This window comes from Phragmites australis, chromosome 24 (genome assembly GCF_958298935.1).
Source record: "Phragmites australis chromosome 24, lpPhrAust1.1, whole genome shotgun sequence".
NCBI lineage: Eukaryota > Viridiplantae > Streptophyta > Magnoliopsida > Poales > Poaceae > Phragmites > Phragmites australis.
In genome coordinates this window covers 18,078,451-18,222,629 of record NC_084944.1, presented here as the reverse complement: position 1 = coordinate 18,222,629, position 144,179 = coordinate 18,078,451, and the positions used below count along the sequence as shown (strand labels likewise).

At 44.5% G+C, this 144,179-nt stretch overlaps 9 protein-coding genes and 1 pseudogene across 9 annotated transcripts; 5 read left to right on the top strand and 5 right to left on the bottom strand.

Annotated features, from left to right (window-relative positions):
- Positions 1-4,274: 4,274 nt before the first annotated feature.
- Positions 4,275-6,781, bottom strand: LOC133907285 (uncharacterized). Its single transcript, XM_062349281.1, has 3 exons — positions 5,867-6,781; positions 4,937-5,092; positions 4,275-4,827 (listed from the first exon to the last, which is right to left on the bottom strand). Exons 1-3 carry the CDS (start codon positions 6,287-6,289, stop codon positions 4,600-4,602), a joined length of 807 nt encoding a protein of 268 aa, XP_062205265.1. The 5' UTR covers positions 6,290-6,781; the 3' UTR covers positions 4,275-4,599.
- Positions 6,782-33,716: 26,935 nt separating this feature from the next.
- Positions 33,717-36,036, top strand: LOC133907286 (uncharacterized; annotated as a pseudogene).
- A 117-nt stretch (positions 36,037-36,153) lies between these two features.
- Positions 36,154-37,851, bottom strand: LOC133907284 (putative disease resistance protein RGA4). The gene has a single exon (XM_062349280.1). The coding sequence runs from the start codon at positions 37,799-37,801 to the stop codon at positions 36,251-36,253; it is 1,551 nt and encodes a 516-aa protein (XP_062205264.1). The 5' UTR covers positions 37,802-37,851; the 3' UTR covers positions 36,154-36,250.
- Positions 37,852-55,041: 17,190 nt separating this feature from the next.
- LOC133907779 (small GTPase LIP1-like) lies at positions 55,042-59,465 on the bottom strand. The gene is made up of 7 exons (XM_062349874.1): positions 59,104-59,465; positions 57,322-57,413; positions 57,099-57,240; positions 56,178-56,482; positions 55,948-56,001; positions 55,737-55,861; positions 55,042-55,563 (listed from the first exon to the last, which is right to left on the bottom strand). The coding sequence occupies exons 1-7, from the start codon at positions 59,207-59,209 to the stop codon at positions 55,368-55,370; spliced, it is 1,020 nt and encodes a 339-aa protein (XP_062205858.1). The 5' UTR covers positions 59,210-59,465; the 3' UTR covers positions 55,042-55,367.
- A 5,697-nt stretch (positions 59,466-65,162) lies between these two features.
- On the top strand, positions 65,163-67,076 carry LOC133907224 (protein OXIDATIVE STRESS 3 LIKE 6-like). Its single transcript, XM_062349233.1, has 2 exons — positions 65,163-65,206; positions 66,583-67,076. Exons 1-2 carry the CDS (start codon positions 65,163-65,165, stop codon positions 67,019-67,021), a joined length of 483 nt encoding a protein of 160 aa, XP_062205217.1. The 3' UTR covers positions 67,022-67,076.
- A 2,843-nt stretch (positions 67,077-69,919) lies between these two features.
- On the bottom strand, positions 69,920-71,422 carry LOC133907846 (uncharacterized). Its single transcript, XM_062349941.1, has 2 exons — positions 70,772-71,422; positions 69,920-70,218 (listed from the first exon to the last, which is right to left on the bottom strand). Exons 1-2 carry the CDS (start codon positions 71,270-71,272, stop codon positions 70,060-70,062), a joined length of 660 nt encoding a protein of 219 aa, XP_062205925.1. The 5' UTR covers positions 71,273-71,422; the 3' UTR covers positions 69,920-70,059.
- Positions 71,423-75,592: 4,170 nt separating this feature from the next.
- On the top strand, positions 75,593-77,479 carry LOC133907851 (disease resistance protein RGA2-like). Its single transcript, XM_062349945.1, has 2 exons — positions 75,593-76,110; positions 76,216-77,479. Exons 1-2 carry the CDS (start codon positions 75,826-75,828, stop codon positions 77,296-77,298), a joined length of 1,368 nt encoding a protein of 455 aa, XP_062205929.1. The 5' UTR covers positions 75,593-75,825; the 3' UTR covers positions 77,299-77,479.
- A 17,021-nt stretch (positions 77,480-94,500) lies between these two features.
- Positions 94,501-96,386, top strand: LOC133907845 (disease resistance protein RGA2-like). The gene is made up of 2 exons (XM_062349940.1): positions 94,501-95,017; positions 95,123-96,386. Exons 1-2 carry the CDS (start codon positions 94,733-94,735, stop codon positions 96,203-96,205), a joined length of 1,368 nt encoding a protein of 455 aa, XP_062205924.1. The 5' UTR covers positions 94,501-94,732; the 3' UTR covers positions 96,206-96,386.
- Positions 96,387-112,701: 16,315 nt separating this feature from the next.
- On the top strand, positions 112,702-114,588 carry LOC133907847 (disease resistance protein RGA2-like). Its single transcript, XM_062349942.1, has 2 exons — positions 112,702-113,219; positions 113,325-114,588. The coding sequence occupies exons 1-2, from the start codon at positions 112,935-112,937 to the stop codon at positions 114,405-114,407; spliced, it is 1,368 nt and encodes a 455-aa protein (XP_062205926.1). The 5' UTR covers positions 112,702-112,934; the 3' UTR covers positions 114,408-114,588.
- Positions 114,589-126,508: 11,920 nt separating this feature from the next.
- Positions 126,509-128,103, bottom strand: LOC133907956 (uncharacterized). The gene is made up of 2 exons (XM_062350095.1): positions 127,797-128,103; positions 126,509-127,538 (listed from the first exon to the last, which is right to left on the bottom strand). Exons 1-2 carry the CDS (start codon positions 128,073-128,075, stop codon positions 126,636-126,638), a joined length of 1,182 nt encoding a protein of 393 aa, XP_062206079.1. The 5' UTR covers positions 128,076-128,103; the 3' UTR covers positions 126,509-126,635.
- Between the last annotated feature and the right edge of the window lie 16,076 nt (positions 128,104-144,179).

Here is a 144,179-nt window from a genome sequence, read left to right as displayed (position 1 = left end):
TAGCTGATTCGGCTTGGGTTGGCTGAATTAGAACACTCTTGTCCTGGAGATCAATTACATTAACCGGGAACGGTTACTTGTCAACTTGCATCTCCGAGAATTTCAATCGTCCTTCGTTAATAGCCGATTGAATCTGTCGACGAAACGTTACAATCGTTAGTAGCATGAGAGTAAGAATTATGCCATTTACAATAAGTTCGTCTCTTCAATTCTTCTAATGGTGGAATTACATGACCATGAGGAAGCTTAATTTGTTTTTCTTGCAGCAAATAATCGAAAATCCTATCACACTTGGCTACATCAAAAGTAATTTAATTTCTTCTTGCCGATTTTTGGGAGGAATCTGCTTAAGAGTAGAGCAAACGAATGGTTTAGACTTAGAAGACCAAGCCCATTTGGCTACACACACATCAACATCATCATCGTTCGAATTCTCAGACTCATACTCCAGCATGTGAACATTAGGACGATCAACTTTAAATTTATCATTTGATTTCTAACAATTTCTAGACTCTTTAACCTAGCTTTCTAATGCCAGAGCTCTTTGCAAAACTTAGCTAACATCTTGAAATTCATAACCTTCCAGCTTTTCCTTGATAAGACAACAAACCCGAATAAGCTAATTCGACTAAGTCTTTTTCAGAAGTGTCAAGTTAAAACATCGGTTTATTGTATCTCTGAACCTTCTAATAAAATCAACAACATGTTCATTGTATTTTTGTTTAACCGATATCAAATGTGAAAGCCTCAATTCAGTATCAGCACTATAAAAATATTCATGGAATTTCTCTTCTAATTGAGACCACACATGAACGGAATTAGGAGCAATAGATGTAAACCAAGTAAAAGTTGTTCCAAACAATGACAAAGGAAATAATCTAATTTTCAGCACATCATTGGAACTAGCTTCACCTCATTGTGCAAGAAACTGGCCTACATGCTCCCTAGTTGTTCTATTGTCCTCCCCGGTGAATTTCACAAAATCAGGAACCTTGAAACCACGGGGGTATGGGATTATATCATAGTGCTCGGGATATGGCTTTTGGTATGCACGAGCTTTCCTTCTAACCTCCAAGCTGAATTGCTCTCTAAGCACAGTAGCTTTCTCGCATGATTTCAGTATAATCGGCTACAAGCCGATTATGGTTCACTATTGGCTCGAGCGGTGGTGTGGAAAAATTCGGCACATGAGAAGTAACAAGAGGTGGCGTAGCAAAATTTTATTCAGGAATCGGCCCATAAGGGATTCCCGATCCTTGCGGCGGTATAGGTGGAACACTATACGCTACGGTTTGGTAATATGGTGTTTGCACGTTGGGATGATTTTTGGCTCTATAAGCTTGAGCCGAAGTTGGAGCATTGTGCGTGGCATATGGTATTTGGTATGGGTTTTGTGTTGCATCAGTTTTAATAGTATGAGAAGTGAAATAATCCGGTGCAACACTACCCATAATATTTTGGTCATCATGAGGATTATGCGCATAAGAAACACTAGGTAATGTATTAACAACAGTAGGTAAAATTGGAGCACTAACATTACTAGTGGCAGGTTTTTTTAGCTTTTGTTCCTCATGAATTTGTAGAACTAAAGGCCGAAGCTTATCAACCAATGTATCCTCAACCAATTTCTGAACACTAATAGCCATGGTTGCACCAACGGATTGATCAATCATAACAGCAACCTCTTGATGAGAAGGAGAGGGTTGAGCACTCATATTAGTTGTTACCTTAGGGCTTTGGTCAGTGGGTGATGGAGAATCTTCTTTCTTGAACACACCTTATCGAGTCTTCACATAGCGCGAGAGCAACTGTTACCGACATTGCTCCAAGTCGGCTTCGATTGCCAAACGCGCTCTTCCGGTAACTCGTCGTATGACGCCATAATGATGTTGTCTTTATAAATCTCCAAAGTAGACATGACTAGGGTTTAGAAATCGGCTAAGAGAAAGCCGAAAAACTTCTTCCCCAGCGGAGTCGCCAAAAAGTATGTTGACGTAAAAATGTGGCATACCAACACACTGAGCACCTTGTGTGCAATATCTGGCCAGCAGTACCTAGGATACCCTGGTCGTGGTACTGTGTCATCGGACCTTCGTCATCACCCATGCTCGGGAGGGACCCCGTCGGAGCGCGGATAGCCGATGGCTTGTCCTTGGTCATCGAGATCAAGAACAGGAAGCAATATAGATGGGAAAAAAGAACGGGACCACATGAGCTAGGCAAAAGACGAAAGATAATATAAATTGTGTTTGATCGATAGTTTTTTTTTTATGATTTCAATCGGCCACGACCCTCTCATATTTAAAGGGCAGTAGGTCATAGCTGTAAGAGATCATGACTCCTAATTCAAACCGAACAAGCTTTACAGATATGATTCGGCTATGCCTACCTAATCTCTAAACTTTCTATAAAAAATATATATTTCCTATTTGAACATGTAAAAACTCCCATATATCTACCCGAATACGCTTTAATGTAGTTCGGCTTCCTTAAATTCGACCAACTCTTGACTGTCCAGAGACCAACTGCAGGAACAAACCGTGGTCACTGGTCGCCTGGTCATTAGTCATGACCACTGGTCGAAAGTTACTGTTCAACAGTCGGAAGATACTGTTCACTAGCTAGAAGTTACTATTCATCAGTCGGAAATTACTATCCACCTGGTTGCATTAATGTTCATCTGGTCTCCCATTAAGCCAAATCTTGTCGGAAATAAGAATCTAGTCGCGGTACCAGTCGGAAATGCCAAATCTTGTCATCAACAGTTCCGACACCCATGTGACCCTCAAACAGATTCGTTGAAGTCCCAGGAAGCTTTTTCGCCGCTCACCGTCGAACTCCAACCATCGGAGCTCAATTTCAGCAACCACCCAAGCCTACGCCACCGTGAAACCTCGTTGTCGTCACCGCCTATAAAATGTACAATATTTGCAAAGTGTAAAACAAATTAATTAGTTGTGCTCGCGGTTATGAGTAGCGAGGAATGCCACATATGATTAAAATATACATATTAGTGGTTTAGTTGGTCATTCATGATTGCGGGAATCATGTTTGAGGTGGCCAACCTTGGTTTTTTGTTGAGGCAGTCGATGTTTAAGTTATGTTAAGAGGAGTAATTCTTGAGGTTGTTTATTATTGTTCATTAAGCTAATTATTTGATTTATTAATATTTTTATTAAATTTTCCTTTATGTAAATGAACCCCTATGAGCTTTATTTTTATAAATGCCTTCATTTGCATTTTTTACCACATGTTGCAAAGTACGAGATGCACTCACACTTGCTATAACTATAATGCTTAGTTAGGGAATATTCTAAGGATTATTCTAAATATGAGGAGTTCTAAGGTGGTGCTCTACATTGGCTGCCCGCGGGAGATGCGAAAATAAAGATCACGCTAGTTGCGGAGTTTTATTGTTTCTTGACCCTCGAAGTTCCTCTTTGTAATAACTTATTCCTACGTTAAGTTAATAACCTTGTGTTAAGTTATCACCTATAAAATCTTTTATGTATTAAGATTGATTTCTAGCTCAATATTTGGTATGGGATCAGACTTGTCTTAGACCGGTCCCGACATATGTTCAACGAACCACCCTCTTGGACTTGATCTTGGACCTCCCGGCCTCAGCAAGCGGAGCGCCGACGGCACACTAGCCCTCGTACAATGGCAACCACAGCTGAATAGACGTTCTCCCCCATGATGCATAGCATCCTTTCCTTCTTGTCGCTTGCCCCTCTTTTTCTTTTGGTGGTGGTCAGGCATTGGACCAAGATAGATGCCGACTCAAGTGCGCACCACCATGCTCAAGCTAGGGCATCATCGAGGATAGTGCATCACCAGCGCCAGCATAGTGGATCTTGGTGAAGACGTACACATATTGGTTCGTGTAGTTTTCTTTGTCTCTAAGAACCGTATTAGATAGAGAGTAGTATCTATAGTGTGACAAGCAAGTGGCTAGTGCCATCATGCCCGGGGATAGGTCCATTGCGCCCATGTTTGTAAACCTCACTCCTTTTTCTAAATTGAGCGGCAAAGATCCTGGCATTTCTTTCCAAAAAAAGGAGAGAGTGGTCTCTCAGAACTATTACAATCTATGTCGAATCAATCCCAACCATTATAATCTAGATCCACCACAATCAACGGTTCCACCAATTAACGTGGTAATTTATAGGCATTTGAGCAAAGGAGGTGGTTTTTTTGGATTTAAATTAGCAAAAAAAAAACAGCAACGTTCTCATATGAGAGAAAAAAGAAAGAGCGAAAACAAATACAAAACAGATGTGAAATACCAAATGATAGCAATTCAAAGTGACAGCATGTAGATTATGACATTTTAACAGCATGTCAGGAAAACACAAGCCACATGGAATACTCAGCATCAACAGAAGTTATATTTTGGACAGCAAACAGGTAACCCACAGTAAGAGATGACCGATCTCACATGCAACTCGAGTGACACAGCTGTTTGACGTCTTGTACTCAAGTCATAATAACAAACAAGAGAATTAAACATGTGTATGTTCCTTCCAACTGAACTGGATCCATCCCAGGGGAGAGAGATTTTGTCGAACCGCAAGTGAATTCGCGATCAGTGACATTTCACCTGTATTCATACCTGAAAAAATCAGGTTCCTCGCGCTGAATCTGGCTCGGGCATTTGATGCAAATCTGGACAGAGGTTATGCCCTTAGCAACCAAATAGTCTTGCACACAGTTGAGCAGGGGATTATCCTCCTCGCATGTGACTTCAACAATTTGGAGGTGCTCACATGTGAATGATCTCTCTTTTGGCTCACCAATGATTATTGCAGATGCGCTCAGACCATGCTGTAGCAGGAAAAGCATGTTATAAGATGATAGTTACAGATTCCGGCCCCATGTGCATAACATTCATGTAACAAGGATTGGTGAGTTTGAGAGTTTGAAACACATGCACCTCTGGGAGTTTGAGAGTTAGCTTCTCCAGCATTGGTGAGTTCTGAAGGAAGATGGTCAATGTAGAGAATTTTGCACCCAGACACCATTGACCAAGAGTCAGATCTGTAAGATTGCTGAATTTTGGACACCATTGCAATTCTCTGTCCATCTCCAGCTGGACAAGATCCAAATAATTAGGATACTGACATAAAACCAGTGCCATATTTCTAGAAAAAAATTCCTAATTCATCCAAGCCTGACAAAAAGGAGGACGCAAACATTATGTGATTACTACCCTAATTGAGTGATTGCTCGAGAACTTTCAGGTAGCACTATAGCTCTAGAACATAGTTGATGTGAAAAACCCACGACACAACCAGAAATCATGTTACCAAAAATAATCGACATTACACAACACAATACTTATTTTTCTCAATGGGAGTCACTAGTTTGGAGATCATTGCTCCATGCAAGTTAGGTTGCTATGCTGGAACAAACAACAATGGATAACATTAGGATTGTGACTATCAACAGTTCACTAAAGCACAGTAAGAAGTAATGCCAATCACAGTTAAATAATTGCCATAAATTGCATTCACAGTAGAATACCCTGGTGCCAATGTATGGGAAATGCCCAAGTTTCATTCAGAAATCACATCAGCATTCAAGCTATTTGAGGTGAAAAAAGTTCATGAATCTAAAAATGAGCTGGGCACATGAATTAGATTGCACTGAATGGGCACTAGACAGCATGAATCGTCGTATAATTACATCGTGGAATAGGAACCAAGCCACAGTTCCGCACTGTCAGGATATGCAGTGACTCTAGTTTAATTGTGAAGGATCAACGCTTAGGTCCTAGTTTCCCGTATCGATACACACCTGAAGATGCATTGTTATCTAAGACAAGGGAAATTCATTGATAACCAAGCGAGATCAAGAAGCGTACCTTTTTTCCTGGATAATTCAAGTCCAAGTTTCTAACACCAGAAAGTCCACTGAGAAACTGACGCGTATCGGCTACCACATTTTCCTCCAAGACTCGAATTGATGCTGTCACTAGTGACGTCATGTTTTGTAGTGAAGGTACTCTGCCCGCAGGACATTCCATGCTCAGATGAACGAGGCTCTGAATAGAAATAGAAGTCTGGTACTCATCTGAGAACCGAGAGTAATCGATGGTCAAGGCCTTGAGTGTCTGGGAGGAGAACTCCTGATCTATTATGATGGCGTCATACAAGAACATATCTTCCAGTGCGGAACAACCCCTGTTGAGCTGCTCAAAGAAACCGTGGCGCAGAAAAACGTTGGAGAGCCAATGGGTAAGCCAGCACGACAACCTCCAGAGCCAGAGCCTTCTTCTCCAAAGCATGGCGGAAGCGTGGGGGTCGTCGCCGTCGGACACCGAGTACCTGAGCCAAAACTTGTCCAACAGGGCGACGGGGTCACGGCGCTCCAGCAATCGGTCGACGAAGTTCTTGAACAACACCTCGTCCCCCTCTTCGGTGTCAGACTTGGCGTTGAACTCGAAGAACTCGGCGTTGATGCGGGGCAGCGAGCGCCAGAGGTTGCGCCAGCGCCGCCCCAGGACGCACGTCTGCACGGCCTGGCGTGGGTTCAGGTGGGACACGACGCGGAGGATGATGTCGTCGCGGAGGTCGCTGAGCCTGTCGCCGGCATGTGATGGTCACTTTACTGAAGGTCTCATGAGCCCTGTATAGCTGTAAAAAGAGAGACACATAGCAATAATAGCAATATAACAGAGTTAGAAATAAAAGAAGTTGGTCTCAATATAACATTATTGACCAGTAGGCAACCCGAAGCATCATCGGTCTCGTATCATCAACCTCAGGCAACGGAGAAGAAAGAGTGAAAAGCCAGGAGCACATCATCTCGCATAGCTACAACTGGTGTCTCAAACAGTCTCACACCTAGGAGCCCACCGATCAGCTTAGCTACTCTGAACCTTCACATTTATCCCTCGACCTCGGCCCATGCATCCTCAGTCATGGCAACAAAGCATCTCACATCCCTCTTGGCCTCTATCATCACCGGCCAAAACATATCACCATTAGCATATTAAACAAAGCTACAGCCTCACAAATAGGGCAATAATTGCCATTGTCAACCAACATTAGGGCAACATGAACCTTGCCAATCATCCTCCTTCTCCTTTGGCCTCAGCACACCATCATTGGCCAACAACAGGGATGCCCAACATCAGCAGCGTCAACACCCTCATATCAACAGAAACCAGCAAAATGTACCACCAATAGGGCATACAAATACCACCAGCAGCTGACAACACCCACCAATAGGGTATTGAGCAGCGGGGCAGAACCTCATTGCATCAATTGACCAGCTGAGCACAAACATCCCCCAACTATGCTGGAAACAGCACGACAACAACCATCAAGCCACAACAAGGCATCCGACAACAGCCCGCTACTAACAATAGTTGCAACGTAAAATTTGAGTTGAAACCCTTTGTTTTTCAACAAAATTTTGAGTTCAATTAGTTGACTTTTTTAGTCAAAATGCTGGAAATTGAGTTCAAAGTTTCCCATATTGAGCTGAAAGATAGTAAACAATCATGGTGGAAGAGATCGATTTGAGTTAGAGGACTTCTTGTTTCTTGGAATATAGTGCTTCAAAGCTTTCCGATGGCAAACACTGATTCTTTATTCATTCATTTGAATTCATAAAGTAGAAGTTTTCAATGACATCACATACGCCACATACACACACATATTTAACTACATCTAACGATTGTGTCATCCTGGTTCTGAGGGCTTCATGAAGCTTCTGGTTAATTATATCCGTCTTTACGGACTACCTCCGATTAAACTGCATGATGGTCACTTTACTGATGGTCTCTTATGCCCTGTATAGCTGTAAAAATAGAGACACATAGCAATAATAGTGTAATATCCTAAATCTCTCTATCATTGTCAAACCGGACCCACTCGTTAGAGACTCCTTCTAACTCCATCATTTCCCCATCCATAACTGACTTGAAATCAATTTCCACCACCAAATCCCGCCCCGAAATCAAGAGAGGAAACCATCGAGACAATTCAAACGGAATTGTCTTGATCTCCATGACCGTTTTCTGGAGTTTTCCCGCGATTGAGGAGGAAACCGTCGGTCGTCATCTCGAATGCCTCCCGAAGATCTTCAAACAAGTTTGGACCCGTGCCATACGAGTTGATAATCAAAGCATTAGTACCATAAGCATTAGAACCATAAGCATTAGTACAATAAGAATGCAAGTGGTAGGAGTGTATCACCGGCATTCATGTAGGTCCCATTCGCTAGATCATACATTCTGCGATCGACAATTACCATGTACTTTTCAAAAGAATCCCTATCATTGTGATACAACAAATCGTACTCCTGCTTGACAACGGTGTATCTCAGGAGCACCTCACTCAAAGTTGGCACCTTATCTTGATCAGCAAATCGGAGGAAGGCATATAATGGATGAACATAATCAAGCCATGACACGCTACACCTGTTCCTCTTCTGTCTCCTCATTATTGCTTGTCAAATCTATCTGAACTCTTGCTGACTCTTGCGTCCGAAACCTCTCATCAGCCTTTCTCTTCCTCTTATCTCTTGCCCTATTCAGCTCACGTCTAAAATAATCACGCACATCTAGAGGCACCATATCACAATGTATAACATTAATCCGCACCCCTGTCAAATGTTCTTTCAACTTTGTGGCACCACCGCCTTTCTTTTTACCAGGATGTTTCATGATCTTAAGGATCGTTATTGGTGGTATGGAATGAAAAGAGAAGTTGCAAAATACGTAGCTCTATGTGTTACTTGTCAGAAAGTCAAAGCAAAACATCAGAGACTAGCAGGTTTACTGCAACCCTTGAAGATACCTGAATGGGAGGAGATTGGTATGGATTTCATTGTTGGATTGCCCGATACCCAGAATGGATATGATTCTATTTGGGTGGTAATTGATCATTTGACTAAGGTCGCCCGTTTTATTCCTATAAAGACTACATATAGTGGAGCTAGACTAGCAAAGTTGTATATGTCAAGAATAGTATATTTGCATGGAGTACCAAAGAAGATTGTTTCGGATAGAGGAACCCAGTTTACCTCTAAGTTTTGGCAGAAGCAACATGAGTCTATGGACACAAAGTTGAATTTTAGTTTTGCCTATCATCCTCAAACAGATGGTCAGACAGAAAGGGTAAATCAGATATTGGAAGATATGCTGAGAGTGTGTGCTCTGAAGTATGGTAAGAGTTGGGACAAAAGTCTGCCTTATGCTGAGTTCTCGTATAACAACAGTTATCAAACAAGCCTCCAAATGTCTCCATTTGAAGCCTTCTATGGAAGGAAATGTAGAACATCACTGTTCTGGAATGAGACAGGAGAGAGTCAGTTTTTTGGCCCAGAGGTTCTATGAGATGCAGAAAAGCAAGTCCAGATAATTCGAGAAAATCTTAGGATTGCACAATCCAGACAGAAAAGTTATGCTGATAACAGGCGAAGAGAATTGGTTTTCGAAATTGGAGAGTTCATCTACCTTAAGGTTTCGCCTATAAGGGGTCTTCGTAGATTTAAAGTTAAAGGAAAGTTATCGCCAAGATTCATTGGACCCTTCAAGATATTGGATAAGAGAGGAGAGGTAGCTTATCAGTTGGAATTACCGCCTCAACTGTCAGATGTGCACGATGTTTTCCATATTTCCCAGTTGAAGAAGTGTCTTCGAGTGCCGGAGGAACAATTACCAATGGAGGAACTGGATGTTCAAGAAGATCTCTCCTATATAGAGTATCCTGATAAAATTCTTGAGAGATCGGAAAGAGTAACCAGAACCAAGGTAATACCAATGTGCAAAGTGCAATGGAGTCACCACTCGGAAGATGAAGCAACTTGGGAAAAAGAAGAAGATCTGAAAGCAGAGTTTCCTCATCTCTTCTCTGCTCCATGTGAATCTTGAGGGCGAGATTCATTCCAAGGGGGTAGGTTTGTAACACCCTAATTTTTCACCTTTAGAAATTTTTTAAAATTTGCTAAAATTTAAAATGAGTTTAAATAATTTAAAAGAGTAAAATCCTATTTTATATGAAAGAATATATATTTGACATAGGATATAATTGATTATTTGGCATTCATGCTGAATTAAGCAAATAGGATTTTTATTTGGGTTTTGATGGAATTTATTTGAAGAGATTTTGCTTTGATTTTGAATTTGAAACTTGGATTTGAATTTAGAAAGAAAAGAAAAAGAATAAATCCTTTCTCGGGCTGTTTTTTCCCCAGCCCAGATCTCCTTCAGCCTCAGCCCAACAGCCGGCCTCAGCCTTCTCTCCCGCCTGGGCCGTGCCCTACCTCAGCGCACTCCTGCGCGCCAGCAGAAGACGCCCCGCGCCGAGCCGTTTTCTCCTGAGCCCCCGACATGTGGGCCCTGCATGTCAGGCCTTTCTTCTTCCTTCGGTCGGACTTCGACTCGGACACGAACACATGCCGGCCACCGCCTCCCGTTCAAATCTGAGCCATCCCGAACCCTAGAGCTTCTAGAAATTTGCCAAATCAAACCCCTTGACCTCCTCTATCTCTAACCGGCCTTATCCCTAAAAATTGCGCTTTTAAACGACGAAACCGAGCTCGGATTTGGCCCCACCATCGCCGAACCCTACTCGGACTCGCCCGGCCAACCCGAGCCTCCCCGCCTATATATGTGCGCCCCTACGCCTCCCCCGAAACACCACAAAACTTTTCCCCAGCTCATCGACGAGTTCCCAAAGCCGTAGCGCCCTCCCCGCGAAGCTCCAACCGCCCGAAGTCGCCGCCGTCGTCGCCAAGCTTCTCCGGTGCCGTGCCGCTTTTAGTAAGCCTCAAAACGGGTTCGTCGTCACCTTCCAGTCGTCTTCCACCGCTCGTCGTCGTGCTCCGAGGCCGGCAACGAGGTCAGCACCTGCCTTCGGCGAAAGCGCCGCCGCTACCCCTCGGTCGCCGCCATCCCTCTCCTCTCCGGCCGCCCGATTCCCCCTCAGTCATCGGATCCAAAACCCACGGCTGAGATTAGATCGCATCTATACCCCTTCGTTGGCCAGTAGCAGTTCGCCACGTGTCACCTTTAAACCAGTCAGCATCCCATGCCTCGTCACCCTTCCACGTGTGCGACACCTCAAATGCTCAGCCCATGTGTCATGCCTAGTCAGATCCAGTTAGCTGCCACGCAATAAAAGGTGTTTTCCAGTATAAAAATAAATCTGGTAATTCCTGGAAATTGGTAATTTTGCAAATTAGCCCCCTAGACTTTTCTGAAATAACAAAAAGAGCCCTGTCTTTTTACAGTTAAGTCCCTATACTTTTTTATAATTACATTTAGGTCCCTCTATTTTTACAAAAAGGTCCCTGAACTTTCTGTTTAATTCAAAATAAGCCCTTCTCTTTTCCAGATTTAACCCTAGACTTGTTTTAGCCCTAACTTTTTCATCGTAGCTCCGATTTAAGCGATTCTTGTGCCGATGGATTCGTTTTTCAGTGCTCTTTCTTTCTAATCAGTTTTTATCTCGTTGTTCTTTTGTTTTGTACTCTATTCTTAGTGTATCTTGTTTGTTTATTTGCCGGTTATGGTGCTATTAGCCGACAACGTCTCGGATCAATTTGAGGAACATCAAGACCAGGAGCAAGAATACACTGAGCAGTAGCAAGGAGAAGGCAATTGTCCTTGATCATATTGAACCTATGTTTTTAAATATTTTGTTTTACAAAATTGCATGCAATGTCTGTCAATATGATGGGTAGTCACCTATGTTAGGGTTTTCCCTAGATTTTCCCTTATCATCCCTTGGAACCTAGATGGTTTATGGTTAGGTGTCTTTTATGGGTAGATTGCTTAGCCATGCTTTTGGGATGTTGAAAAGTGTCATAATCTTGACTGATGAACATATGCAATAATGATGGTTAATATGTTAATGGTCTAGCAACATGGAACCTTAGGCCTTGAGCAAAGTGGTGTTGATGGTTGTCATGGTTATGATGTTGGATTAGTGTTTGCTCAAGTAACCTAAGTAAGGACCGGTTCGTGGAGCGACAACCCAAGAAGTAACGTACCAACCATGAGGCTGATATGGGTAAGGCGTGACATACTGATTAGAGTCTGTCTAATGTGTGTTGGGTTAGCACAAAAGGGGGCTTCTGGGTAGGAGCTTTGCTTGCGTAAAGCCTGGCGGTGAAACCTAGTGGGCAGATACATACTGGATTAGTCTCTGGTTAGTGGAAAGTGTCATACAGTGATTCTTAGTGGCACACCACTGGCGTGTGTTAAGTGTCTTGCAAACACGGCAACATGGAATTTACTGACTCGTGAGGAAAGTTGGACAACCTCTGCAGAGTGTAAAACTGTTATAACAGCCGTGCTCACGGATATGAGAGACTTGGATCCTCACATGATTAGAGGGTGAACGGTTTTGGTTCTGGTACAGGGAGTACTAGATGGTGTGGTTTTGGTCATAGTACAGGGAGTACTAGACAGTTGTGGTATGTAGGGTGGAGAACCTTGTATGCTAGATGATGGATTGTTTGGGTTACATTTATTTAATACTTGATTAATGCTTTTGAGTTCAAATGTGTTTTCATTACTCGCATTAATGAAAATATTACCATGTGTTAGCCTATTCTTGATATAAGCCTGCATGTCATTATTTTCCCACACTTGCTGAGTACTTTATGTGCTCACCCTTGCTTTCTCCTACAAAAACATATGATGCTCAGTGGAAGACTTTGAGGATTTCCAAGACAACGACCTGGTGTTCTAAAGAGCGTGTCTTCCAGTTGGTGCCTGTGGAGTGTTGGTCGCCAGTGTTTTCGTCCCGCTGCCGTCGATTAGATGCTGTCGTTTAGGTTAAATTTTGACGTTGTTTAGGTGAAGTCTCTTAATTGTAAGAAATGAATGTTTATTTAATTAAAGTATTGCTTTTGCTACTTCACCTATAACGTCCTTATATGTGTTAAACTTCCTGGACACATATAAGTCGCACTTGGTTTTGTCCGTTAAAACCGGGTGTGACAATATATGAGATTATACACTCTGCAGAGGTTGTACAACTTTCCCACGAGTCATGATTTCATCATCTGCAAGCAGATGACTAAAGTCTCCATGTTGCAATGCTAGCCAAGCACTATACATACGCCAGTGGTGTGTTGCCAGAAGATCACTACGAAGCCTTTACAAAGAATCCTCCCAGTATGTGTCACCAACACTCCAGGTTTCATCGCTAGGTGCTACCACCTAGAGGCCACCTCTTGTGCCATGTGGTTTCTGAGAATTACCTTCCCTCATCCACGCCTCCCATCTGGCCCACACAACACTAGAAGAACCCTAATTAATCGGCTAAGCCTACCTGTATCAGTCTCGTGTTTGTACAGAACATCTTGCGTTGTCGCTCCATGAACTGGTCCTTACTTAGGTTACTTGAGCAAACACTAAACCAACATCATAACCATGACAATCATCAAAACCACTTTGCTCAAGGCCTAAGGTTCCATGTTGCTAGACCATTAACCAGTTAACCACTATTGTTGCATATGTTCATTAGTCAAGTATATGACACTTCCCAATATCCCAAAAGCATGGCTAAGCAATCTACTCAACAAAGACATCTAACCATAAACCATCTAGGTTCCGAGGGATGATAAGGGAAAATCTAGGGAAAACCCTAACATAGGTGACTACCCATCATATTGACTCTGCATGCAATTTTCTAAAACAAAATATTTAAAAACATAGGTTCAATATGATCAAGGACACTTGCCTTCTCCTTGCAGTGAAGACAAGGTTGTGGTTGTCTGGTGCAGCTCTCTCAACTGCTTTGCTTTATGGATCCTTTGCAGTGAAGACAAGGTAGTAGTATCAGGCAAGGATCGTGAAAAATAATGCTTAGTATACTCTAACTCCTGGTCTTGATGTTCTTCAAACTGATCCGGGGAGTTCACGACTAATCGCACAATTACCGACAAATACACAAACAAGATACACTAAGAAAAGAGCATAGAACAAAAGAACAACGAGATAAAATCTGCTTAGAAAGAAAGAGCACTGAAAAACGAATCTATCAGCGCAAGAATCGCTTAAAACGGAGCTACGACGAAAAAGTTAGGGCTAAAACAAATCTAGGGTTTAATCTGAAAAAGAAAAGGGCTTATTTTGAATAAAACAGAAAGTTTAGGGACCTTTTTGTAAAAATAGGGGACCTAATTGTAATTATGGAAAAGTCTATGGACTTACTTATAAAAAGACATGGCTCTTTTGTTATTACAGAAAATTCTAGGGGTCTTTCTGCAAAATTACCAACTAAAGGAAATATATGGAATTATTTTTGTACTGGAAAAGATGAATTTCTGACTGGACGTGATGACTAGGCATATTGGTGATGTGGCATGGTGACTGAGTTGACATGTCAGCAAAGATGCTGACGTGGCAACCTGAGATGGCAAGCCTGGCTGACTGGATTATGTATGGACATGTGGTAGCTTCTGGTTGGTTGGCTGAAGAGGTAAGTTGGATCTAATCAGAACCCTTGGAATCGAATCGGATGGCTGAGGAGATTCGGGACAAAACTGGTGGCGGCTCGGGATGCGGCGGAGGCTCGCCGAAGCGGAGGGAAAAAGGTCATCACCGACTTTGAACTTTGACGACGAGCGGCGGATAAGCTTCAGGAGGGTAAGGGGATTCTGATTGAGGTCTTACCTCGGGCAGCGCGACACGAGGGAGGTCCAACGGCGGTGAGGGAGGCAATGGTGCACAGGAGCTCGTCGGTGGAGGGGTTCCGGTGGCCGGGAAGCGAAGACAAAGGCACTGGCGCGTTCAGAGGTCGATGGAGGAGCTACTGGGCAGCTAGTCGGTGGAAAAGTGCGACGGAATTGGTGAGTTGGTGAGCTCGGTCGGCTCTAATGGCGTTGGCGGCAGATTCTCGGTGATTCGGCGAAATAGGGCACGGGAGGCGGCGGCTGTTGGTGGATGAACACAGCAAGCGGGGATCCTGAGAGACCCCCTTTGAGATTCGGCCGGGGGGCTGATTATGGATCTACCTCGTACGTGGATTTAACGTGAAAGTATGAGATCTAGGTGGGACTAATGATCGTTGGCTAGTAGGAGTAAATGCACAAGAGATTTTAGACAGGTTCGGGCTGCACGGAGCGTAATACCCTACTCCTTTGTGTCTGATGTGCTATTAATGCTCTTGGAATGCCTTTCTCTGGATCTCTGTGTTACAAGGTTTTTTGCTCTAAGTCTTGAGCTTCGTCTGAACTTTTAACTTCTATTCGCCCTCTAAAAGCCTCTATTGCCTGAACTTATAAGAACCTTGTTTTACAAGGTGCTCCCCCCATTTTATCCTATCAGGGGGGGCTTGGTGTGCCCAGAATGGGGGCACAAGTTTTCGTAAGCCATAAATGGAAAGCAACCATCATGGGTCTACGGTTTGATGTTACAGGGGTTGAAAATGCGCCCTTCGGCCAGTCCTGTCGCTCATTACGCCCCAACTTTAGCAGGTGCAGGGGGGCCCACTGGGCAACCGCTGAATATCCCCGCATGCCCATCCAGTCAGAGCGGATTTGACACGGTCTGACGCAGTAGGGTGGCAGGCGATACGCCTCGAGCCCAGTGATGATATCTCCAAGCCGTTTCCTTTATGGGCCCCGCAGGGTGACGTGCGATGGGACCCGTCGCATTAAATGTCCCCATGCCTTCCTGCCAGGCGGTGGCAGGGATTGACGTACTCAGTACGACAGATGTGGGGGGGAGTGGTTCGATGTGACAGGCCATGCTCCCTCTTAAATGCAGCATCAGGCCTCCCACCGATTAACACCTCACCGTCGAGCCCTTGTGGGGTCCACCGTCAAGGGGCTTCTTAGGTCCTTGGGGAACTCTGGGTAATCGGGGACCAACTGTTCTTGGCCCTAAGCACCCTCTCCCGGATTCGTCTCTTCTTGGGTCCTCGGGGAACTCCGGGTACTCGGGGGCCAACTGTTCATGGCCCCGAGCACTCCTCCCGGAACTGGCTCTTCTCGGGTCCTCAGGGAACTCCGTACTCGGGGGCCAACTGTTCTTGGCCCCGAGCACCCCTTCCAGAACCGTCTTTTCTTGGCCCTCGGGGAGATGGTCCCCGAGGGAGGGCGCCACATGGTATTGTGCTGTCCTGGCCTCGAGACTCGAGAACCCCTGGTTCCCATATCACCGACAGCAACCCCCGGGCCCATTGGCAGGCGATGGCCCATAGACTGTGAATGGGGCCCTTATTTCTTTGAGGCCGATTAGAGCATTGGTGCCACGTGGCTTTCTATCGCCAAGTGCCGAAATCTTTGCAGGCCTTGCAGCTTTTTGGCCCAGGCTCTCGGTATAGCCCAAGTGGGAAACCGAAAGGGCACGTGCCCTTCCAACTTTCGAGGGAAATGATGATAAGGCGAGAGGCGTGCCTAGCAACCGCGTAGATCGAGGGAGATGCGCCTCGCATATTGCGCCGAGGAATGGGGCGTTTGAACTCCCCACGATAGAAAAGGAGAGGAGCAACGAACCGTTACCCCCCACGCCATTCTTGCAGTTGCCATCTTTTGCCTTCGTCTCCCTTGCGCACCGGGAGCCTTCTCTCCAACCCTCAGTGCACCTTGTTTCTAGTCTCCTCCAGCGCACTTCCCACCCCCAAAAATGCCAAGGGCAGGAAGCTGCCGTCGGGATGCGTCGAGTGCCAGTAGCGTCCGGTCGAGGTCCCGCCTCATGAATGAGGAGGGGGCGAAGAAGGTCCGGAAGCTGATGGTCCCCGCTGGCCAGCGAGGAGCGTCGGTGGTGATGCCGGCCAGCTATCCGCCCGCCCCGTGCAGGCCTGGGCAAATTGTGATCTTCGTCTCCTTCGTTGCCGCCGGCCTGGTGCCACCCTTTTCGGCGTTTCTTCTGCAAGTGCTAGACATCTTCAGCGTCCAGCTGGCCCATCTGAGTCCAAACTCAGTGATCATCGTGGCGGTCTTCGCCCACCTCTGCGAGATGTTCGTGGGGGTGCCACCATCGGTTGCGCTCTTTTGGCATTTCTTCATCCTTCGAGCGGCCGGGAAGAAGACGGGGTCGGATGAGGTAGAGGTCGTGGGCTGCTGCAACTTCCGCCTGCGGGAGGGACTCGGTGATGCCTACATCCCGCAGGTGTTGCGCGGCAAGTGGGATGACTGGCGTTGGGATTGGGTTTACATCGACGTCAGTCCTCACGACCGCCTCTCGCTGCCCCAATCGCCAGCGAAGCCCATCGAGACGATCTGGGAAGCCACCCCTGTGGAGGATGCTCGCGTGTGCCCGGTTGTGAACCGCATTGAAGACCTCGCTCATGGTGGTCACCGACTTCCTGCGCTGCCGTCTGGACCCCCTGAGGGAACGCGCTTGCTTCGCCTGGATGTACACCGGGTCTCACAACTTGACGAGGACCTGCATAGGTGAGGACGAAAACCTTGATGAGGGGGCCTTGGCGACATTGCTTAAGGTGGTGACTGGCGTCGACGACCTTGCCCGAGCGGTCCTGCCACGCGAGGACTTGGCGCTCTGCGCAGACTTTTCCCAGGCGGCTCTGCAAGAGTCAATGCTGGCCTTTGACGCCCAGGGGCTGGTTGACCGTTCGGGGCGCCGAGACCCCGGGACCCTTCACATCCCCGGGGAGGACGATAATGGAGGCAGGGCGCCACCGACGATGATAACAGGCCGCTGACCCGGGGCGATAAGGAGAAGCGTCCCCAGGCGTATATCCCTCAACCATCCTCATCCTTGTCATCGCTGTCACCTTCGCGATCCCCGCGCCGAGGACCCCGGCCGACGGCTGGCGGCGCGACAGCTGCTGGCCGAACTGGGCAATCTTCGGGAGCAAACTCCGGGGCAGAGGCTGGGGCTAGCTCACGGTGACCCGGGGGCCAGAGCCCATCCTGCAACGCGATGGCTGGCGGTCGAACCGGCCAGTCTTCGGGAGCAGGCTCCGGGGCGGACGCTGGGACCAGCCCACAACGGCCCGAGGGCTAGAGCCCTCCCCTGAAAAGGAGGAGGCCGGAGCCTAGGCTTGAGCTCAAACCGCAGGACCCAAAGTTCCGGATCCCGTAGTCCCGATGGCGGTACCGCGGTTCCAAGACCACGTAAGCCCCTTTTTCTTCCTCGAGCTCATTTTGCCCATGTATGTTTTGGCTTGGGGCTTAACCTATTTTCGTTCTAGGCTGCCCGAGGACCCTGCAGGAGGCCGGATGCCCCCGGAGTAGTTGAGGCCGTCACCTGCCCCTGAGCTGAAAGCCCCGGCCGGCTCTAATTCGAGAGACCCAGACGGCACTGAGTCGAGAGCCCCGGCCGGCCCTGTCCCGAGCCCTCCGAGGGAGGAGCAACCGGCTGCAGGGGAGGTTGTCGCGATAAGGGTGGTGCCGACGCGGCCACCGTTGGGGTCCCCGAGCGCCTCTACTGAGAGGGCTCACAGGGGACCCAGCCCTCGGCCATCCTCTGGCCAGGCCCCGGAACCCCTCCCCGAGGTGCTGGGAAGCACTCGGGAGGTCATCGGGCAGCTCAAGGCGGCCGTTGTGGGCTAAGCTAAAAAACGAGCGTGCTGCCCTAGTCGATGAAAGGGGCTGGCTGGAGGAGGTCCACAAGTTGTTGGAGACCTGCGTGGCCACGGCTCGCTCGGCCTACGAAAGGCCCATGCAGGAGCTGGTCGTGCAGCGGGAGGCACTGGAGGAGGCCCGCGACGAGACCGTCACCGCACAGGGGAAAGCCGACCGCTTGGAGCGGCTCGTGGCGGAGCATGACCAAGCGTGGAGGAGGCGCATCGGCGAGCTGGCTGCTCACGAGGATCAACTTGCCCAGCGCGAGCGGCAGGTTGCCTCACGGGAGGAGGCGGCCAGCAAGAGGGAGGAAGCCGTGCAGTCTGCACAGGCGGACCTCTGCCGCCAGAATGATGATCTTGAGCGTGGCCGCACCGATGTTCTCCGCCGGGAGGAGCAGGTCGCACTGCGTGAGACGGATGCCAACTTGGCATCGTCAGCGCTTGCCGCCTGGGAGGAGCAGATCACACGGCGTGAGGCAGATGCGGATTTGGCGTCGTCAGCACTCGCCGCCCGGGAGGAGCATGTCGCCAACCAGGAGGCCGACCTAGCCGCCCGAGTGCAGTCCATCAAGGCCTAGGGCGAGCAACTGGAGCAGTCTCGGATCGAGGTGGCTGCCCAATGCCAGGAGGTACCGGCCGCGAGGGACATCCCTGCCAGTGCCACCGACAGCAGTAGTCTCGAGGCTCGCCTGAAGAACGCCTTGGAGGAGCTTGATGCCATCCGAGCAGAGCGGACGAATGTGAAGCTGATGATGCAGGATATCCTTTGGCGAGCGCGGGACACCGTGGAGGCAGCTAGGCTCAGGCGTGTGTTTGTGGGTTCCCAGTGGCTGGAAATGGAAACAATAGGCCACCTTGCCCTTGGGTTCTCATAGATCGCCCGGCCCTCGAGGCTCTCCCTGTCGCTGTCCAGGAGCTGGTGACCCGGGAGGGGCGTGCGCTGGCCCAAAGTGTGGCTGAGCACGTTCTCGCTTGCTACCGCAGCCGAGACCCTGCCTTCCCGCTGGAGCCAGCTCGGCAGGGTGTGGTTGAGGCAGAGGAAGCCGCCACCCGGGTGGCCGTCCGCGACGTCGCCACCGAGGTGGCAGAATCTTTTGTGAGGGAAGCTGGGCCCAAGCAGTGACAGCAGCGGTGATGTGTGCCCTCCTCCTTAGCCTGTAAAAAGTTAGGGGTTTTGTTCTTTTTGAATATTGTAAATATGGGAGTGATTCCCTCCTGAATAGTTCCTTTCAGTGTAATAGAAGCCATCCTTGGAATCGAGCTCCATTCTGTGCTTGTTCTTGATGTTGTTTATTCTTCCTTGATGTCCCAAAGGCACTGGCTGGGCCGAGCCCAGCAGTCTACCCCCGAGAAGTTAGGTTGCCCCGGCCACTCATGTTCGAGCAGCGGGACAACCCGAGCGTCCAGCCCCCGAGCCCTCGCTAGCGCGCTGCTGCTAAGTCAAAAAGACACAGACAGACAAACTTCTTTGCTCGGGAAACAAGTACACCTGGCACAGTACATGCCACGACCAGTGAACGCTTTTCGCCTTGGGACCTCTCAAACAAATAGACCGGAGATGCGCGCGGGCGGAAATGCAACCAAGAGTCCCCACGGTTTGGTGGTGTCCAGGGTACGACTGACCAGACCAAGCACCGACAGCCCGCCCCTGGGGTCTAGGAGGTCCTGACCACTCATGTTCGAGCGGTAGGATTACCCGAGAACCCCAAAGGCTCGGTAGTGCTCGGGGTACTACCAAGCCGATCGGGCACCACTGCCACCATAAAGGACCTAGGTCAGCCATCGCCACCTGTGCGGTACACCGACTACTGTTTATCTTTGTCGTTCCAGAAAAGCAAACACGAGGGCGGGGTTTTGCAAGCAAGGGGACTGCCTCGCCGAATAGATTATCATACGAGGGTCCCGAGGATAACTCGGGAACAATAATTTATTGCGTATGTATGAAAGGGAATTCATATGACTTTAGTGACTCACCGAGTAGGTGTCAGCCTTCCGGCCGACTAGGCTAGGAAAGGGTAGATGCCCTGTGCTCGGGCGCTCAGGAACATGGATTTCCTTGTGCAGAGCGCTTAAGCCCCCAAGACATCCTTTCAGCACCCGAGCACTGTAAACCCAATAATGGAACCAGGGGCTAGGCGGTCCCGACCACTCATGTTCGAGCAGTAGGATTACCCGAGGACCCCGGAGGCTCGAATAGTGTCATGGGCACTAAGGCTCTTATGGTCGGGCTGCTTAGTTCCTGAGCATTTATCTGTAAGTTTTAAAAAATAGGCAAAGATTTTTGCTTGGTGCGCTCTGTTAGTGCGGTACTCATTGTAGCCTGCTCTCATTTTTGACCCGAGACCTCTCAAATGCCTGGACCGGCGAAGTATAGAGACAGAGACATGACCAAGGGGTCCAATGGTTCGGTGGTGCCCGGGGTAGGACTGACCAGGCCGAGCACCGACAACCCGCCCCTGGGTTCTAGGCAGGTCCCAACCACTCATGTTCAAGCAGTAGGATTACCTGAGAACCCCAGAGCCTCGGTAGTGCTCGAGGTACGCTATGCAGCCGGGCACCACAGCCTACCATAACAGACTTAAGTCAGCAGTCGCTGCCTGTGCGCATACCGACCGGGATCCGTTTTTATCTGCGAAAAAAATGAGAAAGCGTGTTTTTCTCGCACAAATCGAGCATCTCACCAAGCAGATTAAACATATGGATTCTAGAGGAAAAACTCAGAATAAGAGTAATATGAGCGTATATTAATGATTTATACAGAAGTGACGAAAATAAGTAGCAAGTGCTAACTTACATGGTTGGTGGCAGCCCCCGACCAATTTGGGCCAGGGAAGGCCCTTGACCTGGTTGGCCCGAGCGCAAACACGCTCACCTAGGGATAAAACTTGCGCATATGCTAGATGTTCCACGCATTTGGGAGTGGCTGCCCGTCCTCTGTGGCCAACCAAAATGAGCCTTGCCACGGGGCACCGGTCATGATGAAGGGGCCTTCCCACATGGGGGAGAGTTTATTCTTTCCTTCGCACGTCTGAGCGCGTCGGAGAACAAGATCCCCAACCTCGAGTGACTGGGCCCAGACGTGGCGTTGATGGTAGCGCCTCAGGCTCTGGTGATATTTGGCGGCTCAGACGGCGGCTTGTCGGTGACGCTCCTCCAAGTGCTCGACATCATCGTGTCTTCATTGTTCCTGTTCGCCTTCTGAGTAGGCATTCACGCGAGGGGAGCCGAGCGTCAGCTCAGAGGGGAGGACCGCCTCGGCGCTGTAGACACGGAAGAAAGGCGTCTCCCCGGTGGCCCGGCTTGGCATGGTCCGGTTGGCCCATAACGCAGCGGGTAGCTCATCGATCCACCCTTTCCCATGCTTTGCCAGCACGTCGTAGGTCCCAGTTTTGAGCCCCTTCAGTATCTCGGTATTTGCGCACTCGACATGCCTGTTGCTATGGGGATGAGCAACAGAGACGAAGCAAAGCTTGATCCCGAGGTCCTCGCAGTATTCCCCGAACAGCGCACTTGTGAATTGGGTGCCATTGTAGGTGATGATCCTGTTGGGGACGCTGAAGCGACTTGTGATGCTACGAATGAATTGGATCGCCGTGTTCTTGGTAACCTTCCCGACTGGGACCGCCTCTGGCCACTTGGTGAATTTGTCGATGGCGACGTAGAGGTACTCAAGATGTCCAACCCCCAGACCGCGAAGGGCCACAACAAGGGGATGGTACGAAGAGCCTGAGCAGGCAGGTGAATCTGCTTTGCGTAGAACTGGCACGCTCTGCAGCGTGGAACCAGCTTGGAAGCGTCCTGGAAGGCTGTTGGCCAGTAGAAGCCTTACCGAAAGGCTTTCCGGACCATCGTGCAGAACGATGCATGGCCACCGCACTTGCCCTCCTAGATCTCAGTGAGGAGCTCACTGCCTTCTGCTCAGGTGATGCATTTTAGGAGGACACCGTCCGTGCCACGCCGATAGAGATCCCCATCTACAATGGCATAGCATTTGGACTGCCATGCAATCCTCTCCGCAGAGGCATCATCCTCGGGAAGGATGTTTTCTTTCAAGTACCCTTGGATCTCATCGATCCACGAGGCTTCTTGAGAACTACCGGCAAGCGCAGCTCACTCGTCGGGCGGCGGCACCCTGACGGGACCTCCCACTTAGGGTGCGGCCTGGGTCCCCCCGACTAAGCTCGAGGGTTCCCCTTCATCCTGGTCAGCAGGCAGGACGGATGGCCGTGTAAGCCTTTCTTCAAAGGTTCCGGCCGGGACGAGTGCCTGGGCGAAGGCCAAGCGGGAGAGGTCATCGGCCAGAGCGTTGTCGTGGCGAGGTATATGCCACAGCTCTAGACCGTCGAAGTGCCACTCCAGCCTCCTGACTTTCGCCATGTACACCACCATCTGCGGGTCTACGCACTGGTATTCCTTGGATACTTGGTTGACCCACCGCTGCTCGGAGTCCAGCGATGAGGCCCTCGTATTCTGCCATATTGTTTGTTGCTCGGAAGTGTAGCTCCATGACATACTGGAGTACTTCACCCGTTGGAGAGGTGAGCACCACTCCAGCCCCCGCGCCTTTCAGCGTGAGGGAGCCGTCAAAGTGCATGACCCAGTACCCGGGCAGGTCTTGCCCAGGGTACGCGGAAAACTCTTCATTGTTGATCTCGGGGACCGGCGTCCACTCTGCCACGAAGTCGGACAGAGCCTAGCTTTTGATTACATGGCGGTTGACGAAGTACAGATCAAATTCTACGAGCTCGACCGCCCACTTGGCGATGTGCCCAGTGCCTTCTCGGTTCCGCAGGATTAGCCCCAGTGGGTATGTGGTTACCACCGAGACCTTGTGCGCCTGGAAGTAGTGACGTAGCTTCCTGTTAGCGATGAGCACTGCATAAAGCATCTTCTGGGCTTGGGGGTATCTTGTCTTGGTGTCTCGGAGGACTTCACTGACAAAGTACACCGGTCGCTGTATCCGGCGGGCCCCAACTGCGGCCTCACCCGAGGACTTGACACAGCCCCCGAGCACGACGCAGTGGTCGGGGCCGACCGAGGTCTCGGGCTCGACTCCTTGGTCGGGAGTGGCCCCGAGTGCTAGAGACTGCTCGGGGGCGACCGGGAGCTCGGACCCAGCACCTTGCCCCGAGCACTCATCACGCTCCACCACCAGCACCATGCTCACGACCTGAGGAGTAGCCGAGACGTAGAGCAATAAAGGTTCACCCTCGGAGGGTGCAAGCCCCCGAGCACTATTGTTTACTGCGATGTGAATATCGAGAGAGCTCAAACCGCCAGACAGGTGGGCATTAAAAACCCACTCCCATTTGTGCTTGTTTTCACCACAATCTTGATTTGACGCGCCATAATGACCGTTCATCCCTCTTTGTAGAGACGAGACAAGCCATAAAGACATCTTGACTTCGCCGAACGCGCTACGCGCCCGAGGCGACGCCAATGTTTCGGATCCTGACAACCACATTTATACAGTAAGACATGTTCCCCCCTGCTATAAATAGAGGGGACTTGAAGCCATCTGTCTTTCATATCATCCCCCTTTGTTCCTTTGCCCATTGCCTTCTAGGATTTGTAAAGCTTGATGCCATGGCCACCACTCCATCTCCTCCTCGTGAACTCATCCCAGAAATCCTTTCCCCTAGGCCTCTCACCATGGTCCCTCCTGAGATCATCATTGTTTCCTCCGATGACAAGAACTCGAGTGGTAGGCCTAAGAAAAAGAGGAGAGAAGTACCCACCGCAGATAATCGCCACCCCCCCCCATTCAGCGTGTTCTCCATTACATCAAGGCTTACGCTTCAAGCCAGACAGCCTAGTGCTCCGCACGGGGGAGGATTGAGGATGGTGATGATCTCGACCGGATCATCGACCAAGCCGCCATCGAGGTCTTCGGCGGTGGAGCCTTCAGGTCATCACCGGCTAGGGAGGCACGATCATCTTCTCCATCGACAATCACCAGATCACCCTCGCACCAGGCAGAAGACCACTTGGCATCATCGGCATCGATCATCAGCTCTAGCAGGGCCTTCGCCTCGACCACTTTTCCTGGCCCTTATGCTAGTTGATAGCCAATTCCTAGGGTGATCAGCTGCTACCCGAGGGAGGAGTATAAAAGGTTCCTTGACTCGTTCAAGGGCAAATAAGGTTTTTTTGAAAGATCTAAACTGATCCTTTCTATCAATTTTGCACTAGTCACACGGATTAGCGTGAACGTGAAAAACTATGTAATCGGGTAACCAACCGAATCGAATATAATCGACTTACCTCTAACCTATCTTTTCTATGAATAAAACTTTCAGAGTTGGTCGATGTTCCACGAGTGCTCGAGTATCTCACCGTTTGGAGTAGATAGCCTTACCGACCCAGGTCAAGTGACCTCGACTGCTATGTAAGGTCCTTTCCACTTAGGCGATAACTTATGGCGTTGGGCCTGTTTCTGCACCTTCCGTAGGACGAGGTCCCCAGCAGTGAGTTGACTGGGTTGAATTTTTAGGCCTTGATATCTACGTAACGCCTGATGATACTTGGCCGCTCGAATAGACGCTCGATCTCGGTACTCCTCGTGTAGATTTATGTCATCCACTTGTAAGTGCTCCTGCCCTTCTTCAGAGTAATTTTCTACTCGAGGTGATCCAAACTGCAACTCAGTCGAGACCACCGCTTCCGCTCCATAAACTAAGAAGAAAGGAGTTTCACCGGTGGCCCTATTCATCGACATACGAACGACCTATAGTACCGAGGGAAGCTCTTTTACCCAGCGTTTCAAGTAAGCCTTTAGCCTATCAAAGACTTGAGTTTTGATACCCTGCAAGACTATACCATTAGCACGCTCAACTTGACCATTACCCTGCGGGTGAGCTACTAAGGCGAAACAAGTCTTAATGCTGAATTCTTTGCAGAACGCAATAAAGGTTCCGCTTTTGAACTAGCTACCGTTATCCGTAATTATCTGATGCGGAATGCCGAATTGAATAATTATGCTCCTCATGAATTTCTTGGCCGCTTCTGCGGTTATTTTTCCTACGGGTTCAGCCTCTATCCACTTGGTGGATGTGTCGATAGCCATGAATAAGAACTTGTAACCACCTTAGACCCTTGGGAACAGTCCCGGGATATCCAAGCCCCAGACAGAGAAAGAACAAGAAAGAGGGATTGTTTGCAGAGCTTGGGCTGGTCGAGTGGTCTGCCTTCCAAAAAATTAGTAGCTTTCGCACTTTTTGACCAGCTCGGAAGCATCCTGGACTTTCCGACCAAGGTGCAAGAAGACACATGATTATCACATGTGCCTCCATAGATATCAAGCAATATTTATTCCCCTCTTCCTGAGTGATGCACTTCATCAAGATTCTGTTACTCCCCTTTCGATATAACTTACCTTACCATCTTCCAAAACGTAGAGCTTGGATTTAGGAGCAATTTTCTCTGCAGATGCATCATCATCAGGGATGTCTCGAGCCTCGAGGTAGGCTTGGTACAGAGTCATCGAAGTTGGGTTACATTTGAGTAGTGCAGCATCCGTGTCTACGGGTTCTGCCTCGGTGACCTGACCAGACTGTTGGTCGGGTTCGGCAGCATATGTTCGCTGAACTATTGGGACAGATGGTTTACGGAGTTTCTCAACGAAGACCCCTATGGGTACTGTGCTTGAGAAGAAGCGAGTTTAGCAGGTTCATCCGCACCGGAGTTATCACTCCTTTTGATGCGCATCACTTCTAGTCCTTCGAACTTTTGCTCGAGCTTTCGCACCTCGAGTAAGTAAGCCACCATGTTGTCATCCAAGCATTGGTACTCCTTTTGAACTTGGTTTATGACTAGCTGTGTGTCCCCTTTCACAAGAAGTCGTTTGATCCCAAGTGATGAAGCTATACAGAGACCGTTTACCAGTCCTTCATATTTTGCAACATTATTAGAGGCTTTAAAGTCTAACTCAACAACGTACATGAGTTCGTCGCCCATTGGAGATTTGAGCACAATGCTAGCCCCCGAGCACTGGAGTGTGAGCGATCCATCGAAAAAGAGCGTCTAGTGATCTTCGACCATGTTTGGCCTTTTTTCTTCAATGCTTGTCCATTCGGCGATGAAATCTGCTAACACTCTAGATTTCACGCTTGTGCATGGTGCGTAGCTTACGTCAAACTCATTTAGTTCTACTGCCCATTGTGGGATTCGTCCAGTAGCTTCCCGATTGGTTATTACATCCTTCAACGGATACATCATTAAGACTGTGATCCTGTGCGCTTGGAAGTAGTGCCGTAATTTTCGGGAAGACATCAAGACTGCATATATCAGCTTTTGTACTTGCGGGTATCATTGCTTAGCATCGTGTAGAACCTCGCTCACGTAATAAACAGGTTTTTGGACCTTGGCCTTTTTCTTAGGGCATTCCCGTTCGACTGCCAGTACCGTGCTTACGACTTGTGGGGTAGCTACAATATAAAAAAAGAGCTCCTCCTTCTCGTTAGGCGGTGTAAGAATCAATGGGGAAGATAAGTACCTTTTTAAGTCCTGGAAGGCGCATTCCACTTCCTTTGTCCACTCGAATCGGTCTTGTTTCTTCAACAACCTAAAGAAAGGCATTCCTCGCTCGCCCATCCTAGAGATAAAACGACTAAGAGCAGCAATACAACCTGTCAGTTTCTGAACCTCCTTCATTGTTCGAGGTGACCGCATCTGGTCGAGAGCCTCAATTTTGCGTGGGTTGACCTCAATGCCTCGACTTGACACCAGGAAGCCGAGAAGCTTGCCGGATGGCACACCGAACGTGCACTTTTTGGGGTTGAGCATCATGCGATATTTCCTAAGGTTGTTGAATGTTTCTGTGAGATCGTTAATCAATGCATTTCTGGTTTCTGACTTGACTACAACATCATCGACGTATGCTTCTACATTGCGCCCGATTTGAAGTTGTAGACAGTTTTGAATACACCTTTGATATGTAGCACCAGTGTTTTTGAAACCGAAAGGCATCTTTACATAACAAAATACACCGAAGGGAGTAGTAAGAGATGTTTTCTCCACATTCTCTAATCCCATGCTAATTTGGTGATACCCTGAATAGGCATCTAAAAAACATAGAAATTCGCAGCCTGCCGTAGATTCGACGATTTGGTTGATGCGTGGGAGAGGAAAAGGATCCTTTGGGCAAGCTTTGTTGAGGTCGGTGAAGTTGACACGCATTCTCCATCTACCATTGGCCTTCTTGACGAGGACGGGGTTCGCGAGCCACGTAGGATGACGCACTTCTTGAATGAAGCCCACCTTTAGGAGTTTATCGACCTCCTCCTGGATCGCCCGCTTCCTATCTTCCGCAAATCTTCGCTGCTTCTGCACCACAGGTTTGGCGCCGGGTTTAACAGCTAGTCGATGCTCGATCATCTCCCTGGGGACCCCGGGCATATTGAACGGTTACCATGTGAACACGTCTTAGTTTGCCTGGAGGAAGGTGACGAGCTCGAGTTCATATTTGGGGTCAAGATTGGCCCCGATCTTAACTATCTTAGAAGGTTCAGATGGGTCGAGGGGCACTGCCTTGACACAACCACCGGTCTTCTTATCGTTGACACCATCGTCGATCTTGCCTTCGGCGTCGTCTGACTCAGAGGTGCTAACAAGACTTACGAGCCTGCAGTTTTTGGCCTTGATGACATCTTGGTGCCTTTGTTACTTAGAATTTGCATCCTTGGGGATGATAGCCACTTGACCGAAGTGTTCGACCAAATCCAGGCTTTGCATGTCGCATTTGACCGCTGCGTGTTGATCCCTTTTAACTATAATGGCCCCCTTAGGACTTGGGATCTTGAGCATTTGGTAAGCATAGTGAACCACCACCATGAACTTGCCCAACATTGGGTGGCCTAGAATCACATTCTACGCCGTCTCGAAGTCTACAATATCAAGGTCAGCTTTTTTGTGCGGAAATTGTCGGGCACACCAAACGTAACTGGCAGCTCGATCCAACCGAGAGGCATGGTCGATGAGTTGGGAGTTATGTCATGGAAAGGCTCGACTCCTGTTTAAAGCTCCGACCTCCAAATTCCCATTTTGTCCAAGGTTTTAGAGAAAATGAGGTTGAGTGAACTACCACCATCGACCAGAGTTCTGAAAACTTTGACGTTGAGTATGGTCGGCTGAACCACAACCAGGTATCGACTAGGATGTGGTATTGCGACCGAATGATCGGTTTGACCAAAGGTGATCGACTGTTCCGACCACCTGAGATACCGAGTGGGCCCAGTTAGGGCCAAGTTGACTTCTCGCTCGACCGCCTTGTACTGCCTTTTGGACTCGTACATGGCAGATCCTCTGAAGATGTGTGCCAAGCTATGGTCTGCCTTTATTGTCCCCGGTGTTGCACGATTTGTTCCTGTCGACTGCAGCTATAGTCGTATCGGGTCCCTTGCGCTTGTCACCAAGTTTGGTTTTCTTTCCTCCACTCTTCGAGGACTCGGGTTTGTCCTTGCTAGACTGAAGGTTTTTAGTGTGCACCTGCACTTCTACCCATTTTGCGCACTTGTTGGCTAACTCGTAAAGCTCTTTGACCGTACGGATCTTCCGAGTAGCCATCTTTTCATGTAAATCTATGTTGTGAACACCTCGTTTGAAGTGATGATCATTGACTCGTCAGAGATGTCAAGGATCGTGTTACGCTTGTCACTAAACCAGCGGATAAAATCTCGAAGAGATTCACTGTTGCCTTGGTGTAGCTGGTGGAGATCGTTCTCCATTCCTGATCGCTCGAATGTGTCTTGGAAATTGGCTATGAACTGAGCCTTGAGTTCCGCCCATGAACTAATCGAGTTGGGTGGTAAGTTTAGCAACCAGGACCTTGCGGGTCCATCGAGGACAGTTAACAGGTAATTGACCATTACTCGATTGTTACCACTGGCTGCTCAAATAACAGTGGTGTATTTCTGGATTGGGCCCGCTTTGAACTTCTCGGGCCACCGAATTGACCGAAGTTCATGTACGAAAGCCTCGCAGCCTTCGTCAAACTCATTAGGAGGAGGTGGTGGGGGACTTTCACGCATGACTCTTTGAGCAGGGGAGTCATGTCGACCATCCCGTCCCGTAGACCTGCGGTCATAGTAGCGGCGATCATCTTCACGGCATTCTTCACGGTGGTTTTCGATCACCGTTTGTAGGTCATGCTGATTGTGGGGAATACGCTTGCTTAGGGCTTCCTGATTTCTACGACTATGGACGGAGCAGTTACAGTTTGGCCCGCATTATCGTGTTCGGGATCGACCACCTGAGCTTCCCATCTAAGATTCTCCAACTCGAGAACGTTCCCGCCTGTGGCTCCTCGAGCCAGGACCGTACCGACTGGGGGCCTAGAATTGCTGGGATTATTTTCTTGAGCAACTTGGATCTGAGCTGCATCGAGTAAGGTCTTGACTTGATTGACCACAGGGGTTAGTGGATTCGCGGATCTAACTTTGGAAGGGATCAGAGGATCAGATGTGCTCCTCGTATGTTAGCATCCGAAGTATTGAACACGTAGTTACCAAGGCTGGGTGGCGATCGAGCCGATGAAGCCTCATGGTGACTGTTTGAAGGGAGCTTCTCCCTTGAGTCATGAGTCATCATAGGCAGAGGCGTACCCACCGGAAGTCACCGGGAGAGGCCAGGAGGCATCTGTTCTCGCGTGGTCTACCGGTGAAGGATCGTGTCGAGTGCATGCAAGGCTCTAGCTATGGATGTTTCTGGTGGTAACTCATCATCAGTACCGTTGGGGGGCGATAGCTATCACCGGATCTTTGGGAATTTCCGTGTCGTGATCGACTACAGCCTCTTGATCTATCGCCATTGGGTCAGTCGATGGGGGTCGTTGCTTCTAGCCATATACACGAATCGATCAATTCGGTTGCTCTGGCTAGTGTTAGAATCACCGTCGCCACCCTCGTCGTTGTCGGTGTCTATGCAGTGGAGAACATTAGGCTCCGCAGGATCCCACTCGAGATGTCCCACCTCACGGTATGCATCCACTGGTCTGGATTCGAGGGTATCCGTATGGATCAGTCCACCTTGGTCGTCCCAACAGAAAACCATGGTTCCAAAGATGATCTCTGTGTTGACGAGAGGGGACCTGAAGCTGTCCGCCATCGACTCAAAGTGGTCGTAGAAGCCGTCGTTGGAGAATCCAACGTAAATGTGAGCCCAAGACATGATTAATCCTGCAAAGCAGAAGAAGGCCCCTACCTGACGCGCCAATTGTCGAAGATTATTTCCTAACAATGTGTCCGTAAATAGACTGGGTACCATCGAGTACAGGGATTAATCACAAGACGGGACAATCGATGTATACAGGTTCGGGCCTCCGATTGGAGTAATACCCTATGTCCTATGGGGGTGTTGCTGTCGTATATTGATGATCTCGAGTACAAGCAATAGGGCTAAATCTATTACAGAGAGTATATCAGATCTGATCTAAGCTAAAGCTAAGGTCGCCGAGTACCTTCTCTGCTAGGGTCTTGATGCTTGCCTCGAGTTCTCTCTTCCTATGTTTTCCTTGTGTGTTGTTCTCTTCCCCCTTCTCTCCTAGCCTTTTCACCTTATATAGGGGTGGGCGTATCGACTCCTATCCGGCTGTGGTCGATAGAGAGTTGTCTTCCTTGACGTCCAAGTAGATAGATCTGTTTTGAGTACTAACCGCATCGAGTTAGGTAACTAATTGGAACCATCCTATATGTACTTCCGTGATTCTGGGTGTATCAGATACTGCTGATTCGGTTTTGTGATATCTAAAACTTCTTAATACGTGCTGTACATACCATGTTCGTATATGATACATTCCTTATACGCATATATCCCATAATTAGATATTCGACACAATCATATCCATACGTTTGTGATCGGACGACAGAGGGTGAACCTACCTCTTCTCCAGTGCGGGATGACTCGACGGCGAGTTTTGGTGGCGCCGCGTCATTGTTGGAGGCTCGGATCGGCGCTGTTGGGCACAAGCATCGATGATGAGTGGCGGAAGACGATGAGTGGGAGTAGGCAGTTCTGTTTGAGGGCTTGCACGGCATCGTGGAAGGCTGCAATGGCTTAGCGACAACGGTGGTGCTCGGTGAAGGTATGATAGAGTCGCGGAGCCTCTCTGGAGTCTGAAACATACTTGAGCGCGGTGAGGGAAAGGGAAGCTTAGGGAGGGGTCAGGGCTGCCATTTATAGATGAGAGGAGCTAAGTCTAGAGGAGGTCTAGGGTTTTAAAGTGGTGGTGCCATTACCAGCTCAGTTTCCTCCTTAATTGCGGGAAAACTCCGGAAAACGGTCATGGAGATCAAGGCAATTCCTTTTGAATTGTCCCGATGGTTTCCTCTCTTGATTTTGGGGCGGATTTGGCAGGTGGAAATTGATTTCACTTCAGTTATGGATGGGGAATGGATGGAGGTAGAGGGAGTCTCTAACGAGTGGGTCCGGTTTGACAATGACAGAGAGATTGGGATATTACACTATTATTGCTATGTGTCTCTCTTTTTACAGCTATACAGGGCACAAGAGACCATCAGTAAAGCGACCATCATGCAGTATATTCGGAGGTAGTCCGTAAAGCCGGATATAACTAACCAGAAGCTTCATGAAGCCCCAGGAACCAGGATGACACAATCGTTAGATGTAGTTAAATATGTGTGTGTATGTGGCGTATGTGATGTCATTGAAAACTTGTACTTTATGAATTCAAATGAATGAATAAAGAATGAGTGTTTGCCATCGGAAAGCTTTGAAGCACTATATTCCAAGAAACAAGAAGTCCTCTAACTCAAATCGATCTCTTCCACCATGATTGTTTACTATCTTTCAGCTCAATATGGGCAACTTTGAACTCAATTTCCTGCATTTTGACTAAAAAAGTCAACTAATTGAACTCAAATTTTTGTTGAAAAACAAAGGGTTTCAACTCAAATTCTACATTGCAACTATTGTTAAAAGCAGGCTGTTGTTGGATGCCTTGTTGTGGCTTGATGGTTGCTGTCGCGCTGTTTCCAGCATAGTTGGGGGATGTTTGTGCTCAGCTGGTCAATTGATGCAATGAGGTTCTACCCCGCTGCTCAATACCCTATTGGTGGGTGTTGTCAGCTGCTAGTGGTATTTGTATGCCCTATTGGTGGTACATTTTGTTGGTTTCTGTTGATATGAGTGTGTTGATGCTGCCGATGTTGGGCATCCCTGTTGTTGGCCAATGATGGTGTGCTGAGGCCAAAGGAGAAGGAGGATGATTGGTAAGGTTCATGTTGCCCTAATGTTGGTTGACAATGGCAATTATTGCCCTATTTGTGAGGCTGTAGCTTTGTTTGATATGCTAATGGCGATATGTTTTGGCCGGTGATGATAGAGGCAAGAGGGATGTGAGATGCTTTGTTGCCATGACCGAGGATGCATGGGCTGAGGTTGAGGGATAGATGTGAAGGTTCAGAATAGCTAAGCTGATCATTGGGCTCCTAGATGTGTGACTGTTTGAGACACCAGTTGTAGCTATGCGAGATGATGTGCTCCTGGCTTTTCACTCTTTCTTCTCTGTTGCCTGAGGTAAATGATACGAGACCGATGATGCTTCGGGTTGCTTACTGGTCGATAATGTTATATTGAGATCAACTTATTTTATTTCTAACTCTGTTATATTGCTATTATTGCTATGTGTCTCTCTTTTTACAGCTATACAGGGCTCATGAGACCTTCAGTAAAGTGACCATCACATGCAGCTTAATCAGATATAGTCCATAAATGGACATAATTAACCAGAGAGCATCACAAAATCCAGGAACCAAGAGGACACAGTCGTTAGATGTAGTTCGATATGCGTGTGTATGTGGTGTATGCGATATAATCAGAAACTTGTAATTTATAAATTCAAATTAATGAATAAAGAATCAGTGCTTCATTTCCTTTATACTTTGTATGTTGTGAGTATACTGACACATCGCACTATAATGTTATTCTATGCGAAACACCGTCCAAGGCTAGTTTCTCTCGCGTGAAAAAGACAACTTTGAACTCAATTTCCAGCATTTTGGCTAAAAAAGTGAACGAATTCAACTCAAAATTTAGTTCAAAAACAACGTGTTTCAACTCAAATTCTGCGTTGCAACTAAAGTAGTAAAAGAATTCAAATCAATTTATCAAACTTTTAACTTCTGGCCGATTCATCTTTTATGCAGCATATTTGCAGAGCACCTGCTGGATCTATCATTTTTTTTCCATCTGGCAGCATATTAGCTAGGCCCAAGACACGAGCACGTCTGCACATCTTCCGTGGTGTTGGGGATACGCGCGCAGCACACGAGGTTTGCTCCTCCATCCTTCTTTGCCAATCGATTGCTCAAAACTTTCGCTTGATAAAATTTCTTTTTCTGCTCCCGAGTTCTTCTTTTCTGGTTCTGGATTCATGGCTCTATAGTTCTTGATTTCATTTCGCATCCCTTATCTGCAGCAGTGTGCTTGCACGCCATCTGTTCGACGAAACGCCTCCGAGCCCTCGACCCCATGGCGGGAAGGCCTCGCAAGCGCGGGGGGCGCGGAGACCCTGCGGGCGTCGCCGGCGACAGGCTCAGCGACCTCCGCGACGACATCATCCTCCGCGTCGTCTCCCACCTGAACGCACGCCAGGCCGTGCAGACGTGCGTCCTGGGGCGGCGCTGGCGCAACCTCTGGCGTCGCTGCCCCGCATCAATGCCGAGTTCTTCGAGTTCAACGCCAAGTCTGACACCGAAGAGCGGGACGAGGTGTTGTTCAAGAACTTCGTCGACCGATTGCTGGAGCGCCGTGACCCCGTCGCCCTGTTGGACAAGTTTTGGCTCAGGTACTCGGTGTCCGACGGCGACGACCCCCACGCTTCCGCCATGCTTTGGAGAAGAAGGCTCGGGCTCTGGAGGTTGTCGTGCTGGCTTACCCATTGGCTCTCCAACGTTTTTCTGCGCCACGGTTTCTTTGAGCAGCTCAACAGGGGTTGTTCCGCACTGGAAGATATGTTCTTGTATGACGCCATCATAATAGATCAGGAGTTCTCCTCCCAGACACTCAAGGCCTTGACCATCGATTACTCTCGGTTCTCAGATGAGTACCAGACTTCTATTTCTATTCAGAGCCTCGTTCATCTGAGCATGGAATGTCCTGCGGGCAGAGTACCTTCACTACAAAACATGACGTCACTAGTGACAGCATCAATTCGAGTCTTGGAGGAAAATGTGGTAGCCGATACGCGTCAGTTTCTCAGTGGACTTTCTGGTGTTAGAAACTTGGACTTGAATTATCCAGGAAAAAAGGTACGCTTCTTGATCTCGCTTGGTTATCAATGAATTTCCCTTGTCTTAGATAACAATGCATCTTCAGGTGTGTATCGATACGGGAAATTAGGACCTAAGCGTTGATCCTTCACAATTAAACTAGAGTCACTGCATATCCTGACAGTGTGAAGCTGTGGCTTGGTTCCTATTCCACGATGTAATTATACGACGATTCATGCTGTCTAGTGCCCACTCAGTGCAATCTAGTTCATGTGCCCAGCTCATTTTTAGATTCATGAACTTTTTTCACCTCAAATAGCTTGAATGCTGATGTGATTTCTGAATGAAACTTGGGCATTTCCCATACATTGGCACCAGGGTATTCTACTGTGAATGCAATTTATGGCAATTATTTAACTGTGATTGGCATTACTTCTTACTGTGCTTTAGTGAACTGTTGATAGTCACAATCCTAATGTTATCCATTGTTGTTTGTTCCAGCATAGCAACCTAACTTGCATGGAGCAATGATCTCCAAACTAGTGACTCCCATTGAGAAAAATAAGTATTGTGTTGTGTAATGTCGATTATTTTTGGTAACATGATTTCTGGTTGTGTCGTGGGTTTTTCACATCAACTATGTTCTAGAGCTATAGTGCTACCTGAAAGTTCTCGAGCAATCACTCAATTAGGGTAGTAATCACATAATGTTTGCGTCCTCCTTTTTGTCAGGCTTGGATGAATTAGGAATTTTTTTCTAGAAATATGGCACTGGTTTTATGTCAGTATCCTAATTATTTGGATCTTGTCCAGCTGGAGATGGACAGAGAATTGCAATGGTGTCCAAAATTCAGCAATCTTACAGATCTGACTCTTGGTCAATGGTGTCTGGGTGCAAACTTCTCTACATTGACGGTCTTCCTTCAGAACTCACCAATGCTGGAGAAGCTAACTCTCAAACTCGCAGAGGTGCATGTGTTTCAAACTCTCATACTCACCAATCTTTATTACATGAATGTTATGCACATGGGGCCGGAATGTGTAACTATCATCATATAACATGTTTTTCCTGCTACAGCATGGTCTGAGCGCATCTGCAATAATCATAGGTGAGCCAAAAGAGGGATCATTCACATGTGAGCACCTCCAAATTGTTGAAGTCACATGCGAGGAGGATAATCCCCTGCTCAACCGTGCAAGACTATTTGGTTGCAAAGGGCATAACATCTGTCCAGATTTGCATCAAATGCCCGAGCCAGATTCGGCGCGAGGAACCTGAGTTTTTCAGGTATGAGTACAGGTGAAATGTCACTGAACGCAAATTCACTTGCGGTTGCCGACAAAATCTCTAATTGTACTGTTTCACATGCTAACTGTTTTGGGAAGGTTTTGGAGGGCCTACTATCATCAAAGTTTGCCTATGCTTGACAAATTCGTGGTATACATACTTTTGCTATAGATATAAATATAAAACATCTGCTATAACATAATTACATCAGGTAGGCTTCATGTGTAATATTAGAAAGTCACTCCTCGGCGCTTCCTCCCTGATAGAGGTCTACCTTCAGGCATATCTTGAGTACAATTTGGAGCAAAGTGAACAAAAGAAGTATAAGGAGGTAACCTTGATTCCCATGACAATAGATTGAATTCTCCTTTTGGCCTAACGGAAGGATCTACGAGTAGTTCTGCAAAGGTCACCTGTGGTAGTTCCTTCTTCACTGGAACATAAGTTGTGCTTCTGCTACCAGTACAAGGTATGATGCGGAGTGGAGAAGCAGGATGCAAAGAAAAGTCTCTTAGGTCTACTTCATGACCTTGATCAAGACGTAAGTTTAGATGCTCACCATACACGGAGAGGTTCCTATCAATCACTCTTCTGCACCTGTCCAATATGCAAAGCCAGAGCTGAGCATTCAGGTTTCCTCTCAATACTTCGGCTAATGCATTTGCTGCGACAAGTGATCCTCCCATATGCAAATCCATGGCAAATTCTTCTGCTATTTGTACTAGTCGTGGATGTTCCGACGGGTTTGCACTTCCGAATGCAAGTATCTTGAAGAGGTACCAGAACTCCTCATATGACAAGGAATTAAGGAAAATTGGCCTTACTGATCCAAACCTCGCTAACCTTTCAAGTTTGCTTATTATGATTACCTTGCTTCTTCTATTCGTTCTTGTAACAAATGAATAAAATGCTTTCCAGTCCACATCATCTACTTCTGAAACAAACTCAACAACCACTAGCTGCATCCCCAATATAGCTCTTTCATGGCCGAGAACAGTCAGAAAGTTGTCTCCATTCAGATGCAAAATTGAAGAGAAGTGCGATCGCACCCTCTCATCAGCACATACATGAGCAACCAAAGTTTTCTTCCCAAACGCAAGACCACCAATGATTGGAAGGACTGCTGGTGCACCAGGTGGGTTATGATCCAACAAAAAGTTCAAGAGCTTCTGCTTTTCGGTAAGTCGACCAAACATGAAATTGTCGATGTAAAGATATGCATCGTAGGGTCTACGGGACATGCGTTCACACCCACCCAAAAGTGAAACGAACTCTGCTATGTTAGCAACAATTGTTTCTAGGCTTCCCAATGCTCCATGAACCTTAAGATTGAGGACCTTGCCCTTGTTCGTTGAATCAACAATTGTGCGAGGACGTTTGAGAGGATTGGCAGAAGAGAAGGAGAGTGAGTTGCTAACCTTGTTCATGGAACTTTCCTTGTGGAGCTGGAATTTGAAGGTATCCAGCGCATGGTAGCCTCTATACATGGCCTCCGAAAGTACCTTGAGCTGCATCAACATTCCAGAGTTTGTGATGTATCGTGCATCTGCCTCCTCCACAACGGTATGAACTCTCATCAGGAGATGTTTTAACCTCTCCACCTCCTCCTCCAAGCAAATTTTGCTCCCGTAGTACTTGTTTATGGTGAAGGAGATAATTCGGCTGACGAGTTCACCTGCAACCGCAGTTATGGCAGTTTCCATCTTCTGCAAAATCACCAGAGTGTATAGGGGGGCTAAAGAGCGAACATGAAAGCTGATAGCTGTAGATGAACTGTCCATGAATCCTAATATACATTTACTTGCTCAATTTTTCCTCCGCCACTCAGGTGTACCAAAATTATTTGACTATTGATTGGACTAAGAAAATTGACATCTTCTCCCATTTGTTTATGACAAGGACATGCCAACTACCAGAAAATGTTCTAGCATTTGGTCGATGATTCTGCAGTCTCTTTGAATATTTATTTCTTCGGATTACCGAAGTCCGTCGCATTAACACATACATATTCTTGAGATCGATTGGTCAGTATATAATACAGCTGACCTACTGTCCCAAAAGGGCTAGAGCTCATTAGTATATACAAACGCACATGTCCATTAATCTTGACATGACTTAATCAAAAGACTGACGCTATTGCAGAACACCATGTATGTGTTGGTCCATCAGTGCCAGTTCAACAGTAACCGGTACTGTTGACATATCAGTACCGGTTTTTAAACTCTCGTGCGTGAACAGTCACTGAGGAGTTAAGAACCGGTACTGATAGACACTATCAGTGCTGGTTCCATATACCAACCGATACTGATGTGGTCCTACAGTATAAAGTCCACCTTCTTCCCCAAGCGCAACCAAAGCTGTCGCAAGCCCACCAGAACAGCACCGTTCGTCATTTTTGCCATCTCTACAGTTGAAGGAATCAAGATTTGGAGGAGTCAAGTGCTCTAAGGTTAATATGATATTCTATATTCCTTTTTTAGATAGATTTACTTGGTAGATTGCTCTAGGGTTGATGCTTGGTGCTTGTTCTACAGTTTTGGATTTATAGATGCAATTGAGATATAATTTAGAAAAAGTTTGCAACTTTGTCATTGTTAGATGTATAGAGATGATCTACATTTAATTCTTAGTTGGATTTAATTGCTATATTGCTCTAGATTTGAATTTAGATGGTTGTTCTTTGGTGTTGAATTTTAGAATTAGCAAGAGCTCCATTATGATAGAAATTAGAGAAAGATCGATATTTTGTCATTGTAGATGATTTCATTGTAGATGATTTAAGGAGTAGATTAATAGTCGTATGTAAATAAACGTGGGTTGTACATTAAAATCTATAGACAATTGTAAATTTGTCACTACTAGAACCGTTATTGCCATTAAAAAATTAAAAAATAACCACTAGAACTGTTATTCGAGTGGCATCCTTGCAAAGAATAAAAAATCAAGGAGGTATTTGCAAAGTTCCCTAAAATCTAGCTCCAATTTTTTAGTATGTGGTTTGCGTATACTTTCAAAGTCTTGAATTTAAATAATAATCCAGTGGATTTTCTCTGTTCATTAATCAACATAGTCAATTGATAGAATACTGTGTTGTAGGGATGGCACGTCCACCCACGGGTCGCAATTGGACGTGGCAGCCTTTGGAAGGCGGGGTCCCCCGACCCGACCCAAGTACCGGAAGGAGATGGGTCCTCAAATAGGGATCAATCAAGATGCGAGGTAATTCAATGAATTTGTTATAGATTTTCAAAGTTTAATGATTATAAGTTGAATGTGTTTAATTATAATTATTTGCAGATGGACGAGTCATGGATGTACAAGGATCAAGGGCCAGAGTTCTTTATTGGCATTGAGGATTTTCTGAGGGATGCCGTAGTGTACAAGAAGCTAAAAAGGAAGCGTGTCGATCACTATATATGTTGTTCGTGTGTCGAATGTAAGAACGAGAAGCCGTTTTCAAACATAGAGCAGATCCGTGCACACTTGATTCGCAGGGGTTTCAAGGTTGGCTATACCCGTTGGACTGAGCACGATGAACTTGAAGATGTTGGGCGTGAAGGGCAACCAACAGTCGAAGAAGACATAAGCAACGATATGACAGCTAACAAAGACTTTGATATGTCGGCATTTGAAGATACTTTTGTCGAGAACGATGGAGGTGACACTTTTGTCGGCAACAATGAAGACGGCTTAGAGCAAATGTTGTGTGATAGGGAGAGGGACTTCACCAGTGAAAGATAACATCAAAAGTTCCAGCGCATGATAGATGACTCTAAAACACCAGTTTACCCGAACTGTAAAGATGAGCACAGCAAGTTGCATGTGGTGCTGGCACTGATGCAAATGAAGGCTAGCAATGGTTGGGCCGATAATGACTTCAATGAATTGTTAGAATTCTTGAGGGAATTGCTTCTAAGGGGGAACGTGTTGCCTAAAAATATGTACCATGCCAAGCAGGTTGTCTGCCTATTGGGATTGGAAGTAGAGAAAATACATGCATGTGGAAATGATTGCATGTTGTTGCCTGCGTGATGTAAAAATTCTGATTGGTTACTCCTCCAACATCAGGAGCTTAGTAAACATGAAAGATAAGAAGTTAGTTGTCATGAAGTCTCATGATTGTCACATGATGATGACGTAGATGCTTCCAGTTGCAATTAGAGGTATTCTGCCGGATAAGGTCCGAGACGCAATCATAAAGTTGTGTTTGTTCTTCAACGCAATTTCATAGAAGGTTATTGATCCGAACAAACTAGCAAAGCTGCAGGAAGACGTGGTCCATACTATATGTCAGTTTGAGACTATTTTCCCTCCGACATTTTTTGATATAATGCACCATCTAATAGTTCACATTGTGGGTGAGATAAAGAGCCTTCGTCCTGTGTTTCTGCATCAGATGTATCCTTTTGAAAGGATTATGGGGGTTCTAAAGAAATATGTTCGTAACCGAGGTCACCCAGAAGGTTACATTGCCCAAGGGTGGAGTACGGAGGAGGTCATTGAGTTTTGCATTGACTACATGAAACTGAACGCAATTGGTATGTCTATATCTCGCTTTGAGGGAAGGCTAAAGGGGAAAGGGAAGATAAGTCATACTTCAATCTATATCAAACATCATGTTTCATTCACTAAAGCACACTTTGCAGTTCTGCAACAGCCACTTGTAGTGAGCCCGTATGTTAATATGCATGTGAGCATACTACGCTCCACAAATCCAGCGAAATTAGATGATTGGATCGCAAGAAAGCATAGAGATAATTTTGGTAATTGGTTACATCAACACATGATGGGTAAGGATACCGATGATGCTCTGTTGGAACTACTGTCTAATGGCCCATCAACTACGATTTGCACATTCCAAGCATACGAGATCAATGGCTATACATTTTATACGAAAGCACAAGACAACAAGAGAACTAATCAAAATAGCAGTGTCCGTATTGATGCCTACAACCGCGCTGGCAACAGGGAGACCTACTATGGATTCATAGAGGAGATTTGGGAGCTTAAATATGGCGAGTTGATGGTCCCTCTGTTTCGGTGCCAATGGGTGAGACTCCTAGGGGGAGTCAAGGTTCACAAGTATGGTATGACTACCGTGGATCTCAAACTCGTCGGATACAGAGAACAACCATTTGTGCTTACCAAGGATATTGCACAAGTCTTATATGTAAAGGATCCGGACCCAGCTAACAAGGAGGAGTGTCATGTGGTTCTTCAAGGAAAACGAAAGATTGTGGGTGTTGAGGATGCTGTCGACGAAGAAGACTGCAACAAATTTGATGACCTGCCTCCTTTTGGAGAGAATGTCGAACTTCCTCTCATTGATGACACTGAGGAAGCTTCCTACATACACGGCGACCATAACGAAGCATTAATCGTTTAATGAAAACAGCTTTCATGTATTTGGCGACCGTAACAAGGAGTAACTTTTTGAAAGTTCATATCTGAGTGTCGGACCAGGCGATCGGGCTTATGTGACACCACACTTTTCTCTTGTTGGAAATCTGAACTATTAAGTTTGTGTATGTTTGATTTGGTTAAAATTTAAATTTAGTGCACATTTCATGCATGCAAGTATTCATTACTTTTTGTATGTACTTTGACACTACAAGTATCGTGCACCAATTTCACACAAAACCCGATTTCCGTTATATCGTGCATTTCATGCATGCAAGTATTCATTAATATTACAAATTTAAAATATACGAAATCAACTTTGACATTAATATTACAAATGTGAATTGGTTAGAATTCAAATTGGATTAAAAGGAGAAAATCAAATGAAGAGCTAAAAATCACAAAGTTAACCAAGAATCAGTGGTTCCAACCACGAACCAGCACTGATAGTGTCTATCACTGCCGGTTCTTAACTCCTCAGTGGTTGTTCACATGCAGGAGTTTAAGAACCGGCACTGATGGACTGGCATATATGTGGTGTTCTGTAGTAGTGCACCCAGCTCACACTTACATCATCGCGTAAAATCTTGACCTTGTAGTTTGTGGCACTTTTTGGCTTTAAAGTCCAAGTTCAAAGTCTTCGTTCCCATATAAAACCCCTATGTGATGTATGCAGCTAGCTGCCCCAAATTAAGTAATGCTTAGCATCTTTCTAGTAGTCTTAAATTGAGCACGCTATATACACTTCTACATACACATACAACATTCATTTCTCCTCCATGAACATAAATCTTTATGGAGATAGCTATATCTGCCATTTCAGGCGAAATACTCAGTCGATTCATATCCTTCCTGATCAAGAAACACACAGACAAGGCATGTCTTGAAGAGACATGAGTTCAAAGTCGATTGGTGGAGTTTCTATATTGATGATCCAAAGGCTCCGAACAGAACAGATCAAGAACCCTCACAACCACTACATCACTACTCCGTTGTTATCAACCGTGCTAAGATGTGGTTGACCTCACCAAGAAAGTTTGTCCTGCAAGTGAATCGAGAACACAAGAAAGAACAGGTAGATGCAATCTGAATATTGCTAATTACCAATGAAGTACTCGAGTTGGGGTTCAACAGAACGATAAACGGCGAAACTGTTTAAAACAGAATAATCTAAGCTAAACTCAAGCCTAAACTACGATGGCTACTATGTATTTATAAGGGGAATGTGAGGAGGCCTACCTAGGGTTGTGTAGCCATAGAAAGAGGCATACACAACCTGGACTCTGACCCCAACACAATTACATGACCCAATAGGGTTCAAAACAGTAGCACAATACCTTATTTCTTTGCCTCTGACTAAACTATAAGGAATATTTGGTCAAGCTCATATCCATTATAAAGGGCTCATCATAAGCTTTCCAAAATGTCCAACATTGCCTAAAACGTAATTCGTATGCGAGAGTTATGCCCGTTTTCCTGACGCGCTGTCGTGGAATTCGACCACGACTACGACTAGAGCTCAGCCTCGAGTCCGAGTAGACTTAGCCTTCGAGGGGTGACATCCGGGTAAGGTTGTGATGCTTCTCTCATGTTTCTAAGCAATAAAACATCAGAAGAATTTAGTAGTAATCCATCCAAGAAAGCATGAACGGCAAGGAACGAGTTCACTTGGTGGTCTAATTTTCATGCACATGCTCTTGTAATTGGACCTTGTATGATTTGAGGATTATTAGCAGTATTGATCTTATCCGAAGGAGCCATGGGCTCATAAACACCATAACTCATGTCAATGAGGAAGATGTGCTAACAAAGCCTTAGCAAGCTCAGGCGGCATTCCGTAGAGCATGCACCTCACTTGGAAGGACAAGGGTCAGGATAACTTACCTAAACTGTAAGGTCGTGCCGTAGAGCGACAAAAACTTCTTATGGGAAAAAAATCAAAACCTAATTTGAATTCCCTGAAGGATGCTCGTTGGAGGGCATGGAAAGACAGGCAAAGCCAGGATGGGCAAGGCGTGGAAGACCTTCAAGAGTGAGTTTATGTGAAGTAGCATCATGTCCCCAATAATATTACTTATGAGTACCTGGTGGATCAATAGACAAAGTTTGTGGCGAGGTGCCAGTCTGAGGAATTTCAGCATCAGGGTCGAGCTAACAAGGCACACCAGTCATGCAACACGCACACCCACAGGCTCAACACCAATGGGTACGCACGCAAAGACCCAGGAGGATGAGTAGACAAAACAGGAGAACCAGTCCTCACCATTTTCCCAGATCCTAGAGTGGCGGGCCTGAAACTGGCTCTGAAGAACGGCCATATGCTCGTTCGATGGTTCCGCCACCTTCCAGAAGCCAGAAACCGAGCAAGTGGCTCAAAAGATCCTGCAACTTTCAGAAGAATGCACTTAAGGATCATTCCAGCCATCTCACGAAAAAGACATACTAACATTGGCTCTAGGAAACAAAGAGGACACGACTCGCACACGTGGCATAGGTATTTTCATCTCATGGAAGTTGGGATTCCCTGACGATGCCGATTCATATAGAAGCCGAAGGAGAAATAAAACTGAGCGCGAAGCAGCCAAGCGTGAACATATGAGAATGGAGATTGTCATTTAGGTTGAAGCAAGGATGAAAGAAAAGATGGATATGCTTGAAGAAAGGATGGAACAACTGGTAGAGGAGCGAGTACGGGCTATAAGGCAGCAGGATGTAGCCACGACACTTAAATCTCTACCGGCTCGATGCCGGAGTAGCTGCGCATCTACACAACTTAGCATTCCAAATAACATGCTCAATCAACATAGCTTCCCTATTGGTGGATTTGAAGGTGACCCCCTCCCCCCCCCCCGGTCGACAGCATTCCAAAAGAGGTCCCTAGTGAGAGATATCTCATCGACGACATAGAGGCGGCCACCAAGTGCAAGCTCGTACTATCCACCACTGTTGGCTCCGATAACATCATTGAGGTTGGCATGGGCTTGGTGTTCCCATGTGACGAAGAACAGACAATTCACGGAGTCCTGCTACAGTCTGGTTACGCTAGGGTGTCAGTGTACATGGTATATGAGAATTGCGCATCCCTCTCACTTCCTATTCCCCCAAAGGATGACATCAGGACACTTGGGGAGGCCATCCACTCCTTTATCCAGTGGTAGAAGAAGTTCATAATACTAGTTGCCCCTCTACCGCCTTCACAGCCTCAACAATTGCCGTATCTAGTACGCGATGGTAGTGACTTCTCTTTTCGTCGTGCTCCACTAAAGGTCAAATCTTCTTTTGCACCACATGAGCAACATCAATTATCTAGCAAATTTGGCTGACAGTCCGCCAAAATGGCACCTCTCGTAAAGCGCAGATCCAGTAAACAGGTGGACAAGAGTAAGAAGGTAGAAGAAGAACCTCTGTCAAACACCTATGTGACAGGCCAGCTGTTACTAAGCAAGAAAGCATTAGAGCATTTGGGTTGGGCAAGTATGATTCTACACGAGCTATACATGAAGAGGATACATGAGGAGAAACATCTTTCTCCTCATGGTTTCAGTGCCAAGTACCAGTGGAAACATTTTCTAAAACCAGCTGGAACCTTCCTCGTGACCTTTGAGGATTTATTCCTCCTCTACTGTTGTGACATGTTGGACGTCGGTCTAATGAGATACTGGACACTATAAGTGTTATTAATTACAGTCTATGCTTAATGAACTGTCTAACTCATTGATACGCTCATTCATCTACATTACTCTTATGTGTAGATATATAATTCAAGAAGCTGGGAGAGAGAATCTGAGAATTGGATTCCTCGACCCACAGGTTGTATGTGGGTCAACGATCACTTGGTCTCTGGGGGAGGTTGAGAAATACGTCGCGGAGGACATGCTAGCTCTTTGTGGAATGAAGGGCCATATTCTTCTACCGTACAACTACAAAGACCATTGGATGCTAGTTTGTATCTATACACACAATCAACACTACATATACTTCGACCCCAGGAACTATGACAAAGAGAGGTATTCAGATCTGACAGACTTGCTGACAAGGGCATTCAAGAAGTATGTTTCGATGGGCAGTCTTGTACGAAGAGATAAACCCTCGGCGACCCACCAACATCAATTTCCAATAATAATTTCTCCACAGCACATCAATTTACTGTATAATATGTATTCCATATAACTAAATTTACCATGCACAAATTTCTGTAGTGTCACAAGAAGCCGCATGGCACCCAGAATTCACCATTTTGGGTCAAATTCTTGTAAGGAGTATCAACTTGTTTTAACGCTTTGTATAATGATTTCACCTAGAATTGACCATTTTGAGTCAAATTCCAATTAAACTCATCTCACTCATTAGAGATATTGATATTGTTTAAAATCTCCACCATCTCATGTAAAGCTAACAACCGAGCTCCTTCTAGGGTCCACCGGAAAGAGAGGTTCTCTTGGGGAGATTGTATCATCTCAGCTACAATTTCTATTTATGATGGGCTATGTTATACAAACTAGGATATTGTTCACACAAAGGGGGGTCTCTTAGCCACCTGTCTTTCTAGAATCTGATTTGTGATCCGTCCTTTATGGCAAAAGTCCCAAAACAGAATAGTTGACGTTTTACTTTCATAAGCCTAGCCCAAAATTGGGAGTCTCTAGGTTTCCACATAGCCTGGGATAAAGCTTTTGCCCCTAAGTATTTATTTATTATCAACTCTTGCCATTTGCCCTCCTCGTTAAGGAGTTTAAACAACCATTTGCAGAGTTGAGATATGTTTTGCACCTCGAGGTCTATGATCCCTAAATCCTCTTGATCTTTGGGTTGGCATATGGTCCTCCACTTCTTTCTATGTCTCTCACTTTTCCTAATTTTGTTAATCTAACCTTTTAAGTACACCTTGAGGAATTTGGAAGATGGTCATCATATACATGGGTAGGCCAGAGAGGACTGAGTTAATAAGAACTAGTCTATCTCCTGAAGATAGATGTTTGCCTATCCAGCCAGATAGTCTCTTCATAAACATTTCCTCTACTCCTTTCCAGTCTACATTTTTTAACTTCCTATAATGAATTGGAATTCCTAAACACTTGGTAGGCATGGTACCAAAATGATCCAAAATGAGAATTGTATCATCCGCGTATTGGAAAATGGAGAGACCATCCTCAATAAGGTGTGGTACCACTCCAGAGATTTGGCCTACTGCTTTCGCCCTTCCAATGAAGATAGGCAGCATATTGGCCATGATATAAAAAGGAGCAGTGAGATGGGGTCTCCTTGGCGAACTGCTTTCTTAGTTTGAAAGAAAAGACCAATATTGTCGTTTACCTTAATAGCCACACTACCCCTGAGATGATCTTTTTTTATCCAATAACACCATTTAGAGGAGAACCCTTTCATCCAAAGTGTATGGAGAAGGAATGGCCATTAGACCTTGTCATCTCGTGGATTGTTCCATGAAGATTTACTACCCCTTCAAGAATGTTTCACGCCTACATAAAGGTTGTTTGGGTAGGTCAGATTATGTTATCTGCTACCCTATTCATTCCATTAGTTAGGACCTTTCTGAAGATTTTGAAGCTAACATTCAGCAAACATATAGGACGATATTACCGGATGCTATTTGCCTCTTTGGATTTTGGTAATAGGGAGATGGTTCCAAAATTGAGGTTGTAGATTAGCAGTTGATCCGAGTGTAGATCATGGAACATAGTCATAAGGTCTTCCATAATGATATTCCAAAACGACTGGTAGAATTCAGCCAGAAAGTCATCGGATCCCGGTGCTTTATTATGCTCCATTTGGAACACCGCATTCCTAACCTCTTTTTCAGTGAAAGGTGCTATAAGGAGATCATTTTCGATATCAAACACCTGGGGGATACCATTTCTTCTCAATCTATAATCGTGAAGTTAGTATCCCCAAGCGGACCAAATTTTTTTTTATAGTATTTGGTGATGTAATGCCAAAGCTGTGTCTCACCTTCTATAGTGCCTTCTTCTTGCTCAAGGCTAAAAATGTGATGTTTTCTATGGCGGCCATTTGCCCACATATGAAAGAACTCTGTGTTATCACCCCCCAATTTTACATGGTTTATTTTTGCCCTTTGGTACTATCTTACCTCTTCTTCTCTGAGGAGTTTAATTAATTGCCTGTTCCATTGATTTTTCAAATTAATTTTGAGAATGGTCAGGTCTCTCTCCTTGGCTGCTTTGTCGAGCTCATTAATATTTTTAAGGAGTATTTTCTTTTGAAACTTATATGTTCCAGAGGTGTGCACCGCCCATCCTCTTAGGTGCCTTCTCATACAGCTGAGCTTATTATTCCAGCTTTGAGATGATGGTCAGATTATGTATATCTTGTTCCAAACCTCCATAACCCATTCGTGAAAGCCCCCCCCCCCCCCCCCGGGACAACCAACCTAATTCAAACCTAAAGGGAGCATGGCTCCCTAGGTGAATGTTTTTGCCCGTATTGATTAGAAGAGGAGCATGATCAGAGATCTCAGTTCTCTCCAGTGTGCAGACCGACACAAGGGGGAACCTTTACTTCCATTCTGTGCTCATCAGCACCCGGTCGAGTTTTTCAAAGGTTGGTTTATGGTGATGACTGGCCCAAGTGAATTGACGCCCAGAGAGCTGGATTTCTTGGAGATCCAAGATATCAATGACTGCATTGAATAGAAAAGGTCATCTATTATTAAATCTATCATTGTTCTTTTCATTGTTAAACCTCATAATATTGAAGTCCCCACCTAGAAGAATAGGGTGGGGCTAATTGTTACACGAGTTTACAGTTTCTATAAGAAAGTCAGCTTTGAGAGCTGTCTGAGCAGGTCCATAGACTGACATTAGGGTCCATTTGAATTTATCTGCTTTGTTTTGAATATGGAATTTAATGAAGAATCCCCTGACAGTTCTATTCAGAACTTCATAAAATTCAGGGTTGATCCCAAGAATTTAATGAAGAATTCCACCAGATCTACCCGCGGTGGTCGGCAGCCCCAGGTAAACTCCAAACGTCCTAACAGTCGGTTAAGGAGTCCCAAATTGGTGTCCTGCTTCCCCGTTTCCTACAGGGAAAGGAAATCAATGTTGTGTTCTCGAACGCATTCTGCAATAAAGCAAATCTTAGCCAAGTCCCGAGGACCTTTATTGTTCTAAAGATTCCTTTCATAACGGTTTTATTTTTGTTTTTAATTTTCTTCCGTGATTGAGAGTCCTTCCTTTGGAAAGCGACCTCTTTTTGTTTTTGGGATTCAACTTAGATCTTTGAGGGATGATCTCATGGGTGCAGCATCTGCTCCCAAGGTTCACCTCTTCTAAGTCTATTTTTGTATTATTAAACACTAACCGGGTAAGAAAGGTGTCATATTCCGCTCACTCTTTTCCATCCTCGCTAGATCATGCCTCATCCATTGCATTAGTAGCATTCTAAGCATTGTTCTTAGAAATGAAATACATATGTCTGAGTCTATTTATAGAAACCCCTACTTCTGTCTTATTAGAACCCAAAGAAATTCCCAAACTACTAATGTTTGAAAGAATCAATTAGTCTGAGCAGGAGATAAAGCAAAGTTTTTTGGGGATTTGAGTACATGTATGGACGTTGGGGCTAACGGTCTTTGTGTCTTGTAAGCAAGAGCCGGTGGTGTACTGCATGCTGACGGATCTAGATTTCTGGCCACCGCACATCTCATAGCGTGAGCCAGCATACCCTCGTCGGTTGCCGAAGATCAGTCCACCGAGGATACCCTGTTGGAGCACGTGCTCTGACATAGACTAGCTGGGGTAAACTCCGCTACAACTGGGCACCCGGAATCATCTACAGAACCTTGTCCAGAAATATCCTAGTAAGATCTTATTATGTTATTCATCTAATAATTTAATAGCTAAACTGAAGAGGAGAGAGTGAGTAGACACGTATTATCACAAAAGAGAGAGTCTTTTATAGGATCGAGTCTTATAAAATTTCTTTCGCTGAAGCCACCCTCTATGATCCTAGTGCCAGGATCCGCGCGTTGGGAGACCACTGAAAGGTCTCTGCCTATCGCCTTGCTTGCCAGCACGAACAGCGGCCGCGCCTCCGGCACAAACAGCAGCATTGCCACATGCACGAACAGCGGACACACTACCGGCACGCACAGCTGCAGCACCATCGGCACGATCAGCATCCGCGCCACCGGCACAAATAGCGGCTACACCGCCGGCACGAACAGCAGCAGCGCCACCGCCATGATCAGTATCCACGCCGTCGTCATGAACAGCAGCGCATCGCCACCTGCACTAACAGTGGCCGCGCTACCGACACGCACAGCTGCAGCGCCACCGGCACGATCAGCGTCTGCACCACCGGCATGAATAGCAGCATCGCCACCTGCACTAACTGCGGCCGCGCTTCCGGCACGCACGGCTGCAGTGCCACCGGCACGATACGATCAGCGTCTGCACCACCGGCATGAATAGCAGCATCGCCACCTGCACTAACTGCGGCCGCGCTACCGGCACGCACAGCTGCAGCGCCACCAGCACGATCAGCGGCCACGCCACTGGCACAAACAGCGGAAACGCGACCCAGCTTCTTCTGAGACTCTATTGGGGATGCAGCCGAGGCGCAACCATCCGCAATGCTCATCGCATCAGCCAAAAGAGATGATGGAGTCTTCGCGACTCGTGAAGAAAAACACTCCTGAACATGCTTGTTGAAAGGTGTCACTGCAATGAACTGAGGTTCCCCGTCGAGACCCCTACAGTGATAGATATCCGGCAGGGATTTCAATTTTGGTTACAATTTTTTTGTTCACTGGCAAAATTTTGATCATTTTTCGTCCTCTGCTCGGTGGGTCCCACATGTTAGTGAAAGAATTTTTTTAAAAAAAATATTTCATTCCCCTCCAAAATTACCGAATTTTAGCAAAAATTTAATCCCTGACATCCACCACTCCAATGGTCCCAGACGGTGCCACCTGCATATTGTCAGATTTTTTTTCTGATTGTGAACTACTTTTTGGATCGGCATTTTTTTGTTTTTTGTTGCATTGATCATCTAGCTGATCTTGCTTTTCTTCATCCTCCAGAAGGTCATCATCACCACAGTCTTGATCAGACTATGGCGGAGGAGGGGTTGGACCATCCTCGAGCCGAAAGCTTCGGTCTTCATGAGTAAAATTAATATCATACCTTGAGACACCACCCATCATAGCAACTTGGATACGAACGATGCCTCTCCGCCTAAGACATTGCATATCAATCTCCTATTGAGCATCTAGAATTCTACCGAATGCCCAAATAATGTCACAGCATAGACGGGACATCTGAGACATGTACCCACACCCTATCCAACTAGAAATAAGGTGTTGGTTCATCTGTCATCGTTCATTCGCTGATCAAAATAGTTGCATCATGGACTTTCAAATGAAAGTCAATGTCCATCTTGCGAAGCTCTTCCATTAATGGAAAATCCATAAGAAAACCATCGCCTCCTTTTGAGATGTTTCTCATTTACGGTCTAGACGGGTGAGACATTGTAACTCTGATTGAACAACCTCAGCCGTTAGTCAAGCTCCTGTGATTTTGATCAAGGCAGTAGGAGCCACTAACGATGTGACTTGCTTACCGATGAGCGGTGGAATTTGCAGGAACCCCAGTTTGCTCATGCAAAGACCAAATAGAGAGGCATTCGGCTTGGAATACTTGAGTGTAGAACACCTCGCTTGCAAATGGTCATCTTTTTTGTCGCATATGACAGAGTATAGCGCTACTGTGCACACATCCTGAGTATGACCTTTCGTCTTGCACCTGAAACAGTAGGACACTTCTTTCACCTTCGGCTTCAAGACATTGTCGTCAGAATCCAGTTTACAAGTAGCAGACAGAAAAGATTGGCGTGGACCGGTGCCCGAGTGCTGTGAAGAGGAGATCCTTGATTGGAGGGATTTGAGGTCTACTATTTCTCGGTTGCAACTCCCTCTGCTTCGGAACTTTAGAAGACTTGGAGACGATTGCGTCCTTCAATTTCGGTGAATTTACCACATTCAAAATCGAATGGGTCTTTCGTCCCGGCCAAAAGCTCCATCCTCGATCTCTGAAGCGGAGATCTTTAGTGACCGCATCCCCTCAATGTTGCCGGAGGTGAGATCTGTTGAAATATATGCTATAAAATGAGCATGTATATTATTCCAATCGTATAAATACAGTAACTGAAAAGAGAGCCATCTATACACATAGTAGAATAAATGTACATCTGAAAAAGGACAGTAGAAATACCTATCATGTGTATCTTAAACAGCTTGATTTCAGAATATAGCATATGAGCAAGTACTCCAAAGGATGACAGCACATATGAAAAAGAAAACTTTATTGCTCTCAGATTTAAGTCAAACAATTGACCCCAAGACTTAGAAGTCTTGCCCCCTAATTGTTCTAATGATCTCATCAATGATTGGGCTATTACTAAGATCTCAAGTAGTAATTAGAGCTTTGACAGATAATCAATTTTTAGCACTGGACAGTGATATTAGAGTAATAGAGGGTCTGAAAACTGAATTTCTATGTCACTGTTGTTCTCACATGTATACAGAAATTAAACATGTATATACAATGACCAAAATTCAGTGACATAAGCCTTCTCCGAACATATGAAATTATGAGTTCAGAACTGAAGCAAGGAGACCACAGCCACTGAACAGAAGGAACACTATCTGAACACATATGATATTCAGAACAGGATTACAACCAGAACCGAACAGCTCACATATCCAGTGCATCACAAGTCTAAACACTATTGTACTCAGCTAATAGCCCAATCTTATATCATTCACAATCATCACAGAGCATAGTGCTGACCAGAAGGAGGAGAAGAGGATACTCACAGCGAAATTCGACCAAAATCGAAAAGAAGGGAGGCTAGGCACGGCTCGAACGCCGCTGTCCCAGAAAACCTAGCACCCGCCGTTGCCGGCGACGTGAAGGAGATCGGAGATACAAAGCCAACAGCTCTGCAATCGGCACGAGCTGGCGAGCCTAAGCGATGCAGCTCCGGGTTCCAACAGGAGGAACACCGTCGGCCGTCACCACCGAGCGCGAAACACTCGGTCCAGCAAGCAACAGCCAACCCAAGAACAGAGAGATGCAAGTCACTTCCTTTTCCTCTTTCTATCTCTTTTCTCCCATCGTTTTGAGAGGAAATCAGCCCCCAAATTTATACGAGAGACTCACCTGGCTCCCATACCCGGATGAGCGCTGCTCTCCCTCAAAACCCGGCCTCAATCCACCCCCCCCCCCTCTCCTCATCTCGCACGCCTCAGATAGAAGCGACGCCCAGGAGAATCGGAAATCCCCAACAGAAGCCGCCGCCACACTCTCCCGGGAGAGCACGGGGTGCTCTTCTGCGCTTAGGGCAGAGCCCTCTCTGGAGATAAACGAAACCGGCGGGCCATGGGCCGAATTGGAGTTTGGACCGGCAGAGAGAGAAACAAGAAGCAGGGAAAAAGACCCAAAGACAATTTCCAACAGGAAAATCCCAAAAGTGACAACAAGATCCTCGGCTTCGGTAGGGGACCCTTCCACGGTTTGAGCTGCCTTTTCACCATGGCGTCGACCACCTTCGCGGCCAGCGAGCAGTCCCCAAAATACGCGGCAAGCTGCAACCCGGCTTCGGCCTCTACCAGAGTCTCCACCGAGTAACCAGCCTCCATGGCAGCCTCCACAAATTCCTCTGCGGAGGGTGACGTACAGTCCATCCCGGCCTGCCGAGATTCCAATGCTGGGGACGCCGGCGAGTCCTGTGTTGGTGGCTCCATCGCCATTCGCCGAGATGCCATCGTAGGCAGATGGCTAGATCAGGCGTCTCATCACCATATTGTCAGATGAAGCACAGTGCAGAGCGCGATGCCGAGGACAAAGAGCAGCAGCCCTATGCGCGTCATGGAATCTCCCCACCGGGCAGCAGCCTAGACACCGCCGACGAACAAAGCGGCTAAATTTGCGAAGCTGATTTGAAAAATGCCTGACCAAATCTCCCGTTGCCGAATTAGCAGCAGGGAGACAAGTGGAGGAAAAATATTCCCTCGCCGGTGGACACACGCAGCGGCAGATCAGCAGGCACACGGGAGCTCATCAAGTCGCCGACGTGGAACCTTGGATCGCCAGTGTGAAACCCAAAATTCAAAATTTAAACTGAAACAATCATGTTTAGTGTGCTACCAAGTTTCTCGCATTTGGGAGTCACTCGTAACCGCGCATGTGCCACATACATGTAAAGCTAAAGTGTGTATGTTGTACCACCACCAACAAAACACATTACTGCCTATGCGAGCTCATGCCAGCTAGCATCCGCTCAACCCCTATCTCCTCATCCTCCCTCTGATCCACCACATGGGCGTCGAGGTTGCTCCACTAGTTCTCCAACGTGGTGCACATCGGAGCCATTCTTCAAGGTTAGCATTTGGGAGCACAAACCCAAAGGAACACCCTCAGTTAGCATCAGTAGCAAAAGATCTAGCAGCAGCAGTGGGAGGATCACTCGTCAATCGTCACAGCTAACGTGTGCGCTGATATGCTGCGGAAGAATCACAATGTTCACTTGTGGCACAGCATATTAAAAAGGTACAGGAATGTGGTAAAGAACAACTTTTCGGTGTTTGACGAGCATCCAAAGAATCTTATGGACAAATATCATCTTGTAGATATAACAAGATTTGTGGCATCATCATCTTCATCACCATCATCTTCTACGCTTCGCCTCATGCCTCATCACAGCAAACGCGATGATTCCAAGGGAGTTGCCCAAGGTAATGTTTGGAGATCTGATTGCTGGCTTAACTGTCTTACCCAAGGGGGAGTTTGATTGTCACGGGGGAATCTCGGATACCCCCATACAAATGGTTTGTTAACCTTGCTACATATTGTGATGAGGAGAAGATCTCTCAGCATGATATAGCATCACCTAGCAAGAAGCGCCAGCGTTTAGACAAGTAACATGATAGGAACCTCAATTGTTTAGTATGAGATTATACCTGTTGTTCTGTCATTGTACTCAACCAATATAGCTTTCTAAGAGTCTTCAGAAAGTAGTTTTCTGTGATTACAATTATCTTTTCGACACAAGATGATGAGCTTTGACGTCACATCGGTCTTTTATAGCCATGTAAATAAGATTCTGCCTTTTTCTAGCAGCATCTATTGATGAATATATGCACCATGTGCCGCCATTTTCAAGCTCCAAAGCAAAATTTTCTTTGTGTTTCTATCCACATGTTTCTTGAAACAGACTACATTGTAAATGCACAATATTGTTTGAGATAAAGAAAATATATATATCACAGTTAATGCAACACATGGTAAACGGCTGATATATAGAGTAGACATGATGCCATACAAACAGGTGAAAACAGGTATGGTTTTATCCAAACTATATTCTTATAATATCTATACATCTAGATTAAAAAAATACCTGCAAGTAATGCTCTCCTACCAAACATATTTCTCAACGGATCACATATGTGCTTGACCACCACAATCTGTCGAAAATGATCGTGATGAAGTATTCTCATCAAACAGCACGCTGATACATATACAGTTAGAGTCCCACAAGCCTTCATTTCTTCCAGGTGACTTCCCAGGGAGTTGGGAACAGCTTGATTCAAAATTGCATTACATAGAATATCAATAGTTAACAGTACACCATGTCGTGTGTTACCGTTAAGTGATCCTATTGAATTCATATAACATGCGTGTTGCCTTGCATACAATAACAAAATTCAAAACATATACAGGGAAGAAATAAAAGAATTGATCACTAGTGATCCCACAAAGATTGCAACAATAGAAAAAGAGACACCCTGACAACATGCACATCTTACCAACAAAACAGGTGAATAACTCAAAAGGCCACAATTCTGGGATTCAGAAGGCCAGGCAGCATGCGTTTTCCACATTCGAGGTTGTAATGGCTACTCATGGATCATATATTGATGTATGCTCGGCTTGTTCGACCACTGCCTGCATCAGGTATTGACGAAGAGGAGAATCTGTGGTATCTGTAGTTCTCTGACGAGGAAGACATTGGCTGCTGTGGGTAGAGTGTGGGGGGTGGAGTTAGGTTCCGCTGCGCAGGCAGTGGAGCAACTCCATTGTATTTGTAGCTCTGGCTGCTATAGCTGCAAAAGAGAAGAAAATAAATGTCTCAAAAATATGCTGCTAAAGTAACCAGTAACAGAACAGTTGATCTTGTCCCCACATATATTCAATTGTTAGATGAAAAACCACAGCGAGGATGTTCATTAAACCAAGTGGGCATGCATGTGTCAGCAACAGAAAGAGGGAGAGCCACCTTTTTCTTTGGAGCAGGTCCTCATCATTCACAGTTTCAACAGGAAGAATGGTATCCTCTCTGGGAGTGAGTGACCATGGGCTAGGAGCAGGAAGCTCATTTGAAAAATATCTTCTCCTTATCAACTGAATGATGCACCTTAACAGTGTTAACAAATAATAAAATATAATGAGAATTGTAATCAAATGGCTAATGGCTCTTTTGCACAAACCATGCGGAAGAACTTGATCAAAGCTTCTTTGTCATATCTTGCCTCTTTGGCAGCCTGTATTTAAAAGGACAACCTGTCATTAAAAAAATTAAAAGCCTCATCTCATACATACACTGAGAAAAGAATTAAGTATTATTCTCCACTAGTCAGACAGCCTACGGACCACCACATTATAGTTGGTTAAAGTGTAAGAGATCAAACAGCATGTAATGTTAATAAAAATAATTTACCGTGAGCAGACCAGAATTGCCAGGGAAGCTCTCTACAAGTGGAAGTTCTTCGCTGGATGGAAGTAGGCCTTGCTTTTCTACCCATTGACGAGCGACATCAACAAGATTTCCACTGCTAACTCTTTTACCATCTCTTGGAGCAATATCCACTTTGTTAGCAATCACTAGGTAAGGAACCGGAAGGCCACCTGGACCACCAGACCCAAGAGGAGCTGAAAAGGTCCCAGATTCAGCAACCTCCACTGCCCACTTGTTCAAATTTGTCTTTGTCTTCCTCTGAGAGAGGTCATAAACAAATATGACACCTGATGAATAATTTGGAAAAGGTGAATACAGGATGCATAAGATCCATTTCCTAAGGATATATGAACTGCATATGAAAGATTTTTCAAGACTAATAGAGTAAACGCAGCTATGGATTTTTCCAACTCAAAATCTAAATTATAGTAAAAGACCATTTGTTGAATTTTTTTCCTCGAACACACCCATTTGTTGATTTTTCATCTGGTGTCATCCTGGTAAGTGAACATACCATCGAAATACCCTCTTTGCCGCATATGGCCGTTCCCTCCAAATTTAAGGGTCAAGGATTTTTTTTTATTTTCATTACTTATATTTGATTAGGGGGTGTGGTGCTCCTCCATCACATGGGCCCTAATGGGCTGAACTTGATAGGGATTGAATTGTCTTAAGTCATAAAATTTCAAGAAGTTGAGCAGGTTATGAATTAAATAGCAAGCTATAGCAAATATGCAAAATACTTGGAAACACGGATTTAGAAGAAACAAGAACATTCAAAGTGAATAGTGTGCCATACAGAGTACAGAACTAAAGTAGCTATGGAGAACAGGTTGTAATGACTACAAAGATGCAGCACAAGATTAGTGTATTGGTAAAGAAAAAAGGTATAGAAACACCTACCATTAATTTGTGAATAAAAGAGTGAACGACACTCTTTGTAACGCTCATGTCCTGAAACATCCCAAAGCTCAACAAAGAAGTTCCTTTCAGCATCACCCTTGATGCTATTAGACGAACTCCCTGGACTACTGTAAGTGATATGCTGAAATGATGGGAGTTAAAGCTTATGCAAAAATATATTTTACAATTTAAAACAAAGGAAGTTAGCCACAGCATTTCTTACTTTAGCACCCACGCTGCATCCTATTGTTTGGGCTGGTCGAGCAACTGCAGAACCTTTTAACAAGAGATGTACCAAAGAAGATTTCCCCACACCTGTGAAGAGTTAAGGAACATGGTCATTTTCCAGACTCCCACACAATTAAGCAATATTCAATAGGTATTGTTTAATAGTTCCACTTTAATTAATTCTTATCCATAATCATATTAAACCTAGTAGTTCACATCATGTATGACAAAAGAGTAATTCAAAATACATTAGTAGGATACATGGATCATATTTTAGAAGTGCTTCAATGTTCTGCTCTCCCAAAAATGTGTTTTCATCGCACATTGTGGTTTCAATGTGCAACCATCCCCCGATCCATTACTAATTGTACAACAATAAAGATTGTGTGGTTTAGTTCTGTGGAGAGCTTAGAATCACTGCTAAAATATTTTGATGCATATTTTAAGGGAATGGTATGCGCCAGAATTTATAGTTTATTCCAAACAATAACAAAGTACCATACATATAGGTCTTCGATTCTCATAGATTCTCGATCTTTAGTGCAGCATGTTATTAATAGGAGAATAAGCCAGCATAGCCCTTATCAACACTTTAGCATAGCTGTTTTGACGAGTTCAAGAAAAATATTGTTTGGGTTCACAAAGTTCAGCAGGGATAGCTCCCAAAATGATGCTTTTGTCATGAACTTTTCAAGGAAGAGAGGACTAGCACAACGAGAAAGCCATAACAGTCGAAGAAACACTTACCATTAAAGTAATAAATTCTTGTAGAAGAAAAGCACAAACGAAATGTATTCAAATCATACAATAGCAACTTGAGGTGTTGCATTCATTGGAAGGCAGCTTAGCAGCGTGAGTAGCTTTGACACCACACAAGCTAATCTTAGCTTACACCTTAAGCCTACACATGATCCAAGCTGTCCTAAAATGAGATTCTCAAATCTTTTCATAACCGCTTGATAAAAGTTACGTGAATTCTGCTGCGAAAACCGTCACAAGCACACATGCTTCATAATCTCAGGCAATAGGCAAGTATGCAGTTTGAGAGAATGGCATCACACCGTCTTCCTTTTTAAGTATCGGTATCACATTTTAGCCTGAAGAGTGGAGATAGCTTACATTTTTGGCAGAGCTGCATATATTGACTACAGGCTGAGCTCATAACTGAACCGGATTGCATAGTAACCACTGCTAAGTTAGAAGGATCTGCGGCCCATGCCACCATTCAGTGTGGAAGTGAGTGTGAGGATCAAATGGCATCAATACTGATTGTGTTGCTTACAAGCTGAGCTCATAGGCAAACCGAATTGCATATTAACCACAGCCAAATCAGAAGGATCCGTGGACCATGACACCCTTGAGTGTTGAAGTGAAAAAGATCAAATGGCATCGAATTGAAGAGTGCACAGCACGAATTCATCATCGGTAAAATCAAATCCTAAGGGAGAACTCATCAGTCAAACTGAGGAGTGCAAGAACACATCGGCCGAAGCACCAGAAATAGATTGTCGATTCGTGATCAGGCCGGCGATCCTAAACAAGTCGAAAGGCGCGACATTTACTGATAATATAGTCTCTCGCTAGCGTCGCTAAAATCCCGCGGCAATATTCAATTAGAGTGTCGATTATTGATCGGGCAGGCGATCCTTTCTAGCCGCACATAAGTCAATTCCCCTACGTTTGTCAGGTGGAGGCAATCCCACTAAGTTGAACCTAAACAACAAGAAAGGCGCAACATTTACTGCTAATAATCCGCGGCAAGGCAAGATGGGCTGACCTGAGTCGCCGACGACGAGGACGCGCACCTGGCCGCAGGGCGGCCCGCCGTTGAGGTCCCGCCCACTACCGGCCCCGCTCCCGCCGCCGTCCCTCCAGAACCTCATCTTCCTCTCCTCGCCACAACCAAACAGCGGCAGCAGCACCAACTAGATCGGTGGATCCGGCGGCGGCGGCCCCAGCCGCATCCGGAAGCAGGGAACCGAGCCGTGGAGGGAAGGGGGACGGGATCTGCGGGCTTGCGGCTGCCGAGTCGGTTGGTTGGTTGGTCGGTCGGTCGGCCGGCTGCCGTGCCGAGTTGCTGGAGCGCTGCTCGTCCCGTTGCTGCGTGAGGCAGACGGAGATGTGCCAACCGCCAGGCTCCCCGTGCCCTGCGGTCACTTCCTTGCCGCCGGATGGAGAAGGGGCGGCGGAGATCAGCTGCCTCCGAATGTACACCATTCTTTTCTGTGGGGAAGTAATAACTTTGATAATGTTTAAAGCACTAAACATCAGTTACTAAAAAAAAGGGTCAGTTACTAGTTACAAAACAATATCGGATTACCGGAAAAAACCCCTTTCAGATAAAAAAAAGTAAATTTTATAGGATCTTACTATAAAAAACCTCTGTGAGATTCTAATTTAGCTATATATCTTTTGATCCAACGGCTGAGCTGAAGAGGAGAAAGAGGAAGGGGACACGTGTCATCACAGGGAAGAAGATATTTCGATGACCCAATCCTATAGAATTTGCTTCATATAAAAAGGTGCTTAATCCGAATTGCTAAATTAAGATTATCATGCATGCATCACCTATGCCCTTGCAATCCTACTCCTCTCCATGGCTAATTTTTGTTGGCGACTTTTTTTAACCTAAAAAAAGTAGATAGTACCATGTGATCAAGACCCCTCCTCCCAACTAACTTACATATTTTCTCTCTCGACATCTTTCTTATGACTAGCAACTCCATTGGTATCAACATCTGTCCTTAGCTTCTTCGGGTGTCGTGCCTCTTCTACCACCATCAACTATTCTCAACGGGGCCTTATCACTTCTCCCATGCATTCGGTCGCTACCCCTCTAGTCCAATTGTACCCTAACCACTACTTTGATAGCATCTCCTAACCCACTGCTCACTTAAACCGTATGGTCGATGATGTCTTTACCGCCTTGTCATCCCATTATTGCAGTTGCAGTCAATGCCAGGCCATCCTCAATCCGTGCTTTTGTAGCTAGGATGGAGAAGGAATTAAAGTGCCATAAAAACTTTGATCCACAGCATGTAATCTAGATTCATTGACTTTGTGATTTAGCATTTAGGTTTCATGGTTCACTTAAACGGAACAGAAAAAGTTGCCACTAAAAAATTGATAGATCATACTTCTATAGAAACACAATTAAGAGTGTATGAAACCAACAGAAAGAGGAGATGAAATAACCAAACTATGAGAGAATAATTAGTGAGTGCAAGTAGATGAGAGAGCATGTGATAAATGAGGGTAAAGAAGGTAAAACATCGATAGATTCATTATATGGCTATAAAAAAATGGAGGAAGTAATATTTTTCCCCGAATAAGCACCACTCCCTTAGTCTCCCATAGTCGTTCCACTATTGAGGTGCCAGTTTAACCAAAATGCCCCTAGTTGGGTTCGACTCACCTCACCCAAAGCATCGAAGCATTCGTCTTCCTCTCACAACTGCTAGGGTTTGGGCTACTGAGAAGGTGCCTCAGGTACCAACCTCGTCACACCTCGCCTCTCGGCCAACCCACCGCCGCAGCTGCTGGAAAGAGAGCGTTGTCCTTCACCCTCGCCTCCCCTCCCTTCCCCTCTCGCACACAGGTTGGATGCTCCATTCCGCCCCTTCTCTTGTTGCTATCCAATCGTGGTGTCCTAAACCCTAGATGTGGATTGCTAACTAACCAACTCCCCATGCCCAGGGAATTAGGGTAATGAATGAAGACGATAGCGAGATGACCCGCTAGCACCCTAACTCGGCGTCGTTGATGCCCCTGCTGGACAACGATGACCTCCTAGCCCAGATCCTATTCGCCTCCCACCGCGGTCGTCCTCCCTCTCACGCACCTCCCTCGTATGCAAGCGTTGGCGCTGCCTCATCTCCACCCCTCGTTTACTCTGTGACTTTCGCGCCTAACACCAGAAGCCCCATCTCCTTGGCTTCTTTTGCAATTTCTCTGGAAGCATCAGCTTCACTTTAATGCTGGATCCACCAGATTGCATCCCTGTCACACACTTCTTCTTGCGAGTCGGTCTGGGTAGCAAAGTTCTTGGCTGCCACCATGGCCATGTGCTTGTCAGTAGCTAGAAAGAGCAATATTTTTTGGTGTGGGCTTGGGACCCCATCACTAGCGACCTGCGTCCAGTTGCCTTTCCTCAGCGTTGGATGACAACATGTTGTTTGTAGTTGATGGGGGAGTTGTTTGTGCTACCAGCGACCAAGGTCACGTGTATGGCGTTTGCAGTCGGACCCATTCCATGTGGTCTTAGTAGGTGAAGATAGAGAACAATTTTTTGCCTGTGTTTACTCATCAGAGACCAGGGCATGGGGCAATGTCTTCTCAATAATGCAGATGTTGATTGTTATGGCTTTTTCTCCTACTTGTTCTAGTTCCCTGACTAGGAATTCCATTTGCTTGTTGCTGGAGAAAACATTGCCATCCTTGAGTTTGATTGGGATAGGCAAAACCTAGCGGTTATAGATGTACCATCAGATGCATTTGACTTCAATGCCTTTCTCCATGGCGAGTGCCAATTCTTGATTATGCCTTCTCACCATGTTGGTCTCAGCTTCATCATGCATTCTAGCAGTCTTCAGTGTCTGTATATGGAAGATGACGTCCAACGTCCAATGGTGATGGTATTACTAGATGGATGCTTGGGAATACTATTGAGCTGAGAAACCTTCTTGAGCTGAAGCCAACAGTGGATCTGATGTCCCTAAGGATATTGGGGTTGGATGAAGACTATAATGTGAGGTTTAAATCAACAGATATTGGAGTTATCTTCATGGTCCATCTTGAGTCAATGCAGTTTAAGAAGTTTCTCAAAAATTGCTCTACGCCTTGTGTCATCCATTCACAAGTTTCTATACTCCAAGTAAATAGCAAGCATGTACATTGCAGTTATAGCGAAAGCAAAGCTAGTTTTGAGGATTGGTTGATGCAATGGCTTTCATTTCCTTAACTGTTAGACAAACTGAATGTACGTGATATCGCCTAGAGGGGGATGAATAGGCGTTTCCTGAAATTTAAAACTTCATAGCGGATTACAAAGTCCGGATACTCCAGATCAATCTGGAGACTCTGGGTTGCACAGGATCCAGATACTCCGGGTGAACTCGGATACTTCAGTAGTAACAGGAAATTGAAGACTATGAATTTTTAGGCAAATCTAGATGAGTCTATGAGTTACCACATGTTTCAATTGATCTATGAGTTTTTTTTTCAACAACCACATGCGGTCACAAACTCACAAATAAGTAGATTGGGGCAACTCACCCAAAAGATCAGCTAGAACAAGAAAGTATGCAAGAAAGTGAGAAAGACAAGTATTTGTTTCCTGAAGTTCGGATCCAACAATCCTATGTCTCTGTTGAGGTGCTCACAAAGAGTCGGGTCTCTTGCAACCCTTATCCTCACCGAGAGACAACAAAGATTGAGCTCGGAGCTTACTCAACCTTCCTCTTCCCTTGTGGAGGCGAGGATGACCTTCACAAACTTCCCACGACACTCCATAAGCCTGGGTGCTCTTTGGGTGATGCCTAACCGTCTAGGAGCTCGGAGCTCCAAGAGTAACAAATACGAGTCGACGGCTTGACGAAGAACTCAAGTGCTCAAAAGACGGATTTAAACTCACTAGCACTCAATCTCACTTTTCAACCCAAACCCTCAAATCCTTACTAGAGTTAATACACTAGAGGAGTGGGTGGACTCTAAAGAGGCTATGTAGTATTTTATCTCGAGTTGGTTCAGCAGCACTGATGAAAAGGGGGAAGGGGGTATTTAAACCCAGCCCCCCAAAAAATGTATTAACCCAGGGGTTTATTTGCATAAATACCATTTTTGTAGTACAACAATTCTAAAAGCAACATATTTACTATGTAAAAGATCTTTTAAAACTTGAGTCAAGATTCCAACCACCTTGCTCCTCATCTAAGGTTCCATTCACCTCTACTCAAAACCAAGGTCTAATTAGAGTTCCCACCATTGTGATCCACCCGAACCAACCAAAGACCATCCAAACCATTCGAAACCACCCGACTAATCATGTGATGAGTTCATGCCGCTCATGACCGTGAGCACGGGTGATATATCAGTTTTCACTCCGCAGAGGTTCTACACTTTACCCACAAGTCATGATTTCCATTATGCCTGTGTTGATCAAAACACTTACACACTTCCGAGGTGTGTGGCCAGGAAACCACTACAAATCCTTTACAATGCCTCTCTCAGCACGTGTCTATCCGCTGAGGTTTCATCGCCATACATAAGTGGAGTACACCCTCCACCCCAGAAGCCCCCTCTTGCGCCTTACGGTTCCAGGAAGTACACCCTTCCTTCCCCGCACCACTAAATGATCTACATCATGTTGAGTGGATAGCGAATTACTCGGCTAGGCCTGTCCCAAACCAGGCTTGTGGTTGTACTATTTTCATAGGTGGTCACTCCACGAACCGGTCCTTAATATGGTCTGGGCAAGACCGTCATCATCCAGCACAAGAAAATAACCAATATCTGACAAAGCCAACATTCTTGCCTGGAACACATCCACAGGCCAACCATCATGCCAAACTTGCCCAGACTCTACTTTCCATGTCTAAGCATTTTTATCAAACTCATTATCATGGTTCACATTATTAATCAAAATACTATTTACCTATGCTACCCATGAGTAAGTCACACTAAGCATTTTCTACCCAAAACATGATAACCATTCTACGGCTACAAGGAAAGTGGGGGAAACTAGTAAACCTTAACCATAGGATATCATATTTGACGAGCATGCAATTTGTAAAACAAAACTTTGTAAAATATGCGCAAGATGTTCAAGGACACTTACCTTCTCCAAAGTATTGCTCAAAATCACCAAAGTCTTGATCTTAGATGTTGTCGAACGTTTCTAGGACAAACTTCTCTACACGTGTACAAAACAAGCAACACTAAGAATAAGCATTGAACAAAACAAGCAACACTAAGAACACAACAAACAAACGATAAGGCTGGCTAGGGCATGATATTAAAAAGATTTGGGCGCAAGAATCGCCCAAATCAGAGACACAGTGCGAAAACAATGACTAAACGAATTTTAAACGGTTAAAAATGACAAAACTATTTTTATGCAATTAAAACCTAATTTTTAAAAGGCCTAAAACATTTATTTAAAAATTTAGAATTATTTTATAGCATAAAACTGATTAAAACAATTTTATAAAATTTATTTGCATTTTCAAGAATAAAACTAATTTTATATGCATAAAAACATATTAAAACATTTATTTTATCAAAGAAAACATTTTTAAAACAATTTCAGAAATCTATATTTTCTAAACCATTTTCCAAAATAAAACATTTATTCTAATATTTTTGCAATAATTTTTATACTAGAAAAAAATTAAATAACATTTACAGAAATAAAAACAGAGCTAAAAACATTTATAAATATTTATCTAAACTATTTTCTATTTTCTGGAAAATTTTCTAAACTGAAAACCTATTTTTCGAAAAAAATCTATTTTCGTGAATTATTTTTCTAAAGGAAAAACGGATTTATTGCGCAATGATGATGTCAACGGTTGACTGGACTGCTACATCAGATAGGGTTGCTTGCATGGCAGTTTGACTAGGCTTACTCGTCAGATGAGGCTGCTGACGAGGCTTGCTAACTAGGTGAGACTGAAATGAATAAGGTTTATTTAATCTACGCCGTAGATTGCGAATCGGACGATCACGAGCAGCTTACCTCGGCTCTGGCTCGAGACAATGACAACAACGGGCTGGCACGACGGAGGCTCGCTGGAGAAGCACGAAAACAACGCATCGATGCTCGGGAGTTGACGGCGAATGGCGGAGCTTGACCAGATGTCGATGTCGAGTTCATTTGAAGGGTCGCGAGACGCCAGGGAAGCTTGAGGGCGCACGACGACAACGAGCTGCTTCAGTGGAGGTCCGGCGGCGATGCGAGCTCGGCTATGGCAGTGAAATTTGATGGCGAGCGGTCATAGACGAGGAGGAGCGGCTGGCAAACATGAGCGAAGGCTCGGATGGCGTCGGGGCGGCGTGGAGTAGCACGACAACAACAAGGGTGGCTCAACAGAGTTCGACAGTGGCGCAAGTGCTCTCGGGTGGGGGAAATCCGACGGGATTTGGAGGTGCGGGCACGGTGAAGTAAAAGGAGACTCGGCCGAGGGTCCAATGTGGCTTTTATAGCCTAGAGAGGGGAGCTCGGGGGGCCTGCTAGGGTTAATGCAGCAGCGGGAGGAAATGCATGACTATTTCCATGTTTGTAGCCTGATTCCTTCGCGAAATTGATGTCTCTCTTCAATCCGCAGTTGCCAGCTTCCAATTGCAGCATCAATTGATGTTTATTAGCCTTGATTGCACGTGGGGTCGATGTGATTTCAAAAACGGGAGCTGGTTCAAAGAAGGAAAAGGGGATTCGGGAGATTAGGAGAGGGTCTGACATGTGGGGTTCACTTGGCAGAGAGAGAAACAGATTAGAGAGAAGGAGGATGTCACATGTATCAGTTTGATGTAACGATAAGAGTTAATAAAGTCTCTCTTTTATAAAAAAAAAACAAGACCTGGAGTGGAGGAGCAGCAGCTGCAAAATACAATTTCTACCATTTGTCCTCTCCCAAAATGTACTTTTGGGTGCTCGCCAAACTGGTAGAAATTTCTACGGACCATCATCTTGCATATTTCCAACATACAAAGCCAGAATTGGAGGTTAACATTCTTCCTCAACATATCTGCAATAATATGTGCATCGATTGGTTACCCTCCCAATTTTGTCACAAATGCTTGAACTACGGATGCTAACTCTGGGTGTACCTCTGGGTTTGCACTTCCAAACGCAAGTGTCTTGAACAGGTAGATGAACTCTTCATCTGAAAGACTGTTGAGGAGAATTGGCTTCACAGTTGCAAATCTTCCTAACACTTGAAACCTACTTACAAGTATCACCTTACTTCCTTTACTCTTACGAGTCAAGGATGAATGGAACTTTGCCCATTCATTGTTACTCACATTTGAACAAAGAACAACTATAATCAAAGCCTTGTCAATTTTGAGATTTTGGCTGTGAATTCTCCAAAAAATCATCTCCATTTAAGTTCAGAATTGAAGAAAAACTGGAGCGAACCTTTTCATTGCTGCATATATGCGCAACCAGAGTTTTCTTTCCAACTCCATGAACAAGGTGCTGATGGAGAGCTTGTCGATCGGGTCGCCGTCGCCGTCGTGCTTAATTTGGTGTTATCAGGAGTGGCCTCTCCAACTTCTACTCCAGCAAGTCCAAGTCGTTCACCAGCCTTGCTGAGGCGACATCGACGATGGCGGCTGCCAAGGAGCTTGCCAAGCCGGAGAACCCCTTCAACAAGCGGCGCCGCATCCTGGCGAATTGGTCCCGACGAACCTCCTGCAGCTCGCTCGCCACGGCCACCTACCTGCCCCCGCTCCTCGCCCCCGACCACGCCGTCGCCGAGGGGGAGGAAGGAGAGGAGGATGACTCCGACTCCAACGAGTACAACCACCTCCCGCACCGCGGCAAGAACGTTAGGGATGCGCCGGCATTATCGTTGCCTCCACCTAGGCTCAACGCGAACACGCAGATGGGCATGGCGAGCAGAAATGGCCTTGGGACCTTCAGGTCTCCCAGGTCCTTCTCATTATCCGATCTCCAAAATAGCACTGATACTTAGTGGCTGCAAATTTGCAATTAGCACTGAATTCTGATGTATCTTGCCTAGTAGAGAACTAGAGATGTTACTAGTTTAATTATTTCTATATAATTGCAATGTATAAGAAAATCCAAGTTTGATGTGTTTACCATGGTTTTCTTTGACCTGAGAAGGTGTGTATGAACTGACCTAACCTGGGGGTATCAATAACCAATGATGATCATAACTTCATGATGGTGGTTAGTTAATTGGTTTGCTTTTGATCCATTGTTAATCTGTTTCTGTGGTATGATTTGCTTGATGAGGCATCCTATGATTGTAGTACTACGGAGCTGATTGCTCATGGCCAATGTTATGCTTGCTTTGTGAGATGAAATGGCCAATGAGAGAGGATCAAAATCTGATCTGATCCCTAGAACGAAAGTCACTTTGTAGCCTGTTAACTTTGTTTTGAAAAAGCACCAAACATGAAATAAACATCTGCTAGTACTTCAGTACTCGCGTGCATCAGGTTTCTGAATTCTCTGACGAGTTGCGTTTGTTTGACCAAACAAGCAAAAGCAACGGTGGTGCACTGTAGCACTGACCTAGAGATGTCACTGTGCCATAATTAATAGTAAGAAGATCGTGGGGCAGTCCGCAGTCTTGGCATGACTCCTCACCTTTCTGCTGTAGCACTACATATGACCATTCGGTGCTTTTTTTATGCTTTCTGATGAAGAAAAAAGGTCATGTTTGAAACCGAGTAGGGCCTGTTTGAAACCGCAAAGGGAAATATGCAGAATCTAGGTCTTGCTTGTGAGAAACCAAGTTGTAATGTGTATTGGTTTTTTTTTATGAGTGATTGACATTATCATTTATTTGGTTTGATGATCTTCGATTTTGCATGAGTTTTGATGTGATTTGAATTAATTTGAGACTTTATTTTAGCATATTGATTATGGACTAATTGGAATTGGAGTTGGAGATATGTGTTTGCTTGTCTCATGGTGTGCAGGTGATGGTTGCAGCTTGACGGTCGACGGCAGAATGATCGGGGCCAAGCAGAGTGCTTGGTGCCAGACGATCAAGGAGGCCGGGCGGAGTCAAGGGTGATCCTAGCTGAACACGTGGAGGTCAAGCAAAGCATTGAAGGCGGATGGAGACGGCGTGTTGACAAAGTCAAGCGAATGGGATGCCGATGCAAGTGACAAGGCAGCCCGAGGGATCGGGAGCGGGAGAGACTTGCCGGCGGTCAGGATCGCATGACGGAGTACACGCGTCGACATCGAAGCGCTTGCTTAAGGTGTAAGCAAGGCGGTGAGTCATGCTTTGAGAAGCGTGCAGGCGGTTTCGCGATTTGGCCTCAAAACCATGGGAGGACTGTATGAGTATGTGGCACCATCGTGAAGCTTGCGTCGAGGCGAAGCTAAGTCGTGAAGGCGCCGCGACCGTCCGATGAATGGAGAAGAAAAAGGACCAAAATGCCCTCGGTGGTAGGTAGGAGTGCACTACAAGAGAGGGGTATTTTGGGGAAAAGCTAGGAAACTTAAGGGTCAAGTTTCCTAAGCTATAAATAGAGGGGTAGGGCTAGAGAGAGCTTTGAACCAGCCACTTGAGCCCCCTTGTGCCACTAATTTGAAAGCCTTAGAGCTAGGATTTTAGAGGAGAGAATGATGAGTGCTTAGCCTATGTAATAGGTGAGAGTTTTGAGAGATAAATCTTTGTAATCTGTCTAAAATAGGGCTGACCTCTTTGAGTAATTTAGTTTATATTTTTGCATATGCTTGAATTCCCCTCCTTCTAGTTTCCCTCTATTGGTTCCCTTGCAAGTTTGCAAGTTTTTCGATTTTCGGTTTTGATTTTCGTTTTGGTTTTTAGGCTGAAATTTCAGCACCTTGTGAGATCATTCTTCTTGTTGTTAGAGGCTTAAAAACTCACATACTAGTGTATGCTCATGGGTCTTGAGTACCCTTGCCTCTAGATCATCAACTTGGAGAGGTTTATTGCTCGGTGATCTTTTTCTTTGAGCTGCAATATTTCACCTTTGCAGGGTTATTTTTCTTGATGCTAGTGGCTTAAATACTCACATACTCATGTATTTGAGCGGGTCTTGAGTCTCCTTGCCACTAGACTATCATTTTGAAGGATAAGCTTGTCCGGTGTCCATCTTATCTAGTTTCTTTGGAAGTTGCGAGTTTTTGTGCACAAAGACATATGGAATGGTCCTGAATGGAACCTATGGTTCATATTCTATCTGTGAAGTCATGTTGCCATGGAAGTAGTCTTCTTGCTTTGTCTCTTTAATTCTTTTGCTTCCGCTTGAGCGTTTTGAGGTGCGTTGGGTGAGAAATAGGAAAAGGCTATCTATTTCGAAAGAAATTTGTTGAGGCACCTATTCACCCCCCTCTAGTCGTCATTCTCGTTCCTACAGCTTGAAACCGTAAAATTGGCCATGAAGCTTCATCGCATATTTGTATGGATGAAGTGAAGCTACGAGAGCAATCGATCAGCATGTGTGCAGGGCAGAAACTGCAAACGGTCTGTGTGTGGTTGGACTACTTGGCATAATTTGTAGCCCCACAAAATTTCACTGATCAAGAGGTTAGATGTCTTGCGTCAATGGAATTGATGGTATGTAATGTGTAGACCCTCTCTCCTCCGTACCTCTTCCTTTCCAATTATGTGTACATTTTTATCTCACAAATCCCATACACGTCATAATCTCATTTCAAACTAAACGATAATGTAGCAGTTAAATTTTTATCGATACGAGTGACCAAACAATTCATCAGAGAAGAGTGGCATGTAACAATGTTAAATTTAATTATGCAACCATCAGTTTTCTTTAGAAAGTGTAAAATCATTTGTACACAAATTTTGAGTTTATGTCCATTTGAAACACAACAATTGTATAGGAAACAATTCAGTTCTAGCAAAACCGTACTGCGTTATTTCCATATAATGCTTTCGGCAGTTTGCAAGTTTTGCAACTGAAGTGCCAAGACAAGTTGCTTCCTGTCAGGAGAATGTATAAAACCTAACTAACAGAAACAGAAGTTTCTCTGAGATTTCTGAAACTATCTGGACACACAAGACAAGCCAATTCTCATGTCGTTGTATCTGAAGCAGCAATGCTTTTGATTTCTGAAAAGATGAATTGTGAAGCTGTTGTCAGAAGTCCTGCTCGTATATTCCTCTATGGCGCAACAACATTGGGTACCGCAACTCCTCAGCAGCTGAATTCACAAGAGAACAAGTAAAATAATACGATGGCTGATCAGCATGACATGGATGATGCAACTGTTAAAGCATTAATGCTCACACTTCTGCGCATAACAAGAAGGAAGACAATAAGAAGATCAACAGAATTGACTGACTTTTCTGATCAGACGGTCACAGTAAGAAATGAATATGATAATATATATATCCAAACCATTTTTAGCATCAGTGAAAGCACTGCTTAATCTCACAAGGCACTGTAAATACAACAAACCTGAAATTATTTCCATCTGACAGCTTCTGCTACGTGCATCATGCTTCAGAGTAGTCCTAACCAAACAAGTCAAAGAAACTTGACTAAATTGGAAGGAAAACCCCAAGAAGAGGATACTACATGCAGCAACTACTCAAACTACAGAAGTACTGTGACTCTGGAAGCTATGAGCTATGTTACATAGTGTGCAAGTTACAGTTCATATTCTCATCAGGATGAATGTATGATCTACTGTGAGCTGTGATCTATGGACATCTATCATCAGAAAATCACTAGGAAAACTGAATTGTTCTCACCTGCTGACCCGGTAGTGAGGACGATGATCGATGTCCATGGTCTCCTCGCTGCGAGGCAGCTCGATGACCAGAGGGGTCAGCCGCCCGTTGACGCCGGGCCGGACGCACACCATTATGCCGAAGAAGAAGATCGCATTGTCCGTTCTCAGGTTGAACACGGACCGGCCATGGAACTGGAACGTGGCCCATCCGAGCTGGTTGAAGTTCCAGAAATCGTCCGCCCGCACGTACCGGATCGTCCTGGGCGTGCCGGCGGAACAGACCGCCTGGATGCCATGGGACACTGACCGCCGAACCACGGGCTGTTGCCATGGGACACTGACGTTTAGGAAACCAGAACAAGTAGACAACACCAGTCAAGCCGGAGACCATGATCAACCCCCTCCTGGCTGCGGCCATCCGGCATCGCCTGTACCGCATCGAGGCGGCCGACCTGGAAGCGCTCCAGGCTGAGGCCGGCGGGCGCCGCGCGTCGAGCTTCGTGGCACTGTGCGCGCACATCTGGAAGCTCCTCGCGGGCGCCGTGGGCGACTCCGACCCCAGCTGCCGGATGACATGGCACAATGAAGAACCACAATGAGCCGATCGATATGAATCCGTAAAAAAATATTTAAAATTAGGATTACTACTTTATCCTATTTAAATTCAATTATTTGTAAGTTTATCATTTATTCTATTTTCAATAGTATCCTTATGATATTTGTAGAGGATACTATGATATAGGAGATGGCAAAATATATCATTAGATTGATCTAAACTATCCGATCAAGGAATTGAAGTGGCAAAATATATCATTAGATTGATCTAAACTATCCGATCGAGGAATTGAATAGTCTATGTTAATTGTTGTCCACCTTAAAAGTTGTCAAAAATTATTGATCAGAAAGGAGATGAAACGGCTAACGTCATCACTGCAACCGCAGACAACAGCTTCCATCTTGAAAAAACTTGAGCTTGAGACTGAAGGGTCGGAGACTGATGACGTGTAGCATTAAAATATATTTTGTGGGTTTCTTGATATATCCACCTCAACCTCGTAGACCACAGATGGTGATACTTTGCAAGTTGTACCTTAGGCTGATGCTAGTAAATGCAGAGTGACAACTTCCGGAATGCGAGTTGATGGAGTCAAGCGCAGGGAACTGCTACATTAAAATATGACAAGGACCTTTACAGCAAGACAGCAACATTGTCTTGTGAAATGTCAATGAGAATCAATAAGGAAAACGAAGTCTATTGACTTCCTTGACAAAAATACTTTAGTGCCAAGTGCAGATAATCATTGTCATTTCTATCGCAAATACGGAATACACAATTAAAATTTGCATTATTCAGGATGGATGTTTAAAATCAATGGGCTACAATGAAATGTATAATCTTCGGCATTTCCTTCTCGGTTATGATGGGAGCTGATGCTTCTCTGCAGCACAATTTGCAGAAATAACAGAACAAACCGTGATTCCAGGGACCAGCCTCAACTTCTTAGGCGGCATCATAAATCCTGCTATTATGTCTTCGAATATCATTGCAGCTAATCCACGTTTCAAAGCACCCTTCTCAGTTGTCAGGAGCTCAAAGCCGTAACAAGGTAGCAGACGGGGAAGATGAAGAGAACCCGGTTGCATTGATTCTAGTGCCACCTTTCCCAACAAGAGTTTTTGGATGTATGTTCACCTTTCTCGACAAGAGTTTGCATTTGAGGCAAATTTGCTGGTGATGAAAGTATGTGCACCAATATTTACAGGTAACAAAGCCATATATGTGAATATAATCCATGACTTAAATCAATGCCTGCTTCGGTAGTTGAGTTGGTTTCATAACACGGAAGGTCAATCAGATATGGTGTAGTGCCATGAGACATCCCTTAAACCGTTTCAACATCGACATTAATGTAAATGACAAATACAAATAGGTGACTGCTTGATGCAGTACCAAATAGTTAATAGCCCTAAGTAAAGGTCTTCATCAAGCCCCAACTAATGGTCAATATTTCCCAAGACAAAAATAAACTAATTGTCATGCTTTCCATTTCACTAGGTGAACATAGGTCATTTATCTGGAATGTCAACCTTAATACTCAACTTGAATATGTTTGTAATGATCAGATTTAGTAGTACACACCAAGCTAAGCTACCTAAAAGAAACAAGCCTACATGTGCCCATCTCATTCATTTCCTAACATACACTGAGACAACAAATCCCTAATTATCTGCCATTATAGTTTGTCCCTCAAATTCTTACTATCCAAAGATAGTTTGCAAGTGGCAAAAGATTATACTGCCAAAGCAATAGTCAAAAGAAGAAGTACCATCTTGCAAAGTGGAGTGTCATTTGCTAACCTAAAGACCAGGGTGGTTTAGGGATCAAAGATCTAGATGCGCAAAATAGAGTACTCCTTTGCAAGTTGCTTTTTAAGTTAGAGACGGGAGAGGAGACCTGGCAAGAGTTATTGCGGAACAAATATCTTGGTTCCAAATCTTTATCTCAAGTCACCTGGAAATCAGGTAATTTTCATTTTTGGGCTCGTCTGATGAAGGTCTAACATATTCTTTTTTGTTTTGGCTCCTTCATCGTTAAGCATGTTTTCCAAATCAAATTGTGGTAGGATCAATGATTGGAAAATACGCCACTCAGAGACTAATATCCTCGCCTAAATAATATCTCGCGAAACAAGCAGGAGGACACCATAGCCACCTAACATATTGTTCCGGAGAAGCCTTATTGGCCCCAAGCTGATAGCTTGGAATGAGATGCTATAGCGCTTGGCCAATATTGCCTTAACTCACGGGTGTGATGAATTCCTGTGACGCCTTAATGCATACAGATACACCAGAAATGAATAGGCAACTGTGAAAATTGAAGGTACCTCTTAAAATTAATTTTTATGGTACCTATGTAAAAGAGTTCTCTTAACTAAAGATAATATATCTAAAAGACATTGGAAAGGTAGCAACTAAGGTCAATCAGATATGGTGTAGTGCTATGAGACATCCCTTAAACCATTTCAACATCGACATTAATGTAAATGACAAATACAAATAGGTGACTGCTTGATGCAGTACCAAATAGTTAATAGCCCTAAGTAAAGGTCTTCGTCAAGCCCCAACTAATGGTCAATATTTCCCAAGACAAAAATAAACTAATTGTCATGCTTTCCATTTCACTAGGTGAAGATAGGTCATTTATCTAGAATGTCAGCCTTAATACTCAACTTGAATATATTTGTAATGATCAGATTTAGTAGTACAAATATCTTGGTTCCAAATCTTTATCTCAAGTCATGTGGAAATCAGGTAATTTTCATTTTTGGGCTGGACTGATGAAGGTCTAACATATTTTTTTTCGTTTTGTCTCCTTCATCGTTAAGCATGTTTCCCAAATCAAATTCTGGTAGGATCAATGATTGGAAAATACACCACTCAGAGAGACTAATATCCTCGCCTAAATAATATCTCGCGAAACAAGCAGGAGGACACCGTAGCCACCTAACATATTGTTCCGGAGAAGATAGCTTGGAATGAGATGCTATAACGCTTGGCCAATATTGCCTTAACTCACGGGTGTGACGAATTCCTGTGGATCCTTTTCCAATCTGGAATTTTCTGTGTTAACTCCTTATACGACGCTCTAATGCATATAGATACACCAGAAATGAATAGACAACTGTGAAAATTAAAGGTATCTCTTAAAATTAAGATCTTTCTATGGTGCTACGTAAAAGAGTTCTCTTAACTAAGGATAATATATCTAAAAGACATTGAAAAGGTAGCTAAAAGTATTGTTTTTTGTCATAAGGATGAGACGATTAAATACTTTTTTACCGCTATTTTACCCAATCAACGTGGTTTATAGTCCAAGTGGCTTCCAAAACTTTACCCACCACATAGCACGCCCAATATATTTGGTAATTAGCTACGTGGCCTAAGTAAAAAAATAAAAGCCGATATAATTGTGGCTCTACTACCTTTTGTTGATCTATATGATTATGTAGAAATAAAATTATATTTAACAAAAAATAAATTATTTCTCCTTTGCAAGTTATCTACGCTTGTATACGTTGGCTCCGTATATGGCCTATTTTGTAGCGACAGGGGCGTTGAGAGATAGTCGCTACAGTATGCGCATACTTGGTGCGGGTGATCAGATTGATCTTTACCCATTTTTAATGGCAGTCTAGACTTTACGGATCGAACATACACCAACCTAGACCTTCTTGGAAGTGTATTCTAGATTATTCAGATTTACTTTCATTCGATTTTTGTTTTTATTTGGCTATGTGTATCCTGGTAATGTACAGGTCGGAAATATACTCTTGTTGGTTGTATAAACTTGAAAAAAATAGTTTGCAAGTGTATTTACCAACATATAGTTTGTCACCCATCCATTTCTTACCAAAGAGATCTATAAGAAATGCTTACCCAAAGAGATCCATAAGAAATGTTGTGCCATGGCGTCTTGAACTAATTGGAGGTTGCATCATTTTTTAGCAGCAAAGATCATATCATGTATAATGTTTGCGCCCCCCCCCCCCCTCCCGCGTACGGGGAAAGAGAGAAAAACTACAACATTTGTAGTCGTTGTTGTAACAGCAGCCTATAGACCCAAGTACCATTCCAGCTGGTAACATGTGTCAAAGCAACAGCTTTCGCTTATAAATAAAATAATTATGTATATGGATCAATTATCGTGTCGTTGTCTATCAACCGGCATGATACTAACTTATCCTAATATGCATTACATCAACCAAGCAACTGTGCGTGAGATGTAAAATCTTCCAGATGTATGCAATATCTTTCTCTCGCTATGCCAAGTAATGCAGTATCTCAGGAATTCAAGAGGAAAAGCTAGCAGATTGGCAATGACTAAGTCTTACCTTTCACTCACTGCCAACCTACTGCGTGTGTGTATATATATTTTGCAAGGGCCAACCTCTAGCTAACTTCAGAACAAGAGTAAGCCACTGGCGTACACACTACACAGTGTCTCCCCTCTACCTACCAGTCCAGACCACAACCAAACATCCAGTGCACGCGGATCGGAAGACATAGTTCCAGATGGAGGCAGCCATATCAGCAATCGCAAGTGAAATATTTAGCCGAATACTCTCCTTGCTGAGCAAGAAGTACAGGGACCATACTGCCATGGATGAGAAGCTGAAACGATTGCAGCAACTCCTATTGAGGATCCATGCTGTTGTCGATGAGGCAGATGGAAGATATATTACTAATCCTACTATGCTAATTCAACTCAAGTTGCTTGTGGAGAGCATGTATCGAGGGTACCATATGGTAGACATCTTCAAGTACAAATCTCTTTGGGAGAAAATCAGACATGAAGAGGTGAGCAGCTTTTCAGGTCGGGCGACTTCTTCTTCAATTCCCTTGAAGCGTTTGCGTACGATTCCTGGTAGCACAAGAGGGTTTTCTGAAAGTTATGATCTGCAGGGTGTACTGCAAAATTTGGAGGCCGCTATTGCTAACATGACTGAGTTTGTTGTGCTCTTGGGAGGATGTGATCCTTGTCGCAGGCCCTACGACACTTACCTCTACACCGACAACTTCATGTTTGGTCGCCATGTTGAGAAGCAGCACATCATCAACATCTTATTGCAAGATCGTGGACGACATGGTGCTCCTATGGTGCTTCCAGTCATTGGTGGTTGCAGGGTTGGTAAGAAAACTTTGGTTAGCCATGTGTGCAAGAATGATCGTATCCAATCCCACTTCTCTTTGATACTATTCATTAATGGAGATAGCATATGGAGAATAATGGATCATGAGAAGTTCCGTAACGGGAGGACTTTAGTTGTTATTGAATTTTTTACAGATGTGGATGATGATGATTGGGTAAAGTTCTATTCAAATGTAACACGTTTGGCAGCTGAAGGTAGCAAAGTGATAATCATAAGTAGAATTCAAAATCTTGCAAGGTTTGGAACCGTAAAGGCAGTTTTCCTAAATAGTTTGTCCCGTGAGGAGTACAGTTACCTCTTCAAAATGTTAGCTTTTGGAAGCATAGATGAAAACAATCATCCCCGCTTAGCATCAATAGCAAATGAGCTAGCAGTAGTACTGGGAGGGTCACTCATAACTGCGAATGTCATTGCTGATTTGCTGCGAAGGAAATATGATGCTCAGTTCTGGCTTCGCATACTGCAGCGGTTCAAGGTGATGGTGGATAATAACTTATTAATGTACGGCGAACATCCGAAAGATATCCTCGAGAATGAGCGCCCAATAGACATCACCTCATTTATCTCTTCGTATCACTCTGCTCTTCGTCTGATGCCCCCTCGAATTGAAAAGGATGAATCCTCAGAAAGGAAGTTAGCTCATATCGCCTTTGGAGACCTGATAACTGGATGTATTGCTGTACCCAATGATCGGTTTGTCTTAGTTACGTGGGAGTCACGGATACCTCCATATACAAAGCTTGTTGCTGACGTTGAATGTGCAGAGGAGACGCATGAATGTTCTACCTCCACGAGGAAGCGTCGATCCAGCGTTCGATTTCCACAAGGGAACTAACTTCTTCATTGCTTCTACCTGTCGCTTATGGATTTATGTACGTTTGTTTTTCTTGGAGAAGCACATGAACACTAGTTGAAATTCTAATGTTTGTAATCAAACATTTCTATATCCAGTGCTTTCCAAATGCTATGTATGTATTGCTGATGTGTGAACAAGTAGTAATTTTGCTTCAAATTAACACCTGCACTTGCAGAATCTTTCAGTCGGTGAAGCCATACTGCATATTAGTGGGTAATTCGCAAGGCAAGGACAGTAATAATGTTGTTTTTTCTACGATTAAGTAAGATGAAAAGTTTGGTGCTTGAGTCTTTTCTTTTCTTTTCTTTCAACGTAGTTTCTTGATGAGTTAACACATGTATCTAATTAAAGTTCAAATAAAATGTGCCGTAATAGATTGTTTTTTTATCGAATAAGCAGGAGAGCTGCGTATCTTTATATTAAAAAGAGATAAAAAAAAGAGTATTACACCAAAAAAATGAGATTACACAAGAAGAGTTCAACTAGACGATCCTAGCACCGGCGGTAATTAGAAAACCAAGCCAAAACCACGCAGCCCCTCCTTGAGTATGGATAGTTTCTTAGCCCCGGCGTCACACTAGTGATCGACGTCCTCCGAGATGATGGCCTCTAGGTAGTCAGAAGGGATGCGGTGATTGTTGAAGATGATATCACTGTGTGACAGCCAAATTCTCCAGCAGCTGAGAAGAATTAAAGAGTCCAGCCCTTTGCGGTAAACTTTGGCCACAACCCCCCAGAGGTGAAGCCACTAATCTAGGACAGAAGTCTCCGCCTCAGAAGTGTGAACTCCCATAACACACCACCATATCTCTCTCGCCATGGTGCAGTGCAGGAGCAGATGATCTGTGGTTTTTGGTAGTTGCAAACAGTGTGTGCTGGAGTCATCAGGTTGGAGTCTGTACTGTCGCCTTCGTGCCGCCGTCCATAGCCGATCATGAAGCCCCAGCCAACCGAAGAATTTTACCTTCGACGGTGATCTCCACACCAGCCTGGCTCCCCCAAAACAAACAAAGCCCTGAAACATGAGGTGGTATGCCGATCACTTGGTCTTCTTCAACTGCGCCCGCGTCACGCGTCACTCTTCAACTGTGCCCGCGTCAGGCGTCGTTCTTTGCTCACTAAAGAAGAATGCTTGCAATGATAAGCATGAATGAAGTGAAACAATTTATGCTACAATATGCATAACAATATGCTAAAAGTGTAAGACATCCGGAGAAATAACAAACTTCGTGATCTAACAACATCAGAAAAGTATAGGAGGCCGGAGACTCCAGGCAATTCTCCGGACTATCCAAGTTACAGAGTCTCTGGATAATTATCTCGACTCTCCAAACTGCAGAGTCTCCAGATAATTCCCTAGACTCTCTGTGATTCTGCAGAGAACGTGTTGTTCCGGAGTCTCCGGGCTTTTCTCCGGACTCTGCAGATTTCTGCGGAGAATGTGTTCATGCTGTTTCATCGATCGATGTGACTTGCATGTTAAATCTATACTACATAGACATACATATACACTATATAAAATGTTCTAGATTTAAATTACACCATAAACCCTAATGATTTTCAAGTACAAAATAAGGGAGGTTTTCCCTGCGAAGTCTAGACTACCCATAATTTTATCTGAAGTATCTGAATTTCTGTAGAGAGCAAATTGAGGAAAATTTTTGATCAATTTGATTTACGAGCCTTCCAAATCAAAGGAAAACTTTATTTTGAAAAAGCACCAAACATGAAATAAACATCTGCTAGTACTTCAGTACTCGCGTGCATCAGGTTTCTGAATTCTCTGACGAGTTGCGTTTGTTTGACCAAACAAGCAAAAGCAATGGTGGTGTACTGTAGCACTCACCTAGAGATGTCACTGTGCCATAATTAATAGTACGGAGATTTTGGGGGGGGGGGGGTAGTCCGCAGTCTTGGCATGACGCTTCACCTTTCTGCTGTAGCACTACAGCTGACCATTCGGTGCTTGTTTTGATGCTTTTTTTTTAAGCACCGGATCCTTTCTTTTCGGGGTTTTTATTGGAGGCCTTTTAACAGGGGTGCGAACACCGGGGATTGAACCCACGACAGCTGATGAAGACTCCCGTGCCTTACCATTGAGCTAAGAACCTGTTCGCAGTTTTGATGCTTTCTGATGAGAAAAAAGGTCATGTTTGAAACTGAGTAGGTCCTGTTTGAAACCGCAAAATAGACCATGAAGCTTCATTGCATATTTGTATGGATGAAGTGAAGCTAGGAGAGCAATCGATCAGCATGTGTGCAGGGCAGAAACTGCATACGGTCTGTTTGTGGTTGGACTAGTTGGCATAATTTGTAGCCCCACAAATTTCACTGATCAAGAGGTTAGATGTCTGCCTCAATGGAATTGATGGTACGTAATGTGTAGACCCTCTCTCCTCCGTTCCACTTCCTTTCCAATTATGTGTACATTTTTGTCTCACAAATCTCATACACGTCATAATCTCATTTCAAACTAAACGATAATGTAGCAGTTAATTTTTTATCGATACGAGTGACCAAACAATTCGTCAGAGAATAGTGGCATGTAACAATGTTAAATTTAATTATGCAACCATCAGTTTTCTTTAGAAAGTGTAAAATCATTTGTACATAAATTTTGAGCTTTATGTCCATTTGAAACACAACAATTGTATAGGAAACAATTGAATTCTAGAAAAGCCGTACTGCGTTATTTCCATATAATACTTTCGGCAGTTTGCAAGTTTTGTAACTGAAGCGCCAAGACAGGTTCCTTCCTGTCAGGACAATGTATAAAACCTAACTACCAGAAACAGAAGTACTTCTGAGATTTCTGAAACTATCTGGACACACAAGACAAGCCAATTCTTGTGTCGTTGTATCTGAAGCAGCAATGCTTTTGATTTCTGAAGAGATGAATTGTGAAGCTGCCACTAGTACACAACACTACAACATAGGCAGGTGGAAACATCTTTCGCAGGTGTTTAGCGCATCCACCTAAGAATGAAGGCCTATAGAAATGAACGATTTCCACAAGCACAAAATTAACCGCATGTGGAAACAACCGCCTGTGGAATTTCCACAGGCGATTGACTTAAGAAACCGCATGCGGAAGCCTGTGGAAATGCGGTTCGTTAAGTCAACCGTTTCTGAAAATGGATTTCCACAGGCGGTTCCTTAAGCCAACCGCCTATGGTATATATTTTTTTCAAAAAATAATTAGAATATATTTTATTCCCTCCAGATTTTACACAGTTTTAATAACATCACAGATATCAATAGCATCACATGGTATCACAGATTTCACATATTTCAATATTTAACACAAGTACAATAATATTCACAACATCACAAGCCTATATTGCTAAAAGTCTTTCTTCTCCCACTCACAAAGCCTAGAATGGCTAGCTAATTCGCCTCCGTAATGAAAGAATCTTCCGTTCTTGTGGATGACTTCGTGCATAATAAACCGGCGCATGTCACGTTGGACGTTTTGGATATGTTTGTCTGTGAGAGATTGATCGGTTTTATTTTGGACCATCCGTGCCTGGATTGAAAACACAACTAAAAGAGTTAAAACACTACTGATAACGAAAACATAACCAAATAAGAATGTGTATGCGCAATGATGACTTACGTCCTCAGGGTTCATTGTGTACCTCCCATTTACCCTAAAAAACTCACAAATATAATATCCACAAAGAATGCTATTGAAATCTTGCTTGTGGCACTTCAAATAAAAACGTAACGTATTTGTTAATTCAATAAAACTCTTCATCATAAATAGCGAGATGCAAGCACTAGAAGTGTGTTATTACCGGAAAGTGTGTACGGACCGCCATCGCATCTGGCTTGACCGTATCATGTATCCCACCTTTCGTTACGTACCACTTGTAGGCCCTATTCAAATGCCAATAATTAATTATCAATTCATAAATGATTTATAAGAATTTTATGTATGGAGATTTTTTTTTACCTTTGTATAACGTCAATGAAATCTTGGTAGAATTTTTGTTGGAAATCGGCTGAGTCAAGAACCACAAGTCTGCTCGACTTCGGCATCAGCATTATACAAATATAGTGGTCGCTACATGAATACTTATGTTAGATTCTTGATCGATCAACTAAGTTGAATACTTATGTTAGGTTCATGATGTATCACACTTACTTAAAGTTGTAGGAAGCCAAGATGCAGTCCTTGTCCTGCATTTCTAGCATAGCCCTTCCTATGTAGGCTGACATTTTGAGCCTTTTTGATTTGGTCAAGTCTTTTAGGACCCTTGCTTTATCCTTTTTACTCTTCCCCTTAATCTGGGGGTCATCAGTCCTCAAGTTTATGACCATGTTGGGCTGAGAAATTTGTTGTGGATTAATGAATCCGACGGGCCTCTTCAACTTTTCCGCATCGTTAAATTGCATCCTACAAAATAAGTCACTAGTCATTAGCTTCTATAGCATACATTGGTAGATATATGAACGTAGGGGTAGATTGTAGGCACTTACAGGCACCATACGCTTACGAGAATGATGTCGAGTTTTTCGCGGCGGAACAAAGTGCGCATGTCCTTAAAATCCAACATGAGATAGGAGTCTCCGCTTAGATAAACGTTAGCAGGGACAAAAGCAGTGATTACGGTGAACCCCGCGTGACATGCCCTCATGTACCATTCGTGGAATTTCCTCATCTCCCATGGACCTTCTTGGAGTTGAAACGATGGCAGAAATGGCTTGCCATGCTCATATTTCTCCGAAATATCCGGTGTAGACAAGAAATCCATCTGAGGGGTACTTAATGTTTTGCCGGTCTCTTTTGCAAGATCGACCTTCGCTGGAGATTCCTGAGCGGATGATGCCTTTTCTTTTGAGGACAGAAGCTACCTCTTCACCGGATCAGGTAGAGTCTTCTCGTATAGGGTAATCATTTTAGGGACTCTCCGATGCTCAGGTGATGGATGTGCCGGAGGCGCAAATGCTGGAGGCGGAGATGCCAGAGTCGAAGACACTGGAGGCAGAGGTGCCGGAGTTGTAGACGGTGAAGCACGATGCAAAGTTGCATGAGGCAGAGCTACCGAGCGCGAGGGCGATGGTGCATGAGGCGGAGAGGCTTGGCTCTGGGGCTGAGGTGCCTGAAGCAGAGAGACTTGGCTCTGAGGCTGAGGTGCCTGAGGCGGAGAAGGTTGGCTCTGGGGTGGAGGTGCCTGAGGTAGAGATGCTATGCGCTGGGACAGCCATGACGCTAGCGATTGTGACTTCTGATGGCTGAAGATGATATCCCGTCTGGGCCACATAATGAAGTTGCCAACAGCCTCATCGAGAATCTCGATACCCTCAGGTGTGCTGATGTCAAGCTTGTACTTCATGAAAACCGGCTGCACCGAGTCGACTTGTACCTTGGCGTAACCAGCCGGAATATCTTGACTATGAAACACATGGCCTGGAATGGCCTGGCCAGTGGCAGTCTCGATAGTGAAGTCTCCCTTGCTGACCGGAACATGTAGAATGCAAGGGGTATGCTCTGTGATATCATCCAAAGGATATCTCTGTCTATCGACATGCGTGGACCCGGCGCTGCTCCGAAAGCCTGGGCTGGTTGGTTGCTCTATCAGCATTAATGCCGCCCTTTCCTTTTTCTTTTCATTCCACATCTTCATGAATTGGACCTTAACCTGTTCTTGTATCTGTTCCTCTAGGGTCTTCTTATATCTATTATGGGTCTTGTACTGGCCCGCGGCGTCTGTGAATCCATGCTTCCAGCCCACTTTTGATCCGATGCCTCGAGTGCGACCCAGGTGTTCCTTGTTCCCCAGGGCATTGGTAAGTAGGTCATTCTCCCTGTCATGCTCTAGAGACCCTTCATTAGCAATCCCTTGGATGGTCTGGGTCACTTCCATGGTCTCGGGGCTGTTAAAGACTAAGTCCCCATACTCGGTTCGTTGTGACCGAGTGTGGACCCACTTCCTGCTTCGCTCATCATAATTTTCGAAAGGGTTGGGTTTTCCAGCCCGGGCAGCCTCTTCTTCTTGCCTCCTCCAATCAGGAATTTGGGGGCGTACCCAAACGAGCCCAAGTGATGGTGGTGCTTGTTCTTCTTCGCAAGGTGCTTGAATGATTCACCCAGTTTGATGGCCTCAGGTGTGGTCTTCTGCCTAACAAACTCTGCCCATTGGTCTGGCATAATATTTCCGTATTTATTAAAGGGTACCAGGTTCTTCTTCACGAATTCGTTATTCAGCTCACTCTTCCAGCCCCGGAAGCTCTTTCCCATAGTTTTCAATGCATTCTGTTTGGCTGCTTCCTCTATTCCCGAGGGGAATCGGATGGTTCTCTGCATTGTTGCCCACAGGAACTCCTTCGTCTCATCCGGCAGCAACCGCCAATCAGTTATAATGATTGGGACATACTCCTTGACAAGAAATCCGCAACTGTTGCGAAATTTGGCGTAAGCCTCGCGAGGTGCAACAGGCTCCCCTTCAACACCGACCTGTGTTATTGTGTAAATGTCGGACGGCAACTTATTTCTGCGATGCTCGCCCCTTCTTCATTTCAGCATAAGCCCAGAGGGACCCGAAGTTTCGGGCACAGAGGTAGCGGTGGGTTGTGGCCCAGAATATTGTGGCGCAGATGATCTACGCGAAGATCTTTGCACCCTCACCCTCTAGAGAAAAAAAAGAGAGTTGACACAAACAAAAGATATTCCTCCATTTAAGAAGTATAAAATGCATTGACTTAACTAAATACCTCTTCGGTGGGATCATAGTCGTTGTCACTTTCCCGACGTTGGAACTCCCAATCGCACGGAACAGGGCTTGGGCTGTGATACAAGCCTGAGCTTTCGCTGCTATTGGAGGATGGCTGGTGCGGGCTTAGGCTCCTATCCAACCTCCTGCTTGCATCCACCCCATCTTGTGCCGGGGTGTCCTCTATTGGGAGTGGCCTCTGTGACGGGGCATCCTCTATTGGGAGCGGCCTACTTGCTTCTGGTTTCTTAGGCTCCATGATACTTACTTGACAACTAGATTATTGTTACATAGAAATATGCAATAATATTATTTTAGAGGAAAGAAAAGGAATCAATGTATGTGTAAAGGAACAAGTTATGAACACACCAGAATAAGAATCATCAATTTTATAGTTAAATTGCTCAAGTTCAAGAATTCAATTCCATGCTCCTGTGATTTATTACCTTGGGTACTTAGACCTTGGGTGGTTTTTGGTAATCAGATTTGCCTGATGTGACTGCCTGCTTAGTTCACTCGACTAATGCCATACTGGGCTAAAAAAGTCACTTTTTTAGTGTCCTGTTATTACGCTTAGTTAAATGCTATTCTTTTTAATACATGAAGTGAATTTCGGATGCTTGCAATTGCATCTATCTGCTTCTATCTTATATAAGTGAACTTCATTCAATTTTAAATATTTTGTTGTTCAGGTTGAAATCATTATATAATGAGTCGCTCGAGGATAAGACCATTACAGTATATAGGTGCGATCCTTTAGTTGACCTTTGCCATGGGCCACAAGTCCCAAATACTTCCTTTGTCAAAGCTTTTTCATGTCAAGGTAATCATTTTTTGTTGTGCAATTAACCTCTGTGTTTTTCTTTTGAAATGGAATGTTTTAGATTTGAACTTACAAATAAACTTCCAGGCTTCATCATCATACTGAAGAGGAAAAGTAGACTGTGAGAGCCTGCAGAGACTATATGGAATTTCTTCCCCCTGATTCTAAACGTCTCAAAGTATAGCATATAATGTTTGCTATCAGTTCTTCACTGATCATAAGGACAATCGTAAACTAATTCACAGTATCTAACTCTGGAAAACATGTCATTCATACTGCATAAGTTAACAATAGGTGGTAGTGCACTGAATCATCTTTGTGCTACTGTGGCTAATTTGATTCATGAACAATCATGACGACAAAGGTCACTAGGTTATTTTCTGGAAACCTTAGGTGCTGCCTTGTGCTGTCTTGTACTAACTACCCTAGCATAAGTCATTCTCATAACATATATTAGAAGTATGTTCTTTTCAGTCACAAAAATTAGAAGAGGCAGTGAAGCCAAATATACTTATCCTGCATAAGAGTCCATAAATTTCATAAATTCCCTAATAGAATGGAGTATTCGGAACTTCCTCGATTATGTGAAGTTCATGATAAACGAGGTGCAACAGGCTCAAGTTCAAGGATTCAATTCCACAACCAACTAATAAGCACAGTCCAACATTTCTCTAAACCGAAATTGATGGTTGGTCAAGTATCTGTTCTCTCTTTTCCTTCAAATAAAAAATTGCTTTACAGTAGCAGTTGTCCTTTTATAGAACTAAAACAAAAGGTCAAAATACCTATGTACAATGCAGCATGTTTCGATAACTCAAAACATCGGTATGAACTATGGGATATAGAGAGGATGTGCAATTTTGTTAAACATACATGTGGGTTTGCAATAAGTTTTTAACTGCACAGATCACAAATGTGTTGAAGAGAGAGATTTGGATCTAAAATCAAATGAATTTGCCCTGATATTATGCAGCTGAATAAAGTTCTACGTGCAAGTGCATATAATTCAAAATCCAATTTTATAGTATCAAGAATCTCATGAAGGGAAAAGCCACTGATACATGTGGGACATTTGGCGGTTTGGAGGGATAGGAAATGAGTGTAGTGTACCAACAAATACAAGGAGAAATGACGTCTCTTTTTTCTTTTTCTTGATATTCAACTAATGTTCATCATGGACGACCAAATTACCAAGAAGCGCATCACAGTTATCTTTGCACCCACTAGGCTTTCCAAGGGAAAATTATAAAAACATACCTGCAATTTGCGGCGTGCTCCTCCTCGGCGGGTCGTCGTCAGGGTCCTCCTCGGCAGCGTGCACCTCCTCAGCGGCGTCGGCACGGTCCTCCTCAGCATTGGCGCGGTCCTCCTCGGTGGTGTACAACTCCTCGGCAGCGTCGGCGCGGTCCTCCTCGGCGGCGTGCTCCTCCTCGGCGGGTTGTCGTCGGGGTGGCCCTCCACGTCGGGGGCGGCGGCGTTGTGGGGTGGCCCTCCTCGTTGGGTGTGGCGGACGGAGGGAGAGCACGGGCAGCAGCAGAAAGGGAGAGCGCGGGCGGTGGCGGTTCACTCGGACAGCCTGACGGCGCGGTCGAAACTTCATCAAAGCGCTAGGGTTTTCGGGGCTGCGCGCTTATATAGAAACCATTTCCACAGGAAGTTAACGTAAGAAACCGCCTGTGAAAATGATTTTTCACAGGCGGTTGACCTAATAAACCACCTGTGGAAATTATTTTCACAAGCGGTTTCTTACGTTAACCGCCTATGAAAATGATTTCCACAGGCGGTTTCTTAGGTCAACCGCCTGTGAAATAATTTTTTTCCTTGTTTGGGAAATATTCTTCTATTACATATTAAAGCATCTTAAATTAAAGCATATAATTGCCCTAAATATAAATTAAAGCATATTATTACTCTATACATGCCCTTGATATAAATTAAAGCATAATCTCTCTTACATCATGCATACAAGTCCTCGATACAAATTAAAGCTTATCCTAATTTTATACAAATTTCAGGTTCTGTCACATTGGAAAATAATTTCCCTTGAACTGTTTTGCCTACACCATCAAGGCGCATGTAGGGCATCACAGATTTATCGAGGGTTGCTTCTACAAGTTTGATCTTTTCTGGATCTCCGAAAAGCGGCATGTTGTGGAACTGATTGTATTCTTCCTCATCCTCCACATTCTCAACTCCGACAATTCTTTGTTTCCCGGTAACAACTACATGCTTCTTTTCATTCGCGGGGTCGATTATATAGAAAACCTATGCGACGTGATCAGTGAGTACCCACGGGTCATCTTTGTGCCCTATAAGGCTGAGGTCGACAGTTGTGAGCCCGTAGTTGTCCACCGTCACGCCATTTGTGTGTTTGACCCATTTGCACCGAAAGACGGGGATCTGCAGATTGACTCCATAGTCGAGTTCCCATATTTCATCTATGAATCCATAGTAGGTGACATTTTCCCTTGTTGTGTCATGGGCTTCTATCTGAACGCCGCTGTTTTGGATCATGCTCTTCTTGTCCTTTGCTTTGGTATAAAACGTGTACCTATTAGTGTCATACGCTTGCCATGACGTAACTAAAATTGATGGGCCACAAGCCTACATTTTCACATTTTTTTATCTACAGATTCACCATCCGGAAGGTTTTGGTTCTTGAACCATGTGGTGAAACGACGCTTGTGCTCTTTCAAGATCCAATCATATGAGCGGCTTTGATTTTTTGTGTGGAGCTCATCCAGGTGTTGCTCGACATACGGCGCCACTAACTGAAGCTGCTGCAAGATGGTGAAATGTGCTTCTCCCACTGCTTTGTAATCATGATCGATGAATCTTTTCTTTCCTTTGGTCCCTCTCCCAGACAACCTCCCCTCATGTCGAGATATAGGTACACCAATCGGATTAGATTCTTTTATGTAATCGATGCAACACTCAACGACTTCCTCGGTACTGTAGCCCTCGATCATGAAACCCTCTGGGTGAGCACGATTCCGTACATAGCCCTTGAGAATGCCCATGTACCGCTCAAATGCATACATTTGATGCAAGAATATAGGGCCCAACTCAATCATCTCATTCACAATGTCAACCAAGAGGTGTACCATCATATCGAAAAAGGATGGAGGAAAGCACATCTCAAGTTGGCATAGAGTCTCTACCAAGTAACTATGTAGAGCACCCAGTTTTTCAGCATCGATCACCTTCTGAGCAATTGCGTTGAAGAAGTGACACAACCGTGTGATGACAACCTTTATGTATCTTGGCTTGATACCCCTGATAGCAATAGGGAGCATTTGCATCATCATCACATGACAATCATGAGACTTCATGCTGATTAGCTTCAAATCTTTCATCAAGACTAGGTTCTTAATGTTGGATGAGTAGCCAGTCGAGACTCTCACCCCACGTAAGTACTTGCACAGTGCCTTTTTCTCCTCAAGTGTTAGAGAGTAGCTAGCTGGGGAACATAATGTTTCCCATTTGGTCTGTCTTCAGGGTGTAGCTCTGGCCTAATTTCGGACTAGTATCCTCCTCAACCGTGTTATCAAAATATTTCTTCATCTTGTGGTATCTGTGAGTTCTGAGTAAGAACCGTCGTTGTCGTGTGTACACTACCTTTTGTGAGTACGGAATAAGTTGGTTCTAAATGAGGAGAAATTGAAGCCGAAACTGCGCGACACAATGGAGGGAGGCTCCAGCTCTGAGGTCTGGTACCTGAACAATGGGGCTAGTAATCACATGACCGGTGATAAAGAGAAGTTCAGAGAGCTGGACGAAGGTGTCACTGGTAAGGTGAAGTTCGGGGATGGCTCCATGGTACAGATCATGGGCTTAGGGTCTGTCATGTTCAGCTCAAGAATGGTGACCAGTGGCTATTGCAGGAGGTCTACTACATTCCAAGACTGTGCAGCAACATCATCAGCCTAGGACTACTTACAAAAGTTGGACACAAGGTGATCATGAATGCTGAACATCTACGTGTGTAGGATAATAGTCCTGCACGGTTATTGATGAAAGTGAGGCGAACTCCAAATTGCCTCTACAAGATCGAGCTGCATCAAGCGACACCGGTGTGTCTCTTAACCATCCTTCAAGACCTGGTGTGGCTCTGGCATGCGAGACTCGGACATGTCAACTTCATTGCTATGAAGCTGCTCGTCGACAAGGGGATGGTGGCAGGAGTGCCGCCAATCACACACCCGAATGAGTTATGTCACGGGTGTTTGCTGGCAAAGCAGGCGAGGCAGCCATTCCTGGCAGCGGCAAATTTTAGGGCGGAGAAGCCACTAGAGCTACTACATGCTGACCTTTGCGAGCTGATTACACTTTCGACTCTCGTCGGTAACAATTACTTCATGTTAATTGTTAATGATTACTCACGGTGGATGTGGGTGTTCGTGATCAAGTCGAAGGACCAAGCTTGCTCCGTGTTCAGAAAGTTCAAGTCGCAAGTCGAGAACACAAGCGGGAAACGCATCAAGACATTGAGGATTGATCGCAGCGGGGAATTCCTCTCTGCTGAGTTCACCCGGTTATGCGAGGAGGCCAGGATCAAACAACACCTCACCGCGCCATACACGCCACAATAAAACAGCGTGGTGGAGCAGAGGAATAGGACCGTGATGGTGATGACGAGGTTCCTCCTCAAGAGCATGAACGTTGCTGGAAGGTTTTGGGGAGAGGCGGTGCGGCACGCGGTGTATCTGCTGAACTGCTTGCCGACGAAGCGCTAGACGAACGCACCCCGTTCGAGGCTTGGAACAGAAGGAAGCCACATTTGGCGCACCTTCGTGTGTTCGGCCGCACTGCACATGCGAAGGTGACAATGCCACTTTTGAAGAAGCTCAACGACCGAAGCTAGCCGATGGTTTATCTTGGCGTCGAGGAAGGCTGCAAGGCACATCGTCTCTTTGATCCAAGGCGCCGGAAATTCATGTAAGTCGTGATGTTAAATTCAATGAAAGCATGGAGTGGAGCTGGTGTACAAGTACAGGCGGAAGGGAGCCATCTGATTTTGATGTCAAGGAGGCGATTAGCACTGAGCCGGTGGTGGGCGGCTCTATGCTACTCACGGGTGGTCCGACAAGTCTGCCTGTACCCACGGCACATGGTGATCTAGCTCCTTCATCGACTCCGCTGGCCGACGAGGTGACGCCGGAAGGGCTAGCAACCAGGACACGCGCTGCGGCACGCACGACAGTCGCCTCTCCAACAACCCCCACCAATCTAGTGGTGCTGTCGGCACCTGAATTGCCGGTGGATGATAGGGCCACACCACTATCGAGCGGGAGTAGCAGCACAGATGAAGGGCCTGTTCGATACAGGCACATTGACAACATCATGAGAGATGCTCCAAGGGTGGATCTCGATGAAGACTTGGAAGCAGAGGTCATGCTCGTGGAGACAAATGAGCCATCCTCCTATCGTGAGGCTGCTGGACAGCAGGTCTGGGAGGATGCCATGGCCATGGAGATCGAGTCCATAGAGAAGAATAACACATGGACTCTCACAACGTTGTCAGCTGGTCATAAGGCGATTAGACTCATATGGGTTTACAAATTGAAGAAGAACACAGAAGGAGATGTGATCAAGCACAAGGCAAGGTTGGTCACAAAAGGTTATGTGCAGCGGCAAGGAATCGATTTCGAAGAAGTGTTTGCGCCGGTGGCTAGGCTGGACACCGTACGCGTCATCCTTACTGTTGCAGCCAACCAAGGTTGGCAGGTTCATCATCTTGATGTTAATTCGGCATTCTTAAATGGTGAACTCGAAGAATAAGTATATGTGGCCCAATCGGAGGGTTTTGTAGTAGAGAACAAAGACCATCTTGTGCTCAAACTCAGCAAGGCACTGTATGAGCTCTGGCAAGCGCCACGGGCCTGGAATATCCGGATTGGTAGAAGCTTAAAGCAACTTGGATTTGTAAAGTGTGCTCAAGATCACGCCATATACACAAGAGGAACAGGCTGACATGGAGTTATTGTTGGAGTATATGTCGATGATCTCATTGTGACAGGAGAAAGTCCAGAGGAGATCATGGGATTCAAGTAGCAGATGATGAGTGAGTTCAAGATGACCAATCTCAGATTGCTCAATTACTATCTCGGGATTGAGGAAACGCAAGAAGATGGGTGAATTACAATCAAGCAAACAGCGTATGCGAAGAAAGTTCTTGGTCAATTCGGTATGCTAGATTGCAATCCCACAAAATTCCCCATGGAACAAAGGGCGCAGCTGCAGAAGGATCCAGATCAACAACTGGTTGATGCAACTCGTAACATCGCATCATCAGTTGCCTAAGATATTTACTCCATACAAGACCTGATCTTTCTTTTGTTGTCATGGTGGCAAGCAGATTCATGGAGATGCCCACGGTGATGCATTACAAGGCACCGTGCATTATGGTATTGTGTATACTAGAGGAGGAGAAACAGAGGTGATCACCGGCTATACATATAGTGATCTGGCTGGTGACATGGATGACAGAAAGAGTGTGGAGGTATGACTTTCTATATTAATGATAGCCTGGTGTCATGGAACTCGCAGAAGCAGAAAACGGTTGCTTTATCTTCCTACGAAGCTGAGTTTATGGCGGTAACGGCGGCGGCATGCCAAGCACTGTGGCTTAGAAGTGTGTTGGGGGAGCTGACAGAAGAAGAACCTAAAGCAGTCAAATTATTTGTTGATAACAAATCAGCGATTGCTTTGATGAAGAATCTAGTGTTTCATGGCCGTAGTAAACACATTGACACCAAGTTTCATTTCATCCGTGAGTGCGTTGAAGAAGGTCAGATTGAGGTAGATTTCATCTGCATGAAGGAGCAGCGAGCTGACGCTCTAACGAAGGCATTGTCGGTGGTGAAGCTGGCGGTCATGCGACATCTTTTAGGAGTTCATGATCTTGACCCATGACAAGATTAACGGGGAGTATGTTGGACTTAATTCTTGTCGTAGACCTCGGGGACTCGATTGAAGTCTAGAGTCCTAGTCGTAACTTGCAAGGTTTGATCATGCGGTATGCACGGGAGTAGTTAGAGTTTGAGTCGGAGTTGTATCGTGGGACGGTATGATTCGAGTTAGGATTCGGAGTTAGCAGGTCGCTATAAATATGAGTTGTAATCTCTATTTTTTTAAGCAAGACACAGAGTCGTGCAAGTCATATGTTAAATAGAGTCTAAAATTTCCTCTAGATAGTTTTTGCCTTGTTTTATTATTCTCGTTGAGTTCTACTGTTTGACGTTATATTTGCTTCTCGTCGAGATACGCGAGTTCAGTCTCGCCGAGTAATACACGACTCAGGAGTTGCTGGACGTTACTAGTCGATCGGCGTGATCGAGAACAACACGTGTACGGTGGATAGCCATACTAGTCGTGGTCGAGCATGTATGACTGGTCACTTAGACTGGTCGCTTAGGTGGTCGAGAAGTCTTAGGTGGTCGAGAAGTCTGGTCGCTTATGTTGTCGCGAATCCGAAGTGATCGCGCTCGTGATCCAGTGGTCGGACTCAACACTATGGACATCATCAGAAAATCACTTGGTAAACTGAAATGTTCTCACCTGGCGACCCGGTAGTGTGGACGATGATGTCCATGGTCTCCTCGCTGTGAGGCAGGTCGATGACCAGAGGGGTCAGCCGCCCGTAGACGCCGGGCCGGACGCACACCATTATGCCGAGGAACTGCTACATTAAAATATGACAAGGACCTTTACAGCAAGACAGCAACATTGTCTTGTGGAATGTCAATGAGAATCAATAAGGAAAACGAAGTCTATTGACTTCCTTGACAAAAATACTTTAGTGCCAAGTGCAGATAATCATTGTCATTTCTATCGCAAATACGGAATACACAATTAAAATTTGCATTATTCAGGATGGATGTTTAAAATCAATGGGCTACAATGAACTGTATAATCTTCGGCATTTCCTTCTCGGTTATGATGGGAACTGATGCTTCTCTGCAGCACAATTTGCAGAAATAACAGAACAATCCGTGATTCCAGGGACCAGCCTCAACTTCTTAGGCGGCATCATAAATCCTGTTGTTATATCTTCGAATATCATTGCAGCTAATCCACGTTTCAAAGCACCCTTCTCAGTTGTCAGTAGCTCAAAGCCGTAACAAAGTAGCAGACGGGGAAGATGAAGAGAACCTGGTTGCATTGATTCTAGTGCTACCTTTCCCAACAAGAGTTTTTGGATGTATGTTCACCTTTCTCGACAAGAGTTTGCATTTGAGGCAAATTTGCTGGCGATGAAAGTATGTGCACCAATATTTACAGGTAACAAAGCCATATATGTGAATATAATCCATGACTTAAATCAATGCCTGCTTCGGTAGTTGAGTTGGTTTCATAACACGGAAGGTCAATCAGATATGGTGTAGTGCCATGAGACATCCCTTAAACCGTTTCAACATCGACATTAATGTAAATGACAAATACAAATAGGTGACTGCTTGATGCAGTACCAAATAGTTAATAGCCCTAAGTAAAGGTCTTCGTCAAGCCCCAACTAATGGTCAATATTTCCCAAGACAAAAATAAACTAATTGTCATGCTTTCCATTTCACTAGGTGAACATAGGTCATTTATCTAGAATGTCAGCCTTAATACTCAACTTGAATATGTTTGTAATGATCAGATTTAGTAGTACAAATATCTTGGTTCCAAATCTTTATCTCAAGTCATGTGGAAATCAGGTAATTTTCATTTTTGGGCTGGACTGATGAAGGTCTAACATATTTTTTTTCGTTTTGTCTCCTTCATCGTTAAGCATGTTTCCCAAATCAAATTCTGGTAGGATCAATGATTGGAAAATACACCACTCAGAGAGACTAATATCCTCGCCTAAATAATATCTCGCGAAACAAGCAGGAGGACACCGTAGCCACCTAACATATTGTTCCGGAGAAGATAGCTTGGAATGAGATGCTATAACGCTTGGCCAATATTGCCTTAACTCACGGGTGTGACGAATTCCTGTGGATCCTTTTCCAATCTGGAATTTTCTGTGTTAACTCCTTATACGATGCTCTAATGCATACCGATACACCAAAAATGAATAGACAACTGTGAAAATTAAAGGTACCTCTTAAAATTAAGATCTTTCTATGGTGCTATGTAAAAGAGTTCTCTTAACTAAGGATAATATATCTAAAAGACATTGGAAAGGTAGCTAAAAGTATTGCTTTTGTCATAAGGATGAGATGATTAAATACTTTTTTACCGCTATTTTACCCAATCAACGTGGTTTATAGTCCAAGTGGCTTCCAAAACTTTACCCACCACATAGCACGCCCAATATATTTGGTAATTGGCTACGTGGCCTAAGTAAAAAAATAAAAGCCGATATAATTGTGGCTCTACTACCTTTTGTTGATCTATATGATTATGTAGAAATAAAATTATATTTAACAAAAAATAAATTATTTCTCCTTTGCAAGTTATCCACGTTTGTATATGTTGGCTCCATATATAGTCTATTTTGTAGCGACAGGGGCGTTGAGAGATAGTCGCTACAGTATGCGCATACTAACTTATCCTAATATGCATTACATCAACCAAGCAACTGTGCGTGAGATGTAAAATCTTCCAGATGTATGCAATATCTTTCTCTCGCTATGCCAAGTAATGCAGTATCTCAGGAATTCAAGAGGAAAAGCTAGCAGATTGGCAATGACTAAGTCTTACCTTTCACTCACTGCCAACCTACTGCGTGTGTGTATATATATTTTGCAAGGGCCAACCTCTAGCTAACTTCAGAACAAGAGTAAGCCACTGGCGTACACACTACACAGTGTCTCCCCTCTACCTACCAGTCCAGACCACAACCAAACATCCAGTGCACGCGGATCGGAAGACATAGTTCCAGATGGAGGCAGCCATATCAGCAATCGCAAGTGAAATATTTAGCCGAATACTCTCCTTGCTGAGCAAGAAGTACAGGGACCATACTGCCATGGATGAGAAGCTGAAACGATTGCAGCAACTCCTATTGAGGATCCATGCTGTTGTCGATGAGGCAGATGGAAGATATATTACTAATCCTACTATGCTAATTCAACTCAAGTTGCTTGTGGAGAGCATGTATCGAGGGTACCATATGGTAGACATCTTCAAGTACAAATCTCTTTGGGAGAAAATCAGACATGAAGAGGTGAGCAGCTTTTCAGGTCGGGCGACTTCTTCTTCAATTCCCTTGAAGCGTTTGCGTACGATTCCTGGTAGCACAAGAGGGTTTTCTGAAAGTTATGATCTGCAGGGTGTACTGCAAAATTTGGAGGCCGCTATTGCTAACATGACTGAGTTTGTTGTGCTCTTGGGAGGATGTGATCCTTGTCGCAGGCCCTACGACACTTACCTCTACACCGACAACTTCATGTTTGGTCGCCATGTTGAGAAGCAGCACATCATCAACATCTTATTGCAAGATCGTGGACGACATGGTGCTCCTATGGTGCTTCCAGTCATTGGTGGTTGCAGGGTTGGTAAGAAAACTTTGGTTAGCCATGTGTGCAAGAATGATCGTATCCAATCCCACTTCTCTTTGATACTATTCATTAATGGAGATAGCATATGGAGAATAATGGATCATGAGAAGTTCCGTAACGGGAGGACTTTAGTTGTTATTGAATTTTTTACAGATGTGGATGATGATGATTGGGTAAAGTTCTATTCAAATGTAACACGTTTGGCAGCTGAAGGTAGCAAAGTGATAATCATAAGTAGAATTCAAAATCTTGCAAGGTTTGGAACCGTAAAGGCAGTTTTCCTAAATAGTTTGTCCCGTGAGGAGTACAGTTACCTCTTCAAAATGTTAGCTTTTGGAAGCATAGATGAAAACAATCATCCCCGCTTAGCATCAATAGCAAATGAGCTAGCAGTAGTACTGGGAGGGTCACTCATAACTGCGAATGTCATTGCTGATTTGCTGCGAAGGAAATATGATGCTCAGTTCTGGCTTCGCATACTGCAGCGGTTCAAGGTGATGGTGGATAATAACTTATTAATGTACGGCGAACATCCGAAAGATATCCTCGAGAATGAGCGCCCAATAGACATCACCTCATTTATCTCTTCGTATCACTCTGCTCTTCGTCTGATGCCCCCTCGAATTGAAAAGGATGAATCCTCAGAAAGGAAGTTAGCTCATATCGCCTTTGGAGACCTGATAACTGGATGTATTGCTGTACCCAATGATCGGTTTGTCTTAGTTACGTGGGAGTCACGGATACCTCCATATACAAAGCTTGTTGCTGACGTTGAATGTGCAGAGGAGACGCATGAATGTTCTACCTCCACGAGGAAGCGTCGATCCAGCGTTCGATTTCCACAAGGGAACTAACTTCTTCATTGCTTCTACCTGTCGCTTATGGATTTATGTACGTTTGTTTTTCTTGGAGAAGCACATGAACACTAGTTGAAATTCTAATGTTTGTAATCAAACATTTCTATATCCAGTGCTTTCCAAATGCTATGTATGTATTGCTGATGTGTGAACAAGTAGTAATTTTGCTTCAAATTAACACCTGCACTTGCAGAATCTTTCAGTCGGTGAAGCCATACTGCATATTAGTGGGTAATTCGCAAGGCAAGGACAGTAATAATGTTGTTTTTTCTACGATTAAGTAAGATGAAAAGTTTGGTGCTTGAGTCTTTTCTTTTCTTTTCTTTCAACGTAGTTTCTTGATGAGTTAACACATGTATCTAATTAAAGTTCAAATAAAATGTGCCGTAATAGATTGTTTTTTTATCGAATAAGCAGGAGAGCTGCGTATCTTTATATTAAAAAGAGATAAAAAAAAGAGTATTACACCAAAAAAATGAGATTACACAAGAAGAGTTCAACTAGACCATCCTAGCACCGGCGGTAATTAGAAAACCAAGCCAAAACCACGCAGCCCCTCCTTGAGTATGGATAGTTTCTTAGCCCCGGCGTCACACTAGTGATCGACGTCCTCCGAGATGATGGCCTCTAGGTAGTCAGAAGGGATGCGGTGATTGTTGAAGATGATATCATTGTGTGACAGCCAAATTCTCCAGCAGCTGAGAAGAATTAAAGAGTCCAGCCCTTTGCGGTAAACTTTGGCCACACGACCCTAGAGGTGAAGCCACTAATCTACGATAGAAGTCTCCGCCTCGGAAGTGTGAACTCCCATAACACACCACCATATCTCTCTCGCCAAGGTGCAGGAGCAGATGATCTGTGGTTTTTGGTAGTTGCAAACAGTGTGTGCAGGAGTCATCAGTTTGGAGTCTGTGCTGTCGCCTTCGTGTTGCCGTCCACAACTGACCATCAAGCCCTAGCCAACCAAAGAATTTTACCTTTGAAGCCCATGATCTCCACACCAGCTTGGCTCCCCCAAAACAGACAGAGCCCTGAAACATGAGGTGGTATGCTGATCACTTGGTCTTCTTCAACTGCGCCCGCGTCACGCGTCACTCTTCAACTGTGCCCGCGTCACGCGTCGTTCTTTGCTCACTAAAGAAGAATGCTTGCAATGATAAGCATGAATAAAGTGAAACAATTTATGCTACAATATGCATAACAATATGCTAAAAGTGTAAGACATCCGGAGAAATAACAAACTTCGTGATCTAACAACATCAGAAAAGTATAGGAGGCCGGAGACTCCAGGCAATTCTCCGGACTATCCAAGTTACAGAGTCTCTGGATAATTATCTGGACTCTCCAAACTGCAGAGTCTCCAGATAATTCCCTAGACTCTCTGTGATTCTGCAGAGAACGTGTTGTTCCGGAGTCTCCGGGCTTTTCTCCGGACTCTGCAGATTTCTGCGGAGAATGTGTTCATGCTGTTTCATCGATCGATGTGACTTGCATGTTGAATCTATACTACATAGACATACATATACACTATATAAAATGTTCTAGATTTAAATTACACCATAACCCCTAATGATTTTTAAGTACAAAATAAGGGAGGTTTTCCCTGCGAAGTCTAGACTACCCATACTTTTATCTGAAGTATCTGAATTTCTGTAGAGAGCAAATCGAGGAAAAAATTTGATCAATTTGATTTACGAGCCTTCCAAATCAAAGGAAAACTTTATTTTGAAAAAGCACCAAACATGAAATAAACATCTGCTAGTACTTCAGTACTCGCGTGCATCAGGTTTCTGAATTCTCTGACAAGTTGCATTTGTTTGAGCAAACAAGCAAAAGCAATGGTGGTGTACTGTAGCACTCAACTAGAGATGTCACTGTGCCATAATTAATAGTACGGGGATTGTTGGGGGGGGGGGGGTAGTCCGCAGTCTTGGCATGACGCTTCACCTTTCTGCTGTAGCACTACACATGACCATTCGGTGCTTGTTTTGATGCTTTTTTTTAAGCACCGGATCCTTTCTCTTCGGGGTTTTAATTGGAGACCTTTTAACAGGGGTGCGAACACCGGGGATTGAACCCACGGCAGCTGATGAAGGCTCCCGTGCTTTACCACTGAGCTAAGAACCCGTTCGCAGTTTTGATGCTTTCTGATGAAGAAAAAAGGTCATGTTTGAAACTGAGTAGGTCCTGTTTGAAACCGCAAAATAGACCATGAAGCTTCATTGCATATTTGTATGGATGAAGTGAAGCTACGAGAGCAATCGATCAGCATGTGTGCAGGGCAGAAACTGCATACGGTCTGTTTGTGGCTGGACTAGTTGGCATAATTTGTAGCCCCACAAATTTCACTGATCAAGAGGTTGGATGTCTGCCTCAATGGAATTGATGGTACGTAATGTGTAGACCCTCTCTCCTCCGTTCCACTTCCTTTCCAATTATGTGTACATTTTTGTCTCACAAATCTCATACACGTCATAATCTCATTTCAAACTAAACGATAATGTAGCAGTTAATTTTTTATCGATACGAGTGACCAAACAATTCGTCAGAGAATAGTGGCATGTAACAATGTTAAATTTAATTATGCAACCATCAGTTTTCTTTAGAAAGTGTAAAATCATTTGTACATAAATTTTGAGCTTTATGTCCATTTGAAACACAACAATTGTATAGGAAACAATTGAATTCTAGAAAAGCCGTACTGCGTTATTTCCATATAATGCTTTCGGCAGTTTGCAAGTTTTGCAACTGAAGTGCCAAGACAAGTTGCTTCCTGTCAGGAGAATGTATAAAACCTAACTAACAGAAACAGAAGTACTTCTGAGATTTCTGAAACTATCTGGACACACAAGACAAGCCAATTCTCGTGTCGTTGTATCTGAAGCAGCAATGCTTTTGATTTCTGAAGAGATGAATTGTGAAGCTGTCACTAGTACACAACACTACTACATAGGCAGGTGGAAACATCTTTCGCAGGTGTTTAGTGCATCCACTAGGAACGAAGGCCTATAGAAATCAACAAGTGCAAAATTAACCGCATGTGAAAATGTATTCCACATGCGATTCTTTATATCAACCGCCTGTGGAATTTCCACAGGCGGTTGACTTAAGAATCCACAGGCGGTTGACTTAAGAAACCACATGTGGAAACCTGTGGAAATGCGGTTTGTTAAGTCAACCGTTTGTGAAAATGGATTCCCACAGGCTGTTCCTTAAGCCAACCGCCTATGGTATATATTTGTTTTTTCAAAAAAATAATTAGAATATATTTTATTCCCTCCAGATTTCACACAGTTTTAATAACATCACAGATATCAATAGCATCACATGGTATCACAGATTTCACATATTTCAATATTTAACACAAGTACAATAATATTCACAACATCACAAGCCTATATTGCTAAAAGTCTTTCTTCTCCCACTCACAAAGCCTAGAATGGCTAGCTAATTTGCCTCCGTAATGAAACAATCTGCCGTTCTTGTGGATGACTTCGTGCATAATAAACCGGCACATGTCACGTTGGACGTTTTGGATATGTTTGTCTGTGAGAGATTGGTCGGTTTTATTTTGGACCATCCGTGCCTGGATTGAAAACACAACTAAAAGAGTTAAAACACTACTGACAACGAAAACATAACCAAATAAGAATGTGTATGCGCAATGATGACTTACGTCCTCAGGGTTCATTGTGTACCTCCCATTTACCCTAAAAAACTCACAAACATAATATCCACAAAGAATGCTATTGAAACCTTGCTTGTGGCACTTCAAATAAAAATGTAACGTATTTGTTAATTCAATAAAACTCTTCATCATAAATAGCGAGATGCAAGCACTAGAAGTGTGTTATTACCGGAAAGTGTGTACGGACCGCCATCGCATCTGGCTTGACCGTATCATGTATCCCACCTTTCGTTACGTACCACTTGTAGGCCCTATTCAAATGCCAATAATTAATTATCAATTCATAAATGATTTATAAGAATTTTATGTATGGGGATTTTTTTTTACCTTTGTATAACGTCAATGAAATCTTGGTAGGATTTTTGTTGGAAATCGGCTGAGTCAAGGACCACAAGTCTGCTCGACTTCGGCATCAGCATTATACAAATATAGTGGTCGCTACATGAATACTTATGTTAGATTCTTGATCGATCAACTAAGTTGAATACTTATGTTAGGTTCATGATGTATCACACTTACTTAAAGTTGTAGGAAGCCAAGATGCAGTCCTTGTCCTGCATTTCTAGCATAGCCCTTCCTATGTAGGCTGACATTTCGAGCCTTTTTGATTTGGTCAAGTCTTTTAGGACCCTTGCTTTATCCTTTTTACTCTTCCCCTTAATCTGGGGGTCATCAGTCCTCAAGTTCATGACCATGTTGGGCTGAGAAATTCGTTGCGGATTAATGAATCCGACGGGCCTCTTCAACTTTTCCGCATCGTTAAATTGCATCCTACAAAATAAGTCACTAGTCATTAGTTTCTATAGCATACATTGGTAGATATATGAACGTAGGGGTAGATTGTAGGCACTTACAGGCACCATACGCTTACGAGAATGATGTCAAGTTTTTCGCGGCGGAACAAAGTGCGCATGTCCTTAAAATCCAACATGAGATAGGAGTCTCCGCTTAGATAAACGTTAGCAGGGACAAAAGCAGTGATTACGGAGAACCCCGCGTGACATGCCCTCATGTACCATTCGTGGAATTTCCTCATCTCCCATGGACCTTCTTGGAGTTGAAACGATGGCAGAAATGGCTTGTCATGCTCATATTTCTCTGAAACATCCGGTGTAGACAAGAAATCCATCTGAGGGGTACTTAATGTTTTGCCGGTCTCTTTTGCAAGATCAACGTTCGCTGGAGATTCCTGAGCGGATGATGCCTTTTCTTTTGAGGACAGAAGCCACCTCTTCACCGGATCAGGTAGAGTCTTCTCGTATAGGGTAATCATTTTAGGGACTCTCTGATGCTCAGGTGATGGATGTGCCGGAGGCGCAAATGCTGGAGGCGGAGATGCCAGAGTCAGAGACACTGGAGGCAGATGTGCCGAAGTTGTAGACGGTGAAGCACGATGCAAAGTTGCATGAGGCAGAGCTATCGAGCGCGAGGGCGATGGTGCATGAGGCGGAGAGGCTTGGCTCTGGGGCTGAGGTGCCTGAAGCAGAGAGACTTGGCTCTGAGGCTGAGGTGCCTGAGGCGGAGAGGCTTGGCTTTGGGGTGGAGGTGCCTGAGGCAGAGATGCTGTGCGCTGGGACAGCCGTGACGCTAGCGATTGTGACTTCTGACGGCTGAAGATGATATCCCGTCTGGGCCACATAATGAAGTTGCCAACAGCCTCATCGAGAATCTCGATACCCTCAGGTGTGCTGATGTCAAGCTTGTACTTCATGAAAACCGGCTGCACCGAGTCGACTTGTACCTTGGCGTAACCCACCGGAATATCTTGACTATGAAACACATGGCCTGGAATGGCCTGGCCAGTGGCAGTCTCGATAGTGAAGTCTCCCTTGCTGACCGGAACATGTAGAATGCAAGGGGTATGCTCTGTGATATCATCCAAAGGATATCTCTGGCAATCGACATGCGTGGTTAGTTGCTCTATCAGCATTAATGCCGCCCTTTCCTTTTTCTTTTCATTCCACATCTTCATGAATTGGACCTTAACCTGTTCTTGTATCTGTTCCTCTAGGGTCTTCTTATATCTATTATGGGTCTTGTACTGGCCCGCGGCGTCTGTGAATCCATGCTTCCAGCCCACTTTTGATCCGATGCCTCGAGTGCGACCCAGGTGTTCCTTGTTCCCCAGGGCATTAGTAAGTAGGTTATTCTCCCTGTCGTGCTCTAGAGACCCTTCATTAGCAATCCCTTGGATGGTCTGGGTCACTTCCATGGTCTCGGGGCTGTTAAAGACTAAGTCCCCATACTCGGTTTGTTGTGACCGAGCGTAGACCCACTTCCTGCTTCACTCATCACAATTTTCCAAAGGGTTGGGTTTCCCAGCCTGGGCAGCCTCTTCTTCTTGCCTCCTCCAATTAGGAATTTGGGGGCGTACCCAAATGAGCCCAAGTGATGGTGGTGCTTGTTCTTCTTCGCAAGGTGCTTGAACGATTCACCCAGTTTGATGACCTCAGGTGTGGTCTTCTGCCTAACAAACTCTACCCATTGGTCTGGCATAATATTTCCGTATTTATTAAAGGGTACCAGGTTCTTCTTCACGAATTCGTTATTCAGCTCACTCTTCCAGCCCCGGAAGCTCTTTCCCATAGTTTTCAATGCATTCTGTTTGGCTGCTTCCTCTATTCCCGAGGGGAATCGGATGGTTCTCTGCATTGTTGCCCACAGGAACTCCTTTGCCTCATCTAGCAGCAACCGCCAATCAGTTTTAGTGATTGGGACATACTCCTTGACAAGAAATCCGCAACTGTTGCGAAATTTGGCGTAAGCCTCGCGAGGTGCAACAGGCTCCCCTTCAACACCGACCTGTGTTATTGTGTAAATGCCGGACGGCAACTTATTTCTGCGACGCTCGCCCCTTCTTCATTTCAGCATAGGCCCAGAGGGACCCGAAGTTTCAGGCACAGAGGTAGCGGTGGGTTGTGGCCCAGAATATTGTGGCGCAGATGATCTACGCGAAGATCTTTGCACCCTCACCCTCTAGAGAAAAAAAAGGAGAGTTGACACAAACAAAAGATATTCCTCCATTTAAGAAGTATAAAATGCATTGACTTAACTAAATACCTCTTCGGTGGGATCATAGTCGTTGTCACTTTCCCGACGTCGGAACTCCCAATCGCACGGAACAGGGCTTGGGCTGTGATACAAGCCTGAGCTTTCGCTGCTATTGGAGGATGGCTGGTGCGGGCTTAGGCTCCTATCCAACCTCCTGCTTGCATCCACCCCATCTTGTGCCGGGGCGTCCTCTATTGGGAGTGGCCTCTGTGCCGGGGCATCCTCTATTGGGAGCGGCCTACTTGCTTCTGGTTTCTTAGGCTCTATGATACTTACTTGACAACTAGATTATTGTTACATAGAAATATGCAATAATATTATTTTAGAGGAAAGAAAAGGAATCAATGTATGTGTAAAGGAACAAGTTATGAACACACCAGAATAAGAATCATCAATTTTATAGTTAAATTGCTCAAGTTCAAGAATTCAATTCCATGCTCATGTGATTTATTACCTTGGGTACTTAGACCTTGGATGGTTTTTGGTAATCAGATTTGCCTGATGTGACTGCCTGCTTAGTTCACTCGACTAATGCCATACTGGGCTAAAAAAGTCACTTTTTTAGTGTCCTGTTATTACGCTTAGTTAAATGCTATTCTTTTTAATACATGAAGTGAATTTCGGATGCTTGCAATTGCATCTATCTGCTTCTATCTTATATAAGTGAACTTCATTCAATTTTAAATATTTTGTTGTTCAGGTTGAAATCATTATATAATGAGTCGCTCGAGGATAAGACCATTACAGTATATAGGTGCGATCCTTTAGTTGACCTTTGCCATGGGCCACAAGTCCCAAATACTTCCTTTGTCAAAGCTTTTTCATGTCAAGGTAATCATTTTTTGTTGTGCAATTAACCTCTGTGTTTTTCTTTTGAAATGGAATGTTTTAGATTTGAACTTACAAATAAACTTCCAGGCTTCATCATCATACTGAAGAGGAAAAGTAGACTGTAAGAGCCTGCAGAGACTATATGGAATTTCTTCCCCCTGATTCTAAACGTCTCAAAGTATAGCATATAATGTTTGCTATCAGTTCTTCACTGATCATAAGGACAATCGTAAACTAATTCACAGTATCTAACTCTGGAAAACATGTCATTCATACTGCATAAGTTAACAATAGGTGGTAGTGCACTGAATCATCTTTGTGCTACTGTGGCTAATTTGATTCATGAACAATCATGACGACAAAGGTCACTAGGTTATTTTCTGGAAACCTTAGGTGCTGCCTTGTGCTGTCTTGTACTAACTACCCTAGCATAAGTCATTCTCATAACATATATTAGAAGTATGTTCTTTTCAGTCACAAAAATTAGAAGAGGCAGTGAAGCCAAATATACTTATCCTGCATAAGAGTCCATAAATTTCATAAATTCCCTAATAGAATGGAGTATTCGGAACTTCCTCGATTATGTGAAGTTCATGATAAACGAGGTGCAACAGGCTCAAGTTCAAGGATTCAATTCCACAGCCAACTAATAAGCACAGTCCAACATTTCTCTAAACCGAAATTGATGGTTGGTCAAGTATCTGTTCTCTCTTTTCCTTCAAATAAAAAATTGCTTTACAGTAGCAGTTGTCCTTTTATAGAACTAAAACAAAAGGTCAAAATACCTATGTACAATGCAGCATGTTTCGATAACTCAAAACATCGGTATGAACTATGGGATATAGAGAGGATGTGCAATTTTGTTAAACATACATGTGGGTTTGCAATAAGTTTTTAACTGCACAGATCACAAATGTGTTGAAGAGAGAGATTTGGATCTAAAATCAAATGAATTTGCCCTGATATTATGCAGCTGAATAAAGTTCTACGTGCAAGTGCATATAATTCAAAATCCAACTTTATAGTATCAAGAATCTCATGAAGGGAAAAGCCACTGATACATGTGGGACATTTGGCGGTTTGGAGGGATAGGACATGAGTGTAGTGTACCAACAAATACAAGGAGAAATGACGTCTCTTTTTTCTTTTTCTTGATATTCAACTAATGTTCATCATGGACGACCAAATTACCAAGAAGCGCATCACAATTATCTTTGCACCCACTAGGCTTTCCAAGGGAAAATTATAAAAACATACCTGCAATTTGCGGCGTGCTCCTCCTCGGCGGGTCGTCGTCGGGGTCCTCCTCGGCAGCGTGCACCTCCTCAGCGGCGTCGGCACGGTCCTCCTCAGCGTTGGCGTGGTCCTCCTCGGTGGTGTACAACTCCTCGGCAGCGTCGGCGCGGTCCTCCTCGGCGGCGTGCTCCTCCTCGGCGGGTTGTCGTCGAGGTGGCCCTCCACATCGGGGGCGGCGGCGTTGTGGGGTGGCCCTCCTCGTTGGGGGTGGCGGACGGAGGGAGAGCACGGGCAGCAGCAGAAAGGAAGAGCGCGGGCGGTGGCGGTTCACTCGGACAGCCTGACGGCGCGGTCGAAACTTCATCAAAGCGCTAGGGTTTTCGGGGCCGCGCGCTTATATAGAAACCATTTCCACAGGAAGTTAACGTAAGAAACCGCCTGTGAAAATGATTTTCCACAGGCGGTTGACCTAATAAACCACCTGTGGAAATTATTTCCACAAGCGGTTTCTTACGTTAACCGCCTATGGAAATAATTTCCACAGGCGGTTTCTTAGGTCAACCGCCTGTGAAATGATTTTTTTCTTTGTTTGGAAAATATTCTTCTATTACATATTAAAGCATCTTAAATTAAAGCATATAATTGCCCTAAATATAAATTAAAGCATATTATTACTCTATACATGCCCTTGATATAAATTAAAGCATAATCTCTCTTACATCATGCATACAAGTCCTCGATACAAATTAAAGCTTATCCTAATTTTATACAAATTTCAGGTTCTGTCACATTGGAAAATAATTTCCCTTGAACTGTTTTGCCTACACCATCAAGGCGCATGTAGGGCATCACAGATTTATCGAGGGTTGCTTCTACAAGTTTGATCTTTTCTGGATCTCCGAAAAGCGGCACGTTGTGGAACTGATTGTATTCTTCCTCATCCTCCACATTCTCAACTCCGACAATTCTTTGTTTCCCGGCAACAACTACATGCTTCTTTTCATTCGCGGGGTCGATTATATAGAAACCTATGCGACGTGATCAGTGAGTACCCACGGGTCATCTTTGTGCCCTATAAGGCTGAGGTCGACAGTTGTGAGCCCGTAGTTGTCCACCGTCACGCCATTTGGGTGTTTGACCCATTTGCACCGAAAGACGGGGATCTGCAGATTGACTCCATAGTCGAGTTCCCATATTTCATCTATGAATCCATAGTAGGTGACATTTTCCCTTATTGTGTCATAGGCTTCTATCTGAACGCCGCTGTTTTGGATCATGCTCTTCTTGTCCTTTGCTTTGGTATAAAACGTGTACCTATTAATGTCATACGCTTGCCATGATGTAACTAAACTTGATGGGCCACAAGCCTACATTTTCACATTTTTTTTATCTACAGATTCACGATCCGGAAGGTTTTGGTTCTTGAACCATGTGGTGAAACGACGCTTGTGCTCTTTCAAGATCCAAACATATGAGTGGCCTTGATTTTTTGTGTGGAGCTCATCCAGGTGTTGCTCGACATACGGCGCTACTAACTGAAGCTGCTGCAAGATGGTGAAATGTGCTTCTCCCACTGCTTTGTAATCATGATCGATGAATCTTTTCTTTCCTTTGGTCCCTCTCCCAGACAACCTCCCCTCATGTCGAGATATAGGTACACCAATCGGATTAGAATCTTTTATGTAATCGATGCAACACTCAACGACTTCCTCGGTACTGTAGCCCTCGATCATGAAACCCTCTGGGTGAGCACGATTCCGTACATAGCCCTTGAGAATGCCCATGTACTGCTCAAACGCAAACATTTGATGCAAGAATATAGGGCCCAACTCAATCATCTCATTCACGATGTCAACCAAGAGGTGTACCATCATATCGAAAAAGGATGGAGGGAAGCACATCTCAAGTTGGCATAGAGTCTCTACCAAGTAACTATGTAGAGCACCCAGTTTTTCAGCATCGATCAGCTTCTGAGCAATTGCGTTGAAGAAGTGACACAACCGTGTGATGACAACCTTTATGTATCTTGGCTTGATACCCCTGATAGCAATAGAGAGCATTTGCATCATCATCACATGACAATCATGAGACTTCATGCTGATTAGCTTCAAATCTTTCATCAAGACTAGGTTCTTAATGTTGGATGAGTAGCCAGTCGAGACTCTCACCCCACGTAAGTACTTGCACAGTGCCTTTTTCTCCTCAAGTGTTAGAGAGTAGCTAGCTGGGGAACATAATGTTTCCCATTTGGTCTGTCTTCAGGGTGTAGCTCTGGCCTAATTTCAAAATGTACCAAGTCCTTACGTGACTTGATTCCATCCTTTGTCTTGCCCGGTATGTCCAGTAAGAGGCCAATGATGCTATCACATACATTCTTCTCAACGTGCATGACATCGATGCTATCACATACATTGTTAATGATTACTCACGGTGGATGTGGGTGTTCGTGATCAAGTCGAAGGACCAAGCTTGCTCCGTGTTTAGAAAGTTCAAGTCGCAAGTTGAGAACACAAGCGGGAAACACATCAAGACATTGAGGATTGATCGCAGCGGGGAATTCCTCTCTGCTGAGTTCACCCGGTTATGCGAGGAGGCCAGGATCAAACAACACCTCACCGCGCCATACATGCCACAATAAAACAGCGTGGTGGAGCAGAGGAATAGGACCGTGATGGTGATGGCGAGGTTCCTCCTCAAGAGCATGAACGTTGCTGGAAGGTTTTGGGGAGAGGCGGTGCGGCACGCGGTGTATCTGCTGAACTGCTTGCCGACGAAGCGCTAGACGAACGCACCCCGTTCGAGGCTTGGAACAGAAGGAAGCCACATTTGGCGCACCTTCGTGTGTTCGGCCGCACTGCACATGCGAAGGTGACAATGCCACTTTTGAAGAAGCTCGACGACCGAAGCTAGCCGATGGTTTATCTTGGTGTCGAGGAAGGCTGCAAGGCACATCGTCTCTTTGATCCAAGGCGCCGGAAATTCATGTAAGTCGTGATGTTAAATTCAATGAAAGCATGGAGTGGAGCTAGTGTACAAGTACAGGCGGCAGGGAGCCATCTGATTTTGATGTCAAGGAGGCGATTAGCACTGAGCCGGTGGTGGGCGGCTCTATGCTACTCACGGGTGGTCCGACAAGTCTGCCTGTACCCACGGCACATGGTGATCTAGCTCCTTCATCGACTCCGCTGGCCGACGAGGTGACGCCGGAAGGGCTAGCAACCAGGACACGCGCTGCGGCACGCACGACAGTCGCCTCTCCAACAACCCCCACCAATCTAGTGGTGCTGTCGGCACCTGAATTGCCGGTGGATGATAGGGCCACACCACTATCGAGCGGGAGTAGCAGCACAGATGAAGGGCCTGTTCGATACAGGCACATTGACAACATCATGAGAGATGCTCCAAGGGTGGATCTCGATGAAGACTTGGAAGCAGAGGTCATGCTCGTGGAGACAAATGAGCCATCCTCCTATCGTGAGGCTGCTGGACAGCAGGTCTGGGAGGATGCCATGGCCATGGAGATCGAGTCCATAGAGAAGAATAACACATGGACTCTCACAACGTTGTCAGCTGGTCATAAGGCGATTAGACTCATATGGGTTTACAAATTGAAGAAGAACACAGAAGGAGATGTGATCAAGCACAAGGCAAGGTTGGTCACAAAAGGTTATGTGCAGCGGCAAGGAATCGATTTCGAAGAAGTGTTTGCGCCGGTGGCTAGGCTGGACACCGTACGCGTCATCCTTACTGTTGCAGCCAACCAAGGTTGGCAGGTTCATCATCTTGATGTTAATTCGGCATTCTTAAATGGTGAACTCGAAGAATAAGTATATGTGGCCCAATCGGAGGGTTTTGTAGTAGAGAACAAAGACCATCTTGTGCTCAAACTCAGCAAGGCACTGTATGAGCTCTGGCAAGCGCCACGGGCCTGGAATATCCGGATTGGTAGAAGCTTAAAGCAACTTGGATTTGTAAAGTGTGCTCAAGATCACGCCATATACACAAGAGGAACAGGCTGACATGGAGTTATTGTTGGAGTATATGTCGATGATCTCATTGTGACAGGAGAAAGTCCAGAGGAGATCATGGGATTCAAGTAGCAGATGATGAGTGAGTTCAAGATGACCAATCTCAGATTGCTCAATTACTATCTCGGGATTGAGGAAACGCAAGAAGATGGGTGAATTACAATCAAGCAAACAGCGTATGCGAAGAAAGTTCTTGGTCAATTCGGTATGCTAGATTGCAATCCCACAAAATTCCCCATGGAACAAAGGGCGCAGCTGCAGAAGGATCCAGATCAACAACTGGTTGATGCAACTCGTAACATCGCATCATCAGTTGCCTAAGGTATTTACTCCATACAAGACCTGATCTTTCTTTTGTTGTCATGGTGGCAAGCAGATTCATGGAGATGCCCACGGTGATGCATTACAAGGCACCGTGCATTATGGTATTGTGTATACTAGAGGAGGAGAAACAGAGGTGATCACCGGCTATACATATAGTGATCTGGCTGGTGACATGGATGACAGAAAGAGTGTGGAGGTATGACTTTCTATATTAATGATAGCCTGGTGTCATGGAACTCGCAGAAGCAGAAAACGGTTGCTTTATCTTCCTACGAAGCTGAGTTTATGGCGGTAACGGCGGCGGCATGCCAAGCACTGTGGCTTAGAAGTGTGTTGGGGGAGCTGACAGAAGAAGAACCTAAAGCAGTCAAATTATTTGTTGATAACAAATCAGCGATTGCTTTGATGAAGAATCTAGTGTTTCATGGCCGTAGTAAACACATTGACACCAAGTTTCATTTCATCCGTGAGTGCGTTGAAGAAGGTCAGATTGAGGTAGATTTCATCTGCATGAAGGAGCAGCGAGCTGACGCTCTAACGAAGGCATTGTCGGTGGTGAAGCTGGCGGTCATGCGACATCTTTTAGGAGTTCATGATCTTGACCCATGACAAGATTAACGGGGAGTATGTTGGACTTAATTCTTGTCGTAGACCTCGGGGACTCGATTGAAGTCTAGAGTCCTAGTCGTAACTTGCAAGGTTTGATCATGCGGTATGCACGGGAGTAGTTAGAGTTTGAGTCGGAGTTGTATCGTGGGACGGTATGATTCGAGTTAGGATTCGGAGTTAGCAGGTCGCTATAAATATGAGTTGTAATCTCTATTTTTTTAAGCAAGACACAGAGTCGTGCAAGTCATATGTTAAATAGAGTCTAAAATTTCCTCTAGATAGTTTTTGCCTTGTTTTATTATTCTCGTTGAGTTCTACTGTTTGACGTTATATTTGCTTCTCGTCGAGATACGCGAGTTCAGTCTCGCCGAGTAATACACGACTCAGGAGTTGCTGGACGTTACTAGTCGATCGGCGTGATCGAGAACAACACGTGTACGGTGGATAGCCATACTAGTCGTGGTCGAGCATGTATGACTGGTCACTTAGACTGGTCGCTTAGGTGGTCGAGAAGTCTTAGGTGGTCGAGAAGTCTGGTCGCTTATGTTGTCGCGAATCCGAAGTGATCGCGCTCGTGATCCAGTGGTCGGACTCAACACTATGGACATCATCAGAAAATCACTTGGTAAACTGAAATGTTCTCACCTGGCGACCCGGTAGTGTGGACGATGATGTCCATGGTCTCCTCGCTGTGAGGCAGGTCGATGACCAGAGGGGTCAGCCGCCCGTAGACGCCGGGCCGGACGCACACCATTATGCCGAGGAACTGCTACATTAAAATATGACAAGGACCTTTACAGCAAGACAGCAACATTGTCTTGTGGAATGTCAATGAGAATCAATAAGGAAAACGAAGTCTATTGACTTCCTTGACAAAAATACTTTAGTGCCAAGTGCAGATAATCATTGTCATTTCTATCGCAAATACGGAATACACAATTAAAATTTGCATTATTCAGGATGGATGTTTAAAATCAATGGGCTACAATGAACTGTATAATCTTCGGCATTTCCTTCTCGGTTATGATGGGAACTGATGCTTCTCTGCAGCACAATTTGCAGAAATAACAGAACAATCCGTGATTCCAGGGACCAGCCTCAACTTCTTAGGCGGCATCATAAATCCTGTTGTTATATCTTCGAATATCATTGCAGCTAATCCACGTTTCAAAGCACCCTTCTCAGTTGTCAGTAGCTCAAAGCCGTAACAAAGTAGCAGACGGGGAAGATGAAGAGAACCTGGTTGCATTGATTCTAGTGCTACCTTTCCCAACAAGAGTTTTTGGATGTATGTTCACCTTTCTCGACAAGAGTTTGCATTTGAGGCAAATTTGCTGGCGATGAAAGTATGTGCACCAATATTTACAGGTAACAAAGCCATATATGTGAATATAATCCATGACTTAAATCAATGCCTGCTTCGGTAGTTGAGTTGGTTTCATAACACGGAAGGTCAATCAGATATGGTGTAGTGCCATGAGACATCCCTTAAACCGTTTCAACATCGACATTAATGTAAATGACAAATACAAATAGGTGACTGCTTGATGCAGTACCAAATAGTTAATAGCCCTAAGTAAAGGTCTTCGTCAAGCCCCAACTAATGGTCAATATTTCCCAAGACAAAAATAAACTAATTGTCATGCTTTCCATTTCACTAGGTGAACATAGGTCATTTATCTAGAATGTCAGCCTTAATACTCAACTTGAATATGTTTGTAATGATCAGATTTAGTAGTACAAATATCTTGGTTCCAAATCTTTATCTCAAGTCATGTGGAAATCAGGTAATTTTCATTTTTGGGCTGGACTGATGAAGGTCTAACATATTTTTTTTCGTTTTGTCTCCTTCATCGTTAAGCATGTTTCCCAAATCAAATTCTGGTAGGATCAATGATTGGAAAATACACCACTCAGAGAGACTAATATCCTCGCCTAAATAATATCTCGCGAAACAAGCAGGAGGACACCGTAGCCACCTAACATATTGTTCCGGAGAAGATAGCTTGGAATGAGATGCTATAACGCTTGGCCAATATTGCCTTAACTCACGGGTGTGACGAATTCCTGTGGATCCTTTTCCAATCTGGAATTTTCTGTGTTAACTCCTTATACGATGCTCTAATGCATACCGATACACCAAAAATGAATAGACAACTGTGAAAATTAAAGGTACCTCTTAAAATTAAGATCTTTCTATGGTGCTATGTAAAAGAGTTCTCTTAACTAAGGATAATATATCTAAAAGACATTGGAAAGGTAGCTAAAAGTATTGCTTTTGTCATAAGGATGAGATGATTAAATACTTTTTTACCGCTATTTTACCCAATCAACGTGGTTTATAGTCCAAGTGGCTTCCAAAACTTTACCCACCACATAGCACGCCCAATATATTTGGTAATTGGCTACGTGGCCTAAGTAAAAAAATAAAAGCCGATATAATTGTGGCTCTACTACCTTTTGTTGATCTATATGATTATGTAGAAATAAAATTATATTTAACAAAAAATAAATTATTTCTCCTTTGCAAGTTATCCACGTTTGTATATGTTGGCTCCATATATAGTCTATTTTGTAGCGACAGGGGCGTTGAGAGATAGTCGCTACAGTATGCGCATACTAACTTATCCTAATATGCATTACATCAACCAAGCAACTGTGCGTGAGATGTAAAATCTTCCAGATGTATGCAATATCTTTCTCTCGCTATGCCAAGTAATGCAGTATCTCAGGAATTCAAGAGGAAAAGCTAGCAGATTGGCAATGACTAAGTCTTACCTTTCACTCACTGCCAACCTACTGCGTGTGTGTATATATATTTTGCAAGGGCCAACCTCTAGCTAACTTCAGAACAAGAGTAAGCCACTGGCGTACACACTACACAGTGTCTCCCCTCTACCTACCAGTCCAGACCACAACCAAACATCCAGTGCACGCGGATCGGAAGACATAGTTCCAGATGGAGGCAGCCATATCAGCAATCGCAAGTGAAATATTTAGCCGAATACTCTCCTTGCTGAGCAAGAAGTACAGGGACCATACTGCCATGGATGAGAAGCTGAAACGATTGCAGCAACTCCTATTGAGGATCCATGCTGTTGTCGATGAGGCAGATGGAAGATATATTACTAATCCTACTATGCTAATTCAACTCAAGTTGCTTGTGGAGAGCATGTATCGAGGGTACCATATGGTAGACATCTTCAAGTACAAATCTCTTTGGGAGAAAATCAGACATGAAGAGGTGAGCAGCTTTTCAGGTCGGGCGACTTCTTCTTCAATTCCCTTGAAGCGTTTGCGTACGATTCCTGGTAGCACAAGAGGGTTTTCTGAAAGTTATGATCTGCAGGGTGTACTGCAAAATTTGGAGGCCGCTATTGCTAACATGACTGAGTTTGTTGTGCTCTTGGGAGGATGTGATCCTTGTCGCAGGCCCTACGACACTTACCTCTACACCGACAACTTCATGTTTGGTCGCCATGTTGAGAAGCAGCACATCATCAACATCTTATTGCAAGATCGTGGACGACATGGTGCTCCTATGGTGCTTCCAGTCATTGGTGGTTGCAGGGTTGGTAAGAAAACTTTGGTTAGCCATGTGTGCAAGAATGATCGTATCCAATCCCACTTCTCTTTGATACTATTCATTAATGGAGATAGCATATGGAGAATAATGGATCATGAGAAGTTCCGTAACGGGAGGACTTTAGTTGTTATTGAATTTTTTACAGATGTGGATGATGATGATTGGGTAAAGTTCTATTCAAATGTAACACGTTTGGCAGCTGAAGGTAGCAAAGTGATAATCATAAGTAGAATTCAAAATCTTGCAAGGTTTGGAACCGTAAAGGCAGTTTTCCTAAATAGTTTGTCCCGTGAGGAGTACAGTTACCTCTTCAAAATGTTAGCTTTTGGAAGCATAGATGAAAACAATCATCCCCGCTTAGCATCAATAGCAAATGAGCTAGCAGTAGTACTGGGAGGGTCACTCATAACTGCGAATGTCATTGCTGATTTGCTGCGAAGGAAATATGATGCTCAGTTCTGGCTTCGCATACTGCAGCGGTTCAAGGTGATGGTGGATAATAACTTATTAATGTACGGCGAACATCCGAAAGATATCCTCGAGAATGAGCGCCCAATAGACATCACCTCATTTATCTCTTCGTATCACTCTGCTCTTCGTCTGATGCCCCCTCGAATTGAAAAGGATGAATCCTCAGAAAGGAAGTTAGCTCATATCGCCTTTGGAGACCTGATAACTGGATGTATTGCTGTACCCAATGATCGGTTTGTCTTAGTTACGTGGGAGTCACGGATACCTCCATATACAAAGCTTGTTGCTGACGTTGAATGTGCAGAGGAGACGCATGAATGTTCTACCTCCACGAGGAAGCGTCGATCCAGCGTTCGATTTCCACAAGGGAACTAACTTCTTCATTGCTTCTACCTGTCGCTTATGGATTTATGTACGTTTGTTTTTCTTGGAGAAGCACATGAACACTAGTTGAAATTCTAATGTTTGTAATCAAACATTTCTATATCCAGTGCTTTCCAAATGCTATGTATGTATTGCTGATGTGTGAACAAGTAGTAATTTTGCTTCAAATTAACACCTGCACTTGCAGAATCTTTCAGTCGGTGAAGCCATACTGCATATTAGTGGGTAATTCGCAAGGCAAGGACAGTAATAATGTTGTTTTTTCTACGATTAAGTAAGATGAAAAGTTTGGTGCTTGAGTCTTTTCTTTTCTTTTCTTTCAACGTAGTTTCTTGATGAGTTAACACATGTATCTAATTAAAGTTCAAATAAAATGTGCCGTAATAGATTGTTTTTTTATCGAATAAGCAGGAGAGCTGCGTATCTTTATATTAAAAAGAGATAAAAAAAAGAGTATTACACCAAAAAAATGAGATTACACAAGAAGAGTTCAACTAGACCATCCTAGCACCGGCGGTAATTAGAAAACCAAGCCAAAACCACGCAGCCCCTCCTTGAGTATGGATAGTTTCTTAGCCCCGGCGTCACACTAGTGATCGACGTCCTCCGAGATGATGGCCTCTAGGTAGTCAGAAGGGATGCGGTGATTGTTGAAGATGATATCATTGTGTGACAGCCAAATTCTCCAGCAGCTGAGAAGAATTAAAGAGTCCAGCCCTTTGCGGTAAACTTTGGCCACACGACCCCAGAGGTGAAGCCACTAATCTACGATAGAAGTCTCCGCCTCGGAAGTGTGAACTCCCATAACACACCACCATATCTCTCTCGCCAAGGTGCAGTGCAGGAGCAGATGATCTGTGGTTTTTGGTAGTTGCAAACAGTGTGTGCAGGAGTCATCAGTTTGGAGTCTGTGCTGTCGCCTTCGTGTTGCCGTCCACAACTGACCATCAAGCCCTAGCCAACCAAAGAATTTTACCTTTGAAGCCCAGGATCTCCACACCAGCTTGGCTCCCCCAAAACAGACAGAGCCCTGAAACATGAGGTGGTATGCCGATCTAGCTAAGTATTGACTAGAAGGAGTCCATTTTCAAATCACTTAGTCTTCTATGTTGCTCAGGCTGATGGACTCGAGCTGATACCATAGATGCAAGTATTGGTTTAGCACTGGCATGGATAGGGGGCCAGAAATGTCCCAGATCCATCTTCAGTTGTGCAGTGCATCCTGAACCGTTTTGTTCTTCGCAACTGACAGAGCGACACAGTCGAAAAGGTCGGGTGCCAAGGAATGGATAGAACAACCTCCAATCCAAGCATTTCTCTAGAAGAATATGGATTTACCATTGCCAACCTCAAACTTGGTGGAAGGATTGAAGAGTTCAACAACTTCTTACCCATGACTTGGAGGGGTCGCACCGCTGCCAGCATAGCCATCTGAGGCGTAGGACCAACCCGGCCATTTGAAGATCCTGGATTCCAAGGCCGCTGTATTCCATCGACCGGCACACTTAATGCCAAGCGAGAGAGCAGTGACCACCTAACGTAGCTTTGTCTCCAACCCAAAGGAAAGCCTTCCTTATCTTGTCAATCTCTTTGATCACCCACTGTGGTACCGTAATGGAGATAATTGTGTGCAACGGAGTCAATGAAAGCACTAACTTCACCAGGGTGACTCGTCCTGGCTTGGAGATTAATTTGACCTACCAAGGAGGGAGTTTGGCGATGATCTTATCCACCATCGGCTCCAAATAGCTCCTACGGAGCCGCCCAATCATGAGAGGAACTCCTAGATACTGAATGAGGAATGATGACAAACCACATGGGAGGTTCTCTTAGATAGTATTGATGCTGTCCTTAGCACAACTGATGGGAACTACTGCACACTTGTCCAAATTAGTTTTGAGCCTAGAGGCCTACCCGAAGAAGTGAAGGATAGTTAAATGAGCTTGGATGTCTAACGGGGTTGGCGACAGGAAAATGACTGTATCATCTGCGTAGAGAGAACAGTGGTGCAAGAGAGCTGTGCCCCATAGAGTCAATGACACCAGCCTCTCCTGCCTTGGATAGAATACGAGCAAGGATATCCAAGACCAACACAAACAAGAAACGGGAGAGAGAATCTCCCTGTTTCAATCCTCTAGCAGCCTCTCCCGTCATGGGACATAATTGAGCAAGATCTGAGTTGATGAAGATCCCAGGATGGTCTCAATCCAACTGCACCATCAGGACTGAATCCCTAAGCCTACATAACCTCCATTAGAAAAGCCCAGTTCACGGAATCAAAGGCCTTAGAGATGTCCAGCTTAAACAAGTTCTTTTTTCTCTTGGTTTTCCTGAGTAACCTTGCGGTGGAGTGCACCAATTTGAAATTATCATGTATTGAACGACCAGCGATGCATGTGCTTTGGCTACTTGAAATTAGAGAACTCAGCTAAGGAGCAAGCTGGAGGGCCATGGCCTTGGTAATAAGCTTTTTGATATTGTGTATAAGGCTTATCGGGTGGAAATCCGACGCAGAAGAGGCCCCCTCCTTCTTCGGCAGTAACATGATAAGAGCATTGTTAAGCCAATTGTGCCCCCATCGGTCACTGATGCCAAAAGAAGAAATGGCAAGGGTCACATCTTTTCTAATGACAGGCTAGGCAACGCAGTAGAACTTCATTGTGAAGCCATCAGGTCTTGGAGCCTTATTGAGAGGCAAGCGCCTGATGGCCCCTAGAATTTCTTCCTCACTAGAAGGTGCTTCCAGCATTTGCTGGTCAAGTGGCAAGATGCTGATCCCCTGCAGGTCAATGGACGAGTCTCTGGATGGAGCGACACAAAAGATTGAAGTGAAGTGGTTGAACAACGACTCCTCCATTACCGAGTGGGAAGAGACCGGTCCATTTGTCATGGAGAGGGAGCTGATGAAGTTCTTTTGTGCTCGGAATTTAACATAGGAATGGAATAATTTGGTGTCGGTGTCGGTGTCCTGTAGCCATGCCACTCTAGAGCGACTCCAAGCGATTATGCGCTCGAGGGAGGCCAAGCCTAAACAAAGGAACTTGAGGTGTTTGCGAAGCTCGGATTCAGCGTGTGTGAGGGTCCTACCCTCCTGTGCAGTCTCAAGGTGAGTGATGACCTCTCGTGTTATGAGCAACTACTCCTTGATATTGCCTATGTTCTTGCTGCTCTAGTGTTGATGCTCTTTGGTAGTGCGCCGTAGCAAGATGTCGAGCCGGATAAGAAGGGGATTAGACTATTTTCGAGGCTTCAACACCTAGCCTTTCTCGACAGCTGCAAGGAAGACATGCATTTTGATCTAGATAGCCTCAAAGTGAAATCGTCATCATCTATGAGTGCACACCAAAGTTGAGAGCAACAGAGGATAGTGATATGAGCAGTCGGAGGACAATGCTTGTAGGAAGCAATCTGAAAATGCAACGTCCCAATTTGCGGGCACCAACGCACTGTCGAGTATCACAAGAGTGCGATAACATCTCTCGTTTGACCAGGTGTAGCGCCAGCCGAACAACAGGTCCTTAAGCTCCTACCTAGTAATGAAATGGTGGAATCTAGAGATGGAACGCCTATTGAGGTTGGCGTTATTCTTATCGGTGGCTGAAATAATCATGTTAAAGTCGTCTATAATTAGCTAGGGCCCTGGCAACAACGCTCGGACATCAGCGAGCTTGGCGAGGAAAGTGTCTTTTAGACTCTCGTCATTTGGTCCATACACAGCTGACAAGTAATAGATGCCCTCTGATTATGAAGAAATATGCATGTTGACTAAGAACTGAAGCACTTGGACAGTGGTTAAGGATAACGGTTGTCGGCAAGCCACGATCACACCACCCCTAGTGTTTGTGGCTAGCAAGAAGGAGTACCTAGAAAAGGTGGGGCCGCAAATCTCATTAACTAAGAAGGGGGTACAAACATCAAGCTTAGTTTCTAGCAGGCAGACTACCGAAGCGTTATGATCTGAGATCATTGTTCAAAAAACATCCCGGCAGGCCTTGTAGTTCAACCCACAGACATTCCAACTAAGAATGTTGTGATTATCCATGGGAAACAGTAACAACTTCGAGCAGGCACCCTAGCAGGCCGAGGCCTCAGTGGCAGACGCAGCTACCGTGCCCGCTAGCCCTTGGCTAGGGAAAAGCTCTTGGATCGCCCAGAGGTGTTATTCGGATAGCGGGTGCTCAAAAAAATGTACATAAGCCTGGTGAAGCTATGGTAAAGCTATGGTGAGATAGCCTCACCATCCTTGATAAGGCTGAGCTGGTGCATGAGCAAGATTTCCCTATGCTTAGATCACCACACGGGCGTACTGATGTGTTCTTGCGGGGAGGCATTGCTAGGGGTGGGGATCTCCCTAGTTAGCCCCTAAAGAAAGGACTCCATCGCCGATCCAACAGCGCCACCCGCTGGGCAGCCAGTGTGCCATTGTCGTGCTCAGGATCAGTATTGTTAGCACGGCACCGCGAAGCGGGGCTACTACTGGTTACTTAACAACAGTCTTGGCGTCTGAGACAACGACCGAGCAACGATGCTGAGCTACGCTTGGCAGAGTGCAAAGAGGACCAACACCCACGGCCCACGAGAGGCATGCTATCCTGAGAGCGGCCCACAACAACATGGGTTCCAGATTCCATGTTCAAACAGGTGAGGGAGAGAGTAGAGGCCTTCTGACCGTTTGACTTTCACTAGCCCTGGCATGACGTTAGCACTCGAATACACTAGCGTGATGTGTTGAGACACCATAGGCTTGTCCTAGGCGTGGACAACCATCCTGTCGCGGGAAGAGCTCCACCTTCATAGGGTCGTAGTCCCTAGGTGGATCCTCGTCAGGGCAGTGATGGGGACAGCAATAGGGTCCAACGCCCATGTCTCGATGCGCCAAAAGGTGATAGCACGCCACCTGCATCCACTAGCAGAGACATGTGAAGGGATTCCTTCTTGGGTGGCGCACCTAGGAAGGATCTAAAGGGTATACGAACAGATGCCAAAGATGGAGGAAGAATTCCCGCCACCCAAAGGACTCCATGAGAGCGACCGCCGTCCAACGAAGCACGACACCCAACCACCGTGGCTGGTAGTGGCAAGAATAACAACCGCCTCCTCAGAAGAAGGCCCGAACGACCCATGCCGCAGGCCAGACGTCCATCAAATTCACCGTCCCCATCGTCGGATGGAGTGGAGCCATTGCTTCTGTTGGAGGAAGGAACACGAAACTTCACCAGGGAGACAAGCCAGATGGAGACGCTGGATCTTAGGGTCCTCTTCTCCATGTTGTATGGCGGAAGGCTACCGAAGAGGTGCTGCATGAGAGGATCGTTATAGCGAATAGTGCAATCCGGATCCGTCACCTCCATGATAACATTGATAGGGATGCATTGCGGCCAATCGCACCAAGCAACAACACGAAGGACAGCGAAGCATGTCCGGTCTGCCAGGACAGCCTCATCCTCAAGCCGAGGAGATATTGTGCCGTGGAGACCGACTAGGTGTGAGGGGGGGGGTACCTCGTAAGGCAATGATGACCCGATAGGCCAAGGCACAGCCGGATGCATACGGGAGTCTCGTCCATGGTTGAAAGAACCACGAGACATCTGCAAGCAGAGGCTTGTGGCTGGAGGCAAGAATGGCATCCCACACAGTTTGTGACCGGCATAGGATTAAGAAGTTGTTGGGGTAGAAATTCTTGACGATGAACTCCTCCACCGGGAGATCAAGGGCTCTCGAGATGATGTTGGATAGCTCATGAGCCTGGAAGCCCTACCTTGCACGATTGGCATATGCAAGAAGCACCCATTGGAGACGACTCTCCTCCACAGCGAAAGCATCCGACCATGGACCGATGCAATGTTTGAGCACCATTGTAGGGCTAGGTACAATAACCTCCTGGGCGGAAGTCTGAGAATCTAGGGACCAGCTCCGTGCCACCGCTGGCCCTGCGGCGAAGAAGGGACCACAGGGGCCGGAGGAGAGCATGGTTGGGTAGGCCCCAATGCCACTGACCCAGTAGGGTGGAGCCCACCTGAGAGCACTGCTAGCTAGATTTAGTGGAAAGAGGTGGGGTGTCACCCCCCGCTGCCAAACTGACTGAAATGGAACTGGCAGAGGAGACACAAATGACCTGTCAACAACGGCTAAACCCCTACGACCTAGAGGAGCTAGTCCGTGTCGGTGCATCCAGAAAAGCAGTTGAGGCTACGACCATCCAGGGTTGTAGGCAAGCTGTGCTTAGGGGCCCTACGACCAGGGTATACCATCGGTGCCTGAGGTCGACGACGACCAATGACCAAGGTCCAGCCACTGTCCTCGACCAGTGCAAATGACAGTCGAGGAGGGGAGCAGCAATGGGAGACATGCACTCATGGCTCTGGGGCAATGGCTATGGGGAACAGCCGCAGCAGGCTGAGCACCTCTAGCGGTGGCCATGGAGCAAGAGGGGGGGGGGTGCATGGCAGAGGGGAAGGCTAGGCACCTCGTCCTGAAGGATGGCTTTCCCTTTACGCTCAGCCGTTAGCCTCCCGGCATTGAAGACCGGAGCGGCGGAACACGGCGGCACCAGAGGTGACCTCTCAACCGAGAAGGCAGGAAGCAAGGTGTCATGAAGCCAATGCCACACCTTCGTTCCTCCTGTGGAGGAAGCGCTAGGGCAGAAGGGGGAGCGAGCGATGGTAGGGGTGAGGAGGTCACCGGGGTATGGACAAAACTTGTGGCCACCGGGTCTGCGGAAGGCTGGGGAGACCCCGGCGGTAAGGGGTGGGTGGACGCCGAGCTCGGGGTGAGCATCGGCAAAGGGGAAGATGGGGAAGCGCACTCCATCCTCAGGGTCGCTGATGGAATTTGAAAGGCGTAATAAACTGTTATGTATGCTCTTGTATATTAAACAAAATAAGAAATGTTATTTCCCCCTTGCAGTAGTGAGGGTGCGTGTAGGAGAAACTATTTCCTTGCGGAGTGGAAGAATAGGTTGGGTGCATGATCAGACAGTACTTGGACTAGCCTGTCCCATTCAGTTTTGATATATAAGCTAGTCTAGACCACAAATGATGTGTCATTCAAAGCAGACTGAGCTTACACACCTGGACGGCTAACCTGCTTCATCAGTCATTAGTGTGAGTTGATAGAGACGAGCGCTGATAATTTCAACTTAAAGAAAAGTCACAACGATTCTAGAGTGTTGACTTGGTTACCCCATTGACCTCGTCGTCTTTTGCGAACTTCTCCAACGGCATATAGGTGCCAAAGACATCGTACCCTCGAAACATAGCCTCTCTCAGCGCCTTGAGCTGTAACAACATCCTTGAATTCGCGATATATCGTCCCTCAGCCTCCTCGACGACAGTATGAACTCTCAGAAGAAGATGCTGCAACATTTCTATGCTCTTCTTCAGACATGCCTTGCTGCTGTACTTCTTGGAAAGGAAGAAGATGAATCGGCTAACTAATTCACTTGCAACTGCAGATATGACGATATCCATTTGTACGTTTGTTTGTATTTCTCCCTTTGAGACGCAGACTTCCACGTACGATGCATCTGGTTTAGATACAGTTCCGATGATACAACAATCTGTGACCATACGGAACTGATTGCCTTGCTGGTGCGCGTATGACCACGTATGAGACGTGGTGACCATGCAATTTACTGCGGCTTGACACCTCACAAGATTTAGACTGGGTTATTTCAACACAGCTGGCATTTGATATAGTTGCTGAGCTATCACTCTCAATTTAATCCAGATTACTTCGGAATGGCTGAAAACAGGCCTTTCGCTTCACTTGACAGGAAGCATTCCCGTTGGCTTTTCACCTGGATCACATAATCACGAAGAATACAAATAGATACGCTGCTCCAATATTTTTCACGCAAGCACACATTACAACTCGTGAATACAACTCTTTTCCTATAGCACATGGTGAAGTGCCCATATCCTTCGTTATATTAGGACCGAATACTAACTCTGAATTATACTCCGATCTAATCATATTTCTACTCAAATTCTTACTTCTACTCATATACACTCACACATATGTGCACCAAACATAGAAATACTTATGACTCCTAGCACAACTCGAACACATGCATACTTATTACCAGTAGTCAAACTATCTAAATAAGATTAATACTAATAAGCACCTATTTAATTTTATTTTCTTTACACACTCTAATCTTCTGACTTATCTTGTACTTGCTGACACAACCAAGCTCATCTATGACTTAGTCCATCTCACGCTTTATTCAGGATGATGAACACTTCTTCATCACCCCGCACATACTTGTGCTCAGTTCAAGATGGTGAGCACAACTCTTCCACCCCGCACTCACTTGATTTAGGACGACAAACACTACATCATCCTACACGCACTTTATTCATGACGATGAACACTACTTCATCATCATGCACACTACTAAAAAACTATTTTTAGAGGCGGTTGATAACTCATTTTTACATGCATTTAGCGCATCCGCCTGTAATCAAAGGCCTGTAAAAATGGACAATTTTCACAGGCGTAAAAAAGCCACATGTAGTAGTTGCACTCACACACGTACACGTATATAGCACATCTACTCCGTGCACACCACCTTGACATGTCACTGACTTGTCATCTTCACCATATTATGGAGCCACATGGTCCAGACTGCATGCACCAATCATATCACCGCAACCACTCTCACACCACATCACACCACGTCAGCGATGTTGTCGCAGCCTCCCATCATCGACCATGATGATGCAATGTTTCAAGTGTTGTTGCTCCTTATCGTTCGCACACCGCTTGTTGACTTGCGAGCGTGTCTGACATGCCACCTGCACTACTCTCACGGAACTCGTCCACTCACCCTGACACCTATGTAATATCGTCCACACCACCATCCACGATGGTATCCGGCTAATAGTCCTAGCCGCCACTGATGCTTCCGATTACATCATATTCTACATTTTGATCCGGCTTTGATATTGATTGTTGGCTTTTCAGCATGATCAAACAATCACGACAAACACAAATGCATAAAACAAGGATGGAATTTTTCTCAGCACACGCTGCTCATTTATTTCTCACGCACGCACACGTTACAACTCATGAACATGACTCTTTTCCCATAGCACATTGTGAGGTGCCCCCTTCATTATATAGGGGCCAAATACTAGACTCTCAATTCTACTCCGATCCAATCATATTCCTACTCAGACTCTTAATTTTACTCGTATATGCTCATGTATATGTGCACCAAACATATAAACACTTATGATTCCTACCACAACTCAAACACATGCACACATACTACCAGTAATGAAACTATCAAAACAAGGTTAACACTAACAGTCCCATGCCCAAATAGCCTAGGACCAGATTTATTCGACACATAATCTTTATATTGGTGATGGATAGTATAAAACAATCATATATTAGTATCCTATATGTATCTAGATCTTCTAGGGTTTCTTGTATTCTTGGAGCATATATTCATGCCTAGGAAAGGAGCCCATAGACATATAGAAACTACCCACATGTACCAAGGTATCTCACAGATATAGAAGTTTATCTCTAAGGATACCAGAATCCTTCTCAAAAAAGAATCCAAGAGCCATACGACAACCCTCATATATATACAGAGCCAGGGGACCCTGAGAAGGACAAGTCTATGGAGAGCCAGGGGACCCTGAGGAGGACAAGTCCATGAAAGTCCAATAAACAAGCCCTAAGCTTACAGGAGCCTCAAGCCTTCGAGCCTTTTGTAATTGTGATATACATCGATTTCTCACCTAGACTACAAGCAAGAGCCCTCGACTAGGTTTAAATTCATTTAGGTTAGCTAAAACCCGCCCCTCCTTGTAATATTGTCTCGAATATCAATACAAGACCACATGACGTAGGACTATTATTCTTTGTGAGATATGAACCTATATAAATTTGTGTGTTTTGCATTTGATTTGGCTACAAAGAGTATCCCCTACATCCTTCACATATTCGTAAGATTAGTGGTTCACAAATCATCGACAGCTGATGTTGGCCGTGGGGAGTATGACCAAAGAAAACAAACCCTTGACACACAACATGTCACGGACTCCATCCAAGTTTGCACTGAGAACCGGCTTCTCGGATAAGAGGTTCTATGACAAATTTACCCTTACGGTTGACAAGGAACCGGCAGTCGAACGGGTGGAACTTGACGACGACCTTACTGGCTACGACTCTAGCGACAAGGTAAGTCACACTACTGAAAAAAAACCCTCAACCGCCGGCCCATAAAGGGGTTTCACTACCGGTTTTGGAGCCGACAGTGGGTAACAGGCAGTGATAGTCGACTATCACTGCTAGTTGAAGGCTTCAGCTGGCAGTGATAGTCGGGCGCCGAATCGATCTTTTTAGGGCTAAAAAAATTGAAAAAAAAATACTATTTGCACCTGAGGAATCCCCACGCCCGCGCCGTCACAAGTCATATGCTATTTTTCACACGAAATACACATGCGTGCGGTTTGTGACACTCGAACCCAAAACCTCTCAGCTAGCACGATACATCCTTACCATCCCACCACAGAAGTACTAGTGATACCATTAGCATATGTAATCCTTTTGACATCTTCTGTTTAAAACTTCAAACAATTATTTGGGTATCTAAATGACATCAAATGAAAATATTTTCAACTACTAGGTTGTAGATCTCGTCGACGGCTATAGTTTTGATATAACGTTTGTCCCCATTCAACATCATATGAAAAATTTACGAATTTTTTAAAATAAGCTGTCATCCACTATCGTCGAGAACCACTATCGGTTGGTGAATAGGGCCGGTAGTAATAGTCAAGTTTTTACTGCCAGCTGATAACACGAGCTGGTAATGATAGTATCACTACCGGTTCGTGGCTAGAGCTGCCAGTGATTATCATGTTTCACTGCCGGTTCTTTTCAAATGGCCTTTTAGTGTCAGTCCTTGATACGAACCGACAGTGATATTCCATCACTACTGGCTCGTAAGAAACCGGCAGTGATGGGCTAACATATAAGCCTATTTTTGTAGCAGTGTACAGAATACGGCATCAGGCTTGAATCACCTGGTGACCAAGATGATCGTGCAAGTGACGTTCTCCGCAAGTCAGGATCTTCCTCCGTGGCTCCTGACAATACGGATTATCGAGGTACCTACCTAGAGGTCTCCTCCGATGACAAGTCCATGATGGATCTAGACTCCTCCTCTATCGGAGAAGTCTTCGCCATCAGAGATAGGGGCTCTGCTCCATCCAATCATGATGACGATCCCACAAACACGTGGGATCCCGCTGCCTCGGTTGTGCGAAACAACAACCAGCCTCCGTTGATGACAACTACTCCGGTCTAAAATCCCAATGGGATCTAGGACCTCGAATCTCTCGACCATCAACTAAGAGCCCATCGTTTTAGGTCTGTGGTGGCTCAGAGGCTCCTCCTTCTACAGGAGACCCTCTGACAACCTCCTACTACAGATTTGATTACCCCTAAAGGCAAGGGTTGGATCAACTTGATGACCGACCTGTCTAAAGTAGTTATGCTTATGGCCGAGAACTCTCATCAAGCAGCAGCCGCAAATAACTCTAACCGGGGAAGTCTCAAGCTGATCGTTCTCACAATGATTTAGATCCGGAGAGACGAAACCCTCGGAACAAGATAGTCCGGGAAGATTATCAAGCTCCTAACTGCCGCAAGACCTCGCCGATTAGGAATCATCCCATTAACAATATGCATGAAGTCATCAAAGAGCGGAGACGCTCGAGAACCCCCAAGGAGTAGTCGACTTCTCCCCAATAACCAAACCGGAGATCATCCCGATATCGTTCAAGTAGAAGTCGTGGCCGGTCTCCGAACCTAATAGGCAGGCCCCGCGAGAGTTCCAGTGAAGGTGTGTGTCTCAAGACTTGGTCTAGCCTGTCCCATTCAGTTTTGAAATATATATAAGCTGTCTACACCACAATTGGCGTGTTGTTCAATGCAGACTGAGCTTACAGATTCTCGTGTGTGCACCTGGACAGCTAACCTTCTTCATCAGTAAGTTGATGGAGATAAGCGCTGATAATTTCACAACGATTCTAGAGCAACTATTCGATGCGGACGTGAATCAACCAAGGAAAACGAAATATGTAGACTTGGTTACAACAATAATGGAAGCATACAATTCAGATTCACATCAGGTAGGCGGATTGCCTCACAAATTACGGCTCGAACTCGCGTCAGGTAGGCAGATTGCCTTACAGATTACTGAGGCCGAAATGACACACATAATCTTCGACGCTTCTTTCTCGGCGACAGTGGTTGCTGAGGCTTCTCTGCAGTACAGTTTGCACAGATAACGGTATAAGGGGGTAACCTCGATTCCCAAACCAACTTAAATTTCTTAGGCAGAATCACGGAGCCTGCTATTATATCTCCGAAACCCATCGTAGGTAGTCCACCTTTCGAAGCTTCAGTCTCAGTTGTCAGAAGCACAAGTCGGAATGAGGTATCAGACAGCGATGATAAAGAGAATCCGGTGATATCAACTGAAGTACCATCTTTCTCGAGAAGAGATTTTGGATGCTCACCAAATATGGCCAGATTTTTATATATCATCACTCTGAATAGCTCCAGGACCCGGGTCCAGAATTGTACGTTCAGGTTGGTCCTCAGCACAGAGGCGTACACGTTCAACATGACAAGTGACCCCTGGAACACCGTTGCCAGCTCCTTTCCTACTAAAGCTAACCGTGGGTGGTCCATCGGGTTTGCGCTTCCAAATGCGAGCACCTTGAAGAGGTAGCTGTACTCCTCTCGCGACAAGCTATTGATTCGGATCGGGTGAACTGTTCCAAGCCTCGTGAGTTCCTCAAGCTTGCTTATGATGATCACCTTGCTTCCTTTACCTGTGAGTGCTACAAATGAGTAAAATTTCAGCCATTCCTCATCACCAACATCTGAAACAAATTCAATGGTAACCAAAGTCCTGACACGCTTGAACTTGTCATTGTCAATTTTCTGAATCTCATCTCCACTGAAATGCACTATAGAAGAGTAGTAGGAGCGGATCCTGTCATCACAGCAGATATTCCAAACTAAAGTTTTCTTACCAACCCTGCAACCTCCAATGATAGGGAGCACGGTTGGAACCCTTAATGGGTTATCCTGCATCAAGATATTGATCACTTGCTGTTTTTCAACTTGGCGACCAAACATGAAGTTGTCAACGTAAAGGTAGCTGCTGTAGGGGATGCGAAACATGCGTTCGCATCCCGTTAAAAGCACAGTAAATTCAGTCATGTTAACAACAGTGGTTTCTAAATTTTTTATGGCGCTTTGTACCTGCAGATAGCTCACAGTACTTCTGTTTGCTGTGTGAAGGCGCCTAGCAGTAGAGAAAGGCCATGTGTATAAGCCACTCACCTCCTCTTCTTCTCCAAACTTCTCCAACGGCATATAGGTGTCAAAGACATCGTACCCTTGAAACATAGCCTCTCTCAGTGCCTTGAGCTGTGATAACATCCTTGAATTGGCAATATATCGTCCCTCGGCCTCCTCCACGACAGTATGAACTCTGAGAAGGAGATGCTGCAACATTTCTAGGTTCTTCTTTAGACATGCCTTGCTGCTGTACTTCATGGAAAGGAAGGAGATGAATCGGCTAACTAATTCACTTGCAACTGCAGATATGACGATATCCATTTGTACGCCTGTTTGTATTTCTCCATAGAACGAGATGCAGATTTCCACGTACGATGCATCTGGTTTATATATAGTTCCGATGGTACAACGAATCTGTGACCGTACGGAACTGACTGCCTTGCTGGTGCGCCACGTATGAGACTTGGTAACTATGCAATTTACTGCGGACTGACACCTCACAAGATTTAGACTGGGTTATTTCAACACAGCTGACATTTGACATAGTTGGTGAACTATCACTCTCAATTTAACCCAGATTACTTCGGAATGGCTAAAGACAGGCCTTTGGCTTCAGTTGACAGAAAGCATTTCCGGTTGGCTCAATCACGAAGAACACGTGATTATTTCTCACATATATATTATAATTCAAGAATATGACTTTTTTCTCATGGCATATTATGAAGGGCTCTCATCCTTTATTATATAGAGACGAAATATTAGACTCTGAATTCTATTTTAATATAATTATATTCTGACCCAAACTCTTGTACTCGTATACGCTCACATATATGTGCATCGAACATAGAAATGCTTATGACTCCTAGATTCTCTGAGCGCCTTGAGCTGTGGCAACATCCTTGAATTCCCAATATATCGTCCCTCAGCCTCCTCGACGACAGTATGAACTCTGAGAAGGAGATGCTGCAACATTTCTAGGTTCTTCTTCAGACATGACTTGCTGCTGTACTTCTTGGAAAGGAAGAAGATGAATCGGCTAACTAATTCACTTGCAACTGCAGATATGACGATATCCATTTGTACGTTTGTTTGTATTTCTCCCTTTGAGAAATTGTATTAAAGAGATAGAAAGAAAGATACATACTTCCACGTACGATGCATCTAGTTTATATCAGTTCCGATGATGCAACGAATCTGTGACCAGATGGAACTGACTACCTTGCTGGTGCGCGTATGACCGCGTAGGAGACGTGGTGACTATGCAATTTACTGCGGACCGACACCGCACCAGATTTAGTCTGGGTTATGTCAACACAGCTGACATTTGGTATACTCCTAGTTGGTGAGCGCTATCATTCTCAATTTAACCCAGATTACTTCGGAATGGCTGAAGCATTTCTTGGCTTTTCACCACGTTCAACAATCACAAAAACACAAATACATAGAAGAATGATGGGATTTTTCTTAACACACGCTGCTCTTTTATTTCTCACATACATACACGTTATAACTCATGAATATGACTTATTTCCCAGAAACATTGTGAGGTGCCCTACCCTTTATGATTTTTTAAAAATTAAAAATTAATTTAATAGAAAACTGCAGAAATAGTATGTGTTTTAAAGAAATGTCAAATTAGTATCTTGTCGGCTTTTTGCATGTCAATAGGATCCCTATTGGCAGCTCGTCTGCCGACATAGCTTGTGTAACAAAAATGATCTTATTAGGTTATAATTATGATTTTATTGATTAATGATAATATAGTCATTGTGAATAATATATTTGTTAAGAATATATGTTAGTAGGTCTTATGAATGCAATACATTAAAAAATCATTACAACCGGGATAAAGTTTGATTGAATTAGAGGAGTCCCAGGAGAATTGACCTCACCGGATAGTCTGGTGCAGTAGAGTTTGCACTCACCGGAGCATTGTGCACAGAGGCTAATAGCCTCACCGGATAATCCGGTGCTCTGTGTGTTGAACTCACCGGAGTATTTCTGACAAAGGGGGAGAAGGCTGAGGACCTCACCGTATAGTCCGGTGATCTGCAATGGGTAACACTGGAGTATTTCTTGCAAAGAAGAATGCGAGTGCAGAAGACTTAAGAACAACCCATCGAAAGGTCCGGTACTTGGTTTATGCATACCGGCGTATAGCACCATAGCATTTCTTGCAGATGCGTCTGCAAGTGTTGAAGAATGAAGAACAACCCACTATAAGGCCCGGTGCTCTGAAGATCAATGTATCGGAGCATTTAACACAGAGAAAAAGTGACGCGATCTAGCTCAAGATAACTCACCGGAAGGACCGGTGATGGATTTGAAGGCACATCGGAATGTTCGGTGTTCACAGAGGCAGTGAATGGAGTTTCAACGGCTAGTTTCTGAGTTTATACTCACCGGATGATCCGGTGTTAGTACTACTATTCTCACCAGATTATCCGGTGTTAACAGCTTTTCTGAGCCGTTGGAAAAACGGCTAGTTGGCGGGTTTGAGGCTATAACTACCTCTACACTCGGTCATTTGAAGGTGTGGCATGCTACTGGATTTTAGAGGAAACTCATATACACTTGAGAAAATATCAAAACCACCTAAGTGCTTAAAGTGATCATCCAATGCAATTAAGCACAAGATTAGAGAGTGTTTAGTGTTTATAGGTCTAAAGTGAGTTGTAGCTAGGTGCTGCAACTTGAAGAAGGAATCAATGAGTAATCCTAGCTTGTATCGAGTGGCTTAGAGTCTTGGTGACTCGTTGGCATCTTGGGCCTTAGTGGCTCAGGCTTGTTGACCCTCTGACTTGGTGTGGAGCGGTGGCAAGACACGTGGGAACACGGAGACCCTTGCCTTAGTGGCACAAGCTCCAAAGTGATCACGACGGCAAGTTGTCGGAAGAGAGGCTAGTGATGAGACCATGCCTTGGTGGCTCATCGTGCTCGAGATCTTATCTTGGTGACTTGGTAGCTCAAGAGTCGTGACCGGAAGAGACTTGGCGATTGAGAGTATATCCTTTGTGGAGCTCCAACGTGGATTAGGGGTGGCATTCATGTCATCGATACCACGAGATTGCCACACTTTGTCAAGATTGCCACGCTTTAGGATGAAACACCGACACCTAAAAACTCTCATATGTGAAACCTTCGGCTTCCTCCCAAAGCGCAACTCATAAGAAATCAAATTCAAGATCAAGCGCAAGAAAATCTGATTTGAGATGTAGCACACTGTGCTAATGGCCTCATCCCAAAACTTTCTAGGAGTCCTATGTTCATCGAGCATCGTCCTAATCATCTTAACCAAAGTCCTATTCTTTTTCTCAACCACACTATTCTGTTGAGGAATGTGTGGGGCAGAAAACTGATGCTCAATGTCATACTCAAGACAGAAAGCATCAAAGAGATAGTTCTTGAACTCGGTGCTATTATCACTATGAATTGATTTCAATGTACCAGGGAATTCATTGAACAATCTCAAAGCTAAACTCTAAAAGTGTGAGAACACTTCATCCTTGCTCACAAAAAAGAAGACCCAAGATTAGCGAGAGAAATTATCAACAATGACAAGAACATACCACTTTCCACCCACCGAACAAACTCAAGAAGGACCAACAGTGTCCGTATGGACAAGTTCTCCCGGTCGTTTATTCATCACCAGATTGACTGGTGTTTAAGAAGCAACCATCTTGCCATGCCGACAAGGAGCACAGACGAGATTCTTCTCAAACTTGAGCTTGGGCAATCCTAGGATCAAGCCTAGGGCACTCAAATGAGTAAGTAAATCAAAACTCATGTGCCCTAGTCTTCTATGCCACATCTAAAGCTCGGAAGAAGGTTGAGTAATGAAACAATGAGAAGAACCAAAATACTCAGAAAAATTAGCTTCAAAAACTCTACCAACTCGAGAAATCTTGTAAATCGAAGTGCCAGAAGAATCAAGAACTTAAGAAGTATTGCATTTAAAATGCACGTCCAAGTCCTCATCTAGCAACTAAGATACAGATCGAGAGAAGATTGTAACCTAGATGCTCCACCAAAACTACATCCTTGAACTCTCATTCACCCTTACCATACCTTTGGCTTTCACCCTTCCTTTCTTATCATCCGCAAATGTGATGTACTCATGTCGCTTCACGGGGCTGAGGCTGGAGAACTATGATGTATCTCTGGTCATCTGGTGTGAACAACCGGAGTCAATAAACCACTTGTTCTCCACGCCTTCGCCTACCACCTACATATGAGAAGAATAATAGGTGGATGTCTAAGTAATAGGGTTAGTCAAAAACCTCTTGAGAATCCAATACTGGATCATCCGCTCTGGAGTGGTAAAAGTGCAGGTAAAACATGTCTAGTACACTGAGGGCGAGTACCACGATGAGCAAAACATGGTCCGCCAAAGCGCTGAGACTCAAAATCTCTTACACGTGGACCAAAACCATATGAGTCATGGTAAAATCCATACCGGGCAACACATCTAGGAAGAGACTGAAAAGCGTTAGGGACTCATGAGTGGAAGCGAGAAAAAGGCTCATGTACACTAATAGAGGGGCGGTACATATCTAGGGTGCTCCACTCCCACACGCCGCTCATCTCTCCTACGGCGAAAGCAAAACCCAACCAAATAACCCTCTCTCTGGCAGTAGGTGTAATGGTAGCGTCTCTCGAAAACTCGACTACCGGTCACTCGGGGCTCTCTTGTGAGGAACCGTTCAAATAATATTCTAATTAATCACCAGGAGGATCATTATACATAATCACAACCTCGATGATTAAACAGAATATCATCGCGATAGTCCCAGCACGTGTTTTGTGCCAAGATCGGAACACATACCTTTCCAACATAATTCATCACAACATAGTAATAAAGAGTGAGTAATTAACATTTATATTACAAGTCTTTAACATGCAACTATTTTCAACAATTTACATCAAAAGGTAACAACATCTACGCAGCGGAAACATAAATATATACAACAAAAGAGGGTGGAGCCACATGCCCTTTAGGCTCCACCCCAAAAGCATGACCTCCGAGAGTAGGATGAACTACTCTTACCCGCCACACTAATCGCCAGGCACGAAGTAGCCAAACACTGGCTTTTCCTCACCAGCAACACCTAAAAACACAGGCATGAGTACAAAAGTACTCGCAAGACTTAAACCATAAATAGCACATATACATAGTTCGACTCCAAGGATTATGCATTGAGCCATTAGCAAGAAAAAGCCACATGATTAAGTTAAACATAACCGGAAAGCAACCTAGACACATATGTGTGAGCAACTAACTTAACCAACAACAACATAACTCTACCCTGCCATAACCAACTGAACAAAAATAACTGAAACCATTATGAACATACATGTAACAAAGACCAACTCAACCATCTCCCACATATCCAATCATCGACCACAAGCGAAAACTCTACGACCCATGCAGATGGACAGAAGCATGCTCATGACCGAGAGCATGACATTTTGAAATATTTTTACACCCTGCAGGGGATACTCCTGGACCCACACGACTTGAGGATCATACGGCTTGCATGACCACACAGATCCATACAAGGGGTACTTATGTCAACCTTTTCCAATAAACCCCAACCATTTGGATCATACATCGCTCGGGCGCGGAGGTACTAGAACTACTCCAGGAGCAAACTAGCACCTCTTACAAGTCAGCCCGCTCACACCATCGATGTTCACACCCAAATGATCACAACTACAGAGGTATTCGGCTCGCCTAACCATTAGATCGGCATATGGTGAGTAAGATAAGTGCTAAAGCCGACTACACCGATGATCGGTGCTTAAACGACACAAGTTGTCTACGATGTCCGGGTTCCTCTCCCGGTCTGCCCCCAGGACTTTCCTCCAGAGCAGATAACAGCCTAGCACCGCCCACATCTTGTCTCATACTGACCACTCATATAACCATCATCAACCCATATCCAACATTGTGATCATTACGAAAGTAAATAACACCTATACTCGTGAACGATGAAACAATTCACCGCTTAACTTCTACTGAATGACCTATGCATTGCTAAGCATTTCGATTTAACTTGTGATCTAGACACCAACAACATACTCAAGGCAACAAGGAAAGGATGAACAACAATTCAAGGTAGAAGTAGTTCATTCAACATAGGATCTACACATTTGTACCCGATCTCGACTCAACACAATGCAAACATATATAAGCATAGTTTATAAATTTTAGACTTCATTCAATTGAATAAAAGGTGTAATATGCTTAATTGCTTACCTTACTGCTCTTGGGTTTGCCTGACACTCTCCGCACAAAATTCACAGAAATGCAGAAGCTCGCTGCCACCTTCGCTCACACCCGCGTCATGCTTCGGTTCTTCGTTCACTAAAGAAAAACGCATGCAATAATGAGTATGAATGAAGTGCAAATATGTATGTCACAAAAATGCATATGATGAAATGCTATAAAATTATGCCTTATAATGTATGAAAAATATTTTCCTAGATAGAACAAGTCATAAGAAGACTAGCAAAATTGGTTTCATCCATTTTGGGCTTGCGATAAATTAACGGTGAATCAATGAAGCTTTAACCTAATTAATAAATCTTAGAAATTTAATTAACTATTTAATGGCTTGGGACATTTTTAATAGGTAGATTAAGTTATTATGAAAAAAAATGGTTTCATAATTTTTAGAGATACAGAGAATTTATTATAAATTTTACAAATTTCAGCCAACAGTAAACTGTGCTGAAAACGGTTCTGTCTGAGTGACCGCGGTCAGACCGCCAATAGGGGCGGTCAGACCGCTAGGAGTCGCGGTCAGACCACCAGAAATCACGGTCAAACCACCGGCGAACAGAGAGGTTTGGGTTCTGGCGGTCAGACCGGCCCGAGGGGTAGTCGGACTCCTGGAACGGCAGTCAGACCGCCAAGAAACGCGGTTAGACCGCTGTATGCGGCGGGGGGAACTTGATGATCTCACTGGCGACGATTCCGGTGGCTTTTGGGGTGGGGATTTGAACCTAGAGCACCATCTTAACCTCCTCTACTGCATAGAACTAATATATGCTGACATGGCGGTCAGACAGGCCATCCTGCTTTTCCGACAGGCCAGTCGGCTACCTATATGCTGACATGTCATTTTTTTATTTTTGAATTACTAACATTTTTTAAAAGTATTCTAATATGAAGTTAAATGGATTTTTTAACAAGACTGTAGCAAGATGTAACAAACAGATGTGATATTAATAAATTAATAGTAAGTAGGTAAAATGGTTAACAAAAATATTATTTAGTAATTGACAAAAAAAAAGAAAATTTAATTGCATTTAATTTTTCAAAAATGTCAACCTTTTTAGACATAGACTTTTTAGATATAGCCTTTTTAGACGTAGCCTTTTTGGATAATATGTCCATTCTAGTCAGAGGAATCAATTCCTTTTCTCAAATATTTTTTCAGACTTAATCTATGAATCACAACAGATTTTGTGTATAAATTGGGGTGCATGAGGCTACTTGTAGAACAAAATCAATCACTTGTAGCTCTTCTACTCCCTTAAAATGGTCTCTGATCCCATCCTAAAGAAATATTTGTCAGTTCCTACGTCTGTTGTGGTAGAAGTGTCAATGTGCTTATGTGGAAATCTTTGTAGGCTAAAGAAATCTAACAACTTCTCAAACACCTTCGAAAAGAGGTTCTTCATATGTCCAAACTACGAGCACGACTTCTTCATATGGACAAACTACATTACAACTATCTATCATTTACCATTGACTATTCTTGTCTCAGTTGGTAATCTCAGTGGATGGATATTGAGCAGTCACAAGTAGATGTGTTTCTCTTACGCGATAAGCATCGGGTGACATGGAGATAGTTCGATCAAATGGAAGAAATAAGATGGGCGAGACTGAGCGCAAACGCATATAGAAAGAGCAAAGGAAATTAAGAGAGGAATAAACCTGCTGGGATGACAAGGCCTGTGAGGCGAAGGGGAGAGGAAGATGAGAGGATACGTCGGGTGTGGAAAGCTAAACTAAATGCTGTGAGGAAGAGAAAATACTCATGTTACACTAAGTAGAGTAGCGGTTGTAATTAGATTGTTTACATTTCTTAATACAGGTTAGGTTTAGAGACAATATGGAGCTTAGTTAGTAAGAAAGTGTACCGTTCATGCTATCATATCTGTTAGTTGTTCGAAAAATTTATGATTGTTATGTGACCAAATATTAGAATCTAAATTTTACTCCGATCCAATCATATTCCTACTAAAACTACCCGAAAATCTAAATGAGCAGAAACGAACACCCAAATCTGCACGTGTCAGATGCCTATTAGATTTCCTTGCCCGTCCGGTTTGGATCTGGCAAATGATCTACGCGCAACAAAGACGAAGTCCACAACAAATTTTGCTTGGCCTTCTGTAAAATTCGAGACACCAATTCAAATAGTACCGTGTAAATTTAAGAGAACCAGAAATAATCCATCAAACCGGAATGTGGCTGGAAAACAGATGTACTCAAGAAGAATCAGATGAGTTACTGGCGGAAAACCAGGAGCGATGCCTACCTAATGCAAAAAAAATCAGTATCTCGTAGAAATTCTTTGATGTTTACCAGTTTAACTAATGGTCCTCATATAGTCTCGGGGCAAATCTAGAAATTGGTGGTTACAAAAGCTAATTTAACTCACCCAATGCCTGCAACCATATGATCATCTTGATTCCGTGGGACACATACTGCCATATTGGCTAGACTCCGCAGCGGCGGCGGCTTGCACATGGGTCAGCATCTTAGTGCGTCCGATGTCAGCTTCCCGATGTCAGCTTCTCGCTCCACGTGGCTGTGTATCTCTCTCTCCCCCCTTCCCTCTCTCTGTGTAGGTGTCTATCTATCTCTACCTCTATTTCTCTCTTTTCTCTCTTGTTTTCCTATCTCTCTTTCTCTCTTTTTTATTTCTATTTATTTCTCTCTGTGTGTCTTTTTGTCTCTCTATATGTGTGCTCTCTATATATATGTGTTCACTCTCTCTATGTGCGCGTCAATTTATGTATCTTTGTCTCTCTATCTATATATTTCTCTTTCATTCTCTCTGTGTATGTATATCTCTATCTATTTTTATTTCTATCTATCTTTTTGCTATTTCTTTGTGTCTCTACCTCTATCCCTCTCTCTTTCTAGTTGTCTCTCTCTCATATATATATATATATATATATATATATATGTTTATTATCTATTTCTATAATTGTATATATCTATTTCTATACATATCTATATATTTATATCTATTTCTCTATTTCTATAAATATATATATCTATGCTTTTATCTTTGTATTTGTATCTATATATCTCTCTCTCCGTATCATTCTCTGTATCTATCTTTATCTTTCTCTCTGCAATTCTCTCTTTATCCTTCTCTCTCTGTTTCTATAACCCTCTGTAGGTAAAATGACCCTATTAGGTAATATTTGTGATTTTGGTAATTAATGACAAGATAGTTAATGAGACTAACATGTTTGTCATGAATATATGTTAGTAGGTCTCATGGATGTAATACATGAAGAAGTTACCGAAGCTAGAACAAAAAGAGGAATGAATTGAACTTGTTCCATAAATTTTGATGTGATCAAATGGGATGGATTTCTATATAATCTTGTAGATGTTTTCACAAGCTTTCCGTAGACCCAAGATCATCAAAATCAGAGTTCAGAGTGAAAAGTTATACCCAAAATACATAACGTTGTTCTGCTGAAATTTGCCTAACCAGATAATCCGGTGCTCACATCAAAATTAGTCCGATGCTACATAGGATAATCTGGTGAGAACAATGAAAAATAATCCGGTGTTCATAGAAAGTTTGAAGCGGAGTATTTTGCCTCACCAGATGATCCGGTACTCTCTCTCTATATATGTGTGTTCACTCTCTTTCTATGTGCGCGCCAATTTATGTATCTTTGTCTCTCTCTATATATTTCTCTTTCATTCTCTCTCTGTGTGTATATCTCTATCTATTTTTATTTCTATCTATCTTTCTACTATTTCTTTGTGTCTCTACCTCTATCCCTCTCTCTTTGTAGTTGTCTCTCTCTTCCTCTCTCTATTCCTCTCTCTATCTTTCTGTCTCTCTGTGAGTATATCTTTATGTCTCTATGTTATATATATATATATATATGTGTGTGTGTGTGTGTGTGCGCGCGCGCGCTTGCATTTATGCTTTTATCTCTATATTTGTATCTATATCTCTCTCTCCGTATCCTTCTTTGTATCTATCTTTATCTTTCTCTCTGCAATTCTCTCTTTATCCTTCTCTCTCTCTATTTCTATAACCCTCTGTAGGTAAAATAACCCTATTAGGCAATATTTGTGATTTTGATGATTAATAACAATATAGTCAATAAGACTAATATGTTTGCCATGAATATATATTAGTAGGTCTCATAGATGCAATACATAAAGAAGTTACCGAAGTCGGAACAAAAAGAGAAATGAATTGGACTTGTTCCATAAATTTTGATGTGACCAAATGAGATGGATTTCTATATAATCTTGTAGAGGTCTTGGCAAGCTTTCCATAGACCCAAGATCATCAAAATCAGAGTTCGAAGTAAAAAGTTATACCCAAAATACATAATGTTGTTCTGCTGAAATTTGCCTGACCGGATAATCCGGTGCTCACATCAAAATTAGTCTCGTGCTACATATGATAATCTGGTGAGAACAATGAAAAGCAATCCGGTGTTCATAGAAAGTTTGAAGCGGAGTATTTTGCTTCACCGGATGATCCGGTGTTCACAAAATGAACACACTAGACTATTATTTCCAAAGAGCTCTAAAATGAACATATGCACATAGGATAATCCGGTGCATTTGTCCAGTATTCAGTGAGTTATCACAGGATCATCCGGTGTTAACAACTTTTCTGATCCATTAGGTTAATGGCTAGTGCGTAGGTTTGATGCTATAAGTACCCCTCTACTCAGTTATTTAAGGTAGTTGGAGTCCAGAGAAGTTCATATACACCTGAGAAGACATCCAAGCCACCAAAGTTCTTAAAGTGATAATCCAAGGCAAATTAAGTACAAGATTAGAAAGTGATTAGTACTTATAGGCCTAGAGAGTGTGTTGTTAGGTAATTGCTGCCTATAGACTGGATCAAGGAATGATCCAAGATTGTACCTCTTGGTACGCTGGCGCCTTGGAGTCTTGGTGACTCGCCGGCAACTTAAGCCGGAGTTGCTCAAGCTTGTTGACCCTCTGACTTGGTGTGGAGCAACGAAGAGAAGCGTGTACGGAGATGCAGAGACCCTTGCCTTGGTGGCTCAAACTGCAAAGTGATCACGGCGGCAAGGAACCGGAAGAGAGGCTAGTGGTGAGACCTTACCTAGGTGGCTTGGTGGCTCATCCGGATGGAGATCTTGTCTTTGTGACTCGGTGGCTCAAGAGCCGTGACCGGGTGCCTACCGGGAGCATATTCTTTGTGGAGCTCTAATGTGGACTAGGGGTGGCATTCATGCCATCAATATTACGGGAAAAAAATCCTTATGACGAGTTTGCTCTCTCTATATTATTACGTTTCCGCATTTATTTACTTACAATTTACCTTCTTAGATAAGTTGCAAGCACTTTGATTAGCAGAGTAGACACACTAGATAAACCTAGAGCACATTTAGATAGAAATTGATATAGGTAACATTTTTGGAGCTAAAATAATTCTAAATATCCTAATTCACCCCCTCTTAGGACGTCACCGATCCCTACACCATCTCTTTTTCTTTTTCTATCTGTATCTCTCTGCCTATGTCTTTCTTTCTCTATTTTCTGATGGCCAATTTCTTCTCTGTCCTTCTCTTTCTCTCTTTGTGTTTTTATCTTTCTCTATTTGTATCTTTCTCTCCCTCTCTTTCTCTATTTGTTGTAATTTCATTTTCTTTGAGATCTTATTGAAGTGTATAATGTCAATTCACCTTTTTTTATTGCAGGAACCCATTTTCTTGAAGAGCTAATACAATCTAAATCAATCGGGGGACTCGCTGAGCTTAGATGATCAACAAAGAGCTGGACTCTTTTTGAGCTCAATGTATGATTGGTCTGCCTGTATGTGTGTGTGTGGTTGTGTTTTTTGTTATGTTGGTATGTCAAATTGGGTTATTTTTGGTGCATGCATGTTTGCGATAAAGCCTGATTGTTGAACAGATTTTCATGTGTGCTTTTTTGCATGATTGTTGTGTTACATGGTATTGTTCTTAAACATACAAATCGGTTGGTTCTGCTATCATTGCCATACATACGAGTCTGATTACATTAGATGTGTTTTGCTTGTGCATGCGAGATTGTTCCATCAGTTGAGGGGTACGTGTGTAGTTTGATTGCTCTTCCCTTCAGATGAAGGGTGAGTTTTAGCTAAAGCGTGAAATTGTTATTGTTTTTCAGAACCAAGAAGAAATGTAATGAAATTTATGCATTACAGTGAATCCCATTCTCATGGTGTTGATTATATGCTATCGATCTTGGGTGATATATGGCTTGCCGGCACCCTTGTTACTGAAAAGATGTTTCAACAAACTGAACTGACACGAGAGGATCTAATGTTGCTTTGAACTTAATGTATACATGCTGCATTACCAGAGAAGAACTGGGAACTGTGATGAGCTCCTTGGGTCAAAACCTCACTGAATCTGAACTGCAAGATATGATCAAGGTGGTTGATGCTGATGGAAACGGAACCATTGAATTTCCTTAATTCTTGAGCTTGATGGCACACAAATTGAAAGTATGTCCTTTTTTCCCTCTCAGAGCATTGTCCGATTTTATTTTATTTTTTTGTTATGGTGCCTGTATTCTTTTTCCTTCTCTTCTGACTAGGTTTTGTTTTTTTCTTTCTTTCTTTTGTACATATATATATTCAAGGACCATCACAGTGCCCTATTGGTTAGGGCGAATCAACAGGTTTCACAAGGTTGACCTGTGTTACAAGCTCAACAACGATTTATCAACTACTAATATTCATGTATTCATGTACATGTCATGAAGATACCAAGATTCAGCCATGTGTGGCAGTATTCTTTACAGTTTTTCCTATTCTGTATGTTCTTTTGTTCAATTTGGGTCATATTGTATACATTTTTGAGTTTCTTATTAGGTAACGGGCTATTTCTGTACCTGTTATGCCTTTTTTTTTGGCGTTTGGCAAATCTGATAGATTTTTATCTTTCCTATATGTCAGTTTTTTTTGTCTCTGATGTGGCAGCTTCTTATTGGTTCAAAATCTGCAGATTTTTTTGTCACAAAATCTGTCATCAGATAACTAGACAGACCCTTTCTAAAATACGAAAATGCATATTAAATTGCAAAGATACATCATACAAACTTGAATTTTTGCAAAAGATGGAACACCCCAAGCCAGATCATGCTATAAACCATCCCTAAATGAGGCAATTTACCAATATTGAAAAATAATCAAAATATGAAAGGAACATGAGCTAATTTACCCTTTGCTCAAATCACCATCCACCTATTTCACAATGCATCAACAAAAACAAACTACTTGCAAACTATTTGTTTTAGGAAAAAGAAAAAGGGAACGGAAAATACATGGACCTTATGAGCCATGAGATTACTTGATACACTAATTTACAAATGTTTTCTACTTTCTCAGTGGAGTAGCACTTCCAAAATCCCTCATTATTAACATAACACATCATATCTAGGACGAGATCTGAAGCTAGAAGGCTAGAGGAAGGCCGTCTAGCTTCATCCCGGTGCCTCCAACGCCAACTTCGCTGCGACCAGCATCACCGCCTATGATGGGAGCTGCGCCGGCCGCCAAGCTTGGGAGGGGAACAACGTTAACCGCCAAGCCTTGGAGGGGACCAGCTCTAGCCCATTGTGCGGGAGGGCCGAGGCGCCCTGTTGCACAGTGCGCACCAGCCAGGTTGCCCTTGCTGCATAGCGCGCCGATGTACAGGTTGTAGATGCCCACGTCCGGCATGAGCCCCCGTAGGAGCATTTTGTCGAACACCTCCTTGACGACATTAAACTCCGCGCTTGCATTGAAGGCTCACAGTATCCGCTCGAACTCCGGGAGCCCTGGGGTGACCCTGTCTGAATCCATCTGCTTCACAATGACCTCGTATGCCTCGGCCTCCATGCCCTCCCGCAAGAGCGTGTCGATGATGGCATGATGGTTCAACCTCCCCAGCGAGATGCCACTGGCACATGTCATCTAATAACGCTAATGCATCTCAGGCAGACGCGCACCGGCATAGGGAGGTGATGACCACGACAGTGGTGTGGATCCAGGTTGAGGAGGAGGGTGCGAAGGTGAGGATGCAGAAGGTGGCAGTGACGGGGGTAGCGTGGAGGAGGACAGAGGGGCAATGCTGAGGAATGTCAGGGAAGAGGAGGAGGAGTAGAGGGCGGCGAGGAGGGACTTGGGGGCGCGGGTAGTGTGGAGGGGGTAGTGGAGAACAGTCCAACAACGGATTGTTGAATTGCTACAATCCATCCTTCAGATTGTTAAAAGCCGAGTCCAAAAGCTTCTTGTTTGTTTCCAGTTCAGCTTATAAAAGTTGATTTTTACAATTTGAAGTGGAAACAAACAAACCCTAAGGCTGAAGCATTGATTGCTGCTCACTCGAATTCAGGCAGCTTGATGGGCACCTGCAGGAGAATTTAAGAACCCAAGGCCCAACCTCCATCATTTTAGGTACCCGAACCTATGAGATCAATTTGCATCCCTAACCAAACATAGAAATGCTTACAACTCCTAGGGCAACGCAAACACATACACACAGACTAGCAATAATCAAACTATCTAAACAAGATTAACACTAACATTCCCATGCCACATAACTAAGGACCAGATTTATTTGACACATACTCCCTCCGGTCCGAAATAAGTATCGTTTTGACATCGATACGGTACCCAAATTACAACTTTGGCTACTACTTTTTGCTATAAAATATTGATAAAACATAGCAAAATTATATTATTATGAAAGTATTTTTCGAGACAAATCTACCCGTGTAATTTTCAGTATCCAAACTCAATACATAAAAAGTAATTTGCATCCAAAGTTTAAAATAATTGGTTGCATATAGTGCAAAATGAAACTTATTTTGGACTGGAGGGAGTAATCTTTAATATATATATATATATATATATATATATATATATGTGTTAGAAAAGGCATGTGGAACTATGCATCTTATTTTTAAGGAGAATGAATACTTTATGAGCGGATAAGCTTAATCTAATACCCTACCACTAGGCTACACAACCTATTTCAAATTTGTCCATGGTTGTGAACCGTCGATCTAACAAACTTGTTACGGAAATTGCAGATGGTTTGAGTAGAATAAATGTACGAGAACACACGGGGTTTTTATACAGGTTCGAGCCTCTCTGAGGATAATAGCCCTACATCATGTTTATCCTGTATATCAGAGCCTGTTACAAGGGGGTATGTGACTTGGCTAGATGGATCTAAATCTAGTCGGTGACTTTCTTGCTTGGCTTTGGATGTCTTCTAGTTTATCGATAGGTTTGAGCGACTTCTTCAACTTCTATTCGCTTGTCATCCTCAGGGCCCCCTGGCTCCGTGTATATGGGGATGTCATATGCCCTCTAAAGTCCTCATTCTTGTTCTTGGAGATAATCTTTTCCGGTTACAGGATGCCTTGGGTACCTACGGGTAATTTCCTTTCATCCAAGATTCCCCTTCTTAGAGATAGAGATATGGTGTGCCCGGATATTGCAACTATCCTTTATTCATCATCAAACCTCCCATTAGTACATGCAATGAGGCTTCGACAGATCAAGTAGATGACAAGCAAAGATAAGCTTTTTGTCCGACCATGTCATCGAGTAGGACTTGGGTCCCCGATTAGAATGAAGCATCTAACTGGAATCTCCGAACTCTCACAACACATACTTGGGATTCCGAACACCTCCGAGTTCTCAAGTGAGTCCTCGAGAAGGTATTCCATCTGGATAGATTTTATAGTCGGTCCATAAATATCTTCTCATCCTTGAAAAGGTACGAGAGAGATAAGACTCATCGCTGGCTAGGCTTAGAAGTTGAACTGTTCAGCAAAAATTTTGTGTAGTGGTGAAAATATTCCTTATCATGAGCACGATAGAGTTGTATCATATTTTCAACCGTACCCCTGCATTAAAAAATTCAACGGATAAATGTGTGCCACTGGCAACCGCCTCTTTGTCTGTGCGAGCCAATTGAAAAGATGTAATCTTGATGACCATGCGTCGCTCAGGCATCCGCGACACATAATGTTGCTGCACCCAGAATTAATATTTTGGAGATGAAGTGATGCGTCTCTTTGCCCATTTGACCTATATAAACCCCCGAGTGCTGGAGCTTGGCTGCATCAAACTTGAAATCGATCATGGAACATCCTCCTTCACCTAAATACACTCCATCATC

What these genes read in the sequence shown, in the direction of transcription:
- LOC133907285 (XM_062349281.1), bottom strand. Translation starts at nt 6,289, where the DNA reads ATGCTTTGGAGAAGAAGGCTCTGGCTCTGGAGGTTGTCGTGCTGGCTT. An exon ending in TGAATTATCCAGGAAAAAAG is followed by an intron (nt 5,093 to 5,866) that starts GTACGCTTCTTG and finishes GATCTTGTCCAG; the next exon opens with CTGGAGATGGACAGAGAATT. An exon ending in TAACTCTCAAACTCCCAGAG is followed by an intron (nt 4,828 to 4,936) that starts GTGCATGTGTTT and finishes TTCCTGCTACAG; the next exon opens with CATGGTCTGAGCGCATCTGC.
- LOC133907284 (XM_062349280.1), bottom strand. Translation starts at nt 37,801, where the DNA reads ATGGACAGTTCATCTACAGCTATCAGCTTTCATGTTCGCTCTTTAGCC.
- LOC133907779 (XM_062349874.1), bottom strand. Translation starts at nt 59,209, where the DNA reads ATGAGGTTCTGGAGGGACGGCGGCGGGAGCGGGGCCGGTAGTGGGCGG. An exon ending in TGATCAAGTTCTTCCGCATG is followed by an intron (nt 55,862 to 55,947) that starts GTTTGTGCAAAA and finishes TGCATCATTCAG; the next exon opens with TTGATAAGGAGAAGATATTT. An exon ending in GACCTGCTCCAAAGAAAAAG is followed by an intron (nt 55,564 to 55,736) that starts GTGGCTCTCCCT and finishes TCTCTTTTGCAG; the next exon opens with CTATAGCAGCCAGAGCTACA.
- LOC133907224 (XM_062349233.1), top strand. Translation starts at nt 65,163, where the DNA reads ATGGCGGAGCTTGACCAGATGTCGATGTCGAGTTCATTTGAAGG. An exon ending in ATGTCGAGTTCATTTGAAGG is followed by an intron (nt 65,207 to 66,582) that starts GTCGCGAGACGC and finishes TGGTGTTATCAG; the next exon opens with GAGTGGCCTCTCCAACTTCT.
- LOC133907846 (XM_062349941.1), bottom strand. Translation starts at nt 71,272, where the DNA reads ATGTGCGCGCACAGTGCCACGAAGCTCGACGCGCGGCGCCCGCCGGCC. An exon ending in CCTCACTACCGGGTCAGCAG is followed by an intron (nt 70,219 to 70,771) that starts GTGAGAACAATT and finishes TTGTGAATTCAG; the next exon opens with CTGCTGAGGAGTTGCGGTAC.
- LOC133907851 (XM_062349945.1), top strand. Translation starts at nt 75,826, where the DNA reads ATGGAGGCAGCCATATCAGCAATCGCAAGTGAAATATTTAGCCGAATA. An exon ending in AGAAAATCAGACATGAAGAG is followed by an intron (nt 76,111 to 76,215) that starts GTGAGCAGCTTT and finishes TATGATCTGCAG; the next exon opens with GGTGTACTGCAAAATTTGGA.
- LOC133907845 (XM_062349940.1), top strand. Translation starts at nt 94,733, where the DNA reads ATGGAGGCAGCCATATCAGCAATCGCAAGTGAAATATTTAGCCGAATA. An exon ending in AGAAAATCAGACATGAAGAG is followed by an intron (nt 95,018 to 95,122) that starts GTGAGCAGCTTT and finishes TATGATCTGCAG; the next exon opens with GGTGTACTGCAAAATTTGGA.
- LOC133907847 (XM_062349942.1), top strand. Translation starts at nt 112,935, where the DNA reads ATGGAGGCAGCCATATCAGCAATCGCAAGTGAAATATTTAGCCGAATA. An exon ending in AGAAAATCAGACATGAAGAG is followed by an intron (nt 113,220 to 113,324) that starts GTGAGCAGCTTT and finishes TATGATCTGCAG; the next exon opens with GGTGTACTGCAAAATTTGGA.
- LOC133907956 (XM_062350095.1), bottom strand. Translation starts at nt 128,075, where the DNA reads ATGGATATCGTCATATCTGCAGTTGCAAGTGAATTAGTTAGCCGATTC. An exon ending in AGTTTGGAGAAGAAGAGGAG is followed by an intron (nt 127,539 to 127,796) that starts GTGAGTGGCTTA and finishes ATCTTGATGCAG; the next exon opens with GATAACCCATTAAGGGTTCC.